At 43.0% G+C, this 144179-nt stretch overlaps 7 protein-coding genes and 1 pseudogene across 10 annotated transcripts; 2 read left to right on the forward strand and 6 right to left on the reverse strand.

Moving 5' to 3' along the window:
* Positions 1–7636: 7636 nt before the first annotated feature.
* Positions 7637–10525, reverse strand: cox20 (cytochrome c oxidase assembly factor COX20). The gene is made up of 4 exons (XM_084142192.1): positions 10397–10525; positions 9897–10011; positions 8568–8631; positions 7637–8046 (listed from the first exon to the last, which is right to left on the reverse strand). Exons 1-4 carry the CDS (start codon positions 10427–10429, stop codon positions 7899–7901), a joined length of 360 nt encoding a protein of 119 aa, XP_083998318.1. The 5' UTR covers positions 10430–10525; the 3' UTR covers positions 7637–7898.
* Positions 10526–11405: 880 nt separating this feature from the next.
* Positions 11406–12042, forward strand: lhb (luteinizing hormone subunit beta; the record flags this gene model as incomplete). Its single annotated transcript, XM_084141265.1, has 2 exons — positions 11406–11591; positions 11797–12042. 2 exons carry the CDS (start codon positions 11406–11408, stop codon positions 12040–12042), a joined length of 432 nt encoding a protein of 143 aa, XP_083997391.1.
* A 472-nt stretch (positions 12043–12514) lies between these two features.
* Positions 12515–13532, reverse strand: LOC311100392 (proteinase-activated receptor 2-like). Its single transcript, XM_084141283.1, has one exon. The coding sequence runs from the start codon at positions 13447–13449 to the stop codon at positions 12592–12594; it is 858 nt and encodes a 285-aa protein (XP_083997409.1). The 5' UTR covers positions 13450–13532; the 3' UTR covers positions 12515–12591.
* A 5222-nt stretch (positions 13533–18754) lies between these two features.
* On the reverse strand, positions 18755–29179 carry LOC311100889 (deubiquitinase DESI2-like; annotated as a pseudogene). Its single transcript has 5 exons — positions 29150–29179; positions 27120–27273; positions 26919–27021; positions 25090–25231; positions 18755–19146 (listed from the first exon to the last, which is right to left on the reverse strand). The product of its transcript is annotated as a deubiquitinase DESI2-like (transcript).
* Positions 29180–29495: 316 nt separating this feature from the next.
* LOC311100603 (proteinase-activated receptor 2-like) lies at positions 29496–31737 on the reverse strand. Of its 3 annotated transcripts, none has more exons than XM_084141524.1 (3): positions 31572–31737; positions 31350–31397; positions 29496–30717 (listed from the first exon to the last, which is right to left on the reverse strand). In XM_084141524.1, exon 3 carries the CDS (start codon positions 30621–30623, stop codon positions 29766–29768), a length of 858 nt encoding a protein of 285 aa, XP_083997650.1. In that variant the 5' UTR covers positions 30624–30717; positions 31350–31397; positions 31572–31737; the 3' UTR covers positions 29496–29765. The 3 variants fall into 3 exon arrangements, with proteins under 3 accessions (XP_083997650.1, XP_083997651.1, XP_083997652.1); XM_084141525.1 differs by having other exon boundaries at positions 31346–31397; XM_084141526.1 differs by lacking the exon at positions 31350–31397 and having other exon boundaries at positions 31572–31710.
* Positions 31738–35287: 3550 nt separating this feature from the next.
* desi2 (desumoylating isopeptidase 2) lies at positions 35288–70825 on the reverse strand. The gene is made up of 5 exons (XM_084142331.1): positions 70300–70825; positions 43227–43299; positions 41117–41210; positions 39288–39429; positions 35288–36328 (listed from the first exon to the last, which is right to left on the reverse strand). The coding sequence occupies exons 1-5, from the start codon at positions 70345–70347 to the stop codon at positions 36059–36061; spliced, it is 627 nt and encodes a 208-aa protein (XP_083998457.1). The 5' UTR covers positions 70348–70825; the 3' UTR covers positions 35288–36058.
* A 23051-nt stretch (positions 70826–93876) lies between these two features.
* Positions 93877–119104, forward strand: adss2 (adenylosuccinate synthase 2). The gene is made up of 13 exons (XM_084141779.1): positions 93877–94104; positions 106413–106515; positions 107628–107696; positions 107824–107874; positions 109142–109208; positions 112556–112663; positions 112780–112861; positions 112983–113109; positions 113900–114054; positions 114522–114646; positions 115976–116073; positions 116286–116435; positions 116591–119104. The coding sequence occupies exons 1-13, from the start codon at positions 93907–93909 to the stop codon at positions 116641–116643; spliced, it is 1386 nt and encodes a 461-aa protein (XP_083997905.1). The 5' UTR covers positions 93877–93906; the 3' UTR covers positions 116644–119104.
* An 11055-nt stretch (positions 119105–130159) lies between these two features.
* On the reverse strand, positions 130160–138967 carry zbtb18 (zinc finger and BTB domain containing 18). Its single transcript, XM_084141659.1, has 2 exons — positions 138899–138967; positions 130160–134765 (listed from the first exon to the last, which is right to left on the reverse strand). Exon 2 carries the CDS (start codon positions 134749–134751, stop codon positions 133114–133116), a length of 1638 nt encoding a protein of 545 aa, XP_083997785.1. The 5' UTR covers positions 134752–134765; positions 138899–138967; the 3' UTR covers positions 130160–133113.
* Between the last annotated feature and the right edge of the window lie 5212 nt (positions 138968–144179).

A 144179-nucleotide genomic window follows, 5' to 3' on the forward strand; every position in this document is an offset into this window, starting at 1 on the left:
TCAGGCAAAATGATTTACGAAGCCCAGGCCCCTCTCAGTGACTTTGCAATCTAAAGGGATAATATTCTGTGTAGTATTAATTAACATGAGTACTGAGCTGATCAAATGTTGTTTAAGAGAGGAGATGAGGAGATGCCTTGATGACACCAGCCAGTCACGAGGCCTTGGTGAAAGTGACCCAGTCCCCTCTAGGTAAACAGACCACCGTGACCCTAATCCAGTGATGCAGTGGTAAAAAAATAGGCTGTCGCAGTGAAAAAAGTAACTATACTTTCAGAGAAAAAAAATCTGCAAAAGGTGGGTAAACTGTTGGGCATAAGAAAATGTTTTACTTGCGTTTGCCCTCCACTACACCACTGCCCAAATCCATCCATCCTTTAACTTAGACACATTATAGAAATACAGCCTTACTATTATCTAAGCACGCCTGAGATGATCTCACCATAGAGGTCAATGAGTCTTACTCATCACTGTCCAGTGAAATCAGAGAGCAAATCCACACATGGGGATCCTCATTGAGAGAGCTGTTGATAAACAACCCAACACATACTGTAAGGCAGGATTAGGTTTCGTTCATATACCCTCAAACCTCAACAACGGTTTGGGCTGGAGCCATGCTCAGACCTGGCCTGTCTGGAAACTGTCGTCCTTAGATAATGTCAGATCCAAACATGATGATTCTCCAATCACTACGCCTTCCCCTGACCACACCCGGACTCATCACCAGCCCCTCTATCGTGCTGTCCCTCTCTGACCTCTCTGAGCCTGCTCTAATAGCTGACATCTGCTTGGGCATTAATGAAAAGTAGCAGAAAAGGAACACACAGTACATGTATCACTATAAAATATGTTCGCTATTGCTGCTTGTGTAAATGTGAACAGTCAAAGGACAGATTTTGTGCACCCACCCACACAATTTTGTATTGGATTTTTGTTACTTTAGTGGACTATTTATTAGTAGATATAATATGCACCTGCTCTCAAAACATCTCATGTACATTTGAAGTTCAATAATATTTTGATCCAGTTGACATTGTTTCATGCTGGCCTCCAAAGATTAGTTTAATCTCTGGTAGTAAATGTCTGTGCTTAAAAGGTATTACAAATAAATATAACTTATTAGGTTTTCAGCTCTACTGTACTCTAAAATAGGCAAGAATTTGAAAAACAGATGAGAATACATTTAAAGTTGGCGAAATGCATTTGTGAATACAGTACATTTTTATATGGAAATACTCTCAAGCTCATTATAGTAACACACTTTTACAATTAATCAAGATGTTCATATAGAAGACAAACTGAAAAATAAGTACATTTAAATGTAGATATCTAGAAAGTAACATGTTATGATGTTAGAATTCCATCATGAGAGTTAATGTAATATTTTACTATTGAAAAGTTTGCAACCTCGTAATTGCTTTCCTTGCATAATTTGTTGAGAACATTCTCAACTGGTCTCCATTGCAGTACTGTGGGTAGGATTTTCAGTGTCAAGTTTACTGATTACAGTGCTTTATAGTGTATTTTCTTCTGACTACCTGGGACAGTCTTTTGCATACATACTGTCTATTATAGAATGTACCTTTTTTGTTTACTGTCTTAATGTAATGATCAGCTTTGGGAGGTGAAAATGACTGTACAATGACCAAAGACATGAACACTGTATGGGGGCTCTATTCAATCTGTATCGCATTACAGGTTGCGCGATAGAAGTGTAAAGGTAATTTCCGATTGAGCCGACATACAGCGTTTAACTTGAATGCAGTCTCCACTGATGCGGAAATATTGCCGTTAAAATGTCAAATCACGCCAACCTGGACTCGGGTAACATAGTAAATGTAAATCTGTAGGAAGATTTAGCTAGCGTGCTTAAGTATTTGCAAAGTAGCTAAAAAATAGTAAGTAGTTGCTAAAATGCAAAAGTTGTCCGTGATGAGAATCGAACACGCAACCTTTGGGTTGGTATACGTTTGTGTTATACGCCCACCCAAACAAACATCCTCCTTTCGTTTTTGCCTTAACCTGTCTTTTGTAACCATACCATACATAACATATAATACTAATTTGAGTGTCCTCAAATGTATGTTTATTATGTTACGTCTACTCTGAGACCAGGCTGATCATGCTGTAAAGCTGAACTTCAGCAATACAGATTGAATAGAGCCCTTGATGTAAACTGCTGATGATTAATAAGTTAAATTCCTTCATATACTTTTACAGCATCATCTCTCTGGAAACTAGGCTGAGCATGCAGCTTGTGAATGTGTTATATAGAGGCACTATCTTCTTACTGTTGATCATTTCCAAGAAAAGTCTCATCTACCATAGCTTCCGATCTGCTGATTTGAGGATGAAAAGGAAGCAGGACCCAGAGAGAGTGCATAGGCGTAAAAGCGGCTTTGAGAGAGAGAAACTGTCTACTATTCCTTATTGTCTGAGTTGATCATTTGTGGGTAGATTGTGACCCAATTATTTGACACAGTTTGTTCAAAGTGATCAGTTTATGCGATGATGGATGTTGATATTAAAAACAATGGAGTGTTTGTGTATCAAACTATGTCCTGGACTGTGGCAATATCATTGCTTCCTATACCACATTTTTACTCCTCTGCCCCAATCTGTGTTGATGCATTTATTCGAAACCATCAATAGTCAAATTCCGTATGTTCTGCAGTGTGGGAGCACATGACTTTATGGCACACGCATGCTGTATGATCAGGATTCAAGATTGCCTCAAGATTCAAGGCAATTCATTTGGAACAATTATCAACAATATTTGAGAAAAATGTGAAGATCTTTTGGAACACATAAGTATGATCCCATGAGATGGCAATTGTTTTCAACACAGTTCAATGTGGGGGCTTTTTAATAACCAAAAGCACATGATTCAACAAATTCACTTGACATCAATGGTATAGAGGTGTATTGTGTAATGCTTTATTTAAGGCAATTTGAGTGAGAAAGTGTTCTAAAATGTAGAAAGGAATGTGTGGAGCATGACTGAGGGTTTCTGTAATGTTTTCATGTACTAAGACAACCGTTTGTTAACTGACTGACTTATTATTCTGTGATCTTAAGTGTTTGGCAAACAAAATTCAATTAATTATTAAATTATTAAACATTAAATGAATATATTGTTATTAATATTAATATGTTTTATGAAAATTGTACTGTTCTGCAACTAAGTGTACATATACCGTCAAACTTTTGCCTGTTTGTAAGTTCTTTACATTTTCCTCTGAATGACTGGTTGGTATTATGGACAAACTGAATGGCACAAGCCTGCCAGGAAGAATGTCTTACTAAAGGCTCTTCGATCCGTATCGTGGAAGTTCTGCATTACAGCATGAAATTTAAAGGCATGGTTTCCGCGTTAGTGGAGACTGCATTCACTGTAAACGCTGCATATGTCAGCTCAATCGGAAATTACCTTTACATATCTATCACACAATCTGTAATTCTTCAACGACACAGATTGAATAGAGCACTAAGAGGGCCAATATTGTCACAGTGATTTTTAAATGCTTTTTTCTGCCTTTGATAAAAAGTAACTATTATAATGTTTGTGTTTTATTCTGGCTGGACTCCCTTGCTGATGTCATTTGTCTTCAGATTGTATGTATTCATGTTTGTATTCATACTCAGTATATTTCAAAGCGCTTTTATGTTATGTGTTGTAGAATAAACAAGCAAATCGATTACCTTATCTGAATATTTATTTTATACAATTGATATTGGTCTTGACAGATAGATGAAAAGGGTTCCATATGCCCTAAGAGGGGTTCTTCAGAACCTTTAAAAAAAAAAAGGCTTCTAAAAGTGTTTGTGGGTGAAAGCCAGAATAATCGTTTTTTTCTAAGAGTGCATTTTCCCACTCCAAATTAAATCCGCCTCACTCACCACATCAGTTGACCAACCACCCACGTAACCATTATTTACTATATAGGCCAAATGCGGAGCTGCTGTGAGTAAATCCAAAGAGATTGGAGAAGCCTGGCTGTGATTGGACACTGTTATGTCCTTGTTGATCTCCTAGCTGGACACATGCTTGTCATGCCCTCATTTGCAAGTATTGTACACCCTGACACGAGAGTGATAATCGCTCTGATTGTCGCTCCACTCTGCGCTCCAAGCCCAGCCTTTCAGCCCAGCATCATGCGGATGTTACTGGATAGCGGTTGGATGAAGTTCGGGCCAGCGGGCAGAGGTAGCCTTGACTGGGTCCCTGGATCTGGGCCGTCGCCGCTCCCCTCTCTCGACAAACATGCTCAGGTGAGTTGATCAACAGGATGCACTTGTTAAACAAAATGGATGAGATGTTTAAGAGTATGTGAAATAGAAGTAACTAGTGTTGTTCACACCTTTTACTCTGATATCGCCAGGGTGACCACTGGAATGAGTTGACCCCCAGTGAGGACATCATGAGCAAAGAGTTAATCCTTTACATTGTCGTAGCAACAACTTCCCTCCTTTTCATCAGCCTCGTTGGCTTCCTGGTCTACAGGAGGTGCTCTACCAGCAAGTTGGCTCTGACCAACATCATCGCCCTGGACCTGGAGGAGCTCCAAGATCTGCAGGACCTCCAGGACCCAGAGAGCAGCACTGACTTCCTGTCCTCACTGGCCTTGCGCAGAGACCAGATGCCCAGCTGCAGCTCTGAGACGGATATGTCTGATGGAGTCTTCCTCATGGTCTACCTGCCAACGCCCTATGAGGAGACCCTCACTAAGTTAGCCCGGGCTGCTAGCATCCGAAGCTCCAAAGGTGTGGATCGATCTGTTAGTGTCCGAAGCTCCAGAGGTGTTGATAGAGCTGAAGGCACTAGAACCAGAGGTTTGAATCGAGCTGCCACTGTCAGAAACTCCAGAGATGTGGATCCCCCTAAGATAGACCGATCTGCCTCTGTCAGAAGCTCCAGAGGTGTGGATGGAGCTGCCAGCATCAATAGCGCCAAAGGCGTGGATCCACCTGCTTGTCAAGGGAGGACAGATGAAACCCGGACAGATGAAGACCCAGTGAAGGAACAGTCCAAGGACTAAGGGCAGGATTCAATCAGATAGCTCCTTTCTGGCTATGCACCATTTTAAGCAAACGTTACCGCGGTCGCGGATATCGCATTCAACGCAGATCTTCCGCGGTCCGGATTCAATCCTGGCCAGTATCAAAATAACAATATTTGTTTGTGAGAGGACGAAGGAGCATGCATCTCTGGATCTTCATTCCTTCATTTCTTGCTGCCAGAAACTGAAACCATAGAGCAGCTTCTCTTTGTGATTGTAAAATGTACCTTTGTAGCCTGGTGAAACAGTCTGTTTGTGCTCTTGCTAACTCCTCTCTGTATTCCTTCATTGTCATACTAAACAAGTATGGCATAACAGAAGAGTTGGCAACAGCACATACAGTATGAGACCAGGATTCCTCCTAGGCTATGTGTCGTACAGTATATTGTGCAGTTTTTCATGCTATAGTGTTAAGCAATGCATGGAGGTCACTGGTCAGAATTACTCAGAATAAGCCGATCAAGATGATTCTGTTACTGTATGTGTTTGATACTATTTAACACCTGTCAGAGGATCTTTGATAGTTGCAGAACTGTCTATAAAGCTATTTATTCTGTCATTTGGTAATGTTTAAAAAAGGATAGAGAATAGCTTGCTATTCTTATTTATGGTTTGATTATTCATATCATTATTATAAGACTATATTATTCATAATGTAATTACTCCCTTCCTGGACTGCACATAGTAAGCTGTATAGTATATATATAATAATGATCAAGGAAAATGAAATACCAAATGTAAATATGAGTGGTCTATTTCAGATATTTCTTTAAATGTTTTTCATTAACTGAACTGAGGAAAGTAAGTGAAATTTGATAGTCCAAATATAAAAATGTATCAAGTACCATGTACAATTAATTGTAAACACATTAAAGTCTATTTTGTCATCTAATATTGTTTTTGCATATTTACATTTACATTTTAGCTCTTATCCAGAGCGACTTACAGTTAGTGAGTGCATACATTTTTCATACTGATTTATTATTCTACAAATAAATACTTCTGTGAACAGTTCACTGGCTGCTGCAGACTGACATTTACCGACCGTCGGGACAAACTATCCACAAGTTGCTTAGTAAGCTGGATGTAATATTGGATGACGACACTCGACAAAGCTGCACACTTTGAGAAGAACAAGGCTATTAGAGGCCCATTGTGATGTGGCAGCATAGGGCCAATGCAGGGTAGAGGCAGATAATGTGAACTTACATTGTTTTACCTTTGCCACCTTTGTTATGAGTTGGACCCTAGATGGAGCGGCCAGTGAACTATGGAGACACCCAGCTAAACCCTAGGATGGAGGGGCCAGTGAGCTATGGAGACACCCAGCTAAACCCTAGGATGGAGGGGCCAGTGAGCTATGGAGACACCCAGCTAAACCCTAGGATGGAGGGGCCAGTGAGCTATGGAGACACCCAGCTAAACCCTACGATGGAGGGGCCAGTGAACTATGGAGACACCCAGCTAAACCCTACGATGGAGCGGCCAGTGAGCTATGGAGACACCCAGCTAAACCCTAGGATGGAGGGGCCAGTGAACTATGGAGACACCCAGCTAAACCCTAGGATGGAGGGGCCAGTGAACTATGGAGACACCCAGCTAAACCCTAGGATGGAGGGGCCAGTGAACTATGGAGACACCCAGCTAAACCCTAGGATGGAGGGGCCAGTGAGCTATGGAGACACCCAGCTAAACCCTAGGATGGAGCGGCCAGTGAGCTATGGAGACACCCAGCTAAACCCTAGGATGGAGGGGCCAGTGAGCTATGGAGACACCCAGCTAAACCCTAGGATGGAGGGGCCAGTGAACTATGGAGACACCCAGCTAAACCCTAGGATGGAGGGGCCAGTGAGCTATGGAGACACCCAGCTAAACCCTATGATGGAGGGGCCAGTGAGCTATGGAGACACCCAGCTATACCCTATGATGGAGGGGCCAGTGAGCTATGGAGACACCCAGCTAAACCCTAGGATGGAGGGGCCAGTGAGCTATGGAGACACCCAGCTAAACCCTAGGATGGAGGGGCCAGTGAGCTATGGAGACACCCAGCTAAACCCTAGGATGGAGGGGCCAGTGAGCTATCGAGACACCCAGGACAACCATCCCGTCATCACTGATGCAGCACCTGTGTCGGGAGTTTGTGGAGAGAGAGGGAGGTCCGCTTCTCCACTGTGGCCTTCTGTCACACCTAGACTAGGGGCTAAGACGCACACACAGTTTGCAGTCAGATGAAATGCATGCCTCTTTAGTGGCAACAGGAGTGCAAGAGGGAGAGAGATAAGGACAGGAGAGAGGACTAGTTCTCCGCTGTGGCTTTCTGTTGGACCTAGAGACCCAGAACACACACATACACACAGTCAGACACATTTGTACTGGAAACACACATTTTGCACTCCAACAGGAGTGAATGAGTGAGGAGGGCTGGATGAGAGGCAGTGAGGTGTGGAGGATTTAGGACAGCACAGTGCAGTGGTATGATATGATGCAGATTGCCATCTAGTGGCCATCTGGTGATACGGTAGTAGACTGTATTTCAGTGCTCTTATTATTTAGCCCACACACAACATCACCATACAGAAAGTCAATCAATATTTATTCAGCGCACAATCAATCATCTTTTAAATAATTATGAATGGATCCACCATTGAGGACAAAAACAATACTTGTTACAGACTATTTTACATAGAAATAAAACAAATCAGTCAGACAAACCATGCCTGACAACATGATCCAATAGGACAATAAATATTAGAACAGTTAAAGGCTATGGACATTGTGAACTGCAGTCAAGGGTGTGTGAAAGAAACAATGATTTGATGACAGGATCATGTGATCACTTCAAGGGCATGAAGGGCAAGGCTCCTGTTCTTTTGGTTTACTGACGGTGTCCAAACTCGTGCCTTCGTACATGACTTTGTTCTTGATGCCATCCTGGATCAACCTTTGCTGCATACGGAGCTGGGCATTGGTAATTCTACAGTAGAACCTGAGAGGGGCAGCAGAAATAGACCGTCACTGTAAAGGGCTGGTCAATACACAGGGACCTGCATAGGGGTAAAGGCTGCATAAGTGTATAGGGGTATATGCTATATAGGGGTATAGGCTGCATAGGGGTATATACTTTATAGGGGTGTAGGCTATATTGGGGTATAGGGGTATAGGCTACATAGGGGTATAGGCTGTATTGGGGTATAGGCTGTATTGGGGTATAGGGATATAGGCTGCATAGGGGTATAGTCTGTATTGGCTGTATAGGGGTACAGGCTACATAGGGGTACAGGCTGTATTGGGGTGTAGGCTGCATAGGGGTTGTAGTATCACAAAAATAGATGAGAACATCTCATGCTGAATAAATATTATAATGTAGAATGTAAAATCAGTGGGTATATATATCATTAATTTATAAGTCCAAAAATTGATGTAGCAACTAAGGATTCTAGCTTTTAATGGGCATCAACTAGCCAACAAGTTAGCTTATAAATCATCAACACTGACTTGAAAACCTACCATGATCCCAGTGTGGTAAGCATGAATCCTGCAAAACCTACGTCAAAGGACCGCTTCACTCGACCTGTGAATTACAAATTAAAGGTTTGGGTAAGAAATTGAGAATTACTATGAGAAACCAGAGAGGAAGAGGTGAAGGAGAGGATTTACTCCGCCCAAAATCTGTCCGCCTGAGATAACCCACGCAGACAGTGTAGTGAAGAAGGCGCAACAGAGCCTCTTCAACCTCAGGAGGCTGAATAAATGTGGCTTATCACCTAAAACCCTCACAAACTTTTACAGATGCACAATTGAGAGCATCCTGTCGGGCTGTATCATCGCCTGGTACGGCAACTGCACCGCCCACAACCGCAGGGCACTCCAGAGGGTGGTGCGGTCTGCCGAACGCATTACCGGGGGCAAACTACCCGCCCTCCTAGACACATACAGCAACCGATGTCACAGGAAGGCCAAAAAGATCATCAAGGACATCAACCACCCGAGCCACTGCCTGTTCACTCCGCTATCATCCAGAAGGCGAGGTCAGTACAGATGCATCAAAGCTGGGACCGAGAGAATGAAAAACAGCTTCTATCTCAAGGCCATCAGACTGTTAAATAGCCATCACTAACACATTAGAGGCTGCTGCTGCCTATTGAAATCACTGGCCACTTTAAGAAATTGAACACTAGTCACTTTAATAATGTTTACATATCTTGCACTACTCATCTCTTATGTATATACTGCATTCTATTCATTCTATTCTATAATATTATTCTGTATCTTAGTGCATGCCGCTCTGTCATTGCTTGTCCATATATGTATATATTCTTAAATCCCATTCCTTACTTTTTTGTGTGAATTGGTATATGTTGTGAAATTGTTAGATATTACTGCACCGTAGGAGCTAGAAGCACAAGCATTTCGCTACACCCGCTATAACATCTGCTAAACACGTGTATGTGACAAATAAAATGTGATTTGATTTGATAAGCCCTTTTTTGTATGGAGGTCTATGAGTGAGTATTGGGGTATTTGATCTAATATAAGTTTCGTAATGTTTATGCTGTTATAAATGTACTGATATGTGGATGCACGTGGCAACATCCATTGTTAGAGCAGTCACTCAGCTATCTTGTCAATATAATAGATCATCAATGGAGAAACCTATGACAGAAGTAATATAATATTCTTACTACTATGCTCAGATTAATGGACAGTGGGTTACACAGAGAATAAGCAGAGACTTACCGAAACGAATCACTCAAGACAGAGTTACATGTACCTGGCACGAGATTAGGTTATGGGTTCTGAGATAAGACTGTGAATCTGCAGGGAAAGCAAACTTACTTGTGGCCAAAAAGTGCAAAAGGCCAGCAGCCAGGGATCCTCCAGATCCATGTAGAAGAGCCTCTCTGGCACAAGGTGTGTTCTGAACGTCCAGAATACCCAGCACCTTGAAACCCTAAGTGGCATACGATATATGAAACACATTATGGTTGATGAAACTACACAGAGAATATGCAGAGATTTACCGAGATCACGGTTGTTTATGTTGTACACATGTTGTACACATCATCACATGATATTACATTCATACTGTTAGCTGGCAGACGCGAAAGAGGGGTAGCTAGCCAGCTAGTTAAAGAATTATGAAGAAACACATCTATTCAGCTATAGCACACTACCGTTAGCTAGCTAACTTACCAAGTTAAGCAAACTAGACAACTACTGGAGCGACAACATCACCAATATGTTGACCTTCAACAACTGAGTTGCTGCTAGTTAGCTAGCTAAGTTAGCATTGTCACAGACAATGTTTTCTGATAGACATTGTCCTGGACACTTACCTTCTTTTTGTCACTCTCCTCTTCACCGGCCATTATGGCATTAGATTTACCCTGTTATGAAGAAATTACTTTCAGCATCGCCTGCATTTACTTTCGTAACAACACTGGACACTGAGCATGCGCACTATCAGGTTCGTTAGATATTAACCCACGGGTTGACAAAAGGAAACAGTGGCCAAAAGCTTTCGTGTTCCGGGAAGATTTTCTCCAAGTTTTGCTGACACATAATTATTTATTGAAAAATAAGCTCTACTTTCAAAATTAAAATGTGATATATTTAATGTTTTTTTATATGTGGTAAATCTTTCAAACTGATATAGCATGTTTTACCAAAACCTTGAGCAGTAGCCAACAGTGGGCTATACACACACTAACTAAAATGGCTACCCCAATTGTCCCAATGAACAAGTGTGTGATTAATAGGGTTAATCCTGTCAATGAAATTCTATCTCAACAAAATGTACTTGCTTGGACCTTGATAACATGAGCAGCATTAACATCCAAACACATCCTTCCTGTGTACAGCAGGGATCTAAAACTACGACAATTATGTCACTCTGACCCTATAAAGCCATCAACTCTTGAGGGATTAGGGTGTCTAATGAATGAATATTTTGATGCAATGTCATTGTCCACATAGAAGTCTAAACTGTGCAACGTAGAGGTCAGGAGGAAGTCATTGTGTCAAAGTAATCCATTCTGTTACAAACATGGGATTCATTTCAAGGTTGTTGTGAAGGGGGAGAAATCATGAGCTGAGCATCCAACCCTGGATACTAGCCTCCTCCACTGTATAAATGCCCAAACACACTGCCCATTAGAACACAACTTTCTGCTGCCTGCTGAGCCCTTTGAGTCCTTCAGGTAAACCTATCTATATTAATCAGACTTCTCTTACTGTTATATATAGTTATTACAACATTAATTTGTGCATAATAAGCTATTTACACTCTGCACCATTTCTAATGCCAGAGAAGATAATTTGTTTTCACTTAGGCTCTCTTTCAGGATGTTAGGTCTTCATGTAGGCACCTTGATGATCTCCCTGTTCCTGTGCATCCTCCTGGAACCTGTTGAGGGGTCTCTCATGCAGCCCTGTCAGCCCATCAACCAGACTGTGTCTCTGGAGAAGGAAGGCTGCCCAACGTGCTTAGTCATTCAAACCCCCATCTGCAGTGGCCACTGCTTCACCAAGGTACAATCTATACAGTGGTTTAGTATCATCTGTATGTACTATGCAGGTGTTAGTATAATCTTATTTAGCTAGGCCTTATAACTTTCTTATATTGACACTGTGTACACCAAGTGTATCAAAGACTAGAAACAGAACCCCTAATGCTTAAAAACAAAAGAAAACATTGATCTACATTTACCTTTCCTCCTGTGTATTAATTTACCAGGAGCTGGTTTTCAAGAGCCCATTTTCCACTGTGTACCAGCACGTGTGCACCTACAGGGACGTCCGCTATGAAACGATCCGCCTACCTGACTGTCCCCCTTGGGTGGACCCTCATGTCACCTACCCTGTGGCTCTGAGCTGTGACTGCAGCCTCTGTAACATGGACACTTCCGACTGTACCATTGAGAGCCTGCAGCCAGACTTCTGCATGACTCAAAGAGTACTAGCGGATGGTGACATGTGGTGACATGTCGGCCAACATCTCTGCCTATGTAATGACATGTAATATTACACCTGCCCATGTAATGACATGTTATGTTATGTCTGCCCAATGTATGGTGAACTCAAACTGAACTCAAATGTCATAGCTACGACAGACATGGGCTTGTATGTCTATGTGAATGTACTTGTACTCATATTGGGATCTGAATAAACTGTCTATAACATGACCACTTTTAGTGTTCTCTTTTTAGAGGGACTCAGGGAGAGAATGGGGATAAAATAATAGAAAGAGCAATCTCAAATATCCACAGTATCAATTTATTGAAGTAAGGAAAGTCCATATATTTCTGAAAAGCTGCAATACAAGCCCATCAAAGATAGGGCAATGCACAATAGGCCTGTGTACAATACAGTATGTTATGCATTGTATGTTAACTATAAAGGCATGTACTCTTCACATTCTAACTACAACAACAAAAACAAGGTATAATGTTAACAAAATACATATTTGGTTGCTTGATAGGAACTATACATAGTGAATCATACAGCTACAGTCCATTATCCTGGACCTGTCCTACCTGGAGCCTTCTACTCCAGTATCAGTCATGGTCATAGTGTTTGTGACCTGACTCTGCTCCTGGTCACCCATCAGCTTGTCGAAGCAGTGAAAGGCCAGAAGAGTGTCCTTAGCTCCCTTTCTCATGAACACATAGAGCAGAGGATCCACAAGGGGGCTGAAACTCTCTAAGATTGTCCCAATTTCCACATTGTGTTGGGCTGTTACCCCTGATATCAGAGTTTGTATGATGAGGGGTAGGAACAGGACTGTGTAATTGCCCAGCACAAGGGCCAGGGTACCAATAATCCGTCTCTGTTCAACGGCTGGCACAGCGATGGAGACGGACAGAGCTTTCAATGTGCCCACTAGGAAGAACGCAAGCAGTGGGATGGGGATGAGGAGGATAGCTGCAAACAAAATAAGTGAAATCTCAACAGTCGGTGAGAGGCAAAACAGGGAGATTTGGATAAAAGGAAACACCCAGATAATGGAGGACACTATGAGCGAGTACTTGATGTTACGGCGAAAACGGTACCAGAGAGGAAATGCAATCACAAGGTATCTCTCGAGAGCAATGCATACCATGAAACCAATGCTTGCACTGATACCAAAGAATTCAATCAAAATCACTACAATTCCCCCGTTACTGGACAGTATGATTGGCCTCATGCAAATCTGAATGAGATCTGCAATAAGTAGGTTGATAACATAGACTGGAGCAATGTGATCAGCTCTGATCAGGAAGTACATGGCATAAATGGCCAGACAGATCAGAGGAAGACCAATGGAGAATGTTGTCCAACATACAATGGTTTCAATGAGGCTCTTATTTGATGTGATGCTGTCAGAAATATTGGAGAGGTTTGCTTCCATCCTTGATGGTGCTTGTTGTTGCAGGAACTAGTGAATGGCAGGGTTCTTCTGATTCCAAGTTCAAGGTACTTTATATTTTCCTGCTGTGTCTACACTAAGAAAAAAAAAGTGTGAAATATGTGGTTACAATTTTTACTCTATGACATCTAAGATTCCTGTAATGATTATTTGAAATAGATCTAGTGTTGAGCTGCATCATGTATTTTTCCTTAGAATCTCTTAAGCATTTCCTTAAAAAAAATAAGGAAGTAGGCTCAATATAGCTCTACTCACTGCGTATTCTTTGTAAAACTGAATATGTAATCCAAAATGACCTGTCAAAGTACAATATCCCTTAGCAATATACAAAAAATAAAAAAATTCGCTCCTTTTCATTCCGTAATCAATACATTTTCTAAAGGCATTTTCAAAGTCATATTCTTACATCAATGTGTAATTGTTAGGATACCTTAAATATATTTTTTTATGCAATGTTCATGCAATTAACTAATCAGATTTTAAAACCAGATAAAAATACACCTTACGGAACAGTGGGGACTGTGAAGCAACACAAACATAGGCACAGACACATGCATACATGATAACATATGCTCTATACACACACGTACACATGGATTTTGTGTTGTAGATATGTGGTAGTGGAGTAGGGGCCTGAGGGCACACACTTAGTGTGCTGTGAAATCTGTTATGAATGTATTGTAATGTTTTTTTAAATGTATACCTGCCTTAATTTTGCTGGACCCCAGTAAGAGTAGTTGCTGCCTTGGCAGCAGCTAATGGGGATCCATAATAAATACAAATAGAGCCATAACCACATTTATGAATATCACATACTAATAGAAAAAAAATTAAGTAATCACTGCGCAATTCAGTGTTTAACATGTGTAGCACAAGCAAAGTTCAAATAGCCCTTTAGCAATCATGTGAAATCTACAGTACGGTCTTACCTGGAGGTTAATTTATATGAATTTCTGTTTGTCTTGTAGCTCTTATCAGAAGAGGCAATAAGCCTTTTACAATAAATCAACCAATTATCAGGAAGTGTAAATGCAAGTTAGAAACATGCAAAAAATTGTCCAGTAACTGTTTTTTTTTATGCCACAGATACTCACTGTGCGCACCCAGTGGCTGGGCCTTAAATACAGTTAGACAGGAAGTCCTTCACCATTCAAGGATGTCAAAAGTCATTGCACAATTTTTGTGACTATATATTTGTCAGTCTTAGATAGATGATTGGCCAGGGAGATAACCATGACATTACTAACAGTGGTTAAAAGACCCTGATCCTAATCCATTCCACACAAAGTTTCCACTTCACTGCTTTGTATTTCATAATGACAACAGGAATATTAAATCTTACGTATAACATAATACACTTCATGCATACATCTTATAATACGCATACACCATTTTGGGTGAAGAAGCTGTTAGTTTTATATTCACAGACTTGATGTGTTGTATGTAGTACAGGCAGCTACTTGAGAATAAAAACCAAACTCTTTCTAGCAATACTGCACCACACTTTTATAGGTCAGATACAATGTCTCTGTCCATCAGACTTAAGACAAATATGTTGAGACATAATGCTGAAGTCAGAACAGTCCGCCACCACACACAAATGCAACTTAAACAAATTATTGAGCAAATACTTCAGAAAAATGACTTCCTTGTCACTAATGTTGAAATTGTGGGCTCACATAGTTGATTAACTAAAGAAAGATATTTGACAGGGAAGTTCATGAGTTCAACCACTCTTTTGAGTGTTGTTGGTTAGGATGACTGAGCTCCTTTAAGATTCATTGATGTGTTACAGGAATGTGTTAAAATGACATCAGTGTCTGTTAGGAGGAACTAGGCCCTGACATATAGACTAAGCAAAGTACAAAATGCAAATTGACACTTTACATTACCATCAGCATAGCTCAACTGGAACTTAGGGAAATGTGAGTCTGTATAGCTTCATTGAAACCGTTTATCTAGCAGTTCTAGGAAGATAAGTGACCATGCTATTCAGCACCAATAAAACATTTATATAAAAAAGCCAAAAGCAAATCAATCCAATTCATAGCATGGACCTGGTACCAGTCGCATCACCTACTGTGGGGATCATCCAGGTACAGGGGATCATCCAGGTACAGTATTTGACGTTCACCCATCAACTGCAAGGTAAAATACACTGAGGAGGAACACACAACGCTCTTTCCATGCTGTTCTCTCCAAACCTACTTCAGGTAAGGCCATGGATTATCTCTGTCTATTTTTGGCAGGGGGAGGCAATACCAAAGGATCTAAATGCTATGGGGATGAATGGAATTCAGGAAACATTTTAAATATAAAATATTCATGAACACGGGATGGAAGTATGTGAGTAGCCTTTAAGCAACAGGTCTTACTAAAGAAAGAACAGTTAAACTGCTCAAGGACAAGTAGAGTGACATAGAAGTGATATTGGGAGAATGCCTACGTACTGTTTGTAGCCTAGAATGTACTGTAGCCTGTCACTGACAGACTAAACAAATGTGATTATTTAAAATGTTGTACACATACTCCTAAATGAATTTAATACATTCTTCCATGTTGCTGTCATTATAGTGTGTGAAAGACGAGAGGACGCGGTCACATGACTCATGACTATACTAGTAAATGCAACTAAACACAACGAAAAGACATAATAAACCACCTCAAATGACCAGACCCCATGGATAATTATATGAATATAGGATATGTTAACAACACAAACGCTGACACTACTTTTGACCGCGTTGCCGAGGTCATTGGCTGGATAACATTTGCCGTTGGGCTACCTGCCATTGGATTGGCCCTTTACACCATGAAGAACCTGGTCAAAGGTCCCAACCCTGTACCTGTCCATGTCATCAGCCTTCTTGTTTCAGACATTTTCAGTTTCATTGGAAGACCACAGGCTGCCACTGGGAGTATCCTATCGGCTGACACTGCTACCCTCATCTTTTATTTTCGCGTCATTTCCAACATCACTTTTATGGTTTGCATTGCAGAGGAGCGACACCTGCTGGTGGCGTACCCACAGTGCTACGGCTGCTGCAGTAAGATTAAACAGTCCTCCATCATCTCCCTGGCTATGTGGGGAGCGCCCATCGCTGTTCTGGCCCTCGCAGTGTTTAAATACTTGTTTTGGTTTGCAGTGGCCCTTCTCACTCCCTTCCCTTTATTGTTGTTTTTCTTCCTCGACTCGTGGAGAGCGTTGCTATGTTCCAGGTCAACTTCTACAGCGGAGATAAAAAGGACTGTGGGCGTACTGGCGGTCATCCTGACCAATTATACCGTGCTGTTTCTTCCCTTCATTCTGAACATTCTGCTCAAGTCGTTGAAGGAGGAAGTACGATACTTAGGGCTGATTGCCAATCTGTTGCTGTATCTGAGTCCTCTAATGGACCCGTTCCTCTATATCTTCATGACTAAGGGCCCCAGAGAGGTAGTGGAGGCTTTACTCTGCTGTAAAAATAATCTGAGCAGGCAGCCAGAGGAGACACAGACTGTGGTTACTCTGTCGGAGACCGTCACTGAGACCCGCCTCTAAAACACTAAAATTCAGAATTCTTCAATTCCGTCAATAATTGTCCCCTCCTGTTTCAATGGGGCTTAATAATCATTTTAAAAATGGTTGTTTGATTTTGATCGGTCAATTTCAATAGATTCATCCTCATCATTCAATAAACTGATGCTACAGAGCGCACTGTTCATGGAGATATTTTTCATTTAAACAGGGCAATGTGTTCACTACGCCACTAGGGGTCATCACACCTCAGAGGTGTAACAGAAACAGGACTTCCAGAGGAAAAAGCCATCCTGACATATCTGAAGTGTGTCATTCAAGTCACCATGACAGAGTAGATCTAGGGGACTTGATCCTTTGGTGCCTTGGCTGGTGATGAGAGGTGGAAATATGTCAACACAGAGATCTGAGTGAAGACAGTTGACACTGACGGCAACCGAGCAAGGACCTTGGTGGTCTGAAAATCTGAGCTACCTCACTCTAAATGGAAAATTCTGGCTAACAGGATTGCGTATCTAGGGTCAAAAAGGCACAGTGAGTAAATATTAATGATCACATTTAGTAGTTAGCTCTACTGCTTTTGAGTTAAGATGGACAGCTCACTTTTCCAGAACTTCTCCATTTGACAGAAAGTTCCATGAAAATTCCCATTGAGGTAGCACATCCTGAGCAGGTTGGTCAGTTTCACAGAACATTTATCTTGAGAGAAAATACAGTAAGCTTGAATCTAGCTTTTTTTGGAGTCATGAATGGTGGGAAATCTACAGTGTCTCTTTGCTAACATTAATCAGTCTGGAGCCTTCATATACTGTGGGGAAATATCCTGTTTGGGCAACAACTGCTACTTCAACAGGAAAACCCATGTTAATACAAGTTGAGTGTTGTTCAATAGCCATAGGTATGTGCCAAGTACAATCCAAACAATGGAGGCCAATCAGATTTCTGTCACAGAGATGTTATTGCAGTCAAGGGCAACAGCAGCAACCCAGATGGAGGAGGGGGGAGTCTGCATACAAATAGGCTGACTCCCTCCTGGCTATTAGAAATGTAATTAAGCTATATTGACATCAGCACCATGTTCAGTAGGGAGAATACGTTTAGTTAATAACTCATTAAAACAACAATCTATGTCATATATTTTTCTTTAATAACTTTAAAATGAGATACAAATATTTTCAGTTACACAGAAGACTCTAAAAACGGTGTAAAACATCTGAAGTAAGTTAGTTATTCTAGGTTAAGGAGTCCGCTGCTTTACAAAGAGAGAAACAGGTAAACTATAGAGAAACAGTGCAGAGCTCAACGAGCAGGTTCAGTAAAAATCTCCAGGCACAGCTGCCACGGGGGTAGACATCAGCTGTGTGTGTCGTAAGAAAAGTGTGGAGGTGTTTGGCCCAGGTGGTAGCTTCTCGGTAATTGTAAAACACACACTCATAAACATACACACACAAACAGGTTGTAAACAAAAGAGGATTAAAAATGCATTTTAGAAAATGCTATATAGAGTGATGACTAAAGCGTTAGAAAAGCAAAAGAAGCTAAACATAGAAAATATTTTTTTAGAGTCCTGAGTATATAAAATAAAGGCCAAGAAAATGAAGAAATTACACAAAACATGATCTGAATGTTGTTTTTTACGTGTAAAACAACAGTACTCCGAGCCTGTAGCCATTACCCCAAGTCTGCCAGTCAAGTCAGTGTAGGCGGGGCTTCAATGCCGCTGGTGGATGGCAAGTCTCATCAGGAGCGCAGTAGGCAGGGGCGGTAGGTAGGGGGTGGGTTGGGTTTGGGGTTAGTGTCTATTGGCAGAGTGGTGTACAGTACAGTAAGCCTGTCCATGTGGAGGGGCCCTGCCAGAGCCTGTCACTGAAGGCAATGGTGAACCCTGGGACTAGTCCTATCGGCGGGGCTGATGTCGGGGAACCCTGGGCAGCCTGGAGGGGGGAGGAGAGGGAGGGGGAAGGCATGGAGCTCATGGAGGCCAGAGAGGCGGAGGCGTCCTCTGCCTCCTCCAGTTCCCCCTGGAGCTCCTGGCTGACGCTGGACTGCAGGGCGGCCGGGGTCAGCCACTCTTTGGGCAGGCAGCTCTGCAGGAAGGGCACACAGGAGCTGAAGTAGGCCAGCCGGTTCACCCAGCGCGGGATCTCCCTGCCACACAGGATCTGATGGACAGACAGGAAGAGCGCAGAGTAGAACAGAGACATGCAGCACTGATACCTGATACTAGAGTGCTAGGCCTTACTGGAAATGGATCTGCTGATACTGTAGCAGTAAGGCATTTGGCCCTACTAAGCAGGATATAGCTAATGGTCATTGAGGTATTGGAATGTACTCCACTAGACTGTATTCAATTGGACCCTTATTCATCTGATGGACTGGGTGCTATTACAATGTGAAAATAGTGTGGATGTATCGTCTTGCTAAGTACGGACATCATTACAATGTAATGACTTCATTAATGGCCACTAGCCAGGACCATTCCTTTTGCTCAGCACAGTAACATGTTATCACCCCAGTGAATGGAAGAGTTTACTTCTGGTCAAGACTCTGACAAAGACACCGGTGTTGAATTGTTATCTGTCCCCTCTCGCTTCTCTAACACATATGACATTCTTAGAATTTCTCACATCACGATAAAAATATATTTCCTGTGAAAATAGTGCAACCATAAAACCAATATTTTCAAACCTTGTGGTCCAAAGCGAACACCAAACCAACAAACTGACCCAGTAAATGCAGAGAAACACAAATTGCCCTTTCTTTCAAAGTGGTATTAGCTGTAGATTTGTATCTTTAGTCCTCTTGACGTGTAATGGAAGTATTCCACTTTGGAAAAACCAGGTATTGGATGGGGAAAGCCTCTGGCTGTGAAAAACAAGCTAAGTGTGATGATAACAGCAGCAGCACTGAGGCAGAGAGGAGGATAATCATTCTGGAGGCTGTGGCCTGATGGGATGGAGCTATAAAATAGCCTTAACGCCTCAAACAAGCCTGCAGTGATGGGCTTCAATTGTGTGTGGGTTAACATCCTTGTGAGCAGTGACATTAATGTTCACAACTGCACAATGTAATTGTGAGGTTGTTAGTCTTCGCCTACATTTCACATGAAAAGGCAAGACATTGCTCATGAGGCTTGATGTAGGCTACCAATGACAATATGTCTATATAGGCTACCCATGAGAAATAGGCTACCAATCGGTCGATTGATTCTCTGCGGTTGAGAAATCAGTTTCAGTAGGAATGCTGTGTTCTCCCATACAGTATCATCATTTTTTTGCAAATTATCACCTAAAATAGACCACAGAGAAATGAAAGACAATGATAGGCTGCCGTCCTGGATGTAGGATTTCTGCACAGAAACCTAACAGGTCTGAAATAAATAACTATCACACCTAGAGCTGGGGATCTGTGGTGGTCTTTGCAGAGCTAATCCCATTCAAAGTTCTCTCTCACAGATTCCTTCACTGTGGAGCAATCACGCATAATCCCACGAGCAAATCAGGCTGTCAGAAAATGAAACTGTCAAACAGATCCTTCCCACACAACAAGGAAGAGAGAGAAGCGCTGTATGCCTGAGGCAGACATCTCCATTCTATTCCTGAACAATTCTATCATCCAATAGGGAGAGGACTCTACAACAAGATTACATATCTAGGCTATGCATAGATACATCTTAAAATTATTTGCTTACATTAATATACTTTTTTTTGGGGTGGGAATCACAAATGACTATAAACAACGCTCTGACTCAGTCTACACAATATAGTCATACATTGAGTCATACTAGACGTGTGTGGTTGTAGCAGTGTTAACAAAATGATACGAGCTAAATGAGTGTTTCAACACTTCAAGAGGAAGAGGTGCTGGTTTCACTGTAAATATGTTCTTATCCAGAGTGTCATCAGGCCCACTTCATTTGCCTTTCAAATGAAGAGAGGATTATCAGTGTTAGAGACATCTGAGTATTAGTCACCTCCCTCTTCACCGTCCCCAGGAAACACATTCACACGTACTTCACAGCTAAAGACAGTCCCTAATAGACAGGAACGGCCACAGAAGTGAATACCCACTGCACTAGTGCAGTGTTTCATTATAAAGATGGGAATCAACAAGACCAAGGGGTGTAAATGATGGGAGAAGACAGAATGCTCTGTAAGAATTGACAATTAGCCTAATTTCCTCTCTCTAGAACAATTTGGTTCAAATACACTGGGTTCTCTGAGGAAATCATTGAACTATTGTGACACTCTGGCTCTAGGACTTGGTATTGTGAGCTAGAGTGTATGTTGTTTTGTTGGGGATTTGGGTGTTTTTCTATGTTGGTAGTCTGTTGGGTGTATTTCTATGTCTGCAGGTCTGGTGGTTGTATTTCTATGTTGTATGTTGTCGTCGATGACTCCCAATCGGAGGTAACGAGTGTCAGCTGTCGGCTCGTTATCTCTGATTGGGAGCCATATTTAAACTGTCAGTTTTCACCTTGTGTTTGTGGGTTTTTGTTTCCTTGTTGCTGATAGTTGTATTCAGTGTTGAACTTCACGTATCGTCTTTTGTTTTTCGTGGTTACGTTATTTAATAAATCATGTTCACTCGCAACGCTGCGCATTGGTCTCCTGTTGTAGACGATCGTGACAGAAAAACCCACCACCAAAGGACCAAGCAGCGTGTCCAGGAGCCGAGGGTCTGGACATGGGAAGAGTTATTGGACGGAAAGGGTCCTTGGGCACAACCGGGAGAATATCGCCTCCCTCGTGAAGAGCTGGAGGCAGCCAAAGCCGAGAGGAGGTGGTACGAGGAGGCAGCGCGAAGGCGAGGCTGGAAGCCCGTGGAAGAGAGGCAACCCCAAGAAATTTTTTGGGGGGGGCACATGGCTTGGGCGACGGAGCAGCAGGAGGCTGCCACAAGGCAGAGTCAGAGGGCTGCCAGGTTAAGGGGGCTGACGGAGGCAGAGAAGGGACGGATTCAGTGGGCTACCAGGTCAAGGGGGCTACTGGGTAAAGCAGGGAAGGAAGGTGTTGAGGCACGGCGTGAGGTACTGAGGTGTGTAACCAGTTCGGTCCGGCCCGTTCCTAGTCCCGAGGTGCAGCCAGTAGTGTGTGTTCCCCGTACGGTACGGCCTGTTCCGGTCCCTCGCACTAAGTGTACGGTGCGCGTCGCCAGCCCGGTTCGGCCTGTTCCTGCCATACGCACCAAGTGTACGGTGCGCGTCGCCAGCCCAGCCCGGCCTGTTCCGGCCCCTTGCACTAAGCGTACGGTGCGCGTCGCCAGCCCGGTTCGGCCTGTTCCTGCCACCCGCACCAAGTGTCCGGTGCGCGTCGCCAGCCCAGCCCGGCCTGTCCCTGCGCCACGTAGGATGCCTACGGTGTGCGTCGCCAGCCCAGCCCGGCCTGTTCCTGTGCCACGTAGGAAGCCTACGGTGTGCGTCGGCAGCCCAGCCCGGCCAGTTCCTGCTCTCCGCACTAGGCGTGAGGTGAGTCCCCAGGGTCCAGCATGCCCTGTTCCGGCTCCCCGCACTAGGCGTTATGGGAGTCCCCAGGGTCCAGCATGCCCTGTTCCGACTCCCCGCACTAGCCCTGAGATGCGTGTCCTCAGCCCGGTACCTCCAGTTCCGGCAACACGCATCAGGCCTACGGTGCGTCCCCAGGGTCCAGCATGCCCTGTTGCTTCTCCCCGCACTAGCCCTGAGATGCGTGTCCTCAGCCCGGTACCTCCTGTTCCGGCACCACGCACCAGGCCTATGATGCGCCTCAGACGGCCAGAGTCTGCCGTCTGCCCAACGGGGCCTGAACTGCCCGTCTGCCTGAAGCCTGCAGAGCCGCCCGTCTGCCATGAGCCATCAGAGCCGTCCGCCAGACCGGAGCCGCTAGAGCCTTCCGCCAGACAGGATCAGCCAGAGCCTTCCGCCAGACAGGATCAGCCAGAGCCTTCTGCCAGACAGGATCAGCCAGAGCCTTCTGCCAGACAGGATCAGCCAGAGCCTTCTGCCAGACAGGATCAGCCAGAGCCTTCCGTCAGACAGGATCAGCCAGATCCGTCAGTCGGCCATGAGCAGCCAGATCCGTCAGCCAGCCATGAGCAGCCAGATCCGTCAGCCAGCCATGAGCAGCCAGATCCGTCAGCCAGCCATGAGCAGCCAGATCCGTCAGCCAGCCATGAGCAGCCAGATCCGTCAGCCAGCCATGAGCAGCCAGATCCGTCAGCCAGCCATGAGCCGTCCAGCCAGGATCTGCCAGAGCCGTCCAGCCAGGATCCGCCAGAGCCGTCCAGCCGGGATCCGCCAGAGCCGTCCAGCCGGGATCCGCCAGAGCCGTCCAGCCGGGATCCGCCAGAGCCGTCCAGCCGGGATCCGCCAGAGCCGTCCAGCCAGGATCCGCCAGCCAGCCAGGATCCGCCAGAGCCAGCCAGCCAGGATCCGCCATTTAGTCAGGTGCTGCCCCTTAGCTCGGTGTTGCTCCTTATCCTGGTGCTGTCCCTTATCCTGGTGCTGTCCCTTATCCTGGTGCTGGCCCTTAGTCCGATACTGCCCCTTAGTCCGGTGCTGCCCCTTAGTCCGGTGCTGCCCCTTAGTCAGGTACTGTCCCTTAGCCCGGTGCTGCCCCTTAGTCCGGTGCTGCTTCTTATCCCGGTGCTGCCCCTTATCCCGGTGCTGCCCCTTATCCCGGTGCTGCCCCTTATCCCGGGGCTGCCCCTTAGTCCGGTGTTGCCCCTTAGTCCAGGTGGGGTTAGTTGGAGGGTGGTCATTGGGAGGAGGCTAGGGAAGCGGGTGGTGACTAAGGTGGGATGGGGACCACGACCAGGGGCAGAACCGCCACCGTGGACAGACGCCCACCCAGACCCTCCCCTAGACTGTGGGCTGGTGCGCCCGGAGTTCGCACCTTTAGGGGGGGGTACTGTGACACTCTGGCTCTAGGACTTGGTATTGTGAGCTAGAGTGTATGTTGTTTTGTTGGGGATTTGGGTGTTTTTCTATGTTGGTAGTCTGTTGGGTGTATTTCTATGTCTGCAGGTCTGGTGGTTGTATTTCTATGTTGTATGTTGTCGTCGATGACTCCCAATCGGAGGTAACGAGTGTCAGCTGTCGGCTCGTTATCTCTGATTGGGAGCCATATTTAAACTGTCAGTTTTCACCTTGTGTTTGTGGGTTTTTGTTTCCTTGTTGCTGATAGTTGTATTCAGTGTTGAACTTCACGTATCGTCTTTTGTTTTTCGTGGTTACGTTATTTAATAAATCATGTTCACTCGCAACGCTGCGCATTGGTCTCCTGTTGTAGACGATCGTGACAACTATGCAATGAATTCTATTCAAACAGTCACATTGTGTGAGCATACATGTGTGAGAGAGTGAGTTTGTCTGTAGGTGTTTGCTAGTATATGTGTGTGTGTTGTATTTGCATATGTAGGTGTTTGCTAGTATATGTGTGTGTGTTGTATTTGCATATGTAGGTGTATGAGTCAGGAGGAGTTTCTGTCAGTGGTGTATGACAGGGCCTGGCAGCTGGGGCAGTGGGCCTGGCAGCTGGGGCAGTGGGCCTGGCAGCTGGGGCAGTGGGCCTGGCAGCTGGGGCAGTGGGCCTGGCAGCTGGGGCAGTGGGCCTGGCAGCTGGGGCAGTGTGTCTGGGCTTGCAGCAGAGCTCTCTAATTCCTGTCTGCCACACAAATGATGGGTGTAATCATACTCATTATTCACCCGCTCCACCAATCTGCTCTAACACTGTACTTATAAACTCAAATTGCTTGGCTTCTACTCAACACACTGAACTAACACAGGTTGAGATATTTGTCATCTGTCCCGTGGGGTGTGGGGGATTCTCCTTCTCTGCTCTTTGTGAGACTGTGCTAGGCTGGACCTGGCATCTGGCAGGTTCAACGTCAGGGCAAAGTGGCACTACATCCAGGCACCCTGACCTAGAATGCTCTAGCCCTGGTGACAAGAGGTGAGCTGGTGGGGAGGATGGAATTCTTGTCTTATGTGGACCACTGTGACGCACCCTGGACAACGCAGGGATATAGGCCTTTGTCTTTCCTTAAGGAGAGCTTGGGCATAAATAATATATGTGTGTGTGTGTGTGTGTGTGTGTGAGTGAGTGAATGTTCAGAGCGTCCCTTACCTCCGACAGGGCTGAGGAGAAGTGGTTACAGTTCTTGTGCATGAGGTGGTAGGCATTCCCCTTGTACTCCTTCCCCAGCTCCTCCACAATGCGCTCCACATCCTCCTCTGTGAAGTCTGTGCTGCCCAGAACAATGGCCTCTCTGATGCCAGGAACAGGATCAACACAGAGGAGAAGGTCAATTCTAAGCACCTTTTTTCACCATACAAGGCAATGTTTTACATTTTAAAATGAGAAATTATAATTCCTACTTATTGTGACTATTCAAGATTATTTGCAGAGCTCAAGGGCAGTTTTGCGGATGTAAAATGTTGCCTAAAGACTTCATAATCTACCTTTTATCATTTTAGATAAAAAATGCTATGCATGGAATCTACACAACAGACCGGCCCATCTGAGTAATGACTACACAGGCAGAGTTCACTTCAATTATAGATGAAGCTCTTCATCTTCACAGAAGTGACTCAGCCTAACCAAAATGCAGCATGTCTGAGCTGTGGGCGAGAAATGGACCACGGTGTTAGCAACTACAGTATCTTCGGAGCATTGCTGTACATAAACAGGAGCAGCCTTATCACTCAACAACCACCATCAGAAGATGAGAATCATCTTCATTCGCCAAGGACATTTACACACACTCTGAATGTTACTTAGTGATATGGTGCTGCTCGTGATAGACAACATTTAGAGACAGAATACAGACAGAGGAGTTTACACAGAGTTTACATACATTATATACAAATAAGTAGAGTGCACATAGAGCTATATAGATAAAGGTAAGTTAGGAAAATGGATGCTGGAGGCATTATGTGAGGGAGGACATGACAATAGTTAGGCAACCCCTGGAAATGATTATATAGAAGATCCTGCAAGTTGTTTTTATGTAGAACGCAAAACAATTGCGTCATCCAACCAACATTACTGTGATGTTTTATCGTCTCTCCCATATAGTATCCTCCCATAGCAGGTGTACACACACACAAAGAAATAAACAAACCATACACAGAACGTTTATTTAGAACATGTTCTACTCATTGGCATCAGTAGCAGAGACACTCCAGTGCCATGGGGCTGCTCAACTAGAGCATCATTTATGCAAACAAGCTACAGAGCCACTCGCTCAAGCCTCACACACACAGTACACACACAATCAAAAGTAGCCAGACGCCAACTAGGGGCTTGCATGAATGCACGCACATCGGCAAGGACATGCTGTAGAAACACCCCAACTCCACTCACACGTTCTTCTGTACTCTTATACAGGCAAGTGTGTAAATAACATTCTATGTAAGTCCAGCTGAGATTTCACTCTTCTTCTTCCTCCTCCATCACTATAATTGTAACAGTGTGCTTCATTGAACATAGCTGTAAAGGCTAGACACTTCAACAAGCCAGTAAATAATGATGACCATTTTAGGGAGCATCCTTGTCACAAAATTATTGCTAGATAAAGAAAATAAATTGGCTATGCAGGTTGTCTCTACAACAATTGAAGAAAAAAACTGTCAGTAACCATTAGCTATTCATGTGATCCTCAGTGTCGCTTGAGGCAGAAATCCTATGTGACTTCTCGGTATTCTCGTGATCCTATGTTCTGCTTAACAGAAGAAAAAAAAAACTTGACCATTATGAATAGAAATGACCAGTTTTCAGAATCCATCACAAGCAGTGAAGAAAGAACACATAAGTAAACATATCTACCAAAACGTCAACAACAGTACTGGTTCCACTACAAACAGGTTTAAGGATGTTCTCATGTTTTAGCTCAACTAGGCAACTAACCATACCTTGTTTTTCAAGAAACCCTCGATTTAAGCCGTGATACTCACTTGAATTTGAATGTCTCCCCGAGTTCTGTGGCATCCCCTGGCGTTATCTCAAATATCCCTGAAAATGGATATGGGTGTCCTCCATAGGCAAACTCTGAAAGATCAGGACAATGATCAGATCACACAGAGGAAGTCAAAAACACTATACAAAGATTCATAGCACACAACAGTAGTACTAGTAGAGGTGGGTGGGAAGTTCACAGATGAGTGTGGGGCGGGTGGGGCTGTGTTGCTGTGTTTGAGATGAGTTGGGGCGGGTGGAGATGAGTGTGGGGCGGGTGGGGGTGGTGTTGCTGTGTTTGAGATGAGTGTGGGGGCGGGTGGAGGTGAGTGTGGGGCGGGTGGGGCTGTGTTGCTATGTTTGAGATGAGTGTGGAGCAGGTGGAGGTGAGTGTGGGTGGGTGGAGGTGAGTGTGGGGTGGTGTTGCCGTATTTGAGGTTAGTTGGGGTGAGTGGCGTTGAGTGTGGGGCGGGTGGTGTTGCTGTGTTTGAGTTGAGTGTGGGGGGGTGTTCAAATGAAATCAAATTGTATTGTCTCATACACATATTTAGCAGATGTTATTGCGGGTGTAGCGAAATGCTTGTGTTCCTAGCTCCAGCAGTGCAGTAATATCTAACAATTCACAACAATACACACAGATCTAAAAGTAAAAGAACGGAATTGCTGTGTTTGAGGTGAGTGTGGGGGTAGTATTGTAGTCTGTTGTGACGGGCTGAGGCAGTCTAAGGAAGGTAGTGGAAGGTCTTTATAGCTCCATCAGTCCTTATAGCTCCCAGCTCCATGATGGGTGTAGCTGATGGGGATCTCCAGAGCCCTGTTCCCGCCCCTCTGATCCACCCTGCTACTAACTCCTGTTCACTAATTGGGCTGCCTGCTGATCAGAATTTCAATAACTCATGCACTCTCTCCATGAATGACACAGAGACACACGGCACATCCATTGCACAGAATTTATAAACTGTGTCAGTTTTGGCAAACTCACTCTCTCATAAAGACACACACAGTAAATAATTGCCAGCTTGCGCTGCTCATAAAGTAATGTAAAAGGCAATAATTGTGTGCCTAATCTACACCATCTGTTGCTGGGATTGTCAGTCTCCCTGAATCAGCCCAATTAAGGGTAAACAAGCCAGGCATTAGAAATACCCAGGTCCGTCCTACCATAAAACTGAAGGGGTTGCCATGAGGATATATTTGGATTCAGAGCTTTCTTTTAAAATGCATAGATGAAAGCAGCTTTTAATAGGCTGAGCTATGAGGTTCAAACCACAGGCGAGACGCTGAGTTTAACAGAATGAACCACCAGTGTTTTCAACTAAAAGACAAGCTACCACTTCCACTTCTCCTTGATCAATAAAGCTGAGCGACTGGGAGGCTGATTCTAGAATAAAGCGATTTTAAAAAGATAGACTCAGCGATATGACAGATGCAGAAAGTAAACAGCAGTTGGTCAATTTCCACAACAACTAAGAGTGTTGAAGCGCGAGGCTCAACTTCTCTGCTGGTTTGGTGCCCTGGCTACCACGCTGTTACAGCGTGAAGTGAACCTGTGCACATGCGCAGATTCTGTGTGTGACAGCAGTCTTGCAACTTGCTAATCTCAATATCTGCGGTGCAGCTCGTGGCAATGTCATTTAGAGTCTATTTTTTTAATTCGAGGAAGAACCCATATGATCCTAAATAACAGAAATAGCCAGAAACAGTAAAATGGCAAAAGTGTGTCCGGTTTGTAGTGAAGCTGGTAATTAGCTAACAAAGATTCCTCAGGTTGGGTTGATGTGGCTTGTTTTTATCTGAGACATGAGTAGGCATTATGAGTAACAACGAGATAGCAGCTACAGCTATTTGAAACCCTTCTTACATGTTTATACTTCCATCCTTATGTTATTTCTACCACCATCTGTTACAATCCTAATGTCAGGTACTAAAAGTACCATAGTATCTGACTCACTGCCCTCTCTACTTGATGATGAGGCGTTGCAGACAGAGGAGTTCTACCAAGCAGCACCTGACAGCCCAGCAGTTCACTGGAGTGCCTTGTTGTGTGGTTGAACATTGGTCAGCCAGCCCCACCAAGGGCTGTTATCATAGCAGCGGAGGTTTCCTTACCTCTGCCGTAGATCTCGATCCGCCTACCTGACTGTCCCCCTTGGGTGGACCCTCATGTCACCTACCCTGTGGCTCTGAGCTGTGACTGCAGCCTCTGTAACATGGACACTCCCGACTGTACCATTGAGAGCCTGCAGCCAGACTTCTGCATGACTCAAAGAGTACTAGCGGATGGTGACATGTGGTGACATGGCGGCCAACATCTCTGCCTATGTAATGACATGTAATATTACACCTGCCCATGTAATGACATGTTATGTTATGTCTGCCCAATGTATGGTGAACTCAAACTGAACTCAAATGTCATAGCTACGACAGACATGGGCTTGTATGTCTATGTGAATGCACTTGTACTCATATTGGGATCTGAATAAACTGTCTATAACATGACCACTTTTAGTGTTCTCTTTTTAGAGGGACTCAGGGAGAGAATGGGGATAAAATAATAGAAAGAGCAATCTCAAATATCCACAGTATCAATTTATTGAAGTAAGGAAAGTCCATATATTTCTGAAAAGCTGCAATACAAGCCCATCAAAGATAGGGCAATGCACAATAGGCCTGTGTACAATACAGTATGTTATGCATTGTATGTTAACTATAAAGGCATGTACTCTTCACATTCTAACTACAACAACAAAAACAAGGTATAATGTTAACAAAATACATATTTGGTTGCTTGATAGGAACTATACATAGTGAATCATACAGCTACAGTCCATTATCCTGGACCTGTCCTACCTGGAGCCTTCTACTCCAGTATCAGTCATGGTCATAGTGTTTGTGACCTGACTCTGCTCCTGGTCACCCATCAGCTTGTCGAAGCAGTGAAAGGCCAGAAGAGTCTCCTTAGCTCCCTTTCTCATGAACACATAGAGCAGAGGATCCACAAGGGGGCTGAAACTCTCTAAGATTGTCCCAATTTCCACATTGTGTTGGGCTGTTACCCCTGATATCAGAGTTTGTATGATGAGGGGTAGGAACAGGACTGTGTAATTGCCCAGCACAAGGGCCAGGGTACCAATAATCCGTCTCTGTTCAACGGCTGGCACAGCGATGGAGACGGACAGAGCTTTCAATGTGCCCACTAGGAAGAACGCAAGCAGTGGGATGGGGATGAGGAGGATAGCTGCAAACAAAATAAGTGAAATCTCAAAAGTCGGTGAGAGGAAAAACAGGGAGATTTGGATAAAAGGAAACACCCAGATAATGGAGGACACTATGAGCGAGTACTTGATGTTACGGCGAAAACGGTACCAGAGAGGAAATGCAATCACAAGGTATCTCTCGAGAGCAATGCATACCATGAAACCAATGCTTGCACTGATACCAAAGAATTCAATCAAAATCACTACAAATTCCCCGTTACTGAACAGTATGATTGGCCTCATGCAAATCTGAATGAGATCTGCAATAAGTAGGTTGATAACATAGACTGGAGCAATGTGATCAGCTCTGATCAGGAAGTACATGGCATAAATGGCCAGACAGATCAGAGGAAGACCAATGGAGAATGTTGTCCAACATACAATGGTTTCAATGAGGCTCTTATTTGATGTGATGCTGTCAGAAATATTGGAGAGGTTTGCTTCCATCCTTGATGGTGCTTGTTGTTGCAGGAACTAGTGAATGGCAGGGTTCTTCTGATTCCAAGTTCAAGGTACTTTATATTTTCCTGCTGTGTCTACACTAAGAAAAAAAAAGTGTGAAATATGTGGTTACAATTTTTACTCTATGACATCTAAGATTCCTGTAATGATTATTTGAAATAGATCTAGTGTTGAGCTGCATCATGTATTTTTCCTTAGAATATCTTAAGCATTTCCTTTAAAAAAATAAGGAAGTAGGCTCAATATAGCTCTACTCACTGCGTATTCTTTGTAAAACTGAATATGTAATACAAAATGACCTGTCAAAGTACAATATCCCTTAGCAATATACAAAAAATAAAAAAATTTCGCTCCTTTTCATTCCGTAATCAATACATTTTCTAAAGGCATTTTCAAAGTCATATTCTTACATCAATGTGTAATTGTTAGGATACCTTAAATATATTTTTTTATGCAATGTTCATGCAATTAACTAATCAGATTTTAAAACCAGATAAAAATACACCTTACGGAACAGCGGGGACTGTGAAGCAACACAAACATAGGCACAGACACATGCATACATGATAACATATGCTCTATACACACACGTACACATGGATTTTGTGTTGTAGATATGTGGTAGTGGAGTAGGGGCCTGAGGGCACACACTTAGTGTGCTGTGAAATCTGTTATGAATGTATTGTAATGTTTTTTTAAATGTATACCTGCCTTAATTTTGCTGGACCCCAGGAAGAGTAGTTGGTGCCTTGGCAGCAGCTAATGGGGATCCATAATAAATACAAATAGAGCCATAATCACATTTATGAATATCACATACTAATAGAAAACAATTAAAGTAATCACTGCGCAATTCAGTGTTTAACATGTGTAGCACAAGCAAAGTTCAAATAGCCCTTTAGCAATCATGTGAAATCTACAGTACGGTCTTACCTGGAGGTTAATTTATATGAATTTCTGTTTGTCTTGTAGCTCTTATCAGAAGAGGCAATAAGCCTTTTACAATAAATCAACCAATTATCAGGAAGTGTAAATGCAAGTTAGAAACATGCAAAAAATTGTCCAGTAACTGTTTTTTTTTTATGCCACAGATACTCACTGTGCGCACCCAGTGGCTGGGCCTTAAATACAGTTAGACAGGAAGTCCTTCACCATCCAAGGATGTCAAAAGTCATTGCACAATTTTTGTGACTATATATTTGTCAGTCTTAGATAGATGATTGGCCAGGGAGATAACCATGACATTACTAACAGTGGTTAAAAGACCCCGATCCTAATCCATTCCACACAAAGTTTCCACTTCACTGCTTTGTATTTCATAATGACAACAGGAATATTAAATCTTACATATAACATAATACACTTCATGCATACATCTTATAATACGCATACACCATTTTGGGTGAAGAAGCTGTTAGTTTTATATTCACAGACTTGATGTGTTGTATGTAGTACAGGCAGCTACTTGAGAATAAAAACCAAACTCTTACTAGCAATACTGCACCACACTTTTATAGGTCAGATACAATGTCTCTGTCCATCAGACTTAAGACAAATATGTTGAGACATAATGCTGAAGTCAGAACAGTCCGCCACCACACACAAATGCAACTTAAACAAATTATTGAGCAAATACTTCAGAAAAATGACTTCCTTGTCACTAATGTTGAAATTGTGGGCTCACATAGTTGATTAACTAAAGAAAGATATTTGACAGGGAAGTTCATGAGTTCAACCACTCTTTTGAGTGTTGTTGGTTAGGATGACTGAGCTCCTTTAAGATTCATTGATGTGTTACAGGAATGTGTTAAAATGACATCAGTGTCTGTTAGGAGGAACTAGGCCCTGACATATAAACTAAGCAAAGTACAAAATGCAAATTGACACTTTACATTACCATCAGCATAGCTCAACTGGAATTTAGGGAAATGTGAGTCTGTATAGCTTAATTGAAACCGTTTATCTAGCAGTTCTAGGAAGATAAGTGACCATGCTATTCAGCACCAATAAAACATTTATATAAAAAAGCCAAAAGCAAATCAATCCAATTCATAGCATGGACCTGGTACCAGTCGCATCACCTACTGTGGGGATCATCCAGGTACAGGGGATCATCCAGGTACAGTATTTGACGTTCACCCATCAACTGCAAGGTAAAATACACTGAGGAGGAACACACAACGCTCTTTCCATGCTGTTCTCTCCAAACCTACTTCAGGTAAGGCCATGGATTATCTCTGTCTATTTTTGGCAGGGGGAGGCAATACCAAAGGATCTAAATGCTATGGGGATGAATGGAATTCAGGAAACATTTTAAATATAAAATATCCATGAACACGGGATGGAAGTATGTGAGTAGCCTTTAAGCAACAGGTCTTACTAAAGAAAGAACAGTTAAACTGCTCAAGGACAAGTAGAGTGACATAGAAGTGATATTGGGAGAATGCCTACGTACTGTTTGTAGCCTAGAATGTACTGTAGCCTGTCACTGACAGACTAAACAAATGTGATTATTTAAAATGTTGTACACATACTCCTAAATGAATTTAATACATTCTTCCATGTTGCTGTCATTCTAGTGTGTGAAAGACGAGAGGACGCGGTCACATGACTCATGACTATACTAGTAAATGCAACTAAACACAACGAAAAGACATAATAAACCACCTCAAATGACCAGACCCCATGGATAATTATATGAATATAGGATATGTTAACAACACAAACGCTGACACTACTTTTGACCGCGTTGCCGAGGTCATTGGCTGGATAACATTTGCCGTTGGGCTACCTGCCATTGGATTGGCCCTTTACACCATGAAGAACCTGGTCAAAGGTCCCAACCCTGTACCTGTCCATGTCATCAGCCTTCTTGTTTCAGACATTTTCAGTTTCATTGGAAGACCACAGGCTGCCACTGGGAGTATCCTATCGGCTGACACTGCTACCCTCATCTTTTATTTTCGCGTCATTTCCAACATCACTTTTATGGTTTGCATTGCAGAGGAGCGACACCTGCTGGTGGCGTACCCACAGTGCTACGGCTGCTGCAGTAAGATTAAACAGTCCTCCATCATCTCCCTGGCTATGTGGGGAGCGCCCATCGCTGTTCTGGCCCTCGCAGTGTTTAAATACTTGTTTTGGTTTGCAGTGGCCCTTCTCACTCCCTTCCCTTTATTGTTGTTTTTCTTCCTCGACTCGTGGAGAGCGTTGCTATGTTCCAGGTCAACTTCTACAGCGGAGATAAAAAGGACTGTGGGCGTACTGGCGGTCATCCTGACCAATTATACCGTGCTGTTTCTTCCCTTCATTCTGAACATTCTGCTCAAGTCGTTGAAGGAGGAAGTACGATACTTAGGGCTGATTGCCAATCTGTTGCTGTATCTGAGTCCTCTAATGGACCCGTTCCTCTATATCTTCATGACTAAGGGCCCCAGAGAGGTAGTGGAGGCTTTACTCTGCTGTAAAAATAATCTGAGCAGGCAGCCAGAGGAGACACAGACTGTGGTTACTCTGTCGGAGACCGTCACTGAGACCCGCCTCTAAAACACTAAAATTCAGAATTCTTCAATTCTGTCAATAATTGTCCCCTCCTGTTTCAATGGGGCTTAATAATCATTTTAAAAATGGTTGTTTGATTTTGATCGGTCAATTTCAATAGATTCATCCTCATCATTCAATAAACTGATGCTACAGAGCGCACTGTTCATGGAGATATTTTTCATTTAAACAGGGCAATGTGTTCACTACGCCACTAGGGGTCATCACACCTCAGAGGTGTAACAGAAACAGGACTTCCAGAGGAAAAAGCCATCCTGACATATCTGAAGTGTGTCATTCAAGTCACCATGACAGAGTAGATCTAGGGGCTTGATCCTTTGGTGCCTTGGCTGGTGATGAGAGGTGGAAATATGTCAACACAGAGATCTGAGTGAAGACAGTTGACACTGACGGCAACCGAGCAAGGACCTTGGTGGTCTGAAAATCTGAGCTACCTCACTCTAAATGGAAAATTCTGGCTAACAGGATTGCGTATCTAGGGTCAAAAAGGCACAGTGAGTAAATATTAATGATCACATTTAGTAGTTAGCTCTACTGCTTTTGAGTTAAGATGGACAGCTCACTTTTCCAGAACTTCTCCATTTGACAGAAAGTTCCATGAAAATTCCCATTGAGGTAGCACATCCTGAGCAGGTTGGTCAGTTTCACAGAACATTTATCTTGAGAGAAAATACAGTAAGCTTGAATCTAGCTTTTTTTGGAGTCATGAATGGTGGGAAATCTACAGTGTCTCTTTGCTAACATTAAATCAGTCTGGAGCCTTCATATACTGTGGGAAAATATCCTGTTTGGGCAACAACTGCTACTTCAACAGGAAAACTCATGTTAATACAAGTTGAGTGTTGTTCAATAGCCATAGGTATGTGCCAAGTACAATCCAAACAATGGAGGCCAATCAGATTTCTGTCACAGAGATGTTATTGCAGTCAAGGGCAACAGCAGCAACCCAGATGGAGGAGGGGGGAGTCTGCATGCAAATAGGCTGACTCCCTCCTGGATATTAGAAATGTAATTTAGCTATATTGACAACAGCACCATGTTCAGTAGGGAGAATACATTTAGTTAATAACTCATTAAAACAACAATCTATGTCATATATTTTTCTTTAATAACTTTAAAACGAGATACAAATATTTTCAGTTACACAGAAGACTCTAAAAACGGTGTAAAACATCTGAAGTAAGTTAGTTATTCTAGGTTAAGGAGTCCGCTGCTTTACAAAGAGAGAAACAGGTAAACTATAGAGAAACAGTGCAGAGCTCAACGAGCAGGTACAGTAAAAATCTCCAGGCACAGCTGCCACGGGGGTAGACATCAGCTGTGTGTGTCGTAAGAAAAGTGTGGAGGTGTTTGGCCCAGGTGGTAGCTTCTCGGTAATTGTAAAACACACACTCATAAACATACACACACAAACAGGTTGTAAACAAAAGAGGATTAAAAATGCATTTTAGAAAATGCTATATAGAGTGATGACTAAAGCGTTAGAAAAGCAAAAGAAGCTAAACATAGAAAATATTTTTTTTAGAGTCCTGAGTATATAAAATAAAGGCCAAGAAAATGAAGAAATTACACAAAACATGAACTGAATGTTGTTTTTTACGTGTAAAACAACAGTACTCCGAGCCTGTAGCCATTACCCCAAGTCTGCCAGTCAAGTCAGTGTAGGCGGGGCTTCAATGCCGCTGGTGGATGGCAAGTCTCATCAGGAGCGCAGTAGGCAGGGGTGGTAGGTAGGGGGTGGGTTGGGTTTGGGGTTAGTGTCTATTGGCAGAGTGGTGTACAGTACAGTAAGCCTGTCCATGTGGAGGGGCCCTGCCAGAGCCTGTCACTGAAGGCAATGGTGAACCCTGGGACTAGTCCTATCGGCGGGGCTGATGTCGGGGAACCCTGGGCAGCCTGGATGGGGAAGGAGAGGAGAGGGATGGGGAAGGCATGGAGCTCATGGAGGCCAGAGAGGCGGAGGCGTCCTCTGCCTCCTCCAGTTCCCCCTGGAGCTCCTGGCTGACGCTGGACTGCAGGGCGGCCGGGGTCAGCCACTCTTTGGGCAGGCAGCTCTGCAGGAAGGGCACACAGGAGCTGAAGTAGGCCAGCCGGTTCACCCAGCGCGGGATCTCCCTGCCACACAGGATCTGATGGACAGACAGGAAGAGCGCAGAGTAGAACAGAGACATGCAGCACTGATACCTGATACTAGAGTGCTAGGCCTTACTGGAAATGGATCTGCTGATACTGTAGCAGTAAGGCATTTGGCCCTACTAAGCAGGATATAGCTAATGGTCATTGAGGTATTGGAATGTACTCCACTAGACTGTATTCAATTGGACCCTTATTCATCTGATGGACTGGGTGCTATTACAATGTGAAAATAGTGTGGATGTATCGTCTTGCTAAGTACGGACATCATTACAATGTAATGACTTCATTAATGGCCACTAGCCAGGACCATTCCTTTTGCTCAGCACAGTAACATGTTATCACCCCAGTGAATGGAAGAGGTCAAGACTCTGACAAAGACACCGGTGTTGAATTGTTATCTGTCCCCTCTCGCTTCTCTAACATTCTTAGAATTTCTCACATCACGATAAAAATATATTTCCTGTGAAAATAGTGCAACCATAAAACCAATATTTTCAAACCTTGTGGTCCAAAGCGAACACCAAACCAACCCAGTAAATGCAGAGAAACACAAATTGCCCTTTCTTTCAAAGTGGTATTAGCTGTAGATTTGTATCTTTAGTCCTCTTGACGTGTAATGGAAGTATTCCACTTTGGAAAAACCAGGTATTGGATGGGAAAAGCCTCTGGCTGTGAAAAACAAGCTAAGTGTGATGATAACAGCAGCAGCACTGAGGCAGAGAGGAGGATAATCATTCTGGAGGCTGTGGCCTGATGGGATGGAGCTATAAAATAGCCTTAACGCCTCAAACAAGCCTGCAGTGATGGGCTTCAATTGTGTGTGGGTTAACATCCTTGTGAGCAGTGACATTAATGTTCACAACTGCACAATGTAATTGTGAGGTTGTTAGTCTTCGCCTACATTTCACATGAAAAGGCAAGACATTGCTCATGAGGCTTGATGTAGGCTACCAATGACAATATGTCTATATAGGCTACCCATGAGAAATAGGCTACCAATCGGTCGATTGATTCTCTGCGGTTGAGAAATCAGTTTCAGTAGGAATGCTGTGTTCTCCCATACAGTATCATCATTTTTTTGCAAATTATCACCTAAAATAGACCACAGAGAAATGAAAGACAATGATAGGCTGCCGTCCTGGATGTAGGATTTCTGTACAGAAACCTAACAGGTCTGAAATAAATAACTATCACACCTAGAGCTGGGGATCTGTGGTGGTCTTTGCAGAGCTAATCCCATTCAAAGTTCTCTCTCACAGATTCCTTCACTGTGGAGCAATCACGCATAATCCCACGAGCAAATCAGGCTGTCAGAAAATGAAACTGTCAAACAGATCCTTCCCACACAACAAGGAAGAGAGAGAAGCGCTGTATGCCTGAGGCAGACATCTCCATTCTATTCCTGAACAATTCTATCATCCAATAGGGAGAGGACTCTACAACAAGATTACATATCTAGGCTATGCATAGATACATCTTAAAATTATTTGCTACATTAATATACTTTTTTTTGGGTGGGAATCGCAAATGACTAGAAACAACGCTCTGACTCAGTCTACACAATATAGTCATACATTGAGTCATACTAGACGTGTGTGGTTGTAGCAGTGTTAACAAGATGATACGAGCTAAATGAGTGTTTCAACACTTCAAGAGGAAGAGGTGCTGGTTTCACTGTAAATATGTTCTTATCCAGAGTGTCATCAGGCCCACTTCATTTGCCTTTCAAATGAAGAGAGGATTATCAGTGTTAGAGACATCTGAGTATTAGTCACCTCCCTCTTCACCGTCCCCAGGAAACACATTCACACGTACTTCACAGCTAAAGACAGTCCCTAATAGACAGGAACGGCCACAGAAGTGAATACCCACTGCACTAGTGCAGTGTTTCATTATAAAGATGGGAATCAACAAGACCAAGGGGTGTAAATGATGGGAGAAGACAGAATGCTCTGTAAGAATTGACAATTAGCCTAATTTCCTCTCTCTAGAACAATTTGGTTCAAATACACTGGGTTCTCTGAGGAAATCATTGAACTATGCAATGAATTCTATTCAAACAGTCACATTGTGTGAGCATACATGTGTGAGAGAGTGAGTTTGTCTGTAGGTGTTTGCTAGTATATGTGTGTGTGTTGTATTTGCATATGTAGGTGTTTGCTAGTATATGTGTGTGTGTTGTATTTGCATATGTAGGTGTATGAGTCAGGAGGAGTTTCTGTCAGTGGTGTATGACAGGGCCTGGCAGCTGGGGCAGTGGGCCTGGCAGCTGGGGCAGTGGGCCTGGCAGCTGGGGCAGTGGGCCTGGCAGCTGGGGCAGTGGGCCTGGCAGCTGGGGCAGTGGGCCTGGCAGCTGGGGCAGTGGGCCTGGCAGCTGGGGCAGTGGGCCTGGCAGCTGGGGCAGTGGGCCTGGCAGCTGGGGCAGTGGGCCTGGCAGCTGGGGCAGTGGGCCTGGCAGCTGGGGCAGTGTGTCTGGGCTTGCAGCAGAGCTCTCTAATTCCTGTCTGCCACACAAATGATGGGTGTAATCATACTCATTATTCACCCGCTCCACCAATCTGCTCTAACACTGTACTTATAAACTCAAATTGCTTGGCTTCTACTCAACACACTGAACTAACACAGGTTGAGATATTTGTCATCTGTCCCGTGGGGTGTGGGGGATTCTCCTTCTCTGCTCTTTGTGAGACTGTGCTAGGCTGGACCTGGCATCTGGCAGGTTCAACGTCAGGGCAAAGTGGCACTACATCCAGGCACCCTGACCTAGAATGCTCTAGCCCTGGTGACAAGAGGTGAGCTGGTGGGGAGGATGGAATTCTTGTCTTATGTGGACCACTGTGACGCACCCTGGACAACGCAGGGATATAGGCCTTTGTCTTTCCTTAAGGAGAGCTTGGGCATAAATAATATATGTGTGTGTGTGTGTGTGTGAATGTTCAGAGCGTCCCTTACCTCCGACAGGGCTGAGGAAAAGTGGTTACAGTTCTTGTGCATGAGGTGGTAGGCATTCCCCTTGTACTCCTTCCCCAGCTCCTCCACAATGCGCTCCACATCCTCCTCTGTGAAGTCTGTGCTGCCCAGAACAATGGCCTCTCTGATGCCAGGAACAGGATCAACACAGAGGAGAAGGTCAATTCTAAGCACCCTTTTTCACCATACAAGGCAATGTTTTACATTTTAAAATGAGAAATTATAATTCCTACTTATTGTGACTATTCAAGATTATTTGCAGAGCTCAAGGGCAGTTTTGCGGATGTAAAATGTTGCCTAAAGACTTCATAATCTACCTTTTATCATTTTAGATAAAAAATGCTATGCATGGAATCTACACAACAGACCGGCCCATCTGAGTAATGACTACACAGGCAGAGTTCACTTCAATTATAGTTGAAGCTCTTCATCTTCACAGAAGTGACTCAGCCTAACCAAAATGCAGCATGTCTGAGCTGTGGGCGAGAAATGGACCACGGTGTTAGCAACTACAGTATCTTCGGAGCATTGCTGTACATAAACAGGAGCAGCCTTATCACTCAACAACCACCATCAGAAGATGAGAATCATCTTCATTCGCCAAGGACATTTACACACACTCTGAATGTTACTTAGTGATATGGTGCTGCTCGTGATAGACAACATTTAGAGACAGAATACAGACAGAGGAGTTTACACAGAGTTTACATACATTATATACAAATAAGTAGAGTGCACATAGAGCTATATAGATAAAGGTAAGTTAGGAAAATGGATGCTGGAGGCATTATGTGAGGGAGGACATGACAATAGTTAGGCAACCCCTGGAAATGATTATATAGAAGATCCTGCAAGTTGTTTTTATGTAGAACGCAAAACAATTGCGTCATCCAACCAACATTACTGTGATGTTTTATCGTCTCTCCCATATAGTATCCTCCCATAGCAGGTGTACACACACACAAAGAAATAAACAAACCATACACAGAACGTTTATTTAGAACATGTTCTACTCATTGGCATCAGTAGCAGAGACACTCCAGTGCCATGGGGCTGCTCAACTAGAGCATCATTTATGCAAACAAGCTACAGAGCCACTCGCTCAAGCCTCACACACACAGTACACACACAATCAAAAGTAGCCAGACGCCAACTAGGGGCTTGCATGAATGCACGCACATCGGCAAGGACATGCTGTAGAAACACCCCAACTCCACACACACGTTCTTCTGTACTCTTATACAGGCAAGTGTGTAAATAACATTCTATGTAAGTCCAGCTGAGATTTCACTCTTCTTCTTCCTCCTCCATCACTATAATTGTAACAGTGTGCTTCATTGAACATAGCTGTAAAGGCTAGACACTTCAACAAGCCAGTAAATAATGACGACCATTTTAGGGAGCATCCTTGTCACAAAATTATTGCTAGATAAAGAAAATAAATTGGCTATGCAGGTTGTCTCTACAACAATTGAAGAAAAAAACTGTCAGTAACCATTAACTATTCATGTGATCCTCAGTGTCGCTTGAGGCAGAAATCCTATGTGACTTCTCGGTATTCTCGTGATCCTATGTTCTGCTTAACAGAAGAAAAAAAAAACTTGACCATTATGAATAGAAATGACCAGTTTTCAGAATCCATCACAAGCAGTGAAGAAAGAACACATAAGTAAACATATCTACCAAAACGTCAACAACAGTACTGGTTCCACTACAAACAGGTTTAAGGATGTTCTCATGTTTTAGCTCAACTAGGCAACTAACCATACCTTGTTTTTCAAGAAACCCTCGATTTAAGCCGTGATACTCACTTGAATTTGAATGTCTCCCCGAGTTCTGTGGCATCCCCTGGCGTTATCTCAAATATCCCTGAAAATGGATATGGGTGTCCTCCATAGGCAAACTCTGAAAGATCAGGACAATGATCAGATCACACAGAGGAAGTCAAAAACACTATACAAAGATTCATAGCACACAACAGTAGTACTAGTAGAGGTGGGTGGGAAGTTCACAGATGAGTGTGGGGCGGGTGGGGCTGTGTTGCTGTGTTTGAGATGAGTTGGGGCGGGTGGAGATGAGTGTGGGGCGGGTGGGGGTGGTGTTGCTGTGTTTGAGATGAGTGTGGGGGCGGGTGGAGGTGAGTGTGGGGCGGGTGGGGCTGTGTTGCTATGTTTGAGATGAGTGTGGAGCAGGTGGAGGTGAGTGTGGGTGGGTGGAGGTGAGTGTGGGGTGGTGTTGCCGTATTTGAGGTTAGTTGGGGTGAGTGGCGTTGAGTGTGGGGCGGGTGGTGTTGCTGTGTTTGAGGTGAGTGTGGGGGGGTGTTCAAATGAAATCAAATTGTATTGTCTCATACACATATTTAGCAGATGTTATTGCGGGTGTAGCGAAATGCTTGTGTTCCTAGCTCCAGCAGTGCAGTAATATCTAACAATTCACAACAATACACACAGATCTAAAAGTAAAAGAACGGAATTGCTGTGTTTGAGGTGAGTGTGGGGGTAGTATTGTAGTCTGTTGTGACGGGCTGAGGCAGTCTAAGGAAGGTAGTGGAAGGTCTTTATAGCTCCATCAGTCCTTATAGCTCCCAGCTCCATGATGGGTGTAGCTGATGGGGATCTCCAGAGCCCTGTTCCCGCCCCTCTGATCCACCCTGCTACTAACTCCTGTTCACTAATTGGGCTGCCTGCTGATCAGAATTTCAATAACTCATGCACTCTCTCCATGAATGACACAGAGACACACGGCACATCCATTGCACAGAATTTATAAACTGTGTCAGTTTTGGCAAACTCACTCTCTCATAAAGACACACACAGTAAATAATTGCCAGCTTGCGCTGCTCATAAAGTAATGTAAAAGGCAATAATTGTGTGCCTAATCTACACCATCTGTTGCTGGGATTGTCAGTCTCCCTGAATCAGCCCAATTAAGGGTAAACAAGCCAGGCATTAGAAATACCCAGGTCCGTCCTACCATAAAACTGAAGGGGTTGCCATGAGGATATATTTGGATTCAGAGCTTTCTTTTAAAATGCATAGATGAAAGCAGCTTTTAATAGGCTGAGCTATGAGGTTCAAACCACAGGCGAGACGCTGAGTTTAACAGAATGAACCACCAGTGTTTTCAACTAAAAGACAAGCTACCACTTCCACTTCTCCTTGATCAATAAAGCTGAGCGACTGGGAGGCTGATTCTAGAATAAATCGATTTTAAAAAGATAGACTCAGCGATATGACAGATGCAGAAAGTAAACAGCAGTTGGTCAATTTCCACAACAACTAAGAGTGTTGAAGCGCGAGGCTCAACTTCTCTGCTGGTTTGGTGCCCTGGCTACCACGCTGTTACAGCGTGAAGTGAACCTGTGCACATGCGCAGATTCTGTGTGTGACAGCAGTCTTGCAACTTGCTAATCTCAATATCTGCGGTGCAGCTCGTGGCAATGTCATTTAGAGTCTATTTTTTTAATTCGAGGAAGAACCCATATGATCCTAAATAACAGAAATAGCCAGAAACAGTAAAATGGCAAAAGTGTGTCCGGTTTGTAGTGAAGCTGGTAATTAGCTAACAAAGATTCCTCAGGTTGGGTTGATGTGGCTTGTTTTTATCTGAGACATGAGTAGGCATTATGAGTAACAACGAGTTAGCAGATACAGCTATTTGAAACCCTTCTTACATGTTTATCCTTCCATCCTTATGTTATTTCTACCACCATCTGTTACAATCCTAATGTCAGGTACTAAAAGTACCATAGTATCTGACTCACTGCCCTCTCTACTTGATGATGAGGCGTTGCAGACAGAGGAGTTCTACCAAGCAGCACCTGACAGCCCAGCAGTTCACTGGAGTGCCTTGTTGTGTGGTTGAACATTGGTCAGCCAGCCCCACCAAGGGCTGTTATCATAGCAGCGGAGGTTTCCTTACCTCTGCCGTAGATCTCGATCCCTGAGTGAAAGACGCCAATTCCCAGATTGGTGGTGAACTCATTGATCCAGTACTGAAAGAACACAGAAACAGCCGTGATCATTACGACTGCCTCCAGACAAAGAGTACATCACAGAAACAGAGGAAACAGAGAAGTCACAGCATAAAGGGTGAGGGGGGTCTATAAAATGTTGTATAATAGCTTTGCAATGAGTAATATACAGATACACACAGACTTCTTTCAAATGTTTACCACATGTTAAGGGGTGGTGTGAATGAAACACGTAAGTCACTTTTCTATAAAATAACATTAAAAAGTGGGGAGAACACAGGCTTGACAGTCTGAACAGTGAGCAAAAGACTAATCATCTGTTGCAAGATGGTGTGTATTCTCTCTCTATGCAGTAATGATACATGTATGCATTTGATAATGATAGGTTGATAGACCCTGTATGATGTGGATGACATATTCATCATACCAATCTGAGATGCTGTGGCAGCTCCCCACCCACACAAGACAGTACCAAAGCTTCAGGGGACACCAAAAGACTTGACAGTGCAGGTTTGCCATGACGTTTGCTATCCTAAAACAACTCATCCTGGCTGCAGCCAGCAGTGGTGGTGTTGTGAGCTTGACAGAGAGGAAATCTTTTAAAGCCAAATCAGACACAATGGGGTTGGTAATTATGTCTAGCCAAGCTCATAAATTACAGCTATACTGAAATACTGCTGTGCTTTATATTCCGGTCTCTGACATTGCTTGTTCTGATACTTCTTACATTTCCTTATTTTTCTGGATTTTGTGTGTAGTGTTTTTTTTTTATTGCTAGGTATTACTGCACTGTTGGAGCTAGAAACACAAGGATTTTGCTGTACCTGCGATAACATCTGCAAATTGGCGCCGCCGTGTTCAGCTGCCTCCTACCCTTAGACTGTTCTTTAATCAAATGGGTCAGATGCACAGTGGGGGTCTCAATAGCCAGGTCCCCAGTACTACTACTGCTCCGAGTTGATGGAGAGAGCCATCAGTGAGAGAGCTAGTGTCATTATCTAAGGAGGTTGAAGGCTCTGTTCTACTGAATGAAACCCCACTTTATTAGGCCTCACGGGGCTCTGCTGTGCCAGCAAGCAGGTGAGTCTAAGATGGAGCATTTTAATGATCGTTAACTCTAACGGAGTTCCACATGCCCTCGGGGTGCTGAGAGAGAACTGGAGGAGAAGCAGAAGATAGATGTTACCTCCCTCGTAATTTGTTTTGAATAGGACATTTCTGGCCTATTTTAGTGTAATGTAAGGTTATACAGTACACGTTAGGCTATAGCCCTAACTTCTTCTCATGTTCTCAATCCACTTATTCTAAATGAAAAACAAGACAACCATAAATCACTGCCCAACAGTATACAATCAGAGCATAGTTTTCTATGGACTAAAATCCTCCATCTCTGGTCGATGCCCCAGAGTCCCATGCAGTGAGTCTACATAGCTGACATAGGAGCTCATAAACTAACAGAGATGTGTTGGGGAAATGTCAAATATGAAAGGTTACATCTGGACCATCCATCCTTCCACTGCACAAAGCAGTCTCAGATCTGACATACAGACAGGAGCGCTTCATAGACGACTGACTCCGAGTCAAAATTGGAAAACCAGAGTGCCAGTGACCTCTTAAAGCGTCTGCATACTAGGTTCAGTTTGCTCCTAGCAGACCTCAGCTAGGCGAAGTGAACATCTGTGCCTCGCATACTCCCTTAAAAAGACCTTTGCTTGGAAAACGAGAAAAAAAGTTGCAATAGTACTGTTTGTCCCTCTTGAGACGCTGTAACCAGTATACACTTCCTGAAAATAGTCTGAATTAATCCAAGATAAAGAAATCTGTAATTAATTTATATGATTATGCCGAGGAGGTTTTAGTCACGCAATTTTATATCTAACTAAGATGTTTGGTGCAGTATTTCTCAAGTGAAAACATTTGTATGAAAACAAGTCTCGTTGAATGACAACAAACACTTAATTGAAGAATCCCTACTGTTGACCAATCACTGACGAAGGGGCGTAGACTTCGTCTACCGAACTTCAGCTTGCCTCAGGGAAAAATGTTGTGTGCACGAACAGGCGAAAGAAAACCTTGCTGAAGACCAAAACTAACAAAAACATCACAAAATGTTGTCATAATATACACTGAGTATACCAAACATTAAGAACCTGCTCTTTCCATGACACAGACTGACCAGGTGAATCCAGGTGAAAGCTATAATCCCTTATTGATGTCACTTGTTAAATCTACTTCAAATCAGTGTAGATGAAGGGGAGGATACAGGTTAAAGAAGGGTTTCTAAGCCTTGAGACAATTGAGATATGGATTATGCGTGTGGTCATGGGCAAGACAAAATAGTTAAGTGCATTTGAACTGGGTATGGTAGTACGTGCCAGGTGAACCGGTTTGTGTCAAGAACTGCAACTCTGCTGGGTTTTTCCACACTCCCGTGTGTATCAAGAATGGTCCACCACCCAAAGGACATCCAGCCAACTTACACAACTGTGGGAAGCATTGGAGTCAACATGGACCAGCATCCCTGTGGAACACTTGACATCTTGTAAAGGACATGCCCCTATGAATTGAGGCTGTTCTGAGGGCAAAAGGGTTGGGGGGGTGCAACTCAATATTAGGAAGGTGTTCCTAATGTTTGGTATACTCAGAGTATGCATGAACTGTTTTGGATAGGAAGCATGCGGACGCCTTTATCCCCAAGTAACCATGGAAACCAATTGGACTAAATGCATAACATCCCCTCCCCCCTTATCTCCCCCTACCCAGAAGTCCAGAAGCCTGCTCAGTGCTCATGTCTGCTAATGCAGAGGGACATAGATTAAGTGACAAAAAAAAACTGATTAACACCTCATGTGAGCGATGTGGACAGTAATTTGATCTACTTGTACAATCTGGTCGTGCCTGCCCCGGCAGATTAAGTACAGACGTATCGTTAGAACTGCCACATCATTATATTGTTGGCAGGCCCCTGTCTGTGTCATTGCAGTAGATTCAGTCAGTCACTTTCAGGTCCAAGCCTTTACTCACCATCAAGTCATTCAAGGTGATGTTTGTTTGTCTATTCGGCAGAAAACCCGTAGACTACCATAATAAGCCTGTATTTTTTCTCTTGCATACACCCATGCTAACACACACAGTCGTGTCCATGACTCCTCACGCATGTATTTGTCCTTGAGAACTACTATTAGCGCTTGTTTATCTTCTGTTATGCCTCTGTTATGGTCCTCTGTAGCTCAATTGGTAGAGCATGGCGCTTGTAACGCCAGGGTAGTGGGTTCGATCCCCAGGACCACCCATACGTAAAAAATGTATGCACACATACTTTGGATAAAAGCGTCTGCTAAATGGCATATTATTATGATCTGCATACTGTGTCAAGTGTGGGTCTCTGCTGTGGTGTTTTGGGAATTAGCTAAACTATTGCTAGGCAGACTTCTCCAGTGTGACAGCATGCATCATAACTCAGAGAGAAGAGAGAGCTTGACAGCTGCTAATTAAATGGCCCACTTTCACTGCAGTCTCCCAGAAAAAAATATTCATACAGATAGGCAAACTTTTTTATAGCATAATCACACCTCAAAGAATAACAGGAGCCTCTTTCCTAACAAAGAGGGTCTTCACACTCACTAGACTTGCAAAAATACCCTAGGCTACACATATTACTACAATGTAAACTTGTGAACTTGTCATGCTAGACCGCTACCTCCGGAGGAAGCGCACGACACTCGCCCGACAGTTACCCCACTCTTAAGCAGGGCAGTGTAAACAGAATTGTCTCATTGAGCCAACACTTTTAGAGTATGTTTTTTAAAATAGCAAAGCAATGTTTTTGAAACAGCTGAAATGTACAGACATTTTCCTTATGTTGGAGACTTGTTTTATTGAAATTGTAGTAATAGCCTTTTACATTCTGAAATTGTCGCCGTAGCTTTAAATCGAACACTGTATGCAGGAAACACTTCATTTGTTGTTTTTGACATAAAAATAACCACTCTTCATTAGATATAAATACTGAACTTGTTCTTGCATGGATTCCACGACGTGGTTAGTTTTTAACAGCTAGGACCGCCATTTCTTGTCCCGGAATCCTGCTTAACAGACAGGTTGAAGCCTGCTTGACAGAGCCACTAGCTGCTAGCCATCAAGATAACGAAGTTAGTCCCAGATGAGTTTTGCAATGGAGCCCTTTTTGTCTGGAGAAGTAAATTAATGTTTCCAGCGATGTAGGATCTCTATCTACTACGCTTTGTTTAGGGACAAACTGGCTCACTCGGAGTTCCAATGCGGCAGTTGTTTGCTTGCCAAGGATTATAGGATTGAGGTGGCTTCCTTGATCAAGCAGGTCGCCAGCCTACGTAAAAAACTGGGGAAAACGCAGAGTGAAATGTTTACCTTTTCTACGCCGGTGACTGGACGGCGTTCGCGCTTGTTGGATGCATCTCCACCTTGTCGTTTGTCGTTGTCCGACTGGTCGGTGTTGCCTGGACTTCGTTCGCCAGGGGAGCCATCTCCTGCCTCATCTGAGCACAGCAAGAGGAGCAAGCCAATCAACGATGGTCGCATGTCACGAGCCGTGGAAGCCGAAGAGAGCGGCCTCCCGCAAAGCAGGCTACACTCCCAACGAGATGCCCGGAGCGGATACAAACAACTAATAGTTTCATCGCCCTGGAGTCTCATCTTCCTGTACCTTCGATGCTGGGGGTACCTGTGTCTGCGGCCGCTGTGCCTACTCCTCCTCCTACGATTTCGAAGTTGACGTTCCCACCTTCCGTCCCTGATCTGGATCGAGCGGGGCTTCTCCATCTGTAGGAGGCCTGCACCAGGCGCCGGGAGCTACGGGCTCAAGTTTTCCTGCCTCTCGCCCGTCCTAAAGGGGTTCTCCGAATTCTGTGAAGGCGGATTTCCTCGTCCTTCTCGCCAGCCGTGATTTTGGGCAGCTCCAGGGTAAGAAATGTCACCGTTCCTGGTTCAAAAACAACGTCCTTCCCGGAGCACGAGTAAATGACATTACTAAGCTGCTCCCGTATGTTCTACGCCAGGACATGGAAATCGATTCTATCGTAGTTAATGTGGGTTTTAATGACATTATGAAGGGCAGCTCTGAACTGTTGAAACTGGATTTTAAAGAACTGATTGATTCTCTGCTATATACTAATAAAAGACCCATCATATTTGGCCCTGTGCCCTCTCTGAATCGTGGCATTGAACGCTTTAGCAGGATTCTCTCTCTTCACAACTGGCTACGTGATTATTGCAGCTCAATGGGTGTAACTTTTGTTGACAATTTCGATACCTTTTGGGAAAAAAACAAGATTGAAGGAGGATGGGATCCACGTGAATAATTTGGGTTCCTGGATCCTTTCACAGCATTATAAGGCTACTTTGGGACAATGACTAATCAATGACCCAAGCCCAGCTCAGTTAATCCCTATCGTTGTGTCGCTGAGTTGTCATAATGCTTCAGCAAATGTACATTATACCAGGGGTCTTGGTAGACACAATGTATGTAACCTAATTTATGTCCCTCTAACTGCCCTGAATGGCTCTGCTGATCCTACAGCTATTGTATGCAGTAATCATGTGCCTATGAACCAGAGTTATACTGTTAGCACTGAGGCGGCGTGCCCTATTAGAAGTCCACTGTGTGCAGCTCACCCTGCACTAACATAAATAATATGAGCATGTCTACTTCTGCTAAGCTTCCCAGTAAAGCAATGAAAACAATCAAACATCCAAGAAAAGTGCTAAAAATAGCCCACGTTAACATACAGTACCAGTCAAAAGTTTGGACACACCTACTCATTCAAGGGTTTTTCTTTCTTTTTACTATTTTCTACATTGTAGAATAATAGTGAAGAAATCAGAAATCAGAAATAACACATATGGAATAATGTAGTAACCAAAATAAACTGTTAAACAAATCAAAATATATTATATATATTTTATATTCTTCAAAGTAGCCAACCTTTGCCTTGATGACAGCTTTGTACACTCTTGGCATTCTCTCAACCAGCTTCATGAGGTAGTCACCTGGAATGCATTTCAATTAACAGGTGTGCCTTGTTAAAAGTTGATTTGTGGAATTTCTTTCCTTAACGCGTTTGAGCAAATCAGTTGTGTTGTGACAAGTTAAGGGTGGTATACAGAAGATACAGTTGATGTCGGAAGTTTACATACACTTAGGTTGGAGTCATTAAAACTCGTTTTTCAACCATTCAAATTTCTTGTTAACAAACTATCGTTTTGGCAAGTCGGTTAGGACATCTACTTTGTGCATGATACAACTCATTTTTCCAACTATTGTTTACAGACAGATTATTTCACTTATAATTCACTGTATCACAATTCTAGTGGGTCAGACGTTTACATACACTAAGATGACTGTGCCTTTAAACAGCTTGGAAAATTCCAGAAAATGATGTCATGCTTTAGAAGCTTCTGATAGGCTAATTGACATCATTTGAGTAATTGGAGGTGCACCTGTGGATGTATTTCAAGGCCTACCTTCAAACTCAGTGCCTCTTTGCTTGACATCATGGGAAAATCAAAGGAAATCAGCAAAGACCTCAGAAACAAAATTGTAGACCTCCACAAGTCTGGGTCATCTTCGGGAGCAATTTCCAAACGCCTGAAGGTACCACGTTCATCTGTACAAACAATAGTAGGCAACGCAGCTATCATACCGCTCAGGAAGGAGACGCGTTCTGTCTCCTAGAGATTAACGTACTTTGGTGCGAAAAGTGCAAATCAATCCCTGGGAAATCAAGGCTGGGATGGGCTACAGGACAATAGGTAAGCAGCTTGGTGAGAAGGCAACAACTGTTGGCGCAATTATTAGAAAATGGAAGAAGTTCAAGATGACGGTCAATCACCCTCGGTCTGGGGCTCCATGCAAGATCTCACCTCGTGGGGCATCAATGATCATGAGGAAGGTGAGGGATCAGCCCAGAACTACACGGCAGGACCTGGTCAATGACCTGAAGAGAGCTGGGACCACAGTCTCAAAGAAAACCATTAGTAACACACTATGCCGTCATGGATTAAAATCCTGCAGCGCACGCAAGGTCCCCCTGCTCAAGCCAGCGCATGTCCAGGCCCTTCTGAAGTTTGCCAATGACCATCTGGATGATCCAGAGGAGGAATGGGAGAAGGTCATGTGGTCTGATGAGACAAAAATAGAGCTTTTTGGTCTAAACTCCACTCGCCGTGTTTGGAGGAAGAAGAAGGATGAGTACAACCCCAAGAACACCATCCCAACCGTGAAGCATGGAGGTGGAAACATCATTCTTTGGGGATGCTTTTCTGCAAAGGGGACAGGACGACTGCACCGTATTGAGGGGAGGATGGATGGGGCCATGTTTGGCGAGATCTTGGCCAACAACCTCCTTCCCTCAGTAAGAGTATTGAAGATGGGTCGTGGCTGGGTCTTCCAGCATGACAACGACCCGAAACACACAGCCAGGGCAACTAAGGAGTGGCTCCGTAAGAAGCATCTCAAGGTCCTGGAGTGGCCTAGCCAGTCTCCAGACCTGAACCCAATAGAAAATCTTTGGAGGGAGCTGAAAGTCCGTATTGCCCAGCGACAGCCCCGAAACCTGAAGGATCTGGAGAAGGTCTGTATGGAGGAGTGGGCCAAAATCCCTGCTGCAGTGTGTGCAAACCTGGTCAAGACCTACAGGAAACGTATGATCTCTGTAATTGCAAACAAAGGTTTCTGTACCAAATATTAAGTTCTGCTTTTCTGATGTATCAAATACTTATGTCATGCAATAAAATGCAAATTAATTACTTAAAAATCATACAATGTGATTTTCTGTATTTTGGTTTTAGATTCCATCTCTCACAGTTGAAGTGTACCTATGATAAAAATTACAGACCTCTACATGCTTTGTAAGTAGGAAAACCTGCAAAATCGGCAGTGTATCAAATACTTGTTCTCCCCACTGTATTTTCTGGGTGATTTAAATATTGGACTGGCTTTCATCAAGCTGCCCACTCAAGAAAACGCTTAAAACTGTACCCAGTGCCTGCAACCTGGTTCAGGTTATCAGTCAACCTACCAGGGTAGTTACAAACAGCACAGGAATGAAATCATCAATAATAATAATAATAATAATAATAATAATATGCCATTTAGCAGACGCTTTTATCCAAAGCGACTTACAGTCATGTATTGATCACATCTTTACTAATGCTACAGAAATTTGTTTGAAAGCAGTATCCAAATCCATCGGATGTAGTGATCACAATATAGTAGCCATATCTAGGAAAATCAAAGTTCCAAAGACTGGGCCTAATATAGTGTACAAGAGGTCATACAATACGTTTTGTAGTGATTCCTATGTTGTTGGAACGCTGCACTTAAAACATTCATGAAATTGCTTATTCCAGTTCCTAATAAGCATGCACCCATTAAGAAAAAGACTGTAAAAACATACATCCCCGTGGATTGATGAGGAATTGAAAAAACTGTATGGTTGAGAGTGATGAGGCAAAAGGACTGGCAAATAAGTCTGGCTGCACAACCGATTGGCAAACGTACTGCAAATTGAGAAATCATGTGACTAAACTGAATAAAAAGAAGAAGAAACTATACTATGAAACAAAGACAAATGATATAAAGAATTGATAGTAAAAAGCTTTGGAGCACCTTAAATGACATTTTGTGCAAAAGGCAAACTCAGCTCCATCATTCATTGAATCAGATGGCTCATTCACCACAAAACCCACTGATATTGCCAATTACTTTAATGATTTTTTCATTGGCAAGATTAACAAACTTAGGCATGACATCCAAGTATAACTGATCAAATTATGAAAGACAAGCATTGTCATTTTGAATTCTGTAAAGTGAGTGTGGAAGAGGTGAAAAAATGATTGTCGTCTATCAACAACGACAAGCCACCGGGGTCTGACAACTTGGATGGAAAATTACTGAGGATAATAGCGGACGAGATTGCCACTCCTATTTGCAATATGTTCAATTTACGCCCACTAGAAAGTGTGTGCCCTCAGGCCTGCAGGGAAGCAGAAGTATTTCCACTACCTAAGAATAGTAAAGCCCCCTTCACTGGCTCAAATAGACGACCAATTAGCGCGTTACCAACCCTTATTAAACTTATGAAAATAATTGTGTTTGACCAGATAGAATACTATTTTACAGTAAACAAATTGTCAACAGACTTTCAGCACGCTTATAGGGAAGGGCATTCAACAAGCAAAGCACTTACACAAATGAATGATGATTGGCTGAGAGAAATTGCTGATAAAAAGATTGTTAGACTTCAGTGTGGCTTTTGACATTATCGCTCACAGTCTGCTGCTGGAAAAACTTGTTATGGCTTTACACCCCCTGCTATATTGTGGATAAAGAGTTACCAGTCTAACAGAACACTGAGGGTATTCTTTAATGGAAGCCTCACCAACATAATCCAGGTAGAATCAGGAATTACCCAAGGCAGCTGTCAAGGCCCATTTTTTCAATCTTTGAGTAAAGCCAGTGTGTCTATGTATGTGGATGACTCAACACTATACATGTCAACTACTACAGCGACTGTAATGACTGCAACACTTAAAGAGCTGCAGTTAGTTTCAGAATGGGTGGCAAGGAATAAAATAAATATTTCAAAAACTAAAAGCATTGTATTTGGGACAAATCATTCACTAAACCCTAAACCAACTAAATCTTGTAATGAAAAATGTGGAAATTGAGCAAGTTGAGGTGACTAAACTGCTTGGAGTAACCCTGGATTGTAAACTGTCAGGGTCAAAACATGTTGATACAACAGTAGCTAAGATGGGGATAATAATAAGTAGCACAGTTGGCCCTTCAATGTACACAGGGAGCTAACAATGATATTCATGTTAATCTCTCATGGCTCAAAGTGGAGGAGAGATATATTTCATCACTACTTGTTTTTGTAAGAAGTGTTGACAAGCTGAATACACCGAGCTGTCTGTTTAAACTACTAGCACACAGCTCGGACACCCATGTATACCCCACAAGACATGTCTCTTCACAATCCCCAAGTCCAGAACAGACTATGTGAGGCGCACAGTACTACATAGAGCCATGACTATATGGAACTATCCCACATCAGGTAACTGATGCAAGCAGTAGAATCAGATTTTTTTTTTACCTGATAAAAACACACCTTATGGAACAGCAGGGACTGTGAAGAGACACACACAGGTACAGACACGCATACGCACACAAACGCTAGCACTCTACACACACGTACATTGAAATAACGTATGGTGGAACATTTTGTATTGTAGATACAGTATGTAGTGGTGTAATAATGTTATATGATGTACTGTTTTATCTTTTGTTTTATGTGTAACGTAAGTGCCTTAATGTGTTTGGACCCCAGGAAGATGGGGATCCCTAATAAATACAAATCTCAAGTGTATTTTTTGGGGAGCTTGACTGCACTGAGCCACCGACATCCAGGCAAGAAGCAACTCACCAGGGAATTATCAACTTTTTCAGTCGCAATTTGCTTTGACCTCATATGACTTCCATGATATTGACAAAATGAAGCCTGGTTTGTTCTAAGGTAACTTTAATATGCTAATGTACAGAGCATTCGGAATGAATTCAGACGCCTTGACTTATTCCACATTTTGTTACGTTACAGCCTCATTCTAAAATTGATTCAATTGTTTTTTTCCCTCATCAATCTACACACAATACCCCATAATGACAAAGCAAAAAACATTTTTTTTGTTTTCAAAAATGCTAATCTATTACAAATACAAAACTGAACTATCACATTTACATAGGTATTCAGACCCTTTACTCAGTACTTTGTTAAATCACCTTTGGCAGCGATTACAGCCTCGAGTCTTCTTGTGTATGACGCTACAAGCTTGGCACACTTGTATTTGGGGAGTCTCCCATTCTTCTCTGGAGATCCTCTCAAGCTCTGTCAGGTTGGATGGGGAGCGTCGCTGCACAGCTATTTTCAGGTCTCTCCAGAGATGTTCGATCAGGTTCAAGTCCGGGCTCTGGCTGGGCCACTCAAGGACATCCAGAGACTTGTCCCGAAGCCACTGCTGCATTGTCTTGGCTGTGTGCTAAGGGTCATTGTCCTGTTGGAAGGTGAACATTCTCCCCAGTCTGAGGGCTCTGGAGTAGGCTTTCATCAAGGATCTCTCTGTACTTTGCTCCGTTCATCTTTCCCTTGATCCTGACTAGTCTCCCAGTCCCTGCCACTGAAAAACATCCCCACAGCATGATGTTGCCACCACCACGCTTCACCGTAGGGATGGTGCCAGGTTTCCCCCAGATGTGACGCTTGGCATTCAGGCCAGAGTTAAATCTAGGTTTCATCAGACCAGAGAATCTTGTTTCTCATGGTCTGAGAGTCCTTTAGGAGCCTTTGGGCAAACTCCAAGCGGGCTGTCATGTGCCTTTTACTGAGGAGTGGCTTTCGTCTGGCCACTACCATAAAGGCCTGATTTGTGGAGTGCTGCAGAAATGGTTGTCCTTCTGGGAGGTTCTCCCATCTCCACAAAGGAACTCTGGAGCTCTGTCAAAGTGACCATCGGGTTCTTGGTCACCTGACCAAGGCCCTTCTCCCCCGATTGCTCAGTTTGGCCGGGCGGCCAGCTCTAGGAAGAGTCTTGGTGGTTCAAAACTTCTTCCATTTATGAATGATGGAGGCCACTGTGTTCTTGGGGACCTTCAATGCTGCATACATTTTTTGGTAACCTTCCCCAGATCTGTGCCCCGACACAATCCTGTCTCGGAGCTCTACGGACAATTCCTTCGACCTCATGGCTTGGTTTTTGCTCTGACACGCACTGTCAACTGTGGGACCTTATATAGACAGGTGTGTGCCTTTCCAAATCATGTCCAATCAATTGAATTTACCACAGGTGGACTCCAATCAAGTTGTAGAAACATCTCAAGGATGATCAATGGAAACAGGATGCACCTGAGCTCAAAAGGGTCTGAATACTTATGTAAATAAGGTATTATTTATTTCATTTTTTACATTTGCAAACATTTCTAAAAACCCGTTTTCGCTTTGTCATTATGGGGTATTGTGTGTAGATATGAGGTATTTTTATTTATTTAATCCATTTTAGAATAAGGCTGTAACGTAACAAAAATGTGGGGGAAGGGGTCTCAATACTTTCTGAATGCACTGTAAGCCTAAGAGCTCCTATCTAGCTATGGTTCAGCTAAATGTCAGCATTCAGCTGACAGTCAGCATGTTGATGTGATGAGGATGAAGGAATTATTTTGTTTGGCAAGTTAGCTAGTTTGCTTGCTATCTAACGTTACCTAGCTGTGTAGCCGATATTATAATATAAATTACACTATGATAAAATTACTGTACTTTTATATTCGTATGGGAAGGGTATTAACATTACTTGATTATGAAGCATGTTGTTAGCTAGCTAGCAGGAGTGAGCTGTGTATTTGTCAGATACTTTCATGTGTACGGATGAGAAAATAAACCCTTTAATTGTCTGCACATGCTTGTGTATTGTTGCATTATTCAACAGTGTATTGTTTTAGAATAGTTGCTCGGATTGTTAAATAGTTTGTGCTTACGGGCTAGTTTTATTATCTTAATCATATCACAATCAACTTTTACCAGTTGAATGTAGACACAAATACAGTACTTTTTTAAATTACAATTTTCCTGAAATATTTTATTAAGAGAATACAAAAAATCCCTATTAGGGTGTGGTGCCTGGCCTTAGTGTTTTTTAGCTCAAATGTATTGTAAATATCACAGTAGCCTCTAGCCAGTAAGCACAAACTATTTAACAATCCGAGCAACTGTTATTCTAAAACAATCCACAAGCATGTGCAGACAATTAAAGGGTTTAGTTTCTCATCTATACACATTCAAGTATCTGACAAATACACAGCTCACTCTTGCTAGCTAGCTAACAACATGCTTCATGATCAAGTAACGTTAGCATATCAATAATGAATGTTTACCACAGTCATTTTTTCTGGACACTGGATAATGTCAGCCTAAATCTTTTTTGTTTCATTTTGTTAAGACACTGCAGAACCAGAATTGTCCAGAGCAGATTGTGGATAAATACTTTTTTCATCTTTCTATCTGTAAAATACTAAAGACGTGTATGTAAAATGCATTTTTGGTGCATTTGTCCAAATAAAATGTTATATAGAATAAAAACTGTACAACATATCAACAATTCCCTCTGGGCAAGTCTGGAGAATATATCTAATGATAACCACACAAAATGTGGTGAATGCAGATGATTCTGAAGCTGAGAAAAACTAGTTGGTGTGTTGGAAGAGTCTGACTTTCGGGAAATGGCAGTTAAAAGACAAGTACACTGAATTAAGACTACCAATTTAGACCCAATGACCATCTCTTCAAAGTAAGTAGTACACTTTGTAACATTCTCTATGAAATGGGCTTTGAAATTATGTGTAATTCAATGTAGTGAGCTTTTAAATGATTGATGCATGTCCATTTTATAGTGGTTAAAATGCATACAAATGTTGATGACAGTAGTCTGATAAACTAAAGAAAATATACATTTTCATCATGTTTGACATTTGTGTTTACTTTTTGAAAATGCTAATATTAAAAATGGACCAAAATACCAACAAATCTCAAAATTGACAGGTAGATGCAAAAATGTAATTTCAGCCTTAACCACTAAAAAACCTGCTCAAGACCTGGTCTGTCCGAAAGGCACTGTGTTAAGCTAGGCTAGCCAGGCTATTAAAACGATCACCCTTCATCAGCACCGTTACAGCCTTGGCAGCAGCAGAGAGCCTGATTCACTAGCTTCAGTTCATGACCCTGACTCAGGGAGAGGTCTTAATCAAACACAGCTAGGCCGATGGAGCTGATCCAGCTCAGATCAGCGACAGACGAGAGAGTCCCTGCTACTGATAGAGCAGACATAGCTCATTCTGTAGGCCTATATCTGGTAGTGAGACAAAATAGAAAATGCATCACTATTTGATTGTGAAATAGCAAGGAACCAGCGATCTAAGAAATGGTTATAATTGCCTAGCTAACAGACTAGTGACAAGCCTATTTCTGGCATGTAGCTTTAGGACTGGACACATGGTAACATCAAGTACTTAGGAACAATGCATGCAGAGGCTAGCAGTGAACAGGGGTCTATTAAAGTGTAGCTCTCTTCCCAACCACCCCCGGGTTGTGTTCAGTAGGGCACACCACCGCAAACATTTTGTTGTTAAATTAAGGTAGTACATTTACGTCATTTAGCAGACGCTCTTATCCAGAGTGAGTGCATACATTTTCATACTGGTCCCCAGTGGGAATCGAACCCTACCAACTGAGCTACACATAGTAGCTCCCCATTTCAAAAAGTTTTCTCCCTACAGAACACAACCCTGATCTCTGTGTGGCTCTTCTGCTGTGTGGCGTGCTGGCTGTGGCTGTCTGTGCTGTGTCAGTGCAGAGTGACTCAATGCCTCTGACACAGTCTACTCTACTCCCACCACATCCAGTCACATGCTCTGCTGCTTGTACAGCCCGCCAAAGGCCCCTGGATCAGCTGGAGGCCTCCACAGACCTAATTTCCCTCTGTCTGCTCTAAGCAGCAAGCACATTGTGGAGAGAGAGAGAAAAGAGAGAGGCAGAGAGAGAGAGAGAGAGAGAGAGAGAGACCAATAAACATGAGATATTTCTGGGAAATTACATTTTGTTTTTCTGAAGCCAGCTCACAGTTAGCTTCGTTAGGCCTGATAAAAAGTTCAATAGTACCCAAAAAGACACATTTCCAAAAGCACCAGATAGGGCCAATGATTTATATATATACACTAAATGACTGCTAGGCGGTGCTGTGTTGAAGCCACCGTGCCTCCATCTTGGCACTCGCCCACCAGTGTGAAAAAATATTTTGGAAGCTATAGAAATGCATTTATTAATGTCTACATTTGATTTTGCCACATTTATTCTATTACAGAAACCTTAATGCATACTTTTTAATCATATTATGGGTGCCAAACATAAAAATATATATACACTTAACAAAAATATAAAAAACAACATGTAAAGTGTTGGTCCCAAGTTTCATGAGCTGAAATAAAAGATTCCAGAAATGTTCGATACGCACAGAAAGCTTATTTCTCTCAAATTTAGTGCACAAATTTGTTTACATCCCGGTTAGTGAGCATTTCTCCTTAGCCAAGATAATCCATCCACCTGACAGGTGTGGCATATCAAGAAGCTGATCCCCAGTTTCATCAGCTGTCCGGGTGGCTGGTCTCAGACAATCCTGCAGGTGAAGAAGCCGGATGTGGAGGTCCTGAGCTGGCGTGGTTACACGTGGTCTGTGGTTGTAAGGCAGATTGGATGTACTTCCAAATTCTCTAAAACAACGTTGGAGGCGGCTTATGGTTGAAAAATGAACATTAAATTCTCTGGCAACAGCTCTGGTGGACATTCCTGCAGTCAGCATGCCAATTGCACGCTCACTCAAAACTTGAGACATCTGTGGCATTGTGTTGTGTGACAAAACTGCACATTTTAGAATGGCCTTTTATTGTGGTCCTCTGTAGCTCAGCTGGTAGAGCACGGCGCTTGTAACGCCAAGGTAGTGGGTTCGATCCCCAGGACCACCCATACACAAAAAATGTATGCACGCATGACTGTAAGTCGCTTTGGATAAAAGCGTCTGCTAAATGGCATATTGTTATTGTTATTGTCCCCATCACAAGGTGCACCTGTTTAATGATCATGCTGTTTAATCAGCTTCTTGATATGCCACACCTGTCAGGTGGATGGATTATCTTGGCAAAAGTTTGACACCAATCAGGCCCCTGAGGACTGGAGTTGCCCATCCCTGAGATTGGACCAGTGTCTCTTCCAATTAGAGATGCAGCTGCCTGATCTGTGTTAATGAAGATAGGGAATCTTCAATCTACATCCCCAATCCTCAAAAACATCAGTTTGGGAAAACAGACTGACAATATCATCACCAGGGCCCATACATTATGCTTCCCAATGGTACATTCCTGTTTGTAGCACAGGATATTACAATCTATTAGACTACCCACGGTCTTCTGTTGTTAATGTACCACGTTTACTGCAGTGACAACTGCAGACTGATACTTCTGCTCTGAAGAGGGGAAAGCACGCTACTTGAAAGAAAAGCTACCATTTTAGAGGGTGTTCTCTCCTACTTACGCATATTTTCTCTCCATTCCCTCATGAGCACTTGAAAAGCAATGATGCATAAACAGAGGCTTTCATGAAACTAACTGGCAGTGCTGTTTTTTTCCATGCATAAGTGTGCATTTGCATTGCAAAACAAATCAAGATTTGTTTCAAATTGAGAACAGCTAGATAATCTTTTCCATCCCGCTTGACATCTTTAGTCATGCAAATTGATTACAGGCTCATTTGGAGTGCTAGAATTATTGCTGATCTTCCATCTGCATTGAAAAATATCTGTCTTTTCCCTGTGACATTAGCACTAAGGTTAACATACTATTATTGCATCTCCCAATTTCCACCGTTGCTAAAGTAGACAGACATGAGTAGTGATGCCAGATGCAGGTTGACTCAGTCACTGGTCTGTATTCTTGCAGTGCAGGGATAAGCTCACTTTAGAATCAAAAGGAGAACTTGAATCTGCTCTTTGAGAAAATCTGCCACTAGGCCGATGGCATTTGGTTTGAATATTGTGAATAACTAGAGACATCTCAGTGAGTCATACTAGAGCCCTGCACGGGCATGAATTTTAACCCTGAGCCCTAACCATGCCTGCGATGTTCAGGCCCTACCCTAGTACCCAGGCCCGATTGCAACTGCAAAATTTAAACTTCCTCAGTTAGTAAATCCATTCGCTGCCCCTCTCTGTTTGTCACTCACTCCCTGCGCACTGCACACTTTGCATGTGCTCTGCTCATGGCGGCTCTGTGTCTGTGAGTATCCATATCAACGGCTCCGCTTGGGCTGCTCTGCTCAATGATGAGACTTGAGAGCAGTTAGCTACTTTGTCACTCTAAACTCCAACAAGACTCAAGGAACATTATTATTTTCTGTGAAATAATCTCTCCCGTTGTATATTTAACAAGGTTAAAGCACTTCTGACACCATGTTATGATCTCAGTCAGATATGACTGTACTACGCAGAAGAGCACAAGCTAAAGTCTCAGCTTCAAAATGTTAGTGATCAATTTAGAGTTGTTCCATGACACCCACCATCTCAGATTGTCCTGAAACCATTTCTGTAGTTAGAAACCGATAAGATTAGCATTCCTGCAACATTTTGCTGAAATTTGATCTGAGAAATTAAGCTAATTGAGTGCACCCAAACTGGCAATTTTTATTTATAGGATTCATATAATATCCAATAAATATAGTACCCAACATCCGATTTGGACCAAACTTTTTTCCAACAAAGAGTAAGATATGAGGAATCCAAATAAATGGTCAAAAGCCACCAACGGACCCCCTCACGCCAAAACCACCCGAACAATGAGTATACAGTATCAGTTCTCTATGTCTGCCAAGTAGTATGGAGCTGCGGCTCGGAGTATTGTTTCTTCATCCTAGGTATGTAACGTATTCTCAGTGAATTGTGTCCCCCCCCTTCAGAGAAGTTAGTAATTCATGTTCTATCCTACATCCTGATATTACCAGGTTCTGACCACTAGATAGTGGTGTTCCTGCTAGTAGGCGATTTGTATTTTAAAGAATTATTTATTTTTTTATCCTCAAACTACACACATTACCCCATAATGACAAAGCGAAAACAGATTTGTTGAAATATTTGCAGATGTATTAAAAATAAAAACAGAAATACCTTATTTACATAAGTATTCAGACCCTTTGCTATGAGACTCGAAATTGAGCTCAGGTGCGTACTTATTCCATTGATCATCCTTGAGATGTTTCTACAACTTGATTGGAGTCCACCTGTGGTTAGGGCTGTTACGATGACCGTATTACTGCCACACCAGCGGTCACGAGTCATGAAGGCAGTAAAATCAACCGTTTAGTCACGGTAATTAGGCTTCTCCAACCTCTGATGCTGCTGATGGTCATTAGTAGCCTACCAAACTTGATAACTGCCTGGTACTCAGCACTGACAAAAATGCAAATCTAATCGAAAATCTAATCAAAACACTTCATGAGCACCCATGAGCTCAAGTTGCGCAACATTTCTATAGGCTATGCAATTGCGTGAGAAAACAGAGTGATGGCCTCTATTAAAAAGAGGATCTCATCAGCTTTCTATAGGCTAGGCCTACTATATTTATTTATCAACTTTCCTAATATTAAGCACATTGCTTCTCTTTACAACAGGAGTATAGCCTACCTGGCTGGCATGAAAATGGAAAAGCGTCCTCCATTCACTATTTAAGTGCATAGATGACATGTATTTTTTCGCCTGCCCCTGTTTCGAGACAGGTGCATGATAATGGTCCATTATAAATCAAAACAAATTTCACACATATTATTTTGTATATGTAAAGACAAGATTAAATCAAGAATAGTCTGATGGGTGACAATATTAGCCTATCACTTGTGAATTATATAGTATCACTTGTGAATGATGCCCAATGTAAGGGAAGAAACAATGCTGATTTTTTTTTTACATCATAGTCGCACACCTCATGTAGCCTAGCCCATATGTTTTGATATTTTTTAAAATATTTGTTCTCTTTATTTTACCTTTATTTAACTAGGCAAGTCAGTTAAGAACAAATTCTTATTTACAATGACGGCCTACACCGGCCAAACCCGGACAACGCTGGGCCAATTGTGCGCCGCCCTATGGAACTCCCAATCACGGCCGGTTGTGATACAGCCTGGAATCGAACCAGGGGGTCTGTAGTGACGCCTCAAGCACTGAGATGTAGTGCCTTAGACCGCTGCGCCACTCAGGAGCCCAAGGTTTATATCACAACTAAAGTGGCCAAATAACTTCTTAAAATTAAGCACATTAATCTGCTTTACACGGGGTGTAGAGCCTAACTGTCATACATAAGCATCGCGTGAGTTTTAAGTTTGGGGAAGATAATTTTCACCATAAAAATGCAACTTTATAATAAAAGCATTACATGCATAAATCGCATTTGCGGTCACTTTTGATAACAGTGTTTTCCAACGAATGGAACATTCACGCTTATAGCCTACTGCCGTGTGCACATTGCTGGGCTTATAATGTGGTGAAATAGCCTAATAGTTTATCAACATTTTAAGCTAAACGTTCTGATCTGTTGCGTCAGCCTCATTGCGTAAAAAAAGTATTTTTGTTACATTTGGCCCACAACTGTCCCAGACTATGTTTGGAATATTTATTTCTCGCACAGAATTAGGTCAACATTTGTACTATGGAGGATAGTAAATTGACATAGGCCTACTCATCTTGTTGGCTGACGAAAAGTAAATGTGGACAGTTCTTCCAATATCTTCAATATGCAACTCGGAATTGAATAAGGACGCGCGCAGTTGCGTCCCCGATGTGTCTGTCTTCACGTGTAGCCTGTGAGAAAGACCGGTTCACATGATGGAGAGCCATGTGAGTGAAAGGTGCTTTGGAGCATGCAGCACTCAGGGAGAAGGGAATTATAATTATTATATTCAGGCCAAGGGCACAATGGCCACAGGCCGCAAAAGGCATGGATTTCTTTAGGGGGCATTACGGCCACACAAGGGTGATGCCGCCGGGAATTTCGAGGCTCTATCAAGTGCTTGTCAAATTGTGAATGAGAGACTGATGAAGTGTGTACAGCCTGCGCAAAAAAACAAAGAGCTCATGCATTTCATGCAACTTATTTCAAATCATTAGTTGCATCATGCAGCCTCAAAATGTATTAAAAATCAAAAACATATAGCCCAACGTTTGTAGAACAATTAAAAGTTACATTAATAACTCTAAATTAAGCATATAGGAGTACCTATTGATTTGTTAACCAGCTCAACACATAGCTGCATGTGCACACTCCCTCAAATCAATTGGAGAAAATATCCTTTCTATTTTATTCAGCTTTGTTCAATTGTATTCTTCAGACTATGAAATAATATAAAATATTGCCATGGAATCGCAAATCTTGCCTACTAAATGAACTAGTGTAGCCCACAGCCATATGGCATAGCCAGATGAGGACCTAACATAAGGCCAACTCAAGAGTATCCTATTCTGTTTTTCTGAAATAGACTACATTTCCTTCATATGTTTCTTTAGATCTGTCTAAAATAAATAATGGATTTATTGTGAAGGTGTAGGCTATATTACATGGATTTATTATACTTTTCCAAATGTCTGCATCAGTGGCTTGTAGGCTATTCGTGGAAGCCAGGAGATGCTAAATGTGTTTATTAATTAACGGTCAACTACCGTGAGACAGGCAGTTATTTGATTGACAATCACCGGCTGACAAAATGTTGTGACCGCCACAGCCCTACCTGTGGTAAATTCAATTGATTGGACATGATTTGGAAAAGCACACACCTGTCTATATAAGGTCCCACAGTTGACAGTGCATGTCAGAGCAAAAACCAAGCCATGAGGTCGAAGGAATTGTCCGTAGAGCTCCAAGACAGAATTGTGTCAAGGCACAGATCTGGGGAAGGGTACCAAAAAATATCTTTAGCATTGAAGTACCCCAAGAACACAGTGGCCTCCATCATTCATAAATGGAAGAAGTTGGAACCACCAAGACTCTTCCTAGAGCTGGCCGCCCGGCTAAACTGAGCAATCGGGGGAGAAGGGCCTTGGTCAGGGAGGTGAACCTGATGGTCACTCTGACAGAGCTCCAGAGTTCCTCTGTGGAGATGGGAGAACCTTCCAGAAGGACAACAATCTCTGTAGCACTCCACCAATCAGGCCTTTATTGTAGAGTGGCCAGACGGAAGACAATCCTCAGTAAAAGACACGACAGCCCGCTTGGAGTTTGCCCAAAGGCACCTAAAGGACTCGCAGTCCATGAGAAACAAGATTCTCTGGTCTGATGAAACCAAGATTGCACTCTTTGGTCTGAATGCCAAGCATCACGTCTGGAGGGAACCTGGCACCATCCCTACGGTGAAGCATGGTGGTGGCAGCATCATGCTGTGGGGATGTTTTTCAGCGGCAGGAACTGGGAGACTAGTCAGGATCGAGGGAAAGATGAACGGAGCAAAGTACAGCGAGATCCTTCATGAAAGCCTACTCCAGAGTGCTCAGGACCTCAGACTTGGGCAAAGGTTCACCTTCCAACAGGACAATGACCCTAAGCACACAGCCAAGACAATGCAGGAGTGGCTTCGGTACCAGTCTCTAGATGTCCTTGAGTGGCCCAGCCAGAGCCCGGACTTGAACCCAATCGAACATCTCTGGAGAGACCTGAAAATAGCTGTGCAGCAACGTTCCCCATCCAACCTGACAGAGCTTGAGAGAATCTGCAGAGAAGAATGGGAGACTCCCCAAATACAGGTGTGCCAAGCTCGTAGCATCATACCCAAGAAGACTCAAGGAAGTAATCGCTGCCAAAGTTGCTTCAATAAAGTACTGAGTAAAGGGTCTGAATACTTACGTAAATGTGATATTTCACAAACCTGTTTTTGCTTTGTCATTATGGGGTATTGTGTGTAGATTGATGAGGGAAAAAAACGATTTAATCCATTTTAGAATAAGGCTGTAACGTAACAAAATGTGGAAAAAGTCAAGGGGTCTGAATACTTTCCGAATGCACTGAACATTAGCATTTTCGCACATCATATCCAAATCATCTATAAGTAACATCAGTTACACAATACATTTTTTTATACTTCAGGATGATTTGGACATATACAGTACCAGTCAAAAGTTTGGACACACCTACTCATTCAATAGGTTTTTCTTTATTTTTACTATTTTCTACATTGTAGAATCAAAACTATGAAATAACACATATAGAATCAGGTAGTAACCAAAAAAGTATTATACAAATCAAAAAATATTTTACATTTGAGATTCTTCAAATAGCCACCCTTTGCCTTGATGACAGCTTTGCACACTCTTGGCATTCTCTCAACCAGCTTCACCTGGAATGCTTTTCCAACAGTCAAAGGAGTTCCCACATATGCTGAGGACTTGTTGGCTGCTTTTCCTTCACTCTGCCGTCCGACTCATCCCAAACCATCTCAATTGGGTTGAGGTCGGGGATTGTGGAGGCCAGGTCATCTGATGCAGCACTCCATCACTATCCTTCTTGGTAAAATAGCCCTTACACAGCCAGGAGGTGTGTTGGGTCATTGTCCTGTTGAAAAACAAATTATAGTCCCACTAAGCCCAAACCAGATGGGATGGTGTATCGCTGCAGAATGCTGTGGTAGCCATGCTGTGAATTCTAAATAAATCACAGTGTCATCAGAAAAGCACCCCCACACCATAACACCACCTCCATGTTTTACGGTGGGAAATACACATGCGGAGACCCGGTCACCCACACTGCGTCTCACAAAGACACAGCGGTAGGAACCAGAAATCTCAAATTTGGAGTCCAGACCAAAGGACACATTTCCACCGATCTAATGTCCATTGCTCGTGTTTCTTGGCCCAAGCAGGTCTCTTCTTCTTATTGATGTCCTTTAGTAGTGGTTTCTTTGCAGCAATTCGACCATGAAGGCCTGATTCACACAGTCCCCTCTGAACAGTTGATGTTGAAATGTGTCTGTGACTTGAACTCTGTGAAACATTTATTTGGGCTGCAATTTCTGAGGCTGGTAACTCTAATGAACTTATCCTCTGCAGCAGAGGTAACTCTGGTTCTTCCATTCCTGTGGCAGTCCTCATGAGAGCCAGTTTCATCATAGTGCTTGATGGTTTTTGCGACTGCACTTGAAGAAACTTTCAAAATTCTTGAAATTTTCCGGATTGACTGACCTTCATGTCTTAAAGTAATGATGGACTGTCGTTTCTCTTTGCTTATTTGAGCTATTCTTGCCATAATATGGACTTGGTCTTTTACCAAATAGGGCTATCTTCTGTATACCTCCCCACCACCTACCTTGTCACAACACAACTGATTGGCTCAAACGCATTAAGCACACCTGTTAATTGAAATGCATTCCAGGTGACTACCTCATGAAGCTGGTTGAGAGAATAACAAGACTGTGCAAAGCTGTCATCAAGGCAAAGGGTGGATATTTGAAATATATTTTGATTTGTTTAACACTTTTTTGGTTACTACATGATTCCATATGTGTTATTTCATAGTTTTGATGTCTTCACTATTATTCTAATGTAAAAAAAAAAAGTAAAATTTATGAAAAACCCTTGACTGATTAGGTGTGTCCAAACTTGACTGGTAGTGTATATCTGGTTTTTCTATGCAACCACAGGACAGAACAGTAGTGTCGGGTAAGCTCAAGGGGGTAGGTGTGTGTCTCTTTGTTAACAACAGCTGGTGTGCGATCTCAAATATTAAGGAAGTCTCAAGGTTCTGCTCGCCCGAGTTGGAATACCTCATGATAAGCTGTAGACCATACTATTTGCCAAGTGAGTTAATCTATATTTTTCGTAGCTGTCTATTTAGCACCACAAACTGATGCTGGCACTAAGACCACACTTAACGAGTTGTATAGGGCAATAAGCAAACAAGAAAATTCTCATACAGAGGCGGCGCTCCTAGAGGCCAGTGATTTTAATGCAGGGAAACTGAAATCCGTTTAACCTAATTTCTACCAGCATGTCATCTGCGCAACTAGAGGCAAAAAAAAAAAAAAAAAAAAAGTATTGATCACCTTTACTCCACACACAGAAATGCATACAAAGCTCTCCCTCGGCCTCCATTTGGCAAATCTGACCATAACGCTTTCCTCCGTATTCCTGCTTACCACCCCAACAACGAGTATATAGTATCAGTTCTCTGTCTGACAAGTTGTATGGAGCTGCAGCTCGGAGTAGTGTTTCTTCATCCTATGCAAAGTATTCCCAGTGAATTTTGAGATGTTTTTTCCCCCCTGTTCAGAGAAATTAGTAATTGAAGTTGTTAGGTTTATGTCCCATCCTACATCCTGATATTACAAGGTTCTGACCACTAGATGGTACTGTTCCAGGTGATTTCCCTACCCGGCCGTAACCGATGTCGGGCTCTGGTCGGGTAGCAGAGCTCTTAGTCATACTGTTCTCCCCCAAAACAGCAAAGACTTGAGGTGACGTCACAACCCCGCTGAGGGTGCAAAAAACCTATCATCACAAAATGGCAAAGGACTAGGCTAATAGCCTTCAACCAAATAGGAAATGCATAGTGTGTTAGATTCTGTGGTCAGTCAGCCTTTCCCACTGAAATACAGGGAAGGAGAAACTCTAGTGTAGCCCTTCGCATTTCTCAGAAGTCCCATAGCAGAAATAAGATGACTGAAAGATCAATTGAGTTCTCCACTTCTACCCACGACCCAAATTGAATCTAACGGCTATTGACCTTTCCTGAAAGGACACAATAAATTGAGTCAAAATCAGGTAGACCAGACTCAATTGAATGTGGTGGATGAGTTCAGTCATCTCTTTACAGGAATAGTTTGGAAAAAACCCATTAGATGGCTATAATTGTATCACTCAGTCAGACTTCAAAGTTCAGACCATAACATTACAAGAAGACCAAAAGAGTACACACACTTTCATATGCAGCAACAGCTAGAAGGGTGAAACGCAGAACAGAAGCTGTTGCTACATCTGAGGGCGTACGCACTACACTAACACCTTCTCCTCCTCAGCTTTGAATCCCTCTGACCCCAATTACTTTAAAGCTTATTAAAGGCATCCTTCACAGTGCAGAGAGAGGTTGGCCTCCCAGCTCTGTGATTATGAGCAGGCCTGTCTGGCACTGTGTTACTGTGATTCTAAGTGGAGCTGGAGAGCTCTGTCTATCCAAGGGAAAGGTCCTCAGACTCCCAACGCTGAATAAACTAGTCTGGCTGAAGCCGCTATCATGAAGCAGGCAGGGAGATTTCCTAGCAAAAACAAATCGCAAGCCTATTTGACTTTTTGTATTCAATACATGTACATGAATGGCTGGCTAATGGGCAAAAAAAAAAAAAACAAGTCAACCCGTATCAGCCTCAGGATAGCAGCCAGACAACCCGTGACTACCCGGCAGTACATGTGATTTGAACACGTTTCCAGAATTCTTTGAGACACTGCAATGAAATAAATGGGCAGTGTGAATGCTCTCTCCTCAGCTAGTCCTAATCCTAATACCAGCTCATCTTGACAAGGCAAATGGTATCACCACGAACAGGTGGTGCTCAGTATAATTTCCTAATTAACCAAGGCTGCAAAAACATTCAGCTCTCCCAGGGAAATCCAGTTATGCAGGAGATATGATATGCACTGGAGTTTTGTCGCTCTTTATTTGATTAACCACTGTACACTAATTGGGAGAGTCAATGAATGAATCATCGAGCGAGCCTATCTTAAAACAGGATCAGTGTCTTAGCCATCAGTCTGAGTCACACAACAACCTCTCAGTATTGTGTTGTTCATGAAAAGATCTGTGTGATAACTGTAGGAGGGGAGGGAAGAAAAACACGAGACTAAAGCTGCGAGTATTCGGCGCATGTGTATTCGGCGCATGTGACAAATAAAATTTGATTTGATTTGATTTATTAAAGTTCCAAAACACCCATTAATAGCCTACATTTTTTCCCCTTGGTTGACATCCACAGCTATGATACTCAAGCCAGAATGCAATTTACCCATCTAACAAGCACCACGGTTGGATAAGCTTGACAGGCACACTAGGTGTCCAGTGCTATGGGTCAACAGAAAGGTTAAACAGGATTGGAGAGGTCTGAAATACAACCTTTCCAGCAAACCAGAGCGATGGAACCTAGAACTATAGAACACGAGTGGTAGGAAAGAGGAGGTGACACTCCAAAAGCATCAGTCATTGACAGAATGTGACAAGATAGGAACTTTTTTATTACTTTATTGATCTGAGGACCTTTGCACTCTTCCTTTAGTAGTCAGCTCCTTGAAACAGGAGATTCTATCACAACCAAGTCCCAATTCAATTGCTTTATGATGAGCATTGTGATGTGTAAAGATCATTCACATCAACCTTCTGACAGAGCGTTTTCATGAGAATTACTTCGCAAATATTTGTATTATTATTATTATTATTATTATTATTATTATTATTATTATTTGGTATCCTATAGAAACAGTCAAACATACAACTACAGCAATTAGAATGTTGTGGCTTAATACAATACATTTAAACACCGGACCACATTGAGATAGGGGTAGGCCTAAAAAGTCAAATTATCCCCGGGACCACCCATACACAAAAAAAAATTTTATGCACGCATGGCTGTAAGTCGCTTTGGATAAAAGCGTCTGCTAAATGGCATATTATTATTTATTTTTTGTTACTATTCAGTGGGTAATTTTTTACCCATAGTCTGCTGAACAGGGCCTAGGCTAATCAGGGTCATTAAGCAGCAGGTTTGGAGAGACCCACACTCATCTTGCACAGCTCCTAATATGGAAATTCAACTCAAATTGTTAATTCACAGGATAACCAGCCAACTTCATGATACATTATTCAATGTCTGTAATTTGTATAGATGCGTTTTCAATCAGACAGGTACACTTATTTAAATAAAGGAGTAACGTACATAAATTGACTTTTTTAACAGTTTGGTCATTCTTAGTATCGTTAGTAAACTAATTTGGAAGATGTGAGTCCAAAGGCTGGTTTTCCACCGACAGGCAGAATATGATTTAGCCAGCTTTACAAAACAGACGCCCAGGGGACAGACAAACATCCTGATCCTGGCTGGCAGGCTAACTAAACCGTTAGTTTTGGGGTTAACATTTCCATAGCCATACAGCAACCATAACTCGGGGATCTTCCAATGTTCCATACATCCTCAGTTTCAGACACAAATCTTGTTGGCTAGGTGGATACCTAGCTCGCTTTATAGCTAGCTAACGTTAGCTCTCCATTTAAATACCGAGTTAGTAATAGCTGCGAGTTGGTGTATTCTGGTTATTGTGTTCTTAAATGTACCGTATGCAATTTCAATGAAAATTATACATTTACCTACACACATAACTTACCATATCATAGACGTTCAAAATTATCGGCTCGTTTGCCATCACTGGCATCAGGAATTTCTTCGGATCCTGGTGCACTTTCGCCAGTTTGCTTCGATCCACACACCCTCTTCTAGTTAACTAGTTTCCTTTTTTTTGTCTAGTTAGCTTGCTAACTACTTGACTTAGTTAATCGTACTAACAGGCAAATTATACCTTCAGTTCAACAAATAGTTCACCACAAGAACCCCGCATCCGAAAGCTTTGTCCAATTTTCTCCATAAGCAAACAGCTGTGCACGACAGTCGGCTAGCTGGCAGGCTAGCTACTACTGGAGACAGCTCGCGATGAAAGGGAGTCGTTAGCGAAAGTGAATATTTTCTGCGTGAAATTGCCATTCAAAAACCAAAATGACATTTCTTCTAGTAAACCGAAATCATGTGAACTATTTTCCCACAAAAATATCCAACTGAAAATCGACTAAATTCTCAGGTAACGGGTTGCCACTGTTGTGCTGTGTTTCGAACGATACATCGACAGTCGTTTAGTCAACCTGGAAATAGCTGATGAGATTGACAGGATCAGCAATCCATTAATCAACCTAACATTTAAAAATACAACATGTTATGAAGTTTCTGAGAAAATTAGTCAAATAGCTATTGCTTTAAATAATCCAGCTAATCTAGCAAAATAGTCATGAAAACTGAAGGTTAGACATAACTACCCAGCCTTGGATTATATTCTCCTTGTTTTATTATCAATTATTTTAAAGAGTACTCATGTACCAAGATATCAAGATACAAAAAGTTCAACATTAGTTTTAGGATTGGTTCTTAAACATCTAAATGCAATTCCATTAACTGCATGGACATGTAGGAGACAATGACAATCTATAAAATAAATATCATGACTCAAAGATACATAACTGATATAAAACATTTCATTAGAAACAGTAAGATGTAAATCAAAAGCTTTTAGTTTAAGTATTTGAATTACCTAGTCATATTTATGCCTTCTGGTTGCCAGCTGATTCCTGAAAATAGTCACATAGACAGTAACTGTAGCCCAGTACACAGAGTGAGAATAAGGTAAATGCCATGGCCACATACAGTACCAGTCAAAAGTTTGGACACACCTACTCATTCAAGGGTTTTTCTTTTCTTTTTACTATTTTCTACATTCTACAATAGTAGTGAAGACATCAAAACTATGAAATAACTCATATGGAATCATGTAGTAACCAAAAAAGTGTTAAACAAATCAAAATTATTTGTATATTTGAGTTTCTTCGAAGTAGCCACCTGTGCCTTGATGACAGCTCTGCACACTCTTGGCATTCTCTCAACCAGCTTCATGAGGTAGTCACCTGGAATGCATTTCAATTAACAGGTGTGCTTCTTAAAAGTTAATTTGTGGAATTTCTTTCCTTCTTAATGCATTTGAGCCAATCAGTTGTGTTGTGACAAGGTAGGGGTGGTATACAGAAGATAACCCTATTTGGTAAAAGACCGAGTCCATATTATGGCAAGAACAGCTCAAAAAAGCAAAGAGAAATGACAGTCCATCATTACTTTAAGACATGAAGGTCAGTCAATACAGAAAATGTGAAGAACTTTGAACGTTTCTTCAAGTGCAGTTGCTAAAACCATCAAGCGCTATAATAAAACTAGCTCTCATGAGGACCGCCACAGGAAAGGAAGACGCAGAGTTACCTGCAGAGGTGTTACGGATACAGGTATCCTGTGTTTTTGTGTGTTTCTCTCCTTCTGCCCTAATCACAGGTGTCCTGTATGTTCCTGATTGGGGGTCGTTGAGGTGTCTGCTGATTGGACCAATCAGTGAACATTCCTGTGCATTGCACCACCTGTTACTCGTTTGTTCAATCACACATCCCATTGTATAAAAACCAGTCTTGTGTTTGTTGAGAGAGAGAGAATATTTCCGTATGTGAGTATGGACACGGTGGTGTCCTGTTTTTGATTACTCACTAAGTTGCTGTTTACTATGATTGGTAATTCTGTTAGACTACTGTTTTGTATGTGAGTAATGGATACTGTGATGTCCTTTGTTTAGAGTACTCACTAAGTTGCTGGTTACTCTGTTTGGTAACTATTGTGTGTTTCTGGGAAAAGGGGAGTTTGAGCTAGCTGCCCTTGGGCATACATTTCCCGTAGAAAGAACTGTCTATAAACACTAGTTAGACCTGAGCGGACTACCCACTGTATTTTTGTATGGTAGCAGTAGCCTAGCGGTTCTTGAGGCAGGCAAGATCAGTTTAGGGGTGTTTTACACTATTGTTTCATTTCTTGGGTCCTGCTCAGCCCTTTTTCCCAATCCTTTACCGTGTGTTCAGAAATAAACCATTTGTGTTTGACGGTAGTTCATGGTAGTTGTGTCATATTTGTTCTCACTGTTCCATGCCACACTTATAATTTACATGCATTGTGTTACGGGTCTCATGTCCATCACCCTAGACGTTCAAAGCCACGGGGTTCGTAACATAAAGTGGGGGCTCGTCCGGGATCTATCCCATGCTACTCATGCAAATTAGTAAGTGTCTGGTTCAGTGTTGAGCTTGGCAGCTGTACTACCTGTTTTTTTTGTGTGTTCAGTAGTCGACGGCTCGTGTTGCTAGTAGGATGGCTACTTTTGAGTTGGAGGCATTTTTGGAAAACCCTACGTGGGAGGTTTTTGAGAATTGCCGTAGAGTGGATCTACAGGTTTTGGCTGACCACTTTTCTGCACCCATACCGAGGGGTTTAGTGAAAGCAGAAGTTAGGGAAGTAGTGCTAGCGATGTTGTTGAACGAGCGAGTGCTTGAGTTACCGCCGCCTGAGTCTGCTGCTCCTGTAGGGGAGGTGGTGGCTGTTCCTGTAAGCCCATCAGTGTCTGAGGACGAGGCTAAGGCTCCAGCCACATTGCCCCGTTATGACCCACTCTCCCCACTGACTGACAGTGATGCCAGGATGGATGTCCGCTTGACACGGCTCCAAATGGAGGCGGAAGAGCGGGCACAAATCAGGCTAGTGGAACTGGAGACGCGTAAGATGGAACTGGAGACGCGTAAGATGGAACTGGAGACGCGTAGGCTTGATCAAGAACTGGAGATGCGTAGAATGGAACTAGAGGCAGAAACAGCGAGGTTAGTCTCTGCTCATACTATGCCTGCTAGTGAGCCATCCTCACCAGCTGTGTCATCTGCTACATTTGATATTAGTAGGCAGATCACCTTGGTACCTGTGTTCAGGGAGTCAGAGGTTGATTCCTATTTCAGTGTGTTTGAACGTATAGCGGTAGCATTGAAATGGCCCGAAGAGGTATGGTGCCTATTACTTCAGTGTAAACTAACAGGTAAAGCCCAAGAGGTTCTGGCAGCGCTACCTCTTGAAGACAGTTTGAATTATGAAGTGGTCAAAGCTACTGTTCTTCGTGCCTATGAGCTTGTTCCTGAGGCATATCGACAGAGATTTAGGTCTCATAAAAAGTCTCCTACTCAGACTTATGTGGAGTTTGCTAGAGACAAAGGAAATCTGTTTGACAAATGGCACAGTGCTAGTAAGGTAACTGATTTTAACTCTCTACGGGAGTTAATCTTGTTAGAAGAGTTTAAAAATTGCTTACCGGAACACATTGTAGTTTATCTGAACGAACAGAAAGTATCCTCACTGTCGGAAGCGTCTGTATTGGCAGACGAGTTTGTGTTGACGCATAAGAGCGTGTTTTCGGCTCGTACGGAGAGCAGGGCTGCGGAGTTGCTAACTTTTAGTCCTAGTCGACCAGCAGTACGTCCAGCACGCCCAAAAGATGTGCGTCACTGTTTCTATTGTCATAAGGTGGGACATTTGGTTAGTGATTGCTTTTTGCTTAAACGCAAACCGGGGATGCCTCAGCACGCCAGGCCGCCAACGGGTGTTGGGCTGATTCGTACGGTTGTAAGGCCGGAATCAAGACAGAGGCCTCATAGTGAATGTGGTTTGAAAGTCCCTGTCCCAGATCACAGTTATGAACCGTTCATTTTTGAGGGGTTTGTTTCTATATCAGATGACGAAGCGTCTCAGCGTCCAGTTAGAATCCTCAGAGATACTGGTGCGGCGCAGTCGTTCATACTAGCTGATGTGTTGCCCTTGTCTAATAATACATATTGTGGTTCCAGTGTGTTAGTACAAGGAATTGAAATGGGATTTGTTCCAGTGCCATTGCACTTTGTGAACGTACACTCTGAGTTAGTCAGTGGAGTGTTCAGAGTTGGAGTACGTCCTATGTTGCCAGTAAAAGGTGTGACATTTATAATGGGCAACGATATTGCCGGAGGAAAGGTGATACCCATATTGGAGGTATTGGATAAAAGTGACCAGTCTCTCTCCGAGGAGCTGGCACAGGGTTATCCAGATGTGTTCCCCGCTTGTGCTGTCACACGTGCTCAAGCACGACAAGTGGGTGAAGTGATAGATTTGTCGAACACGATTCTATTCAGAGAGTGTGACCCAGAGGATAGTTCGGGTGCTACCTCTGGTAAGCTGGTGCAGTCTGACAAACAGCCCAGAGAAAGGAAGAAGGATGTGGAACTTGTTGCTGAGGCCATACAGTTACCAGTTACTCGTGAGCAGCTGATCGCTAACCAACAGGTTGACATTAGCCTGGCTAAATGTTTTTCTAGTGTTGTCTCAGAGGAGGAGCTAAAGAAGAAAAACATGGCATACTTCATTGATGGTAATCTCCTCATGCGTAAATGGACATCCCATGTTGACGCTGGCGAAGATTGGAATGCTGTTTACCAAATAGTGATTCCTACAGCCTTTCGACAAAATGTTTTATCCCTCGCTCATGATCACCAGTGGTCCGGACATCTGGGAGTCACCAAGACTTATGATCGTGTTTTGCGACATTTCTTTTGGCCTGGCTTAAAACAAGATGTGGCTCAGTTCTGTCGGACTTGCCACACCTGTCAAGTAGTTGGGAAACCGAACCAGGTTATTTCCCCCGCGCCTCTTTGTCCCATACCGGCCATAGGTGAACCCTTCGAACGTGATGGTTGATTGTGTTGGACCATTACCAAAAACAAAATCTGGTAACCAGTTTATGTTAACAATTATGTGTGTGGCCACCAGGTACCCAGAGGCCATTCCTCTGCGAAGGATTACTGCTCCAGTGGTGAGTAAAGCGTTGATCAAATTCTTCTCAACTTTTGGGTTACCTAAGGTGATACAAACTGATCAGGGTACGAATTTCCTTTCTAAACTTTTCAAACAAGTGTTAAAATCCTTGTCAGTTACACACCGTGTGTCAAGCGCATATCACCCAGAGTCTCAGGGTGCGCTTGAACGTTGGCATCAGACCCTGAAGTCTATGCTCCGTAAATATTGCTTGGAATCTGAGAAAGATTGGGATGAGGGAGTTCCTCTAGTGTTGTTTGCTGTCCGTGAGACAGTACAGGAATCCCTAGGGTTCAGCCCAGCTGAACTGGTGTTTGGACACACCATGAGAGGACCTATGAAAGTCCTTAAGGATCAGTTTTTGTCACAAGAGTTGTGTGTGAAAGAAAATGTGTTGGACTACGTTAGTCGCTTTCGTGAGCGCCTACATGCTGCCTGTGCTCTAGCAAAGGAAGCGCTGTCTTCCTCACAGAAACGGATGAAACGACACTATGACACACAGGCTGTTTCTCGTTCACTGCAGCCAGGTGACCGAGTTCTTGTATTGTTGCCTGTGCCAGGAGCGTCATTGTCAGCACGTTTCTCTGGTCCTTATGTAATTGAAAAGAAACTAAGTGAAACTGACTACGTGATACAGACTCCTGATAGAAAACGCCAATCTCGTGTGTGCCACGTTAACATGTTGAAGACATACCACATCAGACCCGTCACTCAGGTAGACAGTCCAGAGAAAGTGGCCGAGTCGGCTGTCTCTATTGCTGCTACGGCTGTAGTGGGAGGTCATGTTAATGATGTGGACGGAGATGGTTTGGAGTTGCGCAATACTCAGCAGCAGTGTGCTAGATTGCCCAATTCAGAGATGCTGCTGTCTCTCCCGTCAAGCCTGATTCATTTAACGGACAGACAGTCAGATGATATTGTGAGACTATTACACAGCTTTCCATGTCTTTTTAATGATGTTCCTACATGTACAAATGTGTTAGAACATGACATTAATGTTGGAAACGCTGCACCTATCAAGCAACATCCTTATCGTGTCAACGTCTCTAAGAGAAAGATAATGAGGGGTGAGGTCGGTTATTTGCTGGAGAATAACCTGGCTATGCCAAGTTCAAGTCCTTGGAGTTCTCCGTGCATTCTGGTTCCTAAACCTGATGGGACATCCAGGTTATGTACGGACTATCGGAAGGTCAATGCTGTCACAGTGCCCGACTCGTTCCCGTTACCCAGACTGGATGACTGTATTGATACTGTTGGTGCTGCTACTTATGTAACCAAACTAGATCTTCTAAAAGGTTACTGGCAGGTGCCGTTAACCCCACGTGCCTCCGACATCTCTGCCTTTGTGACCCCAGATCACTTCCTACAATATGCTGTCATGGCATTTGGGATGCGGAACGCACCAGCCACTTTCCAACGCCTGGTTAACACAGTATTGGCTGGAGTTCCTAATTGTAGTGCTTACCTTGATGATCTGGTAATTTATTCAACTGAGTGGTCTGATCATGTTAACACTCTAAGGGTAGTGTGTGAACGTCTAGCAACCGCTTCTCTAACCCTGAACTTAGCAAAGTGCGAGTTTGGGAAGGCCACTGTTACTTATCTTGGTAAACAGGTCGGCCATGGTCAGGTGCGCCCTGTAGATGCCAAGGTCTCGGCTATAAACGCATTTCCCGCACCTACCACCAGAAGAGAGCTACGCCGTTTTTTAGGGATGGTTGGCTACTACCGTAGTTTCTGTAAAAATTTCTCTGCTGTAGTTGCTCCATTAACGGATTTGCTCAGTCCGGCGAGAAAATTTGTATGGTCTGAAGGGTGTCGTACTGCTTTCAACACTGCTAAAGCACTCTTATGTAGTACTCCTGTTCTTGCTGCGCCAGATTTTGAACGACCGTTTAAACTGGAGGTAGATGCAAGTGCCAGAGGTGCTGGGGCTGTTCTACTGCAGCAAGACCAGAGTGGAGTGGACCATCCTGTCTGTTATTTTTCACGGAAATTTAACAAATGTCAGACAAACTATTCCACCATTGAACAAGAAGCTCTAGCTTTGTTGTTAGCTCTGCAGTACTTTGAAGTTTATGTTGGTTCCAGTGCATTACCAGTGATAGTTTATACTGACCATAACCCCTTAGTTTTTCTCCACCGGATGTACAACCAGAACCAACGCCTTATGCGTTGGGCACTTGTCGTGCAAAATTATAATTTGGAGATCCGCCACAAAAAGGGGTTGGATAATGTGTTGGCAGATGCTTTGTCTCGTGTGTAATGATCTAGGTTTTTTTTTGTTATCCCGGCAGGATGATTTGTGAATTTGGGTGTTGTGATAGTACGTGTGTCGCAAACCATTGTGGTTTGCTCTTTTAAGGGTGGGAGTGTTACGGATACAGGTATCCTGTGTTTTTGTGTGTTTCTCTCCTTCTGCCCTAATCACAGGTGTCCTGTATGTTCCTGATTGGGGGTCGTTGAGGTGTCTGCTGATTGGACCAATCAGTGAACATTCCTGTGCATTGCACCACCTGTTACTCGTTTGTTCAATCACACATCCCATTGTATAAAAACCAGTCTTGTGTTTGTTGAGAGAGAGAGAGAATATTTCCGTATGTGAGTATGGACACGGTGGTGTCCTGTTTTTGATTACTCACTAAGTTGCTGTTTACTATGATTGGTAATTCTGTTAGACTACTGTTTTGTATGTGAGTAATGGATACTGTGATGTCCTTTGTTTAGAGTACTCACTAAGTTGCTGGTTACTCTGTTTGGTAACTATTGTGTGTTTCTGGGAAAAGGGGAGTTTGAGCTAGCTGCCCTTGGGCATACATTTCCCGTAGAAAGAACTGTCTATAAACACTAGTTAGACCTGAGCGGACCACCCACTGTATTTTTGTATGGTAGCAGTAGCCTAGCGGTTCTTGAGGCAGGCAAGATCAGTTTAGGGGTGTTTTACACTATTGTTTCATTTCTTGGGTCCTGCTCAGCCCTTTTTCCCAATCCTTTACCGTGTGTTCAGAAATAAACCATTTGTGTTTGACGGTAGTTCATGGTAGTTGTGTCATATTTGTTCTCACTGTTCCATGCCACACTTATAATTTACATGCATTGTGTTACGGGTCTCATGTCCATCACCCTAGACGTTCAAAGCCACGGGGTTCGTAACAAGAGGATAGGTTCATTAGAGTTACCAGCCTCAGAAAATGCAGTCCAAATAAATCTCAACATCAACTGTTCAGACGGGACTGTGTGAATCAGGCCTTCATGGTCGAATTGCTGCAAAGAAACCACTACTAAAGGACACCAATAAGAACAAGAGACCTGATTGGGCCAAGAAACACAAGCAATGGACATTAGACCGGTGGAAATTTGTCCTTTGGTCTGGAGTCCAAACTGGAGACTTTTGGTTCCAACCGCCGTGTCTTGTGAGAAGCAGTTTTGGTGAACGGATGATCTCCGCATGTGTAGTTCCCACTGTGAAGCATGGAGGAGGAGGTGTTATGGTGTGGGGGTGCTTTGCTGGTGACACTGTCAGTGATTTATTTAGAATTCAAGGCACACTAAACCAGCATGGCTACCACAGCATTCTGCAGCGATACGCCATCCCATCTGGTTTGGGCTTAGTGGGACTATCATTTGTTTTTCAACAGGACAATGACCCAACACACCTCCAGGCTGTGTAAGGGCTATTTTACCAAGAAGGAGAGTGATGGAGTGCTGCATCAGATCACCTGGCCTCCACAATCCCCCGACCTCAACCCAATTGAGATGGTTTGGGATGAGTTGGACAGGGGAGTGAAGGAAAAGCAGCCAACAAGTGCTCAGCATATGTGGGAAGTCCTTCAAGACTGTTGGAAAAACATTCCAGGTGAAGCTGGTTGAGAGAATGTCAACAGTGTGCAAAGCTGTCATCAAGGCTACTTTGAAGAATCTCAAATATAAAATATATTTTGATTTGTTTAACCCTTTTTTGGTTACTACATGATTCCACGTGTTATTTCATAACTTGGATGTCTTCACTATTATTCTACAATGTAGAAAATTTACATTTTTAGTCATTTAGCAGACGCTCTTATCCAGAGCGACTTACAGGAGCAAGGGCACATCGACAGATTTTTCACCTAGTCGGCTCGGGGATTAGAACCAGAGACCTTTCTGTTACTGGCACAATGCTCTTAACCACTAAGCTACCTGCCGCCCCCTTTGAATGAGTAGGTGTGTCCAGACTTTTGACTGGTACTGTACATGTATGTATACTGAACAAAAATGTAAACGCTACATGCAACAATTACAACGGTTTTACTGAGTTACAGTTCATATAAGGAAGTTAGTCAATTGAAATAAATTAATTAGGCCCTAATCTATGGATTTCACATGACTGGGCAGGGACGCTGCCATGGGTGGGCCTGGGAGGGCATAGTTACATGTGGTCTATGGTAGTGAGGCCGGTTGGACGTACTGCCAAATTCTCAAAAACTACGTTGGAGGCGGCTCATGGTAGAGAAATTAACATTAAATTATCTGGCAACAGCTCTGGTGGACATTCCTGCAGTCAGCATGCCAATTGCACGCTCCCTCAAAACTTGAGACATCCGTGGCATTGTGTTGTGTGACAAAACTGCACATTTGAAAGTGGCCTTTTATTGTCCCCAGCACAAGGTGCACCTGTGTAATGATCATGCTGTTTAATCAGCTTCTTGATATGCCACACCTGTCAGGTGGATGGATTATCTTGGCAAAGGAGAAATGCTCACTAACAGGGATGTAAACAAATTTGTGCACAAAATAAGCTTTTTGTGTGTATGGAACATTTCTGGGATCTATTATTTCAGCTCATGAAACATAGGACCAACACTTTACATGTTGCATTTATACATTTTTTCAATATAGTTAGATGCTGATACTTCCTGAAATGAAAAAGAATGCAAAAGATATTTGTTAGATATGCTTGAACCAGCTTTGACAAAAACTGATAACGCAATTGACCTACAAAGTATAAACAATTCTGAAAAGCAATATGTCAGGTTTTTAATTATCATAGTAATTTTCTCTGACCCATAATTTACTAATTATTGTTTTTTAATATTTTTTATTTTTATTTATTTAACCTTTATTTAACTAGGCAAGTCAGTTACGAACAAATTCTTATTTACAATGACGGCCTATCAAATGGTAAAAGGCCTCCTGCGGGGACGGGGGCTGGGATTAAAAATACAAATATACGACAAAACACACATCATGACAAGAGAGACAACACAACATAAAGAGAGACCTAAGACAACAACATAGCATGGCAGCAACACATGACAACACAGCATGGTAGCAACACCACATGACAACAACATGGTAGCAACACAACATGGCAGCAGCACAACATGGTAGCAGCACAAAACATGGTACAAACATTATTGGGCACAGACAACAGCACAAAGGCAAGAAGGTAGCAGCCACAACTGTCAGTAAGAGTGCCCATAATTGAGTCTTTGAATGACTTGAGCCCAGGTTGGGGTAAGGAGAGGGACGGAAGCAATACTGTTACAGAGAGTCAGTGGAAATAGTATCTTAAGGTGCAGGTGAACAGCAGGTTGTGCAGGTGGACAGCTAGGATTTTCAACAGTCTTATGGCCTGGTGGTGGATGCTCCGTTACAGTCTGCCAGACGGAAGCGGAGAGAACAAGCCGTGAGTGAAGTCCTTGGAGATCTTCTGAGGGACAGTGCAGCTGCCTTTACAGGCGGTGATGCAGCCAGACAGGATGCTCTCAATGGTGCATCTGTAGAAGCTGGATGCTGTAATGCCATAGGTCTGGACTGCAAACACAACATGAAGGTCACAGAAGCTGAGAAGAGAAAAGAGATAAAGCTGGTTGAAGGCAGAATTCCATTTTATTTGAACCTTTGGTATAGAGCAGGGGATCTTACATTTTTTCACCTTGAGACCCAAAAGAGAAATGGTTTGTTCTCCCGGGACCCAAATCGTCCTCCAACGGCCAAATTAAGAAGAAATAATGTGATTATAGATGTATTCTCGCGCCCCACCTCTCACAAGCCCAGGGCCCAGTTTGGGTCCCAACCCATAGTTTAAGAACCCTGGTATAGAGAAATGTATTTCCCCAAGACCTGCCAAAAAGCAGTGACAGTCTATGGACATGGCTGATGGACATGACTGATGAGTTCAAAATGTGGTTGACAGCTGCCACCTTGTGGCCTCCACCTGTTACTACAAGAAAGGATGAGTAGGGACCAATGACTGTATAGGCAGTTAGGCATGGACCTATGGAAGGCTCACAAACAAGTCCACTCAACAATGTCACCTAAATTACATTTCTGAGGTGTATACTACAAAGCAGGTTCAATGATTTGTCAAAATATTATGAAATAACTTTGTATTTTTTTGAAAAATAAGCTTGATCTAATTGCTTTTGCTTTGTAGTATACCCCTCAGTCTGACGGACGAATCTGGGTTTGGCGGATGCCAGGAGAATGCTACCTGACCAAATGCATAGTGCCAACTGTAAAGTTTGGTGGAGGAGGAATAATGGTCTGGGGTTGTTCTTCATGGTTCAGGCTAGGCCCCTTAGTTCCAGTGAAGGGAAATCTTAACGCTACAGAATACAATTACATTCTAGACGATTCTGTGCTTCCAACTTTGTGGCAACAGTTTGGGGAAGGCCCTTTCCTGTTTCAGCATGACAATGCCCCCGTGCACAAAGCGAGGTTCATACAGAAATGGTTTGTCGAGATCGGTGTGGAAGAACTTGACTGGCCTGCACAGAGCCCTGACCTCAACCCCATCAAACACCTTTGGTATGAATTGGAACACCGACTGCGAGTCAGGCCTAATCGTCCAACATCAGATCCCGACCTCACTAATGCTCTTGTGGCTGAATGGAAGCAAGTCCCTGCAGCAATGTTCCAACATCTAGTGGAAAGCCTTCCCAGAAGAGTGAAGGCTGTTATAGCAGCAAAGGGGGGACCAACTCCATATTTTGGAATGAGCATGCTTTTGGTCATGTAGTGTATCTCAATAATCTGTAGTACAGCACCCACACATCTCATAAAACCAACCAAAACTTCAAGGCTGTTGTCCGGTGTTATGATACTGATGATTTGTCGGGACTGATTGTTTGTATGTTGTAGCTAGATGGAGCACACTTCCATCTAGTTGTCGCGTCGGGGACAACATTTGCTAAATCTAACCGTGTTCCTAACCGGCTTTACCTCATTCTCCTAACCTGATATGTTAATTATTCTAAACTACTACGTAAAGTCACTTCTGTCCGTAGCTGGGTTAGGCATAGCTAAAATGCTACAGTTGTCAACGAACCATCAGTCCCGATTCCCGAAAAACCATCAGTATCACCACACCGGTCCCAAAACAAATGCAACGCTAACCCGGTTCGCCCAGGGCATTCATCGAATCACCTCACTCTCTGACTGTTGTTGTGGAGCTAGTGGGTGTGAAGGTATCATACACTGTCTTTCAGATTAGCGTCACGGCAGCAACACTAGAATAGCTGGTTTTCGGATTTTGCCTTCAAAATAAAAATCGAAACTAAAGAGAATTACTACTTTATATAAAATAAAGCATACTATAAAGTAGAGCACATTCAGAAATGGTTGGAGCTTAAGTAAATTAATGTCAAATACATCATAATAACCTACTGGTATAAAATATAGAATACAAATATATTTTGATTGTATGATTCTTGTTTATTTACTGGTGCTATTGTTCAATGATGCAATATAGAAGTGTAATGTTTAAGAACTAAGTCTTACTGTATTTGCAGTGGTGGAAAAAGTACCCAACTGTCATACTTGAGTAAAAGTAAAGATACATTAGTAGAAAATTACTCAAGTAAAAGTGAAAGTATAAACATTTTCAAATTCCTTATATTAAGCAAACCAGAGGGCACAATTTTCTTGTTTTTTAAATTTACACTCAGATATAATTTACAAATGAAGTATTTGTGTTTAGTGAGTCCACCAGATCAGAGGCAGTAGGGATGACCAGGGATGTTCTCTTGATAAATTCGTGAATTGGTCCATTTTCCTGTCCTTTTAAGCATTCAAAATGTAACGAGTACTTTTGGGTGTCAGGGATGTTTATGGAGTAAAAAGAACATTATTTTCATTAGGAATGTAGTAGAGTAAAAGTAAATGTTGTCAAAAATAGAAATAGTAAATTAAAGTACAAATACCCCAAAAAAACTACTTAAGTAGTACTTTAAAGAATTTTCACTTAAGTACTTTACACCTCTGTGTATTTGTTGTATTGCACAAACAAATTGCACTGTACAGGATAAACAATTGATTGATAGTCCCCGAGTGGCGCAGTGGTCTAAGGCACTGTGCCACTAGAGATCCTGGTTCGAATCCAGGCTCTGTCGTAGCCGGCCGCGACTGGGAGACCTATGGGGTGGCGCACAATTGGCCCAGGGTAGGGGAGGGAATGGCCAGCAGGGATGTAGCTCAGTTGGTAGAGCATGGCGTTTGCAATGCCAGGGTTGTGGGTTCATTTCCCACGGGGGGCCAGTATGAAAAATAAAACAATAATGTAAGTTGCTCTGGATAAGAGCGTCTGCTAAATGACTTAAATGTAATTGTGTGTCCATAAAACCAGGGTCCAGTCTACTCACTAGAGTCCCTAGAATACAAATCAGATGAGTTTGAACAAAAAGCTAGGTCATAGGAAGTGTTGCTGGACATTTACTGTGGTCAAACAGCTTATAATGGGTTGCCTGGACACAATATGGTACAAATATAGCACTGTACAGGAAAACGATTGATTGTGTGTCTATAAAACCAAGGTCCAGTCTACTCACTAGAGTCCTTACAATACAAAACAGGTGAGTTTGAACAAAAAGCTAGGTCATAGGAAGCTTTATGTTGACATTTGAACAGAGACACACATCAGCACCATGGACAGCTATACTTATGTCACTGTCAGCCTATCTCCAAATAATGTGATTTCATATTTTAGTCATTACAAGACCACACACTGTTAAAGAGAACGTTACTACCCGTCTCAAATAAACTGGGGTGGAAAATACTCAGTTGGGGTTCTACTAATCAAATACGTTCCGTTTTTCAGGGGGCTGTGTCGAACAGCCTGCATTTAATCCTGCATGTTATATTAATTCCAAAACAATAAATGAATTGATTGTTTTTGTTGAATATCAGTTGGAAAAACAAAACACCTTACACATTTATTTTTCTTACCCTAGTGTGAAATAAAACGCCATTCTGTACACTACTTTCATGCACTCTTGCCTTGCACTAATGGAGGTGCCAAATGCACATTATCAGGTGATTAGTTAACAAGCCAACTCCTTCAAAGACACAATGAAAATAATGATGGACTATCATACCTGTATGACTGTGACACATTTGTACATTCTATTGCTAGTGACAAGGTGAAATTAAACAAAATGGTACAGAGAATGTAAATGATGCTCAGGTTCAAAACCTATTGCCTGTTGAGAGTTTAAATGAGGGAATGTCAACTGCTCAGAGAAGACCCTCCGACTGCTAACTTAACATGCAAAATGTGCACACTTGATAAAGAACATGCTTCTGGTTTCCATCCTGATGTAGCCAAGAGTTCGTATGAGTAAGTGTAAGTGGTGCAGCTCAATCAAATCTCAGACACCCAAGATATTGGGAATAAATACTACCACTAAGAGACAAAGTTGTGTTAGAGGTTCATCAGATGAGGAAATCGTAAGCTATGAAAACTGAACCAGATGAGCAGCATGTAACTGAAGAAAGGTTGATGTCGAAATAAGCAAGGATACAGTAAAATGTGTTTTGTCAGATGAGGCACATTTTTGAGGGTTCAGGCATACCACTAAAAATAATGGTGTACATTGACTCGTGATGAATGGGAGAGGGTCCGTTCGGAGAGAAGTGGTAGGTATTTCAAAAAGTTATCATGGATAGGCCTATTTGCAGTAAAAGATTCGAGTCCAATCCTTACTGTGTAGTACATTTTCGATATACATTTTCAGTCGCTCAGAAAAGGATAACATAACACTGCCCCATATAAGGTGCACAGGGCATTAATAGCCAATGCCAACTTCCATTGTTTGGCCACTCAGAACAGAAGTGGCATTGGAGTAGATACATCAGTGTTTAGAAACACCAAATCTGAGCAATGCACAAATAACTTTTTGGATTCTGATTAAATCAAATCACTGCAATTACTGAAAGAAAAACTTGAGATTGAAACATCGGCACAAATAATCATTTATCCTGTACAGTACTATATTTGTAAATGATCAGAGGCCGTCTGCGCTCTTTTAAGGTCCTTACTACTGAAAAGTGTCTGTTCCAGGTGCGTAGGAGTCAAAATAAGAATACTGGAAGAAAGAGACCACTGTCTAACAAAAGGAAGAGATCGAAAACTGAGGCTTGAATGCAAAATAATGTTTATTGAAACATCATGGTGCCCAAAGAATATATCATAGTGCAAGAAAGTACATAAATAAAATGTGAAAACAAAGCAAAAGTTTCGGCCTCAGGCCATCAGCAGTGTAAATTGTTTGCAGACACACCTGGTTTCTATTTCAATGATACTTGCAAATGTCACATGATCGGGCAAGAAAATACATCAGAAAATCTATAAATCAGTACCTAGTACAATAGAATGCATGATCTAGATTATATACAAAAGCGGACAAGAGAAACATCATCAATTATTTCTTATACATTTACCATGTGAACATCTCCTCAGAATAAATAACACAGGATTGTAAGAGTAGGGAGCTAGAGAAAACCACTAGATGGGGGTATCGAACACAAATAAGAGGCATTATAAACCGGGTGGTTCGAGCCCTGAATGCTGATTGGCTGACAGCCGTGGTATATTCGACCGTATACCACGGGTATGACAAAACATTAATTTTTACTGCTCTAATTACGTTGGTAACCAGTTTATAATATCAATAAGGCACCTCGGGGGTTTGTGGTAATATACCACGACTAAGGGCTGTATCCAGGCACTCTGCATTGCACATAAGAACAGCCCTTAGCCGTGGTATATTGGCCATATACCACACCCCCTCGTGCCTTATTGCTTTAATATACTAGTTATGGAAAACACTTCAATAACAATTTTTCATTCATGCCTGATGGGTGGAGAGTTTTTATATAGAACATCCACCTGCATTCTGGCTGGAGACTAGGGGTGCGTTTGTAAATTCGCTCTGGCTATCTACTCTGATTTCAGAGCACTCTCGTCTGAGTGTGCCAGAGCGCAGAATAACTCATGAATTTACGAACGCTCAACACCCATTGAATATGGCCGGTGTCAGTAAACGTCGGCAAAAAAAGCGTAATTAGATTTTTGCCAGCAGCACAGTTAAAGTCACCAACGCTCTGGATAACATGAAAACAGCCTAACCAGCTCTGCTAGGGCGAGTAAAATGGTCAGAGTGAGGTTGTTCTCTCATTTGTGTCTGGAAGTAGCTAGCAAGCTAGCCAACGTTAGCCAGTTAGCTTGGGTGCTTGACTGCTGTTGTGAGGTCAGAACGCTCGGATCAACCCTACGTCCAGTGTACGCTCTGAGAGCGAAACGCTCTGAATTTACAAATGGACAATCTGACAACGCTCTGAATTTACAAACGCCCAGAGCGCACTCCTCTGACTTCATTATTTGGGCTGACACTCATGTCTCCCTTATAAGAAATGACGGAAGACTAGACGAGGTGACTGGCTTCTACCCCTGTCGTAGTTGTGCGGCATGTAGGGATTCCTGTAAAAAAGTGAGCACATTTAGCAGCTCTGCCACTGGCAAACAATCAGTGGCAGTGTCGCCTGTTTTGCATGCTATTTTGGCATTAATACGTGTCACATATCATTTTGCAAACAATGTTTAAAACAATTATTTGAGTTAATAAAGCCGCATACAAACATGGTCTCTCTTTTGCTTTCTTGAGTAAGGCAGCTCCAAAATGCAGGTGTTTCAGCCTAGCTCAGGCTTTCTGTGTTGGTGGGGCAGCCAGTGGAAAATACAGAGCGTAGTGGTTGTGAATGTTCTCTAGTTGCGCCGTGATTGGCTCAGTGTTCTGTCACTCATGGGAACACTACATCACCGCAAAATCTACAGGGAGAGCTAGAAAGTTCAAGCCGCTTGGGTGCTGCCATAGATTTACATGCCCATCCAAGAAGGCTCAAGGTCATTGGCCACAGATAAAATCACGTTAAATCACGTTATATCTACCATAGCTTTGATTGGACTGATCATGTCAACATCATACTTTCAAAATCTTAGCTAGAAAGCTAGACAAGCAGTCATCATCATGAATCAAGTCGACAATCTACTGGCAAATCCTTTTCAATCCTTGTCATTTGAAGAGAAATTATAGATACAACGTATCAGTGTTCATCAGCCATTGGACATATCCATTACACAACAAGTTGGAAATCGCAAATTCAACAATGAGTAGTTTGGAAGGAATCAGTGGCTAACTGCAAGTGTTGCAAAGCGATCACTAGCCTGCTATTCGGTGGAGAGGGTGTGTAGTCCAAGTCTGGGCTCAAGGGTCACTTTTCCAAGCTTAAAAGGATAAACATTCACATGCAACACCATGGGCCAGAAAAGGTTGAATACATTGGCCATGGTGTCAATCCAGCATGACTTCTACCGTGTTCAAAACAACTGGAAACTCAGAACTGGGAAATCTCAGACTTCAATGAGTTCAAGACAACTGGGAACTCTGAAAAAACTAATTCTGACTGGGAAAATAAGTTTTAAACGGTCATCAAACTCTGACTTCCAAGTCGGGAACTCAGGCCTCTTTCTAAAGCTCCAACCTGAAGATCACTGATGTCATGATTCAACCTTGTTTTTTTCAATGTTCCCAGTTGTCTTGAAAGCACCATAAATCCAGAGAATGCCAGACTTTGATGACAACGTTTGATGACAAAATTTGCCCACAAGAAGGACCGCCGCGCCACCTTCCTGTTCAAGTGAGCAAAGCACAACAAGGTGAGTCCAAAAATGTGGAGAGATACTTTCTTTCTCTCTCTCTCGTCTTTGGTATTATTGTGTGTAGCTACGTTTGCCAGCCCGCCATAGAGAGAGCATTGCATTGTGGATTTTGTAGTCGACTTAAGCTGCAACAGATTTCCACAATGATTTTCACATGTTCAAATCAAATCAAATCAAATTTCATTTGTCACATGCGCCAAATACAACAGGTGTAGACCTTACAGTGAAATGCGCACTTACAAGCCCTTAACCAATAATGCAGTTTTAAGAAAAATAAGAGTTAAGAAAATATTTACTAAATAAAATAGCCATTTGATTAGCTGTTCAGCAGTCTTATGGCTTGGGGGTAGAAGCTGCTAAGAAGCCTTTTGGACCTAGACTTGCTGCTCTGGTACCGCTTACTGTGCTGTAGCAGAGAGAACAGTCTATGACTAGGGTGGCTGGAGTCTTTGGCAATTTTTAGGGCCTTCCTCTGAGACCGCCTGGTATAGAGGTCCTGGATGGCAGGAAGCTTGGCCCCAGGGATGCACTGGGACGTACGCACTACCCTCTGTAGCGCCTTGCGGTCGGAGGCCGAGCAGTTGCCATATCAGGCAGTGATGCAACCAGTCAGGATGCTCTCGATGGTGCAGCTGTATAACCTTTTGAGGATCTGAGGACCCATGCCAAATCTTTATCCGTCTCCTGAGGGGGAATAGGCGTTGTCATGCCCTCTTCATGACTGTCTTGGTGTGTTTGGACCATGATAGTTTGTTGGTGATGTGGACACCAAGTAACTTAAAGCTCTCAACCTGCTCCACTACAGCCCTGTCGATGAGAACGGGGGCGTGCTCGGCCCTCCTTTTCCTGTAGTCCATGATCATCTCCTTTGTCTTGTTCACATTGAGGGAGAGGTTGTTGTCCTGGCACCACACTGCCAGGTCTCTGACCTCCTCCCTATAGGTTGTCTCATCGTTGTCGGTGATCAGGCCTACCAACGTTGTGTCGTCGGCAAACTTAATGATGGTGTTGGAGTCGTGCTTGGCCACGCAGTCGTGGGTGAACAGGGAATAGAGGAGGGGACTAAGCACGCACCATTGAGGGGCCCCTGTGTTGAGGATCAGCATGACAGATGTGTTGTTGCCTACCCTTACCACCTGGGGGAGGCCCATTAGGAAGTCCAGGATCCAGTTGCAGAGGGAGGTGTTTAGTCCCAGGGTCCTTAGCTTAGTGATGAGCTTTGAGGGTACCATGGTGTTGAACGCTGAGCTGTAGTCAATGAACAGCATTCTCACGTACACCACCAGTCAAAAGTTTGGACACACCTATTCATTCAAGGGTTTTTCTTTATTTTTACTATTTTTTACATTGTAGAATACTAGTGAAGACATCAAAACTATAAAATAACACATATGGAATCATGTAGTACCAAAAAAGTGTTAAACAAATCAAAATAGATTTTATAACCACCCTTTGCCTTGATGACAGCTTTGCACACTCTTGGCATTCTCTCAACCAGCTTCATGAGGTAGTCACCTGGAATGCATTTCAATTAACAGGTGTGCCTTCTAAAAAGTTAATTTGTGGAATTTCTTTCCTTCTTAATGCGTTTGAGCCAATCAGTTGTGTTGTGACAAGGTAGGGGGGGGTATACAGAATATAGCCCTATTTGGTAAAAGACCAAGTCCATATTATGGCAAGAACAGCACAAATAAGCAAAGAAAAACGACAGTGCATCATTACTTTAAGACAGGAAGGTCAGTCAATACGGAACATTTCAAGAACTTTGAAAGTTTCTTCAAGTGCAGTCGCAAAAACCATCAAGCGCCATGATGAAACTGGCTCTCATGAGGACCGCCACAAGAATGGAAGACCCAGAGTTACCTCTGCTGCAGAGGATAAGTTCATTAGAGTTACCAGCCTCAGAAATTGCAGCCCATATACAGTGGGGGAAAAAAGTATTTAGTCAGCCACCAATTGTGCAAGTTCTCCCACTTAAAAAGATGAGAGAGGCCTGTAATTTTCATCATAGGTACACGTCAACTATGACAGACAAAATGAGAATTTTTTTCTCCAGAAAATCACATTGTAGGATTTTTAATGAATTTATTTGCAAATTATGGTGGAAAATAAGTATTTGGTCAATAACAAAAGTTTCTCAATACTTTGTTAAATACCCTTTGTTGGCAATGACACAGGTCAAACGTTTTCTGTAAGTCTTCACAAGGTTTTCACACACTGTTGCTGGTATTTTGGCCCATTCCTCCATGCAGATCTCCTCTAAAGCAGTGATGTTTTGGGGCTGTCGCTGGGCAACACGGACTTTCAACTCCCTCCAAAGATTTTCTATGGGGTTGAGATCTGGAGACTGGCTAGGCCACTCCAGGACCTTGAAATTCTTCTTACGAAGCCACTCCTTTGTTGCCCGGGCGGTGTGTTTGGGATCATTGTCATGCTGAAAGACCCAGCCACGTTTCATCTTCAATGCCCTTGCTGATGGAAGGAGGTTTTCAGTCAAAATCTCACGATACATGGCCCCATTCATTCTTTCCTTTACACGGATCAGTCGTCCTGGTCCCTTTGCAGAAAAACAGCCCCAAAGCATGATGTTTCCACCCCCATGCTTCACAGTAGGTATGGTGTTCTTTGGATGCAACTCAGCATTCTTTGTCCTCCAAACACGACGAGTTGAGTTTTTACCAAAAAGTTCTATTTTGGTTTCATCTGACCATATGACATTCTCCCAATCCTCTTCTGGATCATCCAAATGCATTCTAGCAAACTTCAGACGGGCCTGGACATGTACTGGCTTAAGCAGGGGGACACGTCTGGCACTGCAGGATTTGAGTCCCTGGCGGCGTAGTGTGTTACTGATGGTAGGCTTTGTTACTTTGGTCCCAGCTCTCTGCAGGTCATTCACTAGGTCCCCCCGTGTGGTTCTGGGATTTTTGCTCACCGTTCTTGTGATCATTTTGACCCCACGGGGTGAGATCTTGCGTGGAGCCCCAGATCGAGGGAGATTATCAGTGGTCTTGTATGTCTTCCATTTCCTAATAATTGCTCCCACAGTTGATTTCTTCAAACCAAGCTGCTTACCTATTGCAGATTCAGTCTTCCCAGCCTGGTGCAGGTCTACAATTTTGTTTCTGGTGTCCTTTGACAGCTCTTTGGTCTTGACCATAGTGGAGTTTGGAGTGTGACTGTTTGAGGTTGTGGACAGGTGTCTTTTATACTGATAACAAGTTAAAACCGGTGCCATTAATACAGGTAACGAGTGGAGGACAGAGGAGCCTCTTAAAGAAGAAGTTACAGGTCTGTGAGAGCCAGAAATCTTGCTTGTTTGTAGGTGACCAAATACTTATTTTCCACCATAATTTGCAAATAAATTCATTAAAAATCCTACAATGTGATTTTCTGGAGAAAAATTTCTCATTTTGTCTGTCATAGTTGACGTGTACCTATGATGAAAATGACAGGCCTCTCTCATCTTTTTAAGTGGGAGAACTTGCACATCACCGCCTGGTATGGCAACTGCTTGGCCTCTGACCGCAAGGCACTACAGAGGGTAGTGCGTACGGCCCAGTACATCACTGGGGCAAAGCTCCCTGCCATCCAGGACCTCTATACCAGGTGGTGTCAGAGGAAGGCCCTCAAAATTGTCAAAGACTCCAGCCACCCTAGTCATAGACTGTTCTCTCTGCTACCGCACGGCAAGCGGTACCGGAGTGCCAAGTCTAGGTCCAAAAGACTTCTCAACAGCTTCTACCCCCAAGCCATAAGACTCCTGAACAGCTAATCATGGCTACCCGGACTATTTGCACTGCCCCCCCACCCCATCCTTTTTACGCTGCTGCTACTCTGTTAAGTATTTATGCATAGTCACTTTAACTCTACCCACATGTACATATTACCTCAACTACCTCAACTAGCCGGTGCCCCCGCACATTGACTCTGCAACGGTACCCCCCTGTATATATAGCCTCCCTACTGTCACTTTATTTTACTGTATATATAGCCTCCCTACTGTCACTTTATTTTACTTCTGCTCTTTTTTTCTCAACACTTTTTTTGTTGTTGTTTTATTCTTACTTTTTTTGTTTAAAATAAATGCACTGTTGGTTAAGGGCTGTAAGTAAGCATTTCACTGTAATGTCTGCACCTGTTGTATTCGGCGCATGTGACCAATAAAATTTGATTTGATTTGATTTGACTAAATACTTTTTTCCCCCACTGTAAATGCTTCACAGAGTTCAAGTCACAGACACATCTCAACATCAACTGTTCAGAGGGGACTGTGTGAATCAGGCCTTCATGGTCGAATTGCTGCAAATAAACCACTACTAATGGACACCAATAAGAAGAGACCTGCTTGGACCAAGAAACACAAGCAATGGACATTAGACCGGTGGAAATGTCTGTGATTTATTTAGAATTCAAGGCACACTTAACCAGCATGGCTACCACAGCATTCTGCAGCGATACGCCATACCATCTGATTTGGGCTTAGTGGGACTATCATTTGTTTTTCAACAGGACAATGACCCAACACACCTCCAGGCTTTGTAAGGGCTATTTTACCAAGAAGGAGAGTGATGGAGTGCTGCATCAGATCACCTGGCCTCCACAATCCCCCGACCTCAACCCAATTGAGATAGTTTGGGATGAATTGGACGGCAGAGTGAAGGAAAAGCAGCCAACAAGTGCTCAGCATATGTGGGAAGTCCTTCAAGACTGTTGGAAAAGCATTCCAGGTGAAGCTGGTTGAGAGAATGCCAAGAGTGTGTAAAGCTGTCAACAAGGCAAAGGGTGGCTATTTGAAGAATCTCAAATATAAAATATACTTTGATTTGTTTAACCCTTTTTTGGTTACTACATGATTCCATATGTGTTATTTCATAGTTTTGAGGTCTTCACTACTATTCTACAATATAGAAAATTGTACAAATAAAGAAAAACCCTTGAATGAGTAGGTGTGTCCAAACTTTTGACTGATACTGTAGGTGTTCCTTTTGTCCAGGTGGGAAAGGGCAGTGTGGAGTGCAATAGAGATTTGTTGGGGCGGTATGCAAATTGGAGTGGGTCTAGGGTTTCTGGGATGATGGTGTTGATGTGAGCCGTGACCATCCTTTCAAAGCACTTCATGGCTACAGACCTGAGTGCTACTTGGTCAATAGTTATTTAGGCAGGTTACCTTGGTGTTCTTGGGCACAGGGACTATCAGCCTACCTTATTATTACGCCAATATGAAACATTTGTTCATACAAAATATTGTTCTCACATAGTAGTGTTAATATTGTAAATAATAGGAATTAGTAGTTTTGGGTGGATTTTTCCTTTAATTACACTTTTCTACTATTACGTGGGGGACTTTTATTTTGAAACATTTCGAAATTCTGTAACCCGGAAGTAATTATTTTGTTGCTGACGTGATGCTGACGTCTTTCACAGCGCGCGCCGGGCTAGCTGGTTTGCAACCACGACCCCAAAACCAGATATCTGTGGAGCGAGAGATAGACGTAGATGGTCATGTCGGAGAGTGGGAGCAAAGATGCAGTGCAGAACGATGCAGCCCATAGCACCAGTACAGAGCCACACGTGGCCAGACCAAATATTGGCAACAGAGTGACTGTAGTGCTTGGGGCTCAATGGGGCGACGAGGGAAAAGGGAAAGTTGTGGACCTGCTCGCTCAGGATGCTGATATCGTTTGCAGATGCCAGGTAAATTATAACGTGTGCTAGCTAGCAAGCTAGCTGGAGGACATTCGGAACGTGGTTGCGGTTACAAATAATGTATAGCTAACTACCTAGCCATCTAGCCGTTGTTCATAACTCTCAGTTCCATACACATAGTATTGGACTAAGGACTTCTTCTGTAGGGGGAGTAATAATAATATGCCATTTAGCAGACGCTTTTATCCAAAGTGACACAGTCATGCGTGCATACATTTTTGTTGTTGTGTATGGGTGGTCCCGGGGATCGAACCCACTACATTGGCGTTACAAGCGCCGTGCTCTACCAGCTGAGCTACAGAGGACCACAGGAGTATTTTTAAGTCAGAACCGCAACGCTCGGTCTGCACATAACACGCATCGCTTGTGGTACGAATTTGGAAACATATTAGGACCTTATCTTTCATATCGGCGACAAATCATTTTCTAAAAACAAAAGGTTATATGTCAATGTTACAGCACGTGTTTACGGAAAACAGACGGAAGACATTGGACTAATGTTACCTGTACTAATTAGCTATCTGCGTCTCCGAACACCTGTGAACTACTGTATAAACCGTAGACAGACGCCACAAATGTGTTGTCACCGAAAAATATTATCGTCTGCAACTGTGTTAAAACTGATTAAAACGGTGTAAAGTAAGTGTTTTATTTTACATTTGGGAAAATATTTTGATGCGATGTGAAAGTAGAGGGATTTATGTTTCTAGAACCGTACCGCAATTGAGAATCGATTCACGTTTAGATGTAGTATTTCCAGAGCCAATTCACCCTTTAAACATAACATGTAATGTTAGGTCCTTGGGAGTAAGGCGGAATGTTAGGCTCCTTTTGTCCAATATTGGTCTTGTTAGATATCTATCTCTAAGCTAACAAGTTAGCCACGGTTTCGTCCTGACTGTAGCCAAAATGAGAACTAGTCCCCGAGTTAGCCAGCAAATTAACTAGCTAGTTAAAGCTGGATTTGTTGTAATTAGTAAACTAACGTTAGTTCAAATAGTGTAGTTATCTATGTATTAAAGATGTGGGTCCTGGTCAGACTTGTACTAGCTATTTAGCTATAAAGTATTGGTTTGTAGTGGGTAGCTAGCTATCTAACTAAGATAGACACCTAGCTAGCTACTCGGGCAACCAAATAAATTGTCGATGCTGAACGTCTTGCACTGTATTGCTAATGTCACCTTGAATTCTATCGCATCATCTATAACTAGCCAGAGCTAGCTACATTCATATTACTCGACTTAACACCAGATAAGATAGCCTAGTCTTCCCATGTTTTGCATTGTCTTTTTAGTATATGCGAGCAAGTGCATCTCTGTGTGTACCTTCTCACCTGCCATTGAAGTATCAAGTGTCTAAAGACTGCAGTTAATTACATTTTAGTCATTTAGCAGACGCTCTTATCCAGAGCAACTTACAGGAGCAATTAGGGTTAAGTGCGTTGGTCAAGGGCACATCGACCTAGTCGGCTCGGGGATTAGAACCAGCGACCTTTCGGTTACTGGCACAACGCTCTTAACCACTAAACTACCTGGATCTGACCAATGTTTGTGTATTTTAAATGTGGCTGTCAATAAATATATATTGGCAAGCCAACTAGCTAAGCCTATTCTGGGTTGAGTGCGTTTCACAAAACCATGGTGTCCGCCCTTTGGCTGTTATCACATTTACTTTGACTCAATCTGGGGCCACCTTATCAATGTCATTGCAGTGTGGGTGTTGTAGCACAGTAAAAACGTGGAATGTTTTCTTGTGAAAGCATGAAAAGGCAATACAGCAGAATGTTACCAACAAAAGCTTTGGTGACTCATCTGTACAACACTGGCCTTTATACCTGTAGGTTTAATGTCCATCCGGGTACTGTCATTCTTGTCCTCTTCAAAAGGGACTCCTCTACTCAAGGCAGGATTGGAGATGGTTCACATTAGTTAGCCTAGTCTTAATGAAATGTGGAAAGTTACTCAACTTTCCCCAGAAGCATACATATTTTCCATACTGTTTAGATTTCTCTCCAGCCTCCACTGCCAACTCCAAAATGTGGGGTGATCAGGCACGATAACGCAAAAGACTGTGATATTTGTTTGGAGCTTTCTAGGTCCACAGGGCCTAGTTTCCATTTTGAATAGACAGCAGTGATGAGGACTGAGCTTGCATTGCATCATTCAACATAAGTTGCAACACCCTTCAGTTTTTGTTATTTATCAAACTGACAGGTGACAACCCAACAGTCCTGTTTCCCTTTTGATTAAAATCAACTGAGCATTTTGGGCATACTAGAGAAAACGTTGACATGCATTTTCTTTTTGTTTCACTGATTAATGGTCTTGACTAGTAGTCTATTTTTTTGTACAGGGATCCCTTCATAACTATCATTTAGCTTGACTCCCGAGTGGCTCAGTGGTCTAAGGCAGTGCTAGCTGTGCCACTAGAGATCCTGGTTTGAGTCCAGGCTCTGTCGCAGCCGGCCGCAACCGGGAGACCCATGGGCGGCGCACAATTGGTCCAGCGTCGTCCAAGGTAGGGGAGGGTTTGGCCGGCAGGGATGTGGGTTCGTTTCCCACGTTTTTTTAAATGTATGCATTCACTAACTGTAAGTCGCTCTGGATAAGAGCGTCTGCTAAATGACTAAAATGTAAATGTAAAATGAATAAAAACCTGATCTTCTGCTATTTGCAGTTATGCAGAGGTAAAAACAAGAAAAAGTCCCATGACTGAAACTTAAGTCGATATCAGATCGATTGTCTGGGGCAAAGTTAATGTAAGAAAGTCATGATCGTTACGCTTTTAGGGAAAGAGGATAATTTTGTACATGTATTAACCTGTGAATTTACCGGCCAATTCCTGTCCCCTTGCTTCCTGGGGTTCTACCCAGGATCATTTTTATGTAGAAGGACTGAGAAGCTCAGTTCTGGTGACTTTTTAAAAGGACATTCTAATCCAAAATGAATGAAAATAAAATGATGCTGACACCATCTAAAATATAATTTCCACCTCCAGAAATGAGCCCTGAAACATACTGGTAAAAGTGTTTTAAATTATTTTTTACACTGAACAAACATATAAACTCACCATGCAACAATTTCAAGGATTTTACTAAGTTACAGTTAATATAAGGAAATCAGTAAATTGAAATAAATAAATTAGGCCCTAATCTATGGATTTCACATGCCTGGGAATGCAGATATACATCTGTTGGTCACAGATACCTTAAAAAAAGAAAAGAGGATCAGAAAACCAGTCATTATCTGGTGTGACACCATTTGCCCCATGCAGCATGACATCTCCTTCCTATAGAGTTGATCAGGCTGTTGATTGTGGCCTGTGGAATGTTGTCCCACTCCTCTTCAGTGGCTGTGCGAAGTTGCTAGATATTGGCGGGAACTGGAACACGCTGTCGTATACATTGATCCAGAGCATCCCAAACATGCTTAATGGGTGACATGTCTGGTGAGTATGCAGGCCATAGAAGAACTGGGACATGTTCAGCTTCCAGGTATTGTGTACAGCTCCTTGCAACATGGGGCCGTGCATTATCATGCTGAAACATGAGGTGATGGCAGCGGATAAATGGCACGAGAATGGGCCTCAGGATCTCGTCATGCTATCTCTGTGCATTCAAATTGCCATCGATAAAATGCAAGTGAGTTCGTTGTCCGTAGCTTGTGCCTGCCCATAACCCCACCGCCACAATAGGGCACTCTGTTCACAACGTTGACATCAGCAAACCCCTCGCCTACACAACGCCGTCTGCCCGGTACAGTTGAAACCGGGATTAATCCGTGAAGAGCACACTTCTACAGCGTGCCAGTGGCCATCGAAGGTGAGCATTTGGGCGTACTGCCAAATTCTCTAAAACAACGTTGGAGGAGACTTATGGTAGAGAAATGAACATGCAACAGCTCTGGTGGACATTCCTGCAGTCAGCATGCCAATTGCACGCGGCCTCAACTTGACACATCTGTGGTGTTGTGTGACAAAACTGCACATTCTAGTGGCCTTTTATTGTCCCCAGCACAAGGTGCACCTGTGTAATGAGCATGCTGTTTAATCAGCTTTGTGCACAAAATTTGAGAGGAAAAGGCTTTTTGTGCGTATGGAAAATTTCTGGGATCTATATTTCAGCTCATGGGACAAACACTTTACGTGTTGTTTATATTTTTGTTCAGTACACATATTGGACCATGCATATAGCCTATGCATGGTCTATCAGATGTGCTATTAGCAATAAGCGTTATTACCTGTAGACCAACTGATGCAGCATAGTGGCTATAAAATTTCCATAAGGTGAAGCATGGGGTTTGTCCATCTGCATTTACCCCATTGAACACAACATCCTGATTTTGTTATATTATGAACCATTATTATTTTGTTGTAAACACTAATTATTCACTCAAACTTAGATTTTTTAAACAAGTTTCTATTAGAAAGTATGTCATTGCCCTTTTAAGACACCATTGTCCCCTTTGAGCTCTGTTGTGATGGGCATTCCAAGTTTTTTTTCTGTGAACTGGATCAATTGGGTCCATTCACCTAAAAGAGCCATTCATTTGGCTCCCAAACGGCTCTTAGTTCAGTAAGGCTTAGAAATGGAAAACCATTAACAAAGTCACTGTAGTTTAAAGCCTGCCGTTGTCAGATAGTGAAATAAGTTCAAAAACATTTTTATCTGACCCAATTATTAGATGGCCTGCAAAAAAAAAACACCCTGAAAAAATGTGCGCAGACCAGAATGAGGCTTTCATCTCACTGTATTGTTCCTGCGCTGAAGGATACCATCTTCAGAGAATGTTTTAAATGTTTTTTCTGCAGATAATCGATTTCTTGAGCTCAAAAAGCAATACATCGGAGTGTCAGCAACAATCATGCTTGTCAGTTCAGTGCACACAGCTTAAGAGGAAAATAAAATATTTGGGAATATATTTAATAGAACAGACATGCTTCTGTAATAGGCTATGTCATCTTGAAACCGGACCCTCTCCCATCCCCCTCAGAGATTTTTATTGTGGATCTACACTGATCTCAAAAACGTCCTCTCCAGAATCCCGAGTGGCGCAGCGGTCTAAGGCACTGCATCTCAGTGCTAGAGGCGTCACTACAGACCCCCGGTTCGATTCCAGACTGTATCACAATCTGCCGTGATTGGGAGTCCCATAGGGCGGCGCACAATTAGCCCAGCGTCGTCCGGGTTTGGCCGGTGTAGGCCGTCATTGTAAATAAGAATTTGTTCTTAACTGACTTGCCTAGTTAAATAAAAGGTAAAAAAATAAATACAATAAAAACATTCCATATGATGGAAATCCGTCGCAGTGACCGAGAACTTTAACCCCTGATTTATGCACCCCTCCCGTCACTATGAATTGATAACAGGTTGGCATAGCAATAATTCTGGTGCACTGCCAAGGCTATAGGCATGTAAAAATAAACCACTTAAAGGTAGACTCAGCAAGATGAAGTTGCATGCACAAAGTAAACACAATCTCGAGTCAATTTACGCAACAACTAAGCATTGAACCAAAGAGGTTAAAACTGCTTCTCGAATAGAACTCCCTGATCACGCTTGTAGGCTAGTTAAGCTCATGCGCAGAAACACATAATTGGGTCTGCTGTTTGAGTCCCGTAGTTACCACATTGTGGGTCTGCTGTTTGAGTCCCGTAGTTACCACATTGTGGGTCTGCTGTTTGAGTCCCGTAGTTACCACATTGTGGGTCTGCTGTTTGAGTCCCGTAGTTACCACATTGTGGGTCTGCTGTTTGAGTCCCGTAGTTACCACATTGTGGGTCTGCTGTTTGAGTCCCGTAGTTACCACATTGTGGGTCTGCTGTTTGAGTCCCGTAGTTACCACATTGTGGGTCTGCTGTTTGAGTCCCGTAGTTACCACATTGTGGGTCTGCTGTTTGAGTCCCGTAGTTACCACATTGTAGCAGCGTGACGTGTGCTCATGCGCAGATACTGTGTGAGAGAAGTCTTGCATCGCGCTCATCTCAATATCTGCGATGCTTCTCGCTGCAACGTCTTCTCGCTGAGTATCTTTTAATGGCATGCTATGTAACACAAGGGCGTGTGTGTGTAAGAGGGAGAACATAGTGTTCATCTTTTTATAAAAAAGGCTGTGACAGCAATCTGAGAGGTTTTTCTTACATGCAACACGAGGTTGAAAGGGCAACAAGGAGCACATTTCCAAGGCTTACTAATTAGGTATCAGTGCTGATACTCTATTCCACTGCTCTCAAGTGGCTGCCCAAGTTACCATGACAGTAATTTGTTGTCTTTGGGGATCACACCAACCATTTTGATGTAATCGTGATATTCATGATCACCACCAAGTTGTATGATGGTCAGAGGAAGCAAAACAGAGTACCGGTATAAAAAGCTCAAAATGGAGTATAAAATCAGATCAATTTTCAGGTGTGATCTTCCATGACTTGGGAATGCAACCCGACTCTACTAAATGCAACATGTAGACAGCAGCTAGGCTATCATGGGGATTTAATTTCTTATTCAACTGCCACATACAGTTATGGTCTGAGAATTAATGCTGTCAAAGCTCTTCTTAGTCATTCTCCATAAAGGCTATGATGCAGACAAGAGATAAGGAAGGCAGGAACGTGGATCGCTGGGTTTACCTGACACCTCTCAGCTTTTGGCTTGATTCCAGACATGTCTTGCACAAAGACAGACATTTCTCATGAGCTTTCCATCCAATTGGCGACAGATTTTCATGCAAATATTCTAAAATTGCCATAAAAACTATGCTCATTTTCCCACCAGAGATGTTTCCATCAAATTGACTTGTGGATAAAAGGCTGTGCGTGACGACGTAGTGCACATATAAGTAACTTTTGTGGTTGATTTTTCCATCGCAGAAACAAATGTTGCGTTGTATAGCGAATATACTTGCTCTGGTCTTGGCACTTGCACTCTAGCCAACAGCTAGCAGTTACAGTGTGGCTAGGCTACCTACATGAGGTTATTTGGAAAGTTTACTGACATGCTGTTTCCACCAGGCCTGTCGTGACATTTTTTTTATCCAGAATGTACTTTACTGGCATATAAAGGTTGGATGGAAACCTGGTTATAGAGAGCAATTGGGTTTGTTCCCTCTGGTCCATCTCCAATGTGTGAGAACGAGCTTGTCCTTAGAGCAGGGTTCTTACAGTCCTGCCACCTGCCGTCTGTGTCCTGTTTCAGGCCTGCTGGGTCTCTGTCACCGCGTCCATGGATGGAGGCTAGAGACCCATCCGTTGCATTGGGAGGTAAAAGGTTCTCTAGCATGGCTATATTTTGGCAACCTGAGACAGAGAACCACAGGGTTATGCAAGGAATGTTTGTGTGACCATATGATTCTTGAAATAACCTTTACTCAGTCATTTTACCTCTACCTTTAAAACCTTTAAAAATGATTGAACCGGTCTGTCAGTAATGGCTAGTAATAGGTACCAGATCTCTTTACATAGCTAGGCCACTTATCTTTGGCACATCGTTGCTATGGAAATGTTTTTTAGTTCTGGGTGTATGCTCCTTTTCAGTTCTCTAATCTGGTAATTGCAGGTTGTTCAGAACCTCTTTAGTGATCTCAATTATTTAAATGTTAATATATGTTGGAGGATAATGTCCAAGCTATTGGCATAACCCAAAAAACACTGACAATCAGAGAAACAAAAGAGGGCCGTAGAAAGATACGTTATTCCGTGTATATATAGAGTGCATTCGGAAAATATTCATGCCCCTTGACTTTTTCCATATTTTGTTATGTTGCAGCCTTATTGTAAAATTGATTAAATTGTTTTTTTCCCTCATCAATTTACACACAATACCCCATAATGACAAAGCAAAAACAGGATTGTTTTTTGTGTGCAAATTTAATTAAAAAAAACAACATATTTACATAAGTATTCAGACCCTTTGCTATGAGACTTTTTTTCTTTTTCTTGAAATTGAGCTCAGGTGCATCCTGTTTCCATTGATTATCCTTAAGATGTTTCTACAACCTGTGGTAAATTGATTGGACATGATTTGGAAAGGCACACACCTGTCTATATAAGGTCCCACAGTTGACAGTGCATGTCAGAGCAAAAACCAAGCCATGAGGTCGAAGGAATTGTCCGTAGAGCTCCGAGACAGGATTGTGTCGAGTCACAGATCTGGGGAAGGGTACCAAAAAATGTCTGCAGCATTGAAGGTCTCCAAGAACACAGTGGTCTCCATCATTCTTAAATGGAAGAAGTTAGGAACCGCCAAGACTCTTCCTAGAGCTGGCCGCCCGGCTAAACTGAGCAATCGGGGGAGAAGGGCCTTGGTCAGGGAGGTGACCAAGAACCCGATGGTCACTCTGACAGAGCTCTAGAGTTCCTCTGTGGAGATGGGAGAACCTTCCAGGAGAACCTTCCAGAAGGACAACCATCTCTGCAGCACTCCACCAGTCAGGCCTTTTTATGGTGGAGTGGCCAGATGGAAGCCACTCCTCAGTAAAAGGCACATGACAGCCCGCTTGGAGTTTGCCAAAAGGCACCTAAACACTCTCAGACCATGAGAAACAAGATTCTCTGAACAGATGAAACCAAGATTGAACTCTTTGGCCTGAATGCCAAGCGTCATGTCTGGAAGTAACCTGGCACCATCCCTACAGTGAAGCATGGTGGTGGCAGCATCATGCTGTGGGGATGTTTTTCTGCGGCAGGGACTGGGAGACTAGTCAGGATTGAGGGAAAGATGAACGGAGCAAAGTACAGAGAGATCCTTGATGAAAACCTGCTCCAGAGCGCTCAGGACCTCAGACTGGGGCGAAGGTTCACCTTCCAACAGAACAATGACCCTAAGCAAACAGCCAAGACAATGCAGGTGTGGCTTCGGGACAAGTCTCTGAATGTCCTTGAGTGGCCCAGCCAGTGCCCGGACTTGAACCTGATCGAACATCTCTGGGAGAGACCTGAAAATAGCTCTGCAGCGACGCTCCCCATCCAACCTGCAGAGTAGAATGGGAGAAACTCCCCAAATACAGGTGTGCCAAGCTTGTAGCGTCATACCCAAGAAGGCTCGAGGCTGTAATCGCTGCCAAAGGTGCTTCAACAAAGTACAGAGTCTGAATACTTATGTAAATGTTGATTTCCGTTTGTTATTTTTAATACATTTGCAAAAATGTCTTAGCCTGTTTTGCTTTGTCATTATGGGGTATTGTGTGTAGATTGATGAGGGGGGAAAAAACAATTTAATCCATTTTAAGAATAAGGCTGTAACGTAACAAAATGTGGAAAAGGTCAAGGAGTCTGAATACTTTCCGAATGCACTGTAAGTCAATGTGGCTACATTACTCTCCAGGCTCTGAACTGTAGATGGTCAAATTAAGAAAGTTTCCTAATTATATCAGTGCATAGGAAATTATGCTGTCACAGGCATGGCATGCTATTCAGGATAACACTAAATTGAAGGTATTCTGCGACTTTCATATGAGGTGCTAAAGTGGCAAGCCATTTACTAATCCTGCCACCTGCCAATCCTGCCCCACAGAGGCTGCTCTCCCCTGTGCCCCCCTCACCCCTTCAGACCCAATAGGATTAATCGCACCAGCCAATTTTAGGTGGAGGACATGGGACGTTGTCCAAGGGAGACTGGCAGTCCTGTGACAGTCACGGGAGGCGAACGGATACATATCACATTAGAGAATGTTCCAGGTTATTGTTGGGAATTACGACTTGGTTCATCTCGGCAAGTGTCCCTTTTGAGTGAACTATTGCCGCCATATAATAAATGCCTTTATGGCGTAATAGCTGCCAAGTGGGTCAAGCAAGCCTGAAGTGACAAATGGAAAGTATGCAGCAGTGGGAGATGAGGCCATATCTCAAACTGATAAAAAGGTAGAAGCCATGGTGTAGGATGATTTTTCTATCCACATTCTCAGATTTGCAATATGCAGAGGGCAATTTCATGTTTTTTGGTCAGCCTATGTTCACGTGTTGAAACCTCACATTAACCAAGTGTCTCCCATTCATTGAAAGCAACCTTGTAGCAGCCGTCACCGAATGGCAGTAACTATACACGTCCGGCACGGCACTTTGCAGGTCAGGCGGCTGGGAGCACATCATAAATGCAACAAAAAAGGAGAGGCATCTGCACACCCCTTCACTGGTCCAAGGACTGCCATGGCCAGGAATAACCCAGGGTACACTTTACCGATAGCGATGGAACTTAAGCTTACAAGTGTTTTAACAATGCATTGTTCCTATAATGGCCGAAGATGTTACATGTGTTTCCGTAGAGAGAACGTTCACTAAGTGCGTCGTTGGAGCATGTGTCGATACTGATCTTATCATTAGAATTATTCCATAATACTGACGACGGATCAGCTCCTAGAGAGATGACCACTTATATGGCTTATTCTAATGGTCATTTCTGGTAGGCTAACCCAGAAGTAAAATCTTGCATAGTTTGGTCACCTGCGTGATTAACTTCTGCGTTCATACGTGTTACAAATTGAGAGTTCCGGCAAAAACTAAGTATCCACCCTCACAAAAGGAAACAGGAAACTCAGCCAAATAACTTCACATGTTGGTGCTCATGGGTCCTTTTACATGGAAATGACCATAAACATATTGATTCTATGTTTAGCGAAGATCTTCTGTGAATAAAGGTATGCATGTGGGCAAAAAAGCATCTAACGACGCACTTAGCTGTTCTAGTGGTCTGTTCGTGTGGTCTGAGGCAGTTGGTAAATAACGAATGTTTTTAAAAGGCTTTTGGGAAACCGGGCCCAGGCCTGCTCGTTCCTGGGTAAAGGCATGGGGCAAAACAGACTGATTTATGATTTATCACTCACTCAACCCCCCCCCCCCCCCCCCCCAGACCAGCACAGGGAGCCTCATCCACTGTTGCTGACTGGGGGGGGAGAATCTGGACATTCTGGAGCCGTCTTTATTTCACATCCACTCCCCTCTTTGATAGGCTATATTGAGAACATACTAGCTACTGTTGTAGCGTCAGTTGTGGAGTTAATGCCAAAGGCACTGGGTGTTCTCTCTCTGGGTACAAGCAATTTTATCTCATGTCATCTTAGATTTAAAAATTGTTTGTTAATGTTATTTTGTAAGCACTCATGGTTGGACTCGGATGGACTTTTGTGTGGTAAACGAATATGAAGAAAGGACTCTAGAATCACACAACCCTTTAGTGGCTAATTTGTATCTCCTCTGACTGCCCTCTAAAATGGCTGTAGATCCTGTGTCCTCAGGTGTCCCTCAGCTATGACTGAGCAATCTGTACCGTGCTGTAATGTTTGTAGGTAGGCTGGCTCAGTCTGTACTGTGGTGTAATGTGAATAGGTAGGCTGGCTCAGTCTGTACTGTGGTGTAATGTGAATAGGTAGGCTGGCTCAGTCTGTACCGTGGTGTAATGTTTGTAGGTAGGCTGGCTCAGTCTGTACCGTGGTGTAATGTGTCTAGGTAGGCTGGCTCAGTCTGTACCGTGGTGTAATGTGTCTAGGTAGGCTGGCTCAGTCTGTACCGTGGTGTAATGTTTGTAGGTAGGCTGGCTCAGTCTGTACCGTGGTGTAATGTGTCTAGGTAGGCAGGCTCAGTCTGTACCGTGGTGTAATGTGTATAGGTAGGCTGGCTCAGTCTGTACCGTGGTGTAATGTGAATAGGTAGGCTGGCTCAGTCTGTACCGTGGTGTAATGTGAATAGGTAGGCTGGCTCAGTCTGTACCGTGGTGTAATGTGTATAGGTAGGCTGGCTCAGTCTGTACCGTGGTGTAATGTGTATAGGTAGGCTGGCTCAGTCTGTACCGTGGTGTAATGTGAATAGGTAGGCTGGCTCAGTCTGTACTGTGGTGTAATGTGAATAGGTAGGCTGGCTCAGTCTGTACCGTGGTGTAATGTGTATAGGTAGGCTGGCTCAGTCTGTACCGTGGTGTAATGTGAATAGGTAGGCTGGCTCAGTCTGTACCGTGGTGTAATGTGAATAGGTAGGCTGGCTCAGTCTGTACCGTGGTGTAATGTGTATAGGTAGGCTGGCTCAGTCTGTACCGTGGTGTAATGTGTATAGGTAGGGTTAGGGTAGGTAGGCTCTTCTGGTCTCATTGTCAGAGTTCCAGGGTCAGAGACTAGAGCTCAAACCATATGTGTTCAAAAGAACATCACACTCTCCAAATATGGGGGCGAGTTTGATGTGCTTCTTCAGTATGACCAACGTTAAATCGTGAAAAGTAAAGCTTATAGCCTTTCACATTGCTTCTGGTGGTGTGATGACTTGTTGGAAGTCCTGTGTGTCTCTGTGGTGACTGACTCCCTCTGTGTCCCTCTCTGCAGGGTGGCAACAATGCTGGACACACGGTGGTGGTGGACTCTGTGGAGTATGACTTCCATCTCCTACCCAGCGGCATTATCAACCCCAAGGTCACTGCTTTCATTGGTGGGTAGAGCACAGCCACTGGACCCAGGAATTAACAGGAAAGATGGCTGATTTCACAATAAGAATTGAGCTGTGAAGTAACGCTAATGGTGTAGTACTAAGTCAGTTGTCATCTCTAGTCTTTGGTAAAGAAATGAATAAAAATAGATCAATGTTTCTGTTTGTATCTCCTGTGCAGTTTCCATACACACTTTTACATTTTAGAGACTTAGCAGACGCTCTTATCCAGAGCGACTTACAGGAGCAATTAGGGTTATGTGCCTTGCTCAAGGGCACATAGACAGATTTGTCACCTAGTCAGCTCGGGGATTCGAACCAGCGACCTTTAGATTACAAAAAAAATGTATGCACGCATGACTGTAAGTCGCTTTGGATAAAAGCGTCTGCTAAATGGCATATTATTATATTATATTATTACTGGCCCAACGCTCTTAACCACTAAGCTACCTGCCGCCCTTTTTGTATGCAAGCAGCCAATAAATCTAGCCAATCTGTATTATATTCTAATAGCTCCCGCTTTGCCTGATGCCAGACAAAAAGTGATTGACTTGACTGGGAGCCAACTCGCAGGCTAACACAGTAGAGTGCTATAGAACACATTTTATCTGCAGTAACTTCATTTTGCTAATGGTCTGACGTCTAGTCTATTTTGGCAGCACATAACAAATATGTCCTCTGGCTCTTAACCCACAGCTCGTCAGCAGTTCAACATATAGAATGTTAAGTGGATCAATACTTTAACGTCTACTATTGCTCTCTAGTTGAGCTCCACAGTCAGGCTTTCAGAGGCCAAACAGGTGTTCGGGACCCTTCAGAGTCCTGAGCACTGTTTGCCATGAGAAAAGTCATCTTGAATAAGGCTGATTGTGCAGATCAGGTTATGGCCCTCTCCACATTTGTTTAATTTGTGGCCTTAATGTTGATAGCTTGCTGCTCAGTGGTACAGCAGACCTGTTTTTCTGATGGAGTATTTAGCTCTTCATGGGAAAGTACATTTATAGCCCACAACACTAGAGAACAAATTCAATTAGGGTGTTTTCACTGGTCTTTCCTTATTTGTTACTGATGCATCACCATATCTTCCATGTTGCCTGTGTTGGTCTATCCCACAGGTAATGGGGTAGTGATCCACCTGCCTGGCCTCTTCGAGGAGGCTGAGAAGAATGTGTGCAAAGGCAAAAGTGAGTACGAAGGAGCTATCCTCTTTAATAGTCTAAGTCCCTTTTTACTCCGTTGCCTAGAAGATTGCCATATTGCTTAATGGGGCTGTTAACAAATACTTTTTTTCTTTGTACCGTTTGTGTTCAGGTCTGGAGGGCTGGGACAAGAGGTTGATCATTTCAGACAGAGCACACATTGGTAAGCCGTGCCTCATCAGGCCTCTCTTTTTATACTCAAAGGGCCTTTAAATCACAACTTCAGCACAACTATAGTCTCTATACTATATAGAAGACTGTAGGACTAGAGACAGATGTGCAAGGCTCATGTTTGGCTGTCTGTTAAGGGGAATAATGAGTCAGCTTAATTTCTATCATCAATGTTTTTATTTTCATCATAAATGCATTCCAATTTTTTGAGTATCAACAGTTGGTCTCTTAGCTAGTGACTGCCAGTGTCCGTGCGAAGTTGGTGCCCAGAAAAGCTCCTCATAAACAAGATTATAAAAATGCTGCGTGACTTGGTGGCTTTCATGGGGAACATGTTTCTGTTTATATGGGGGATGAAAGTGGCCAATTGATTAGCTTAATTATTTTTGGGCCCTTTTGTATTTTGTGCATACAGTAGGACTTATTTGACCTAAGATGCACTCCGAATACCTGTTTTTTTAATCAAATGTGAACTGAACTGGCTTTCAGTTTTCCAGAACATAAGTCATGTTCACTTTGACTGTTAAATAGCACAGTTTTTTGTTGTTGTTGTGAAAAGCAGAATGACTTGTAGACTCTCCTTTATTAGGCTACATTATTCAGTCTTCTCCCTCAGCCCAAACTCGGCCCATTTTATTATCTGAATAGGTGTGGAGGGAGAAATATGAAATAAGCACTGACAAGTTTTTTTTTTTTTACACACAGAAATTAGACAAACTGTCTTAGCTGTGAATTGATTGTTGCGTTGTTGTTATTGGTCCTTCGTATGTACGGTTTCCTTTACTCTTTTGAGTGGTGAACTCTGCTCCACTAGACTTGTTGTGCCTTTAGACGTTTTGTCTCCCTGCTCATTGTCAAAGAAGTTCCAAACGGTCAAGTCAGTGCAGCGAGATGCCAAAAAAGGACACTTCTTATAAACAGCTATCACTTAGTAGTGCCTTTGCAAGGCCGCTTTAGGGACTAGTGTGAGAAAGAGGGGTCATTTCTGACTGGATGAGAAACACTCTACTGTTCACTTCCCTTCATGGATTTAAAAGGAAAGTATTGGTGTAAGTTTATTATTGTGGATTCTCCATCTCTTTCTCGTCCAAGCTTACACCAATCCAGTGCTTTTAAATGTGTGGGAAGGAGTCGACTGCACAAGGGCACACTTCTGGGAGAAAGGGGAGATAATTGGGGCGCTAGGTTTTAGTGAGGAGCAGAAATGGGGGCGAGGTGACCAGGATTGTGAGTTTGCCCTTTTCTACCTCCTCCCACAGTGTTTGATTTCCACCAAGCGGTCGACAGTGTGCAAGAGCAGCAGAGACAAGAGCAAGCGGGCAAGAAGTAAGAACCCTGCCACCTGTCATTCTCCTGGTTTAGAGAGTATGGCTCAGTAATGATTCAGCTTGCAGCAGTGCTGAAAAACAGAATTTCCCTCTCCTATGGGCGAATGTGTAGTATACAGTGGGGGGGGGAAAGTATTTGTCAGCCACCAATTGTGCAAGTTCTCCCACTTAAAAAGACGAGAGAGGCCTGTAATTTTCATCATAGGTACACGTCAACTATGACAGACAAAATGAGATAAAAAAATCCAGAAAATCACATTGTAGGATTTTTTATGAATTTATTTGCAAATTATGGTGGAAAATAAGTATTTGGTCAATAACAAAAGTTTCTCAATACTTTGTTATATACCCTTTGTTGGCAATGACACAGGTCAAACGTTTTCTGTAAGTCTTCACAAGGTTTTCACACACTGTTGCTGGTATTTTGGCCCATTCCTCCATGCAGATCTCCTCTAGAGCAGTGATGTTTTGGGGCTGTCGCTGGGCAACACAGACTTTCAACTCCCTCCAAAGATTTTCTATGGGGTTGAGATCTGGAGACTGGCTAGGCCACTCCAGGACCTTGAAATGCTTCTTACGAAGCCACTCCTTCGTTGCCCGGGCGGTGTGTTTGGGATCATTGTCATGCTGAAAGACCCAGCCACGTTTCATCTTCAATGCCCTTGCTGATGGAAGGAGGTTTTCACTCAAAATCTCACGATACATGGCCCCATGCATTCTTTCCTTTACACGGATCAGTCGTCCTGGTCCCTTTGCAGAAAAACAGCCCCAAAGCATGATGTTTCCACCCCCATGCTTCACAGTAGGTATGGTGTTCTTTGGATGCAACTCAGCATTCTTTGTCCTCCAAACACGACGAGTTGAGTTTTTACCAAAAAGTTCTATTTTGGTTTCATCTGACCATATGACATTGTCCCAATCCTCTTCTGGATCATCCAAATGCACTCTAGCAAACTTCAGACGGGCCTGGACATGTACTGGCTTAAGCAGGGGGACACGTCTGGCATTGCAGGATTTGAGTCCCTGGCGGCGTAGTGTGTTACTGATGGTAGGCTTTGTTACTTTGGTCCCAGCTCTCTGCAGGTCATTCACTAGGTCCCCCCGTGTGGTTCTGGGATTTTTGCTCACCGTTCTTGTGATCATTTTGACCCCACGGGGTGAGATCTTGCGTGGAGCCCCAGATCGAGGGAGATTATCAGTGGTCTTGTATGTCTTCCATTTCCTAATAATTGCTCCCACAGTTGATTTCTTCAAACCAAGCTGCTTACCAATTGCAGATTCAGTCTTCCCAGCCTGGTGCAGGTCTACAATTTTGTTTCTAGTGTCCTTTGACAGCTCTTTGGTCTTGGCCATAGTGGAGTTTGGAGTGTGACTGTTTGAGGTTGTGGACAGGTGTCTTTTATACTGATAACAAGTTCAAACAGGTGCCATTAATACAGGTAACGAATGGAGGACAGAGGAGCCTCTTAAAGAAGAAGTTACAGGTCTGTGAGAGCCAGAAATCTTGCTTGTTTGTAGGTGACCAAATACTTATTTTCCACCATAATTTGCAAATAAATTCATAAAAAATCCTACAATGTGATTTTCTGGGGGGAAAAATCTCCATTTGTCTGTCATAGTTGACGTGTACCTATGATGAAAATTACAGGCCTCTCTCATCTTTTTAAGTGGGAGAACTTGCACAATTGGTGGCTGACTAAATACTTTTTTCCCCCACTGTATCTAGTCTTGTTAGATGAAACAACCTCAACTGACTCCAGCTTGAAGCAGAGCTGAAAAACAAGATTCCCCTGTCCTATGGCGGATACCCAGTATAAACCTTTTTAGCATAAAGTCTAGCATAAGTACTGAAACAACCTCAACTGATTCTCCAGAGATGTCAAATATTAAATATCACCTTTTTCTTCTCTGCACCATTGTTGTGGAGCTATTTTAACAGTTTTGCCTTGAGTGAGTGCTGCCTGAAAGAAATGTGATCATATAATTTTTGATAATAATAATTGTCTCGTACTGTAGTCTGGGGTTAATACATTTGCAGGAATATAATTTTGGCAATGGTAAACCTTCATGGTCTCCCATATAGTGATACATCACTGTATTACTCATGTATGGAAATGGTTTATTTCCTGTTCCATCTGACAATGTCCTCTGGAGGAAGCAAACAAATCCTACACTGTAGCTATTGCAGATTACTGTTACCAGTTAGTAATGTAGCTATTGCAGATTACTGTTACCAGTTAGTAATGTAGCTATTGCAGGTTACTGTTACCAGTTAGTAATGTAGCTATTGCAGGTTACTGTTACCAGTTAGTAATGTAGCTATTGCAGGTTACTGTTACCAGTTAGTAATGTAGCTATTGCAGGTTACTGTTACCAGTTAGTAATGTAGCTATTGCAGGTTACTGTTACCAGTTAGTAATGTAGCTATTGCAGGTTACTGTTACCAGTTAGTAATGTAGCTATTGCAGGTTACTACTGTTACCAGTTAGTAATGTAGCTATTGCAGGTTACTGTTGTTACCAGTTAGCGATGTAATGGAGATGCCCAATCCGGTTCTGAGAAGAGGGTGGTAAGCACAGGCTTAGACACAGGACATCGCTCTGATATGCAGGGCATTTTAAGCTTTTGTTGGGCATCAAAATAAGCCCACCGCCCTGATAGAATTATTGTGTAAAACAATCTGCAGCGTTTGAACTGGCTCAACAGCTAATTATTGTGCCAGTTTCTCTGCCATGGGTGCTAAAAGGGCAAGTCAGTCATTATAGGCTTATATCACAAGTTGTGGAATTTCAACACCGTAAGGCATTACAACTTCACTCTTACCTCTGAGAGAGGCAGAGAACCGAGTTAGACACACAGAGGCTTGGATTAAATATCCTGTAGTATGAGCATGACTTGTCCCAGGGGTCTCATGGTGGACCTGACCTGCATTCGTTTAGTATCTTACTGGAGGGGTTAGTACTCGTGATACCCTGTCTCAGCTCCAGAAGACAACTTCTATTCTTACTGATAAGTCCTTTCCCACATGAAGTCATACCCTACCCTACATCAGACCAGGGACGTCACGTCACCAGATATCCCCTAGCAGCACCATGTGACTGTGATTCTCTCCAACCCTTACTGCAGCAACATTGTTTCAGTCAGCAGCAGGGCAGCAGGCAATGTTCCAGCCCCATAAATACTCCTTAGAAAAGTGCCCTGGCCTAGCTACTTCCCTAAAACTGTCACATGTCTGACCCAACACACACACACATACTGGCTGGAAGGACAAGTGTGCGTGTGGTTTAATGTTGAGTCAGTGACTCAGTATTGTCAAGGTAAGGATTGACTTTGTTTCCTACCCAGCCTCGGGACAACTAAAAAGGGGATTGGCCCAGTGTACTCAGCCAAAGCAGCCCGCAGCGGCCTCCGGATATGTGACCTCATGTCTGACTTCACGCAGTTCTCTGAAAGGTGAGGGTGTGGCCTTGTCATATGGCCAATAATTACTATCCTCCCTTTATTCAGAGTACAACTAGCTCCAGTAAGATTCAAATGGAACTGTGTTGACGTCTACCCTTTTGTTGTAGATTTAAAGTCTTAGCCTCGCAGTATCAGTCTATGTATCCAACCCTGGTGATTGACATCGATGGGGAGTTGTCGAAGTTGAGGGTGAGCTACAGGTCCTCCATCAGTTGAATAAAGATATCATCACTGGTTTAACGAAGGGGTTATGTCCTACATTTCAGTGTAATTCTTGGGTCAAGTCTTTGCGTGGTGTGTTCTTGTCCAGGATTACGCGGAGAAGGTAAAGCCTATGGTGAGAGACGGGGTCTTTTACATGTACGAGGCCTTACATGGACCTCCCAAAAATATCCTGGTGGAAGGAGCCAACGCCGCCCTCTTGGATATTGACTTTGGTGAGTATCCCCCACTGTCATTGTGTCAATGTCAATTAACCCCTGTCACTGTGTAAATTGCCAATTATCCCCCATTTAATTGAACACGCTAACAAACTGATGGTCTTCAAGAAGCCGGCTGGAAAGTCGAGCTATTTATACTGGTGAGTTAATTCCACTGAAACAGTGGTATCAGAGCTGTCAGAGGATTGGAACTACATGTTCGCTGAGCCTAACACCAGAGAGCACCCCTACACCGTGCATGACTCTGAGAAATACTGGCTACTCTGTCACTGTCACTTTCCCTGATTTTGTTCTGTCACAAAGCACTCCATAGACCACACACAGAACAGAACTTACTGAGGGAGAGGGTTGCTATGTACTGAAGGACACCATGTTCTATTTCATTGATACAATGGTAGTAGGTGAAAGTGGGGGGTATCATATGGCCGTGCTAATGCTATCTGCATAAAGAATAATGATGTTGTTTTTGCACCTGTGCAGACCTGTATGGGAGGGGTGGAATTCTCACCCCCTCCACTGACCTGAAAGGCCCATTAACCTGGACTGGAATGTCCACCTCTGTTTAAGCACACCTGACAAAGAGACCTGACACAGGGATATTGTTTGCATGTCATGTTAAGATTGAAGCATTTAGTTTCCTTTACTCGTATTACAAGCTATGTTAATACAGTCCTTGTGATATGATAATCGTCTGTTGTACGAATGCATTGTCATGTCTGTTTTATCTGAGGAAGAGGAAGACTGAGGAGGAAATAAGATGGTGTTTATCATTGTGTTTTTGTTTCAGGGACGTACCCTTTCGTGACCTCGTCTAACTGCACAGTGGGTGGGGTGTGTACGGGACTAGGCATGCCGCCCCAGAATGTGGGCGAGGTGTACGGTGTGGTCAAGGCCTACACCACCCGGGTTGGCATTGGAGCCTTTCCCTCAGAGCAGTTCAATGTAAGAATGTCAGCCTGTCTACCTTGAGGGAAGCCATGCCTTCCTGCCTTTGACCGCTACGGGCTAGTGTCATATTGGTTCCATGGTGCAACGTCTTTCCTGCTCTCTGTTTCCAGTGTGAGTAGAGGAATGTAGACTGTAGTGTTAATGTTGGGGGAATGGCTTAGCTGCCGATTGAGTCATCAGAGTTCTGAATTCCAGTGAGTATTCTGTGAACTCCACAGGCACAGGCATGCGGGTGTGTGGGTATTGAAACAACAAATGGTTTTAGGAAAGATAGTTGTTTAACCACTCCCTTTGGTAGCACTTGTGAAATAATCCATGCAAAACCATAATAACCAATTCCTCAACCTGTACAGGACAGGGAATGGACACATTTCAAGCTTGACATGTCCATGTTTTACTTTATCAGCGATCTTACAGTGAATCTGATCCTTTTTAAGTGTCTGCCTGTTTTCTTCTCTAAGGACATTGGGGAGCTCCTACAGACGAGGGGGAAAGAAGTGGGCGTAACCACGGGCCGTAAAAGGAGATGTGGTTGGCTGGACCTGGTGCTCATCAAATACGCCCACATGATCAACGGCTTCACTGCGTGAGTCCCCACACCCCCTTCCCTCAACTCTGTACTGTCCATCACCACACCTTTCGCTTTTTACTTACTGTCTCAATATAAACTACAAAAGTATGTGGACACATGCTCATTATTCCAAGATCATGGGCATTATTATGAATTTGGTCCCCCCTTTGCTGCTATAACAGCCTCCACTCTTCTGGGAAGGCTTTCCACTAGATGTTGGACCATTGCTGCGGGGACTTGCTTCCATTCAGCCACGAGCATTGGTGAGGTCGGGCACTGATGTTGGGCGATTAGGCCTGGCTCGCAGTCGGCGTTCCAATTCATTCTAAAGGTGTTCAATGGGGTTGAGGTCAGGGCTCTGTGCAGGCCAGTCAAGTTCTTCCACACCGATCTCGACAAACCATTTATGTAAGGACTTCGCTTTGTGCATTGGGGCATTGTCATGCTGAAACAGGAAAGGGCCTTCCCCAAACTGTTGCCACAAAGTTGGAAGCGCAGAATCGTCTAGAATGTAATTGTAGGCTTCCTTTCACTGGAACTAAGGAGCCTGAACCATGGAAAAACAGCCCCAGACCATTATTCCTCCTCCACCAAACTTTACAGTTGGCACTATGCATTCGGGCAAGTAGCGTTCTCCTGGCATCGCCAAACACAGATTAATTCGTCGGACTGCCAGATGGTGAAGCGTGATTCATCACTCCAGAGAATGTGTTTCCACTGCTCCAGATTCCAATGGCGGCGAGCTTTACACCACTCCAGCCGATGCATGGTGATCTTAGGCTTGTGTGCGGCTGCTCGGCCATGGAAACCCATTTCATAAAGCTCTCGACGAACAGTTATTGTGCTGACATTGCTTACAGAGGCAGTTTGTAACTCGGTAGTGAGTGTTGCAACCGAGGACAGACTATTTTTACGCGCTTCAGCACTCGGCGGTCCCGTTCTGTGAGCTTGTGTGGCCTACCACTTCACGGCAGAGCCGTTGTTGCTCCTAGACGTTTCCACTTCACAATAACAGCACTTACAGTTGACCGGGACAGCTCTAGCAGGGCAGAAATTTGACAAACTGCCTTGTTGGAAAGGTGGCAACCTATGACGGTGTCACGTTGAAAGTCACTGAGCTCTTCAGTACGGACCGTTCTACTGCCAATGTTTGTCTATGGAGATCACATGGCTGTGTGCTCGATTTTATACACCTGCCAAATCAACCTATTTGAAGGGGTGTCCACGTACTTTTGACCATATAGTGTACTTGAATAGACTTTATCAGCTTCGTACACATAATGTATTTGGGTGTTGGTAAATATGCCGGCTAAACTCCCAATGTTCTGTTGTCCTCCCATTCAGCTTAGCTCTCACCAAACTAGACATCTTGGATGTGCTCCCTGAGATCAAGGTTGGTGTGTCGTACTCTGTGGACGGTGAAAATATACCTCATTTTCCAGGTAGGCTGCTCATCGAAACAGCAGCTAATTGGCAGCAGCTAATGGGGATCCTTAATAAATACAAAAACATTGATGCTGCTGTACTTGTTAATGAGGATAAAGTGAACCAGATAAGGGAGCTATGTTATATTCCTAATTGCAGTATTTCAAGTCTGTTGTCTTAAGAAGTTTATGGCAGCCAATGGCCTGACGTTGTCCCCACCTCTCCCCAGCCAACCAGGAAGTCTTACAGAGCGTTGAGGTTCAGTATGACACCCTGCCAGGTTGGAACAGTGACACCTCCGCCACCAGAACATTCAATGAGCTGCCAGAGAACGCCCAGAAATACGTCCGCTACATTGAGAAGCACCTCGGTGTGCCTGGTAAGAACCCCCCTCCTCTCCTTAACACCTGGAGATGTGTCAGGTTGATTCAGATGGGGTGAAAATACCTTGTAGTGGTCACAGGTGTGGACCATATTTGGGGACATTTATTGTTTTATTTGTAAAGCTATTCAATAACTACTTTTCACCCACAGTGAAATGGATTGGAGTAGGCAAGTCTCGGGAGTCTATGATCCAGATCTTCTAAGGTCTTCTCCTCCACACCGTAGCCACCACCAGACCAGACCCTCAGTCCCCTCTCCCTCCCTCCAGATGGCTACCTGGTTCCAGGGGCCTGTGGCCTGGGAAGGTGGTCCTATGCTACATGCCACTCCTTTCTATCCCCAACTCACCCCCATACCACAGACACCAACCTGGGGGATGCTCTTATCCTCCTATCCCCCCACCTTTTTGTGGAACACTCCTATTATTGCTCTCTCTCTCTCTGTGCCTCCCTGTGCCTCTCTCTCTCTCCCTGTGCCTCTCTCTCTCTCCCTGTGCCTCTCTCTCTCTCTCTCCCTGTGCCTCTCTCTCTCTCTCTCCCTGTGCCTTTCTCTCTCTCCCTCCCTCTCTCTTTCCCTCTCTCCCCTATATCTATTTCTCTCGGTCGGTCTTTGGAGACCTGTGTGGGACTCTTCAAAATGGCCTCCTCAGTCATTAACAGGGAAGAACACTTCAGCTGCTTGCCAGCCTACGTCTGTTACTCCCCATGTATAGTTGGTCAGAAAGTCCTCAGAAAGCCTCTTCTTCTGGCCTTCCTTTATGGATCTGTTATCCTGACATCCTTGCACACACACTCAAATCGCACACAAAACCCCACTCAAATCCATTAAATATCCCGATATTCCAACCTCTGATCCAGGTGTGTGGATACGCTGTCATTGACCCGTCTGCAAGCCAATGTCAGAAATGGTTCAGTATGACCATGTGTACAGTACTGCAGTGGGACTTACACTCATTTTCTGTGCCTGTATTGTGATGAAAATACAGTTTGTATAGATGTATTCTTTATGCCTAGCATGGGTCAAGGAGCCCATGGCCATGAAACGGCCCACTCGAGCAACTTGACATTCAACGTTTCTGTATGGACAACCGTCAATGTCTCTGTATACAAATTGAAAAATCGCATTGAAATTTAGAATATGACCTTGTTCCAAGCAACATAGATGGTTGCCAAAGCTATTACGCAAGAAAATTGATTTTGGTGCCATTATTAGAGATACAATCTTAAATGGGCATTTTAGAGGCGTCATAATCGAACAACCTCTTAGTAATTTCCCCAGCTGACTAGAAATTAGCTCGTTTTCGTATTTCAAAGCAGTAAAAAGTTGTATTACTACTGGACATTTTAAAACATTTTGATAGGTGAACTTCTCCCATCAAACTCCACATTGAAATGACGCAAGAATGTATTTCAATGCTATTCTAAGTTTAAACTCCAACGCGATCACACGATGTGGATATGCTAAACTCTAGTCTCAGGACTTCTACGCGATCACAACAGTGTATATATTTTACTTCTATTTGAATGATTTTAGGACTAGGTATGATGGATTCTGTTCTGCTACTGCTGGATGTGTGGGTATTTCTGCAGATGTAGCATATTAGACAGCAGATTGTCTCCTGACTCGGTGACAACTATATGTAACCTTTTGCTTTTATAAACTGGAGCTGTTCAAGTGTAATGGCATATAACCATGCGTTTTCCAATCACTGATATATAATCTAAATATTTCAAATTAAGATTTTTAAAGACATGAAAGGATCTCACCTGTTTATGTATGGATCGAATACATAAACCTCTGAATGGCTCGATTATTACATTGAAAAATTGTTACGGGGAGAGGCATGCATTCAAGGTTAACCTTGAGTGACAGTTGTCTAAGGGTGCCAATTCATGCAGAGATGGAAAACTGATCATACAATATCAGTTTGCCTTTGTGTCTGTAGGTCTCTATACAGAGATGGCTGTAGACTGCTGTGAAAGAATGGGTTTCTACGTTGGTGGCGAAGGAGTGCTTTCTCTTTCAAATATGGAAGTGTCAAACTAGTGTCACAATACATAGTTACTATATGTCAGGTACTTTCTTAAGTCCGGGTCTTTAGTAGAGTAAAGCGGTTATCGCCTGTAGTCCAATATGGTTTCTGGTACAGTCTGTCTTGTTCTTCCCCTGTGTCTTTGGATTGTAAGATGATATCAGTGACTATGGTATTCACCAAGTATGCTCAGTGCCAAGATAAAAATGAAACTAAAGGGATGTCTTTAAATGCTGGTTATCCTTGTTTCAATAGATTATCCGATGACCTGCCAATAGGCCACACAATGTGGTAAACATTTCCTGCTTTACATATAGCAGCAACTAATCAGTTGAGATACTTACCCTGTCAGTGGTGTCAACACTCACCTGAAACTCCCCATACAAGGTGAAGGCATGCCACTGTTTGCAAATCCTAAACTATTCGCCTCCAGACCATGTTTTTTCAGGATGAACTGTTCCTTGGGCCCCCATTCAAGACTATTGAATGTTTTTATTTTACTTGGCCCTTGTTGGGAAGGGCCCGTAACTAAGCATTTCACTGTTAGTCTACACCTGTTGTTCGCTACACCCGCAATAACATCTGCTAAAATGTGTGTATGTGACCAATAAAATTTGATGAATACAAATTGATTTGGGTTTGAATACCTCTAAAATGTATCTTTCCTTTCTACCTTACATTTTTTTTTACATTTTAGTCATTTAGCAGACGCTCTTGTCCAGAGCAACTTACAGTTAGTGAGTGCATACATTTTTCATACTGGCCCCCCGTGGGAATCAAACCCACAACCCTGGCGTTGCAAATGCCATGCTCTACCAACTGAGCTACACAGGACCACCTTGAGGCTCATCTGTGAGTGGATAGGTGAAAAGATGGTTACACCATTGCTTTCACCTATGTTATGTTTCCTCTAGGGTGTATTAAAATGGTCAAACAGGGTGCAGGTCTTACCGCCCCTGTGTAGTGTCTTCAAGATGGCTTAGTATTATGCTTTCTCTATCCCACCACATCAGCTCAACATGTTGGAAGAATGTTTGGCTCCCATTCAAACAACGCAAACAACTTAGTCAGTTAATTAGGCTTTGAGGAGCAACATGTAAAATTAGTTGACAAGCCTCCTTTAGCCAAAAACAAACGTGTAGGGTGCAAAATTAGTTTTTGATGTGAATAGTCTTTAACTGGCTCGGTTAAGGTGAGACAAAGGGAGGAAATCTTTCTCTAAATTAAGAGGGAAATGTATAAAGTATATCCTAATAATGGTGATAAATCCAGATTTTATTAGAGGTTTGCTGTAATGTGTATCCCTTCCCATTACTGCCTTCCAAAGTTAGTCATCTCAGTAAAGTAACCATAGTACTGAAACTGGTTCTGTCATTTTAAAAGAAAAATATTTATTGGCGTGATGACTACTAGGCTTTTAATCTAACTCCAATTTTTGAATCTTTTTTCATTTTAACATCACACAGGTAAACGCATATTTGCACACATTGGTCTTCTCTGTTTTGAAACGATTGACCTACTTTCAGTTCTGCATGTATTGCTGCTGTGTTAACTCTTTGTGTGTAGAAATACAGTACCATTATCTTGGTCTTATTGTAGCTTGTTGAATATGCTTTTGGAGATGGTGGTGCTGGCTGGGGAGTTGTGCATGTTTATCAAATGTTATTTGTACAGTACTGGTCTTACTCTTAGTAATACAAAAAGTAATATCAATGACAAACTGGCAATCCAAATCTAGAACAAGATTCCAACTAATAAAAACAATTAAACATGGGAAATGTCTTTTTTAATATTTCAATTCATCCATGTGTTTCTTGAAATATTTTCTGTTCTCAACTGTTGGTGCAGAATTCATCAATCGCCTGTGTACTTCAATACATGGCCACCAGAGGGAGACATTTACCTTTGAATAGTATTTGATTTGTCAAACGCAGCACTAGCTGAGAATTAGAAAACTACATGTGATAACGGATAGTTTTGTATTGTTCAGTGGAGTTCGCACTATCAATGAGGATTTATAACGCCTATAAGATAGGCACAGTATCAACTGTTTTCCTCAATGATCTTATTCAATTTCATTGTCTTCTAGTTATCATTAGTGTGGTAATGCTAGTAGTGCTATTTGACGTCTAAATAAAAAAACATTTATTCCAGTCATGGTGGGAGATGAAGGAGAATGAAACTCAAAACCACTGTTTGGGATTCCAGGGATAGGACATGGAAAAGCACAGCTGATCTTTGCCCATACAGACACTTCATGACACTTGACAAACAGGTATGTATCACCTTCATAAAACAAGCAGCTCAGGCTAATACACTAAACACAGAGCATTGATGTCAAGCTTAGGCCAGCTTTTACCTCATCTCCATTGTTTGACCGGTCACGGATAGACTATATCACACAGCAGGCTGTTGCTTCTCTTTCCGGTTTGGATGTTCAGTGTTTGAGACTAACTTCAGTTATGTGGCCACTGGCCAGGGGTGTATTAATTAGTCAGATTCCGTTGCAATAAAAACAGTTTACCGTTACGCTAGGAACAAAACGAAAGCAAACGGCAAACGAAACTGAGGGACCTACCTGCACTCGTTTTCGTTGTAAAACGTTTTCTGTTTGGAGTAAACTGTTTCCGTTGCATAACGTTTTGCAACCGAATCTGACTAATGAATACGACACAGGGCACTCCACTCTGTTTGCCCTTCATATTTGAATCATTGAGTAAGGCTTCTCTGTTCGCCAGCCACCACTGTATTATACTAGAGGGTTAAGCAGATTCTATAGATATCAAAATAAGTGCTGCAGGTTCCAAGACAGTTTGTTTGCCTTTCACCTGTGGCCTAGACACAAAGGATGCTATAGAAGCTTGGGGATGTGCAGTTACACCAACAAATAAAACCTGTGTTTAGCTTAAGGTCATATGGCCACTCGCTCTGCAGTTTGGACAGAATTCACAGTTTTATGGCTTCATCTCAATTTCTATTTAAGCTTTGCGCACAGCCATAATACAGTATGTGTATTGCATTGCTTAATTGTCCATGTACCTTGAAGTTAGTCCACAATTTCTCTATGGTCACTTTGTACAACCTAGAATATACAGGTCCTACTTGAATGTGGTTTGAGGTTACGATGTCCAGACTTTGCACTGCATCCGTTCTCGCCACATCCCATTGACGTAAAAAGCACACACCCAGGAGCACGGCTCCCCTGTTCTGAATGGACACAAAGGGGTCTCTCTCTCTGGCCTGCTGGTCTGGTCAGCATACGTGCTAGGGTCACGAATGAGCCATCGGTGAGCGAATGGGCCAGCTTCCCAATCCAAGTCTGGTAGGCCTGCAGCCTGGGCCAAACAGGCCAGGCCAGGTGGCCCATAACGGTCTCATTAGAGCAGATGTGAGGCTGCTGCTGTGGCTGTGCTGCTGTGGCTGTCTATGCCCTCCCCTTTCTCTGCTTCTTCTATTGGCCTGAGAAGCCCAGCAGCTGTTCACTGAGGGGCGGCCTAGGCCAACGCCTGCCTGATCCCTGACCCTCACCCCCTAATGGGGTAGGGAGGCAGCAGATGGGGGTCGGTCAGAGGAGGGGTGGGCCTGGCTGGGGTAGGGTTAGGCTGGGTGGAAAGGGGGAATTCATGAGGGAGTAGTAGTAGTGGCTGTTGCTCTGACCGTGTAGAAAGGGTTCGAGTTGATTGGATGTATGACGGGGGGAGTAGGGTTTGAGGGAGGGGAGGGGGGGCAAGAAGGGGAGGGGTCCACCGCAGCCAGGGTCTCTGACAAGGGCAAAAGGCCTGGGGGTGAAAAAACCTTCTTGTTGAGTTTTAGTGACTGGGAGCGTCCATTAGTCATTGCACATTTGTTTTGTGTGGATGATAATGAGACACAGATAGGTAGACAGCCTATCACCATTACGTATGTGTACAGCAGGGGTTGTTGTGCACAGTAGCTTTGAAATACTGCCTGATACAATCTCTCAAGTCAATATATACTATGCAAATGTATATATTAGATTTTTTACATTTATACATTTATAGTCATTTAGCAGACGCTCTTATCCAGAGCGACTTACAGGAGCAATTAGGGTTAAGTGCCTTGCTCAAGGGCACATCGACAGATTTTTCACCTAGTTGGCTCTGGGATTAGAACCAGCGACCTTTTGGTTACTGGCACAACGCTCTTAACCACTACAACAAACAAGCAACATTACAGATCCATTACAAAATCAGGTTTTCCAAAACTTTCACAGCCTTACATTTACATTTTAGTCATTTAGCAGACACTCTTATCCAGAGTGACTTACAATTAGTGGCTTTCCCCTCTAATCTCCATATAGTGTGACTCGGTGGTGGTCGTCATTGGCCAGAAACAGAAACAACACTCTGTCTTGAGTAACAGCAGCAGCATGAGGCTGTGGCTGCATGTGGCCGGACATTTGCCGGCCCTGTGTCTCCAGAACGGACAGGTGTTGGCGTCAGCAGTGTCCAGACTCGTTCCGGCAGCTGCTGCGGCCACAACTCCCTCCCCCCTCTGACAGATGTAGCCACACCACCCGGCAGCTTTATGGACCCTGGGCTGTTTTGACTTTAAATATTTGTCCAGGAGGTACAGCCCTATTTGGGCAAGGGGTTGAAAAGAGCTGAGTGGCTTCTCAGCGTCACGGAAATAAAACCTACAGAAGATACTTAGACAGTTGACTTGACTTGACACCATGGAAGAGTGTTTGGTGAAAACACAAATTTCAATTTTGGAATGTTAGCTGGCTTGGAGGACAATTTGATATTGTGGAACAGAGGAAGATGGGTAGTAGAATTCTTTATTTTAAAGAGTCTGTATAGGCTGGGGTTAGAGCTAATTACAGTCAAAAGGTAGAATTCCAGTGCTGATCTTGGGGGGGAAAAACTTAATCCAGCTGGATTCAAAGTCTCTGAGGGAGTTGCGGAAAGCACCTTGTTCTACCATCTGGGACAGCAGACAAACCCTCAGCCCCATTAAGATGCCACATTAAGGGGCTGCTGGTAGTTTCAAGATACAATAGACAGGAGTGCACCTAGCAATACATTTTACTGTCCGAGAGAAAGAGAGCGATATGAGAGAGAGGGAGAGAGAGAGGGGTGGAGGGAGATAAACTTTCTTCGCACAGCAAAATTCATCTTGAAACGTAACATCTGAATACTGTCAAACAGAATTCTAGTACAATTGCTTATTTTCTCTCTCTCTCTTCCCCCCCACCCCCCGCCCCCTGCAATCTAAGTATGGCGCCCATATGGTTGCAGCTGATGGGGGTGATTGTTGGTATTGTTCACTTTGTCAGCGATCCTGGGAGATGTGAGAGCTCTAATGATAATGCAATGTGCAGATGTGGTCGGGGAGAGGGGGCCGTCGTTAACTCACACAGCCGTCTACAGAGCCCCGCTCCTACTTCCATTATGACAGATGCTGTCCAGCCTTCTCAGAGCTGACCTTCTGTAGGAACAAACTCTTCTCTGAGGCTTCCACATCGCAGCTGTACAGGTGGAACAGAGACAGGTTAGGAGACAGACTGAATCTGAAGAATTAGATTTGTTTCAAACCTTTCTGATCTGAGTTAGAATTGGCCTTTTAGTAAATTGCAGTCCGAGAGGAACTACCAGAGGTGTGAGATCATGTCATGGTTTCCCTGAGAGGACTGCACATCTGGTGCCAGAATAATCTTGTTAGATATGCTAATTGTCCCAAGCGGTGGACACTAGTGCAGAGTAAATGAAATAAGAGGAGTCTGAATAGATCAAGAACACAACTACAGGAGGTGAAGGTTGAGCCCTGATTTCTTATCATACTTGTTATATCTTCCACTTCCATTGGCTCCTGTCAGATTATGTTGTCTAGGAATGCTATGTACAAAGCACATATAAGACCTTTTCCTTATGGACAACATGCACACAGTACCTGTGTTGCACAATGCACTTGCAACCCAATATTGGACAAATCTCCCCATGTCACATTTCAACAGCTCCCTTTGATATCCGACTGATGGTATTATGTTGCCTTAAATAATACAGCAGAATGTGTTGCGTTGGCTGTGCCAGGTCCTACAGGCTGGGCCCACGTCTCTCCCTCTCTCTCTAACCCAGATCAGGATGCAAGCATTAATCCTGGGAGTGGGCCTGGGGCCACCCCAGCACTGCTGCAGGTTGGGAGAGGGGGGCGAGAGGGAGGCGACAGATGGGGCCTGCTTCGCCAGATCTGGGAGGGAGCGGTGAGGTTGGCATCTTGGTGTGAGAGAACATAGTGACACTCCTGTTCCTGCACTGAACCAGGCCTGAACCACGCAGGCAGCATCCACACATGCTCAAACACAAACACTATGCAAGGATACATAGGCTACAGGGCTTAATACTCGCGCACACAAACATCTTGTATCTCTGTTCTGCTTATCACAGTGCTGCAGTCTGAGTATACTGTACCTATTATAGTAAAGCAGTGGAATGAAACGATCTACATCAAGCAGAATAAACAGTACAGGTAATGGGCACATTCAGATGACTCATAACTCATATTCAATGGTGGAGCTCCCACATATCACTGTACATCAGAGGTGGCTGGTGGAAGGAGCTATAGGAGGACGGGCTCATTGTGATGGCTGGAATGGAATCAATAGAACTGAGTCAAACACGTTGTTTCCATGTGTTTGATGTGTTTGGTACCATTCCATTGATTCCATTTCAGCCATTACAAAGAGCCTGTACTCTTATAGCTCCTCCCAACAGCCTCCTCTACTGTACATGGAAGGGCAGAATTTAGATACACCTGTCCTCCTCCCGGTCTACTGTGACTGTCACTACCTTTGTTAGCAGTGATTTGTAAAGCTATGATGAACGATATCAGACTGGGAGGAAAGCTGGATTCCTCAACTCCCACAGCTGTCTGCCTGCTCCCTGGAGACACCCTCTCTCTTGGCTCGCCCCCATGTGGCTCTGTCTCTCTTGGCTTGCTGAGTCACACCTTTGCAGCAGGCAGGTGCAAGAGAGGTCTGGAGCAGACTGACGTGTGCAGGGGGGGCTCTCTCATTTCTATCTGTCCAAACCTCTCTCACACAAACTCTCTCGCTTTCTCTCTCTCTCTCGCTTTCTCTCTCTCTCTCCCAACACTGAGCCGATCAGTGCCACAACACCAAGGGCGTCTACAACACAACAGTTCTGATTGGTTAGGTAGGGATAGGCTTAGGGAAGACACACGTCAATATGATGTAGACAGGCTGAGTCTGAATAGTCCACTACGTACTGTTTACTTCATTTTGTACTACTATATACTAACAATACTACATGTTGGTATTACATTTTAAATATCAACATAATTCAGCCTCGTCCATACTAACAAAGTGCTCCTCCACAGATGAATTACAGAAGGCTGTGACGGATTAATTCGGTACTCAAGTGTAAAAGCTACATATTTAGGTTAACAAATATTGTACCTTTACTGTAAAGATATTCAGTGCTCTGTCAAAATATATACTGTAACTTCAGTTGGTGTTGAGGGGAAATACATAGAATATATTGAGACAAGTTGCTCTGCCATGTCAAGTTGTTGTTTCAGATAAGAAGTACAATACAAAGTTCTCCCTTGTATAGGATAGGGACCTCTCTGTCATAGCCATCGGTACAGCAGGTTCCCATACTAACCATCCTCCTCTCTGTCATAGCCATCGGTACAGCAGGTTCCCATACTAACCATCCTCCTCTCTGTCATAGCCATCGGTACAGCAGGTTCCCATACTAACCATCCTCCTCTCTGTCATAGCCATCGGTACAGCAGGTTCCCATACTAACCATCCTCCTCTCTGTCATAGCCATCGGTACAGCAGGTTCCCATACTAACCATCCTCCTCTCTGTCATAGCCATCGGTACAGCAGGTTCCCATACTAACCATCCTCCTCTCTGTCATAGCCATCGGTACAGCAGGTTCCCATACTAACCATCCTCCTCTCTGTCATAGCCATCGGTACAGCAGGTTCCCATACTAACCATCCTCCTCTCTGTCATAGCCATCGGTACAGCAGGTTCCCATACTAACCATCCTCCTCTCTGTCATAGCCATCGGTACAGCAGGTTCCCATACTAACCATCCTCCTCTCTGTCATAGCCATCGGTACAGCAGGTTCCCATACTAACCATAATCCTGTCTGTCATAGCCATCGGTACAGCAGGTTCCCATACTAACCATAATCCTGTCTGTCATAGCCATCGGTATGTGAACCCTTAAGGTCGCACCAAGCAATGTGCCCAAAGAAGTGCTGAGTTGCACACATCAAAATCCTGCCAAGACCCCTATCAACATCACACACCCTCCTGCCCAGTTATCTGCACTGGACAGAACTGCTACCAACAGTTGGTAAAGTCGAGAGAGCACTCATCACACAGTGCCACAATAATGTCTGCAATCTGCACAGTCTGCCCCATTTTCATAGAATAAGCTTTCTTTATTAGGACCTTACTTAGTAGCTAACTTTTTTTATTATTTTTTATTTTTGGTCATTTAGCAGACGCTCTTATCCAGAGCGACTTACAGGAGCAATTAGGGTTAAGTGCCTTGCTCAAGGGCACATCGACAGATATTTCACCTAGTCGGCTTAGTATTATCATGTCTGAGACCAACAATAACCATGTATTCTAGGATTGTCTTACATATTACAATATCTGAGTATCATGTACGTCACACAATTTCTACAGCTGAAACATGTTTCAATACAAACAAATAAACATGTTTCAAAACACACAAATAAACATGTTTCAATACACACAAATAAACATGTTTCAATACAAACAAATAAACATGTTTCAATACACACAAATAAACATGTTTCAAAACACACAAATAAACATGTTTCAATACACACAAATAAACATGTTTCAATACACACAAATAAACATGTTTCAAAACAAATGCTAATGACACAATCAACTGCAGTCCCCTCTTTCCTCTTTCCATCCAATGCCTTAGTTGTGGCACAACATGATTTTCCCCACTCCTCGAAAGCCTCACACAAAAGAGATGTCGGGAGTTTAATCTCATCCCATACGAGCCCACGAAAGAGTTACTGGGGGTCGTTGTGTGTTTGTGCGTGTGTGAGGGGGGAGGGGTATGGTCTGGGCCCCTCAAACAGAGACACTGACATTCAAGTTCGAGTTGCGTCTTCTTTTGTTCAGGAGTGCAGTCAGTGTGGATAGCTCTCTGGGACCACATCCCCCCTCCCTCTTTCCCCACCAAAACTAACCCCCCTGCACCTCTCTCTGCCAGCCTGCCGGCTAGGAGCACAACTGCATTGTCTGGGTGGAGACAGGGCGCTTGTTGCTAGCCTTCTGTCTCAGTATGCTGAGCGCTTGACAATGGCTGCTTTTTAAATACGCAGACAATCGAAAGAAAGACAAATTCCTCCCTCCTGTCTGTTATTGTAACCTTTCAAAAGCTCTGCCCTTGTACACTTCTCTTTTTTCTTAAGACTTAATGTTTCATTCAATCCATTTGAATTCCACGGCACAACTGCAAACAATTCATTTCATGGCATTTGGCATTGAAACATCAGCAAATTTAGAGTTGTATGGTTATTGGTTAGACACTTTTGATTCCCTCTTTATGTACAATATTTGCTCTCTATAGATATTTTACCTCAATTAAAATCCTTCTGCAAAGGTTAAGGTTGTCATCATACAAAGTTCTCTCAAGTATACTGATGCAGTATCCCCTATGGCTTCCTTATAATATATTATTGCAAGACTTCTAATTCTTTAACAGCAACAGTGGTGCCAAACAGTCATCTCAAGCACATCAGCCTTTTATGGTGAAACGGTGTCCTAAACTGTTTTACATCCATCAATTTTTGCTTTTTTCCTATGAAGCAGGACACTTAGTACAGTCCTAGTTCGTTTTGATGTTTATAACTTCACAGCCATAGCTGGCCTTGTGGAAGCATGTGCTTGTCTCTCCCCTGCCCAGGCGCTCACAGCTTGGCAGAGGGCTGGCTCACACAAACTTCTGTGTTGTAGCTGCTACAGATAGTCGCCCAAGCTGGTCGCCGATTCCAACATGTTGAGCCACTACCCTTCGGCACAGCCAAATGTTTCTGCAGCTGCCCTTTTGTCCCTGTTCCTTAAGTAAACAAAGGACAGATACAAATTAATGACCTAAATTCAGAGCAAAACACTCAGCTCCATCTGAGAGCAAATTGTCTTCTTCACGGAGATGTTCAGGAACATAGCGTAGCAAGCAATAATGAAGTATGTTACAGGTTCATTATTTTTCATGACACTTTAAAACAATACATAGTTACTTAGGGTCATTAATAGGGGTTATATTACTATTATAGGGACTTGTGTGTCAGCTTGTCATCATTGCTCCTGTTTAAGGAGTGACATTCACTGAATTAAATAATGGAAGAAGGGGCAAATGTGAAAATACTGCATGGACAAGTGAAAATACTGCATGGACAAGTGAAAATACTGCATGGACAAGTGAAAATACTGCATGGACAAGTGATAATACTGCATGGACAAGTGATAATACTGCATGGACAAGTGATAATACTGCATGGACAAGTGACAATACTGCATGGACAAGTGAAAATAGAGTTAAAAGTAATTTAAAAAATAAAGGTGTAATGAATAGTTAAACCATTCAGAAATAATATTATGCCTTGATATAGTTATCTATCAACATAAATCATTTAAAAAGTTACAAACACTTATATGTTTCTGAAACAATATCTTGCCTTTGAAAACAGAAGAAAATATTCCAGTAATTAGGAGATGAGGGTGTTAGTCTTCGTGGTGGGGGTGGGGGGGCTTACAGCATATGACCATCTGTAGCAATGCCCTAATGAATAACGCTCACTGACTTCAAAGTGGTCAGCCTTTAATGCATCTGTAAGGCCAGGTTTGCAGAGCAGCAAGACATTAGATAAAGCTGATTTTGTTTCTTGGAAAACTGTACTTGAGGAGCTTTGGCAGGAGGCTGTGTGTGTGTTGCGGGGGGTGGTTCTCGACAAGCTGCTGCACATTTTCTCAGGTCCAGCCCACGCCTTAGCCAGTGCAACAGCTAGATATATCAGCACCACACACACACACTGGCCATGCAGGGCACCACACTGTGCCCAACCTGGGCCCAATCTAGATCCACAGCCTCCCCACCCACCCACCCACACAACATGGCATAGAAAAAGAAATGATGCCAACACTTCTCTTACTTTCATTGCTGACAAATATGAGTACACTGTATATAGATTTTCATTATACATTATCACAGTCACTATAGTTACTGTTATAAAGAGCAACGCTAGAATATGTTGAATAACTCATGTGTAGGTATAGCTTGGATAACACGTTAAATGATACACACTTAGGGTTGTGTGTAATTGTAACATTTGATTGAGCTTGTATCTAATACATATAGGCAGGTCTCTGAGGATTCTAGTCTGTTAACACTTATGAGACTAAATGAAGAAAAATACATTTACAAAGCAAATTCATATCACAATAATTTCAGCAGATGTCATCTTCCTTGTGTTAAAATATGACTGTGGCTCTAAGCTATATTAATAAGTGTAATAAGCATTTAACTAATCTTCCAAATGTGCGGTAGTTTTGTGCCTGTGAATGTAACACCGACTGAATGGCACCCATGTTATTCACTCGAGGTGACAAATTAAACACACACATTCACATTGGAATTGAGTTAAGGTTCTTATAATTTATTGCAGTTTGCACACAATTTAAAAATTCCAACAACAGCACACCAAAAAAGTACAAAACTAAACAGCCTTAGAATTTACTCCCCTTGAGAAAATAAAACATACTATGATTGTCAAAGCTAAAATGTCTAAATCCATAAAAAGAACAATGTCAAAGAAACAAAATCTCACAGGGAAGCAAATATATTTTAAACAAAATCTGCTTCTTTTTCAGACAGTGATTGTCCTTTTCAACAGATGTATTTTTATTTCCCCCCTCCTATCTCTTCATATATTGTCTTCTACATTTTAAATGTTTTCCCTCCCACTGAACCTTTCCTGTTTTCAAGTAACCAAAGTTGGATTGATGATAAATGGAGATGCTTATCAGGTCATTTCACAGCTTACTTTCTTCTCTTTTTAAAAGGTCAATAAACAGTCCAGTTAAACAAACTTACAGTGTTCCAGTGATAACGTGAAAACCCCCCCAACTGTTTACAGTAGTTTAAGGCGGTCAAGTACAATAAGAAAAGCCAGCAATAATTGTAAATAAGTCTTCAAATAGAGAGTTAACCCACATATGATATTTTCCATGATATTTGTGGTTGCAAAGAGATCAATTACCACTGTGCAAAGTGCTATGACACTGTGCGCAGTTGGCAAGGAGCACCCATGTCACCAACTGATGCTGCCACCACCACATCCACTGAAGAGCAAACCAAACCCCCGGGCCAGCGTGGGCATGCCAGTATCTCCCCACAAGTGCGGACATTCATAGCCCTACTTACTATCAACTGAGTTTGGGTAAAGTTTAAGTTTTGCTTTTGTTTGACAGTTCTCATAAGAATGGGCATTTTCTTGATTCCATGATTTTTGTGCACAAAAATATTTTGAGTGCAGATATTTTCCCAGAATGTTCACATTCATAAAAAAAAAAAAACGTTCTAAATAAAATATTCAAATAACGAACAGTTCAAATTTCATTCAAAAAATGATCAATTATGTTAAGGTTAATTCAATAATTTCATGATTTCATCTCCTCTTGAATGTAATAGTATCCATGATTTCTTGAATCTATAATTTATAACTATAATTTTCATAAAGGCATCTTTTCAGCATAAATCTCAGTTAAATAAGCTTTAAAGGTGCAGTCAAGCATGCCAATTCTCCCCCTTCAAAAGTAAGGATTGCGCTTTCAGTACAAAACCTGCACGTGTGCATACATACAGTACGTACATAGGAGCATCCAAACAGATATACACAGACATACAAATTAGGAGCTTGATGTTTTAAGCATAGTGCTGCTCTCCGACCATTGAAACCGAAAAAACCTTCAGGAGTACTCAGACATGAGCAGGTGAGCCTCTCTCTCTCTCGCTCTCTCTCTCTCTCATACCTCAGATAGAAAAGTGTGACGCATTTTCATTGGCCGCACAGTTAGAAACAAGTGCCAAATGAAAATATAAATAAATCAATTACCCACAATGCTTACTTCATGTCAATGAGAGAGCACAAAATACCAAAGAAGAACGTCAACTGGATAGATACAGCAGTTGGGAACCTTAGCTCCCTGACCACCATGCAGCAGAGTAGACTGTGACGAAGTGCTGTGTGGACGGGAGGCAAACACACTAGTGGAGATCTTCTGTAGATTAGTTCGTTAGTTAGGTCACTGTTGGCATTCAGCCCACACTGCCCACCTCTGTCTGTCTGACGACAAGCTTCACCTCACATACCGCTACACAAACTCAAACCCAAGACCAGTACATTGACAAAAAATCTTCACAGCCCAGCAGAACATTTCAAAGGAGTCCCAACGGACTCTCAAAAGGAGCAGAGAAAATAAATCAACTACTTAAGAATAGAATTAGTTAATTTAAAATACACTCCTCAAATGCAAAAAACAACAACAACAAAAGGTCAATAAATCATATTCATGCATTTTCCATAGCTGTAATATTCAGTTTTTTTAACAGACTGCACCCTTGGAGTATTCACATAGTCTGTTCTATATTTGTTCAATTACAGTGTACAGTAATACAGCAATTCACATTTCAAATATACAGGTTGGACTTCATGCAATAACAGATCCCATTTTCCAAAAAATAAATCCATATAATCACTACGGAAACCTATAGAATACAGCCAACTTAAATTACATTCGGTTCAACAAAGGATGTTTAAAAGCTGCAAATAGAGATTTAAGAAATTCTAAAATAATCATTTATAAAGGGTTTTAGAAAATACTTCCAATTAATGTGAAAAATGAAACTGTACATTGCATGAGTGCCATTTGTCTTTCATCAGTCAAGTTTCCTATCACAAGTCAAAATGTACAAGAGCTTAAGGAGCAGAAGCTTGTAGCTATTTAGATCAGACCTCTTTGCAGAGCAAAACAATTCCAAACGCACACACACACACAGATGAAATGTGATAATGAAATTAGAGTAGTGCACTATACACACATGTATTCATACACACATGTATGCGTACTGGTATATATTCATGATCACAGTACCCGTTTAGTGTATTCTAATAGTCTTTCACTTCAGTGTGTATTACCTGAACACTTCATATGGTTGTCATTGAAGGTGTGCCTTAGATTAAGGAGTGTATAGACATTTGTGTATATACACAAGAAGACATCTAAAAATAACTAAACACTGGCTACTGATTCCAGCGGCCATGTTTACATTTTTTTAACAAAATCAGAACAAATAGAATAGAATAGAATAAAACAAAGGACTGGAACAGAAAACAGTAGTAACATGTTCATGTGCTATTAAAGTGCCATTTAACAAGATTTTGCAATGTTACGTACAAGAAACATGACTGATTCAGATCCCTCTCCCACCCACAGCCCCTGCTCCAACTCCCCTTACCTCGCTGCCCAACCTTCACTGACACCTCTCTCATTTAGCTTAAAAACAAAGTCCTGATCATTTCAGCAGGGTTCACTTCCACAGTTCTTGAGAACTATCCTCTATGGCCCAGTCCCTGTGGAGGTTGGGGAGGTTGAGGCCTTCGCTCTTGACCGAGAGCGAGTTGACCAGTTCGCAGTGGAACTTGCGGATGTGGCGGTACAGGTCCCCGGACTGGGTGAAGCGCCGCTCGCACCACTTGCAGGCATGAGGCTTCTCTCGGGTGTGCACCACAGCATGTCGGCTCAGGTTGTGGGAGTACTGGAAGCTCTTACCGCACGTGGTGCACGTGTACGGCTTCTCCCCGGAGTGAGTCCGCTCGTGGCGCTTCAGGGTGTACATGCAGGAGAACGTCTTGCCGCAGATCGAGCAGGTGGGCACGTTGACATCGCTGGCGGGCTTGGCGCGCACACCCTCCTGCTCGCGAAAGTGTGTGCTGAGGTGGATCTGGAGGATGTGCGGGCTGGGAAACACCTTGTTGCACAGGGGGCACATGAAGATCTGAGTGTGGGGGGCGTTCAGCATGTTGGACACGTAGGGAAGCAGGGCGCTGTCAATGCTGGCCGCCTCGACCTGGGCCCGCTCACTCTCTCCCCCCAGCATGTCATCATCGCTGACCTTGTCGTCACGCTCCAGTTCGCTGGCCAGGGAGGCGTCACGCAGGGCCGAGAGGTGGGCCTCCAGGCCCAGGCGTCTGTGAGCATGGCTGCCGATCCCGTGGTGGTTCAGTCCTCCGTTGGTTCTGGGAGGGGTGGCTTTGGGCCCGCTGTGGTCCATCTCGTAGTCGCCCCTCACCAGGCCCTCATCATCTGAGCCTGTGTTCTTCTCCTGCTTCACCTGGACCAGGGTGCCCTGCAGGCTGTCGGGCGTCACCCGGCCACAGAAGTAGGGGTTGTTGGACAAGGCCTCGCTGGGCCCTGTCAGGCTGGACTTCACAGACAAGTCCAGGACACAGTCTGCATCCGCCGACACTCTGCGGGAGCTTCGGGAGCCATGGGAGCCCAGGGACCTCCGGGACAGGGAGCCAGTAGAGCTGCTGGGGCTACCGGCAGGGGACTGCAGTTTGGGGGGACTGCCATGGGCGTCAGTCTCCCTTGGGCTGGTGGCGGTGGCCGGGGTGCCCGGGCGGTCGGAGGGCAGCCTCATCCACAGGTTGCTGGGGTCCTGCTTGGCCTCCAGGTCCTCTTCGTCACTGGGCAGTAGGTCGGCTGTGGCCGGGTGGCCCGTGCTGCCCTCAGAGAAGCTCTCTACTTTGTCAGAGCAGCTGGAGGCGTCCTCCTCCTTCTTGGTGCTGTCTGCCTCCGCAGTGGCTTTGTACTTCAGCTTCTTCTTGCAGACCTTGACAATGTCGTACATGTGCAGGAAGCTGGCAGCAGCCAACACGTCCTCCACGGGCAGGGCTTTGAACTCGAGCTTCCCCTCGTACATGAACTCCAGCAGGAGAGCGAACGCCGGGGCTGTAACAATGTCGCTGTTCAGATGAACAATGTCCCTTTTGTCGAGCTGGTCCTTGTAAAAGAGATGGAAGTACATGCTGCATGAAGCCAGCACTGCTCGATGGGCTCGGAACTGGGCATCGCCGACCAGCACAGTGGAATCACAAAGGAAACCCTGATGCCTCTGCTCGCTCAGACACTGTAGCAAATGTCTGCTGTGGTCTGGGAACTCCATGCTGTCTTCATAACCTAGAACAGACAGCAGATGTTAGGCACATTATTTTAGAACAGCTACTGTTTTGTTTCAGCTTGTATACAACCGGTCTGGATCCTCTCATCCACTCAGCTCTCACTCGCTCTCACCTCATGCACACACAATTGCACTCACTCGCCCTCTCTCTCATTAAAAAAGGAACAGATTAAAACAACAAATTATCCTACACATGAAGTCCTTGACATTTTAAACTATATCTACAAAACACAATGTCACTAAAACATCACCAAAGAGACCTTTGTCCTTTTTAAATTCTGCTAACATGTTTTAGCAACAACAAATTCAAACTTTCAGACACACAAACACCAAATAAAAAACGGATAAAGTCTAATTGCTCCATAAACCTAAATGTTTCCAGATGATATTTGGGAGAGGTGTTGCTCTAGACTGCGATCTATGGCCGTTCCACATGATCACAGAGAGGCTTCAGCAGCTGAGCGCCTCCTGGTCACACAGATGCCCGCCTGCCTGCTAACTGAACAGCTTCTACGCTTTTACTCTCCCAGCTCCTAGTGGTTCTTTTTAATAACCCACTTTAGCCTGGTCAGCCTCTTTAGGTAACAGGCTTTCCGGTACACAAACAGTCCCCACATACACAAGCTACCTATTCCAGAGGCCTAAGTATACTGAGAATGACAACTGTACATGCGGAATTGAAGGGTTTGAAAAACAAGCTGCCTTGTTGGTAATTACAAAAGGGCATTTATTGCCAACTCCCACTGTTAGTTAGATCCAATAAAAAAAGAGAGTCCTATTCATAAAATACATTCCATGAATACGTTTTTCTAAATCAACTTTCATAATAACAGATTCAGAAATCTGAATGAGAAAACCTCCCCCACACCTGTTAACCAAGTAGCGTTTTCTTGCCTGAAATAATACATGAGCCTGACCATTAACCAAAGCAGTTAAATAAACCCATTTGAATGTGAGTGAACAAGTGCGCGATCCCCCTCATTGGAGCAGAGTTCAGATTTTCTTTAATGAGACGCTTACTGGGACAAGGATGTCCAACCCCCCAGCCAACCCCCACCACCCCACGCTCCCCCTCCCCAAATCTTTCGAGAAACTGCACATCCTCCTCAAAGAGACCAGCACTGAAGATTTACAATACAATCACTTTAAGTGCCCTGTAGTCTACCTCAATCCTAATCCTTAAGATGTCTAAAAATAAAGATAGCAGGACAACTCACAAGGTAGCAGCGATCAAATTAGGGGTCTGTCAGGACAGAGAGGGACGGAGAAGGAGGCTTACAAACATCTGATGCAGCTGACTGGGGCCATATGGCAGCTGCTGCCCAGATAAAGAGATTAAGACTAGGAGGAGTGCGATTACAGCTGTCTAGCCAATTCAGGCAGCTCAAATCTGCAAGTTCTAAATTAGTCACCACCAACAGAAAAAATGAACACAAGCTTGGGAAAGAGGACATTGGGCTTTCAAGTAATTTCACAGCCATTTAGATTTAAAACATTGAATTATTCTTAGTAAAAATGACCATATTGACTATTTTATTTTTTACATCATTCTGGGATGTTTTAACCAGAATAACTTTGAGTATAAATATCTAAAATGTTGATAAAGTAATACTGTGTGTTTACCAGACAATAAATACTTGTTAAATAGCTTTTAAGCATTAGTTTCAACACAAATTACGAAATATATTTTGGTTGAAACAAATAAGAATAATTTCCCCAAAAAATGATAATAATTTCAACAAACATTCAACAATCAATGGACCAGCAATCAACTCCAAGCCCAACTTGCTCACAACAAACCAGAGAAAAACTACATCCACAAACAAATAGATCAGTTAAAATCTCACTTGGAAACCTCTTCCTGACTACAAAAACACCAGTCTCCTGCTTAGCTACGGTACACAACTACTGTACACATACAAATCTTTCACTTCCCTTTCCATAGAGCTCTGACTAAAAGTATCCAGACACTGGGAAAAGCCCTGGAAAAGCCAGAGCTTCCCATACAAAACAAAACCATCCCAGTGCCCCAGACCCTTCCCCATAGACAGTACCTGCAGTATGCATCAACTTGATTAAGTCCGCTGTAGTAGAAAAGCTGGCCGGCTGCAGCTCTTTTGCAGAATCAATGAGGGGGTAGGAGAGAAAAAAAGCTAACTGTGAGAGACAGATGCAAAGTGGAGGAGATGTTGGAGGGGAATGAGATACCTCCTCCTGCACACAGATCCGCACACACACTAACTCCCAGTCTGTGCGTTAGAATAAAAGACTGGGGGATGGCAGCCTGTCAGCTGCTCTGACATCATGTTCAGATGGAAATGCTACCTCCAGCTGTGCTCCTTTTACAGCCATATGCTACTCCTCTACACTCTTGCCACCAGCCTCTCCTTTATACAACTTTGTTTCTTTTTCTCTCCTCTCTAAAAAAAGGGGGTAAATGTAGTGAGGTGCTTGTGTGGAAAACTAGCCAACTTCCCAGTACCTCTTTACTGTAAAGTAAAAGAGAACTTTGGAAAATAGGTCTGTGTGAAAACCGACACTTTTTTCTAACCTAGTTTCCCAGACTAGTTTCCTGCGCAAGGAATTTAAATACCCCTCAAGTTTTTTTTTGCCTGCTCAACTTCCAGTAACCATAAACAAAGGCCAGCACAGCACATTTGCAACTGACAGATCCACGCAGCTGATATTGTTTTCGACTTCTTTACGGTTCACTGCCCTCACCATTACCATCATTCATTTCCCTAACCCTTCATACAACTGACAGAAAAAAAATGAAAAAGTAACAATGGGAACAATAGTATTGACCTCATGAGTGAGATTCTAAACAAAAGCTACACTATTCCTTGTTGAGCAGGCTAAAACTGACTACAGCCTCGGCTTTCTTTTGTGAAAGTATTCCACTCTTCCGTGTGAATTTTTCAGGGGGTCTTTTTATTCCACAAGGAATTAATTTATTTCTCTGCCATGTGAATGGATCACAACAACGCATCTATATACAGCCCATTATTATTCATATCAAACAATAACAGTAGGCTATATAATATATTCACATTATTGTGTAGGCTATATAGATATGAACTTAATATTCAAGATATTCAACATGTTCCTGTTGACATAAGGGTGTTAAAATTCACATGTTTATTATGAATATTTACAAGATCAAAAACTTTAGGAATTAACTGCAATTTATACTGAGTGTAGCCTATACTTAAGAAAGAGGAGGAGAAACACGAATATAAGGCTACTAGAACAAACCTCTGGCCAGATATCTTATTATGTTATTCATACATATCCTTAAATTACCTTCAAAGTTTCAACGACTCTGCATGCAAATTGGAAAATTGGAGTTGCAACTAAATAATTAGGCTACAATATTACTGATTCAGGATACGATTACTGTTCACAGTACCTATTCCTTTCACAGAAAATGGAAGAATGTATAATTAAATAGCCCTAGTGAATTTTGGCAACAATGTTACAACATTAATATTACAACTTGTAACACACACACACATCACGCTAATCCAATGATACATCATTCATTTCAGCCTAGCAATTAGATTAGGCTATATTGCCATCGCCTTTTATCGTAATAGCTTACAGACAGTCTACAAAAAAGATCCAAAGCCAAGAAACAACTGCTATAAATTAGCCATTACTTCTATAAACTTCATGAGCCCCTGACATGACACGTTACTCTCGTTACGAGCAACTATCTGATCAATGTATCTGTCAACCTCTGTAGACTACTTACTCCTCAAGGGTGGCTATAGGCTGGCTACCAACATTTCTCTGTGCTGCTGGTTACAGAATGTAAGACTGTTGCGAGCAACACAACAGAACATTCGCAAGACTACAAATACAATATCTCTCGCGCGCACACACACACTGACCCAAGCAATCAAGCTAGCTAGCCATGGTGGCAAAAAGTAAACGTTCGATCAGTAGTATTGCAGTTCTGTAGCAGGCCCCGATGCTATGCCGACCATGGCACTACAGGGTCTCGAAGGAGCTAATATAGCAACTATTATATGAACGCAACACACGCTACAAAGGATTGTTACTTTTTCCCCTTCCATTCTTTAACCTCATTTCATCACCCTTAATCGGACTCTGGTATTAAGGGACTTACAGACAACAAGCTCCAATGTCTTCCTGCTTCCTTCGTCAAATCCTCTTGGGGTTGAAAAATAAACTAGATTGACTTTCAACAAATTTCCATAACAACCTGCAGTGGCAGGAAAGACGGAGCGAGCGAGCGGAGAAAGAAGGGCTGCGGCAGCCAGATGTTTCCGAGCTGTTGCTACTCAACTCCAGCTACCGTAGAGGCGTCTGACTGGCAGCACAAAAGCCAATAGTGCTCGTGATAAGAAAAATGAAGGCAAATTGGAAGCAGCCGCTGAAGGGGGAAGAGGGAGGGATATGTCTACTGGGTGTAGGTTGACACCAGGCAACAGTGAGAAGGCAGAAAAAAGGCTAAGCGAACTGGTTCCCTGAACAGACTGGCGCAGAGCACAGAGTGAGCGAGAGGCTGAGCGCAAGGTGTCGTGGGTACTGTAGTCACGCTTCGACCAGTGGAGCGGAAGAACAGGTGCATTGCATTAGTCATATTCTTGAAATAAAAAACTTTTGTCACCGGTAACAAAATTAGGACTGCAACGAAAAGGTCTGCGAATGGCAATTGATGCGTAAAATGACTGCGTTGTGGAAGCATGCAAAATAAATCAAGGTAGCACAATCAATTGTTCATTCATTGATTTGAATAAAGTGACTTTCTTTCTAGGCTATTATTTCTGACTATAGTAATTTTTCTATTGCCATGGTATAGCCTATAGGTTTTGCAAGAATATTAGATAGTCAATGCATACATAATGTTATGATGGATATGGTAGCCTACCCTAGTAGTCCTAGGCTATATAGTCCTATCATTTAGGCCAGGGGTTCTCAAGTTTTTGGGGCCTGGGACCCCTTTTGTGATAGCAAATTCATCAGTGACCCCCTCATAATCAGAACACAACTCGAGTGAGACAAGAAAAAAATTCATACAAGAAGTTCAATATTGACGTCGGAAGTCTCGGGCCCCGGGTAATTCGTTTGATCTGTAAAAAATACTTAAATGTATATATTTTATGTATACATATATATATTGAGATCTGGACGCGGACCCCATGCACTACCTCCGCGGACCACTTTGAGAACCCTTGATTTAGGCAATAATAAACCATCATCAGGTTCATTCGATAGTGATAAAGTGCGTCTCAGGGACATATAACCATGTCTTGATTTTATGTCGAATACGTCCACTCTCACGTCAATATTTAGCCTAAAGTATTTAAAAACGAATAGGCTACTTTGTATTTGTATTTGTAGTAGGCTATACTGTATGTTATATTGTAGCCTATAACCCTATAACTTCATTAAGAGAGGGGCAACATTATGGTTAAGATGCATGTCTCCTTTGATGTGAGCCTTAGGCTATATTCTGAGACTTGGCGAGAACATTATAGGTAATAAACACGTTATAAAACATTATATAATGTATTATTATGGAGGTTCAAACTTAAGTCTATTTCTAGCCTTTTAATTAGTGCATCCAGTTTTGTAAGCAACGTGAAAAGTTGCACTGCGTGCCAGAGCAGTAATCACCCATGCAGGACCTTAAATCTGGGGCACAAGAGAATCAGTTTGCGACTACAATCACATCAAACAAAGATATAGTGCCCCAAAAATTAATGTATTGAGATGTATGTTCAAAGAGGTGTGATGCCATGTATTATGGATTTTCCATATGTTCAAAAATACAAATAGCAGGTTGTTTGTGTTGAGGCTATAGTGGAAATCCAGTCTGCACATTTACATTCCTAAATTCGTCCCAGTAAACTAATTGGCGTTACTAATACAGTTCAAAACCAACCACACAGTCCTACTACTACATGTAGCCTAATGTATTCACAGTGTTGAATCAAAACTAAATCACATCTTTAAATGCAAATAATGACCTCATTGTCTGACCAATTAGTGAATGTTACCAGCATTGTTTGGAACAGATTATAATCCAGACCCTGTTCACTCAGGACCATTCACAATTCGGAGTTTTGGGATTATTATAGGAAAGTTCTGAGTAATTATCACATAACATTATGTGATGATATGTCAATATGTACCCTATTTTAATAACTACATCTTCATCTTCTAAAGATTTTAGACAGCAAGCAGATATTGAGAAAATACCAATTTAAAAAAAGTTATTCCATATTTGAACAATGTTTTTAAAAAACCTACTCTTTCTTTTGATAAATACTCCATTTGTGGATAACTTGACATGAATGATCTGTATGGATACTTAGGTTTCACTTTTTCACTACTGAAATGTAAATCATTAACAGAGGTACAGTAAAACCAGATGCTCTCAAAAGAACTGTCTGTAGTGCAAACCTGAAGCCATGTGTGTGCTCCTCCATCATTTACAATCCCATGTGATTTACATAAACCTTTTAACTTTACAACTCCTTTTGATCCCAACATTATTTTTGAGTCAACAGATGCTGGCTGGAACAGTGTTGTGCCAAAAACAGAGATGTTTGATACAGTATAATACTTTCTGCAATTCCCTGTTCAAAACCAATGTCAAAGATGGGAAAGGCTAACTCTGTTGCCCATTCAGAGATGCCTTTTCATTTAGCAGTGAAGGACTTTGAGAAAAGTAATTTTCATACCTAAAAATATAAAGGATGAAAATGCTTAGATTTGGCACCAGTTTAATTTTGAGCAACATGATGTATGTGACAACTAAACATTCCACAAATGCATTGAATTTCTTCGCAACTATTATTTGCGAAGAAATACCTTCCTATAGGTGTTGGATATTGACATACAGCAGCATATTCATTTCTCTGCTATTTGCCATTTCAGGAAAAGAGAGAGCGCTCAGTGAGAAAAGGCTTGTCTCTATCTACAGTTATTATACTCCAGCCTTCTGCATTCCTTCCTCTTGGGGTCACTGTGGATTCCATGTTTGGGCTCCACATCCCTCTGACAGTCAAAGTACAGGCAGAACATAATTGATAATGATCAACTCTCGCAATTGAAGTCAAATATTCAACATACATTTAGTTAATGATGATAAATTAATAAATAGTGCATGATGATAAATCAATTATTGATTTATTCCTAAATGTATACCTTTTAATGCACATGACATAATGACATGGCAATGTTCCCTATAAGGTCTTGATTTATTTGTTTTGTTGTTGCACTTTGTTTACATGACACAGATGCCAAAAGGGATTGTCTTTCATATACAGTCGTGGTCAAAAGTTTTGAGAATGACACAAATACTAATTTTCACAAAGTCTGCTGCCTCAGTTTTGATGATGACAATTTGCATATACTCCAGAATGCCATGAAGAGTGATCAGATGAATTGCAATTAATTGCAAAGTCCCTCTTTGCCATGAAAATGAACTTAATCCCAAAAAAACACTTCCACTGCATTTCAGCCCTGCCACAAAAGGACCAGCTGCCATCATGTCAGTGATTCTCTCGTCAACACAGGTGAGAGTGTTGACGAGGACGAGGCTGGAGATCACTCTGTCATGCTGATTGAGTTAGAATAACAGACTGGAAGCTTTAAAAGGAGGGTGGTGCTTGAAATCATTGTTCTTCCTCTGTTAACCATGGTTACCTGCAAGGAAACACGTGCCGTCATCATTGCTTTGCACAAAAAGGGCTTCACAGGCAAGGATATTCCTGCTAGTAAGATTGCACCTAAATCAACCATTTATCGGATCATCAAGAACTTCAAGGAGAGAGGTTAAATTGTTGTGAAGAAGGCGTCAGGGCGCCCAAGAAAGTCCAGCAAGCGCCAGGACCGTCTCCTAAAGTTGATTCAGCTGCGGGATCGGGGCACCACCAGTGCAGAGCTTGCTCAGGAATGGCAGCAGGCAGGTGTGAGTGCATCTGCACGCACAGTGAGGGGAAGACTTTTGGAGGATGGCCTGGTGTCAAGAAGGGCAACAAAGAAGCCACTTCTCTCCAGGAAAAACATCAGGGACATACTGATATTCTGCAAAAGGTACAGGGATTGGACTGCTGAGGACTGGGGTAAAGTCATTTTCTCTGATGAATCCCCTTTCCGATTGTTTGGGGCATCCGGAAAACACCTTGTCCGGAGAAGACAAGGTGAGCGCTACCATCAGTCCTGTGTCATGCCAACAGTAAAGCATCCTGAGACCATTCATGTGTGGGGTTGCTTCTCAGCCAAGGGAGTGGGCTCACTGCCTAAGAACACAGCCATGAATAAAGAATGGTACCAACACATCCTCCGAGAGCAACTTCTCCCAACCATCCAAGAACAGTTTGGTGACGACCAATGCCTTTTCCAGCATGATGGAGCACCTTGCCATAAGGCAAAAGTGATAACTAAGTGGCTCGGGGAACAGAACATCGACATTTTGGGTCCATGGCCAGGAAACTCCTCAGACCTTAATCCCATTGAAAACTTGTGGTTGATCCTCAAGAGGCGGGTGGACAAACAAAACCCACAAATTCTGACAAACTCCAAGCATTGATTATGCAAGAATGGGCTGCCATCAGTCAGGATGTGGCCCAGAAGTTAATTGACAGCATGCCAGGGCGGATTGCAGAGGTATTGAAAAAGAAGGGTCAACACTGCAAATATTGACTCTTTGCATAAACTTAATGTAAATGTCAATAAAAGCCTTTGACACTTATGGAATGCTTGTAATTATACTTCAGTATACCATAGTAACATCTGACAAAAATATCTCATAAAACTGAAGCAGCAAACTTTGTGAAGATCAATACTTGTGTCATTCTCAAAACTTTTGACCACGACTGTACTCTCACAAAAGTTATGTTAGGATTGTGTTATGTAGTTCTATTCGTCATTGTAAGCAAAAAAAATAGGGTCGTTCTTAAATTACGGTGTCATTTGGTCATGGCATTTTGGAAAAAATTTACTTACTTTTTCTAGATATTTATTGTGTGTATTTGGGTACATCTTCCTATTTTATCAGCTAATATGATAGCTTAATGACTTTAAATAATTTTTACCATTATGATAACATTGTGCCACCCGAACGAGTAGGCCTAGTAACACCAAGGATGGTAACACCAATGACAAAATGTAGGTAATTTAGTATTTTCTTAAGTGAATGCCACAGATGCTCAAATCGAAGGTCATTATCTCTTTAGAAATCTTTTATGATATGATATGATTCATAATTTCATTTAAATTTAGTAACACCAATGACACTTTATTTAGACACACCAAATTATCAATAGATCCTTAAATGCATGACATACTAAAAAGGTGTGGTCCTTGTATATCTCTGATAGCAAGGTGGCGCTGCAGTGGATAGCAGCTGTCTTATGGAATTCTGACAAATTCTG

Source organism: Coregonus lavaretus (assembly GCF_964263955.1).
Source record: "Coregonus lavaretus genome assembly, chromosome: 25".
Taxonomy (NCBI): Eukaryota; Metazoa; Chordata; class Actinopteri; order Salmoniformes; family Salmonidae; genus Coregonus; species Coregonus lavaretus.

Bases quoted from the DNA above. Each gene is read 5' to 3' on its own strand.
- LOC311100392 (XM_084141283.1), bottom strand. From the start codon at position 13,449: ATGGAAGCAAACCTCTCCAATATTTCTGACAGCATCACATCAAATAAG.
- cox20 (XM_084142192.1), bottom strand. From the start codon at position 10,429: ATGGCCGGTGAAGAGGAGAGTGACAAAAAGAAG. The intron at 10,012-10,396 runs GTAAGTGTCCAG...TATGCCACTTAG, and splicing joins AGGAGAGTGACAAAAAGAAG to GGTTTCAAGGTGCTGGGTAT. The intron at 8,047-8,567 runs GTAGGTTTTCAA...TGCCCCTCTCAG, and splicing joins CTTACCACACTGGGATCATG to GTTCTACTGTAGAATTACCA.
- desi2 (XM_084142331.1), bottom strand. From the start codon at position 70,347: ATGCCAGTGATGGCAAACGAGCCGATAATTTTGAACGTCTATGATATG. The intron at 41,211-43,226 runs GTAAGGAAACCT...CTGATCTTTCAG, and splicing joins GATCGAGATCTACGGCAGAG to AGTTTGCCTATGGAGGACAC. The intron at 36,329-39,287 runs GTAAGGGACGCT...TCTGTCCATCAG, and splicing joins TTTCCTCAGCCCTGTCGGAG to ATCCTGTGTGGCAGGGAGAT.
- LOC311100603 (XM_084141524.1), bottom strand. From the start codon at position 30,623: ATGGAAGCAAACCTCTCCAATATTTCTGACAGCATCACATCAAATAAG.
- zbtb18 (XM_084141659.1), bottom strand. From the start codon at position 134,751: ATGGAGTTCCCAGACCACAGCAGACATTTGCTACAGTGTCTGAGCGAG.
- adss2 (XM_084141779.1), top strand. From the start codon at position 93,907: ATGGTCATGTCGGAGAGTGGGAGCAAAGATGCAGTGCAGAACGATGCA. The intron at 109,209-112,555 runs GTAAGAACCCTG...TTTCCTACCCAG, and splicing joins CAAGAGCAAGCGGGCAAGAA to CCTCGGGACAACTAAAAAGG. The intron at 116,074-116,285 runs GTAGGCTGCTCA...ACCTCTCCCCAG, and splicing joins AAATATACCTCATTTTCCAG to CCAACCAGGAAGTCTTACAG.